Here is a 144,179-nt window from a genome sequence, read left to right as displayed (position 1 = left end):
CTTACCAAAGCTCTCCTCTTAAAGGCAGAATGAGTAGGCTTTCTGCATTGCAGTTTGTAAACAAAATTCAAAGTTGGCCCCTCTTCCCCGGCTCAACGACACCACAAGCGCAAGCCTCCTCTCCTCTACTTCAGTGCTCGCCAACACCAGATTCACTCACGGAACGAGCTTTGTCCACTTTGCGTTCCGCCTTGCTATATTTGCTTGTTAATTTAGTTTCTTCGGTGCTGTGTCCGCTATTTTTGTAGCATTCTCTTGCTTCTCATGCTTGTGCATGCGTAGGGGCTACACACCAAGTGCCCAAAGGCTGACGCGCAGAAACGTCCCGAACACAGCCAAATGGAAAGAAAAGAGAAAATACAGGCAGAGGGCAGGGTCTCTGCAGATAGAGACACCGCCACACAATTGCAGTAGGTCATAAATGATGATTGAGAGGGATTACTCCTACTCATTGTGCCTTTAAGTGATTTAAAAAAAATGTTTTGCTGTCTTAAAACTTTTACAGCATTCGCTCATTTGTCCTGCTGTTACAGACTTGTCTGAGCTTAAAGCTACACCTTGACTCACGTCTTTTGTTGAGCTGTGATGTTAAAGGCTGCTAAAAAACTAATTAAATAATATGAAATAAATGATACCAGAAACTTAACCTCCACGTTACAGGTACAAATACCCAGAGGCATGTTCAAACACACACTGATGTTCCAACAGTCAGACATGAACACATGCAAGGACACACGTACAGTATACTGTCAAAGACACACTAGTGTAAATGCAAATGTGCAACACTCAAATACACTCTCAATGACAAACACAAATATAGAATACAAATATGTGCGTGTTGCAGAGCCCAGTAAACTCAACCAACCCCGTTCCAGCTCACTCTGAAAAACAACAAATTTTAGCACACACAAATTATAGCGCACACGAAAAAATAGACCACCTGACCTTATTCATTATCCATTATATATAGCTGCTGCTTTCACACCTCAGGCACACACGTTTGACCCCTGATACTCTGTCATGACTGAGTCATGTTGATGCATTTTAAAGCCACTGTTACATCTCCATCCGCATTCTGAAGTGAGATCTATGAATAATGGATAAGTGAATATGACTGTGTTACAGTGAGTCAAGTTCTTTCCTCTATCTTCTATCTCCTGTCTCCGCCTGCTGCGGTTCCCCTCTTTTTCATCTCGCCGTTGTGAGATGAAGCCTGTTGTCAGATGCAAATCGGAGGCACAATCTATCGCATTCTCTGCTTTTGTTTAGTCGTTCAGGGAATCAGAGAAAGTGAATCCATCGGCCTCCTGTATCCCTCCTCCCCTTCCACTGCTTCCACTTTTTCTCTTTGTCTGTCTTCTGCCTCGCAGTCTCTCTTTTCTGCTTCCATTACTCTTTTATGTTCTTTCTCTCCTTAGATTGGATGATTGTAGTGCTGAAACGATTAGTCTATTAAAATAAATAGATAGCGTCATGTCATTCATCAAGGTGCTGAATGCTGAACGCTTGCAGGTTCCGACTTTTCAAATATGACGATATGCTGATATGCTGTGAACTGAATATCTTTGAGGTTTTGGATCGTTGACCAAAGAAAAGAAGCAGTTTTGAAGACGTCACTTTTGTTTTGACATTTTTTACATTTTGTAGACCAATCACTAATTGACTAAAAAAAGTAATCAATAATGAAAGTAATTGTTACTTGCAGGCCTAGATAAGTAAGGAAACATATGGGTCTTTGCAGCAGCAGGTAAAGATAGGACACTTTAGAATACAATGAGATTATATAGAAGGTTATGTTCTTAAACCAACAACTTGAGCATTATATATTATAGCAACACACTATTGCATTGATCTGTGTATTTATGAAACGTGTTAATGGCAATAGTATTTATGTGAGATCTGTGCATCATTTCTCCATGAAAAACTGCAGTATATATGCATAACTGTACAGCACTGCATGTGCAGTATACACTGAGTGGAAAGTAAAGAGTTTGAGAAAAGGCAGTGTGTGAAGGATGACTGCATACAGCATATATACTAGGTGAGCAAAAATGTGCTTGTATTCACATTACCTCCCCTATCTCTATCTCCCCCCCCCAACTGCACACCTCTTCCTCTCTTCCCTGCATCCCTCCCTGTCTCCCTGTCTCCTCCCTCCTCTCTCTGTCTATCTCTCTCTCTCTCTGTCTCTCTCTCTCTCTCTCTCTCTCTCTCTCTCTCTCTCTCTTTCTCTCTCTCCTTGTAGTTGTTCTACCGTGTGACAGAGGAGAGGGCTCGCCAGGCGGAGCTCTACTTGGTGGGCATGGTGTGCTACTACGGCAAGCACTACTCCACCTTCTTCTTCCAGACGAAGATACGCAAGTGGATGTACTTTGACGACGCCCAAGTCAAAGAGGTGAGACACAGTTTGGAGTCTGCATGCTGCAACGCGGGGAGGGTGTGCTGTGCAGTATCTGCTGCATCTCCAGTTGTGCCTGTGAGAGCAGCAATGACAAGAACTATGCTGTATGTTAGTTCAAGTGCTGCATGGTCAGCGGGGGCGGCTTGAGATTGATTATGTGTTTCAGGTTTAATCCCTGTCTTTGTTTTAATCTTAGCGCAGGTTTAAGTGCTAAAACTGGTCTTATGTTGTAACACTTCATGATTCAAGCATGAGCTATTCTCCATAAGGCTGGAAAATAATATACATGTTGCGGTGACGGAAGCAATGGTTTGCATGTGTCAAAGTGTGATGTAAACTTGTATCAGTCACAGTGCACGCTGTCAGTCATATTAGGTCATTGAGCTAATGGAAAAGTGTGATAATATGACATCGATAAGGACACACAGCAGCACAATGTCTGTTTGACCTTCTAGTTTTGGTGGAATGTGCGTAATTTTATATCTTAATACAGATAGATTTACTTTCTCTTTGTATGTGTGTGTGTGTGTGTGTGTGTGTGTTTTTAATATATGTTTATGTGTGTCTTTGTTTGTGTGTGTTGCCCTGCTGCACCTCCAGATCGGCCCTAAGTGGAAGGACGTGGTGTCTCGCTGTATCAAAGGCCACTATCAGCCCCTGCTGCTGCTCTACGCTGACCCCCGGGGGACGCCGGTGATACTGCAGGAGAGCCCCAACCCCTGTACCAGCTCCAACCCACAGCTGGAGCTCCAGCACTGCAGCAGCAAGGCTGGTTACGACAGCGAAGACTCTGGTACAGCAAAGATGACACACTCTGCTACAGATCAGATTATTCTGTGTTTATTACCGTGTGTGTGTGTGTGTGTGTGTGTGTGTGTGTGTGTGTGTGTGTGTGTGTGTGTGTGTGTGTGTGTGTGTGTGTGTGGGGGGTCAAGTGTGGTTACAGCTTTAAAGCTCTGACCTTCAACCCTATAATCCAACTTATATAAACTGCTTCTGTATACTGCAGAGCTTGAACCTATTGTCCTGCCTTTGACTGTAAACATATGAAGATGCAGGATTAACTGAAAGGTCATCTCGCTTTCTCTTGTTCTCTCTCAGGTCGGGAGCCGTCCATATCCAGCGATACTCGTACCGACTCTTCGACGGACAGCTCGAGTCACCGCGCCTCTCGCAGCCGATCTCTCCACCAGTCAACGGGCAGCCACCTCTCCAGTGAATCCCAGACCACAGTGGTCTGTAATTACGACATCGGCACACCGCCACACGGTGCTGACGCCGGAGGTAAAACTGCATTCGAGTCCAGGAGCAAAGTTACCTGTACAAGTTGTCTGTAATAACAAAGTAAAGCTGCACTTTCAGTCAAAACACCCTGACAGCTTCGAACAACTGCAAATACACAAGTGACTGCAGTGTTTTCCGGGAGTAAGAGAAAGTACTAAACTGCGGTACTCGTAGGTACAAGTAAGAGCAATCAAACTTTCAAGTTTCAGTGGTAATGAAGTGAGTTCTTTGTGCTTCATTACTGCAGACTCTTCAGGTTATGCACCTTGTTACTGGTTTACTTGCACTGCTGCATACATAATTGCCCCCAGTGGGATAAATAAAAATGTTATTGGATTTACTCTTTCTTTCTTTCTTCTCCCACGTTCAGAGTCAGCAGTGGAGGGTCCTCCCCGCCCTCCCTCTCCTCCTCTGCAGGAGTACAAGGAGTCGGCCGTCTTTCTCCTCTCCTCCCGCCGGCCACTCACCTCCTCCTCCTCCTCCTCTCGTCCCCTGTCCTCCTCCTCTTCATCAGGAGTTGGGGGCTGTGAGGGTGGGGTTGGGGGGCCCCACTGGGAGGATGAAAGCACCAGCAGTGAGAGCAAGTCCAGGTACTGCACCACTGAAAGACACAAACACATTGACTTTAGACATCCTGCCTTTGAATTCACATTCAAATCATGTAAAGTTGTACTTTATATATTTTTTTGATATCATTATCTGAATATTTGATTATGCAAAAAGCAGTACACCTTGCAATTGATAGTGGTGAAAGACGTTTTTAGATCCTCTACTTGAAGTACAAAGTATTATCAACAAAATGTACTTTGTTTCAGAGCATTATATGAGCACAACCACACTGCAGTATTATAAAATAAATTAATTAAATTGTTAAAAGCTCTATCTGAACTGTAATTAAGTCCTTTTGTAGGTCATGTATTTTTACTTTTTAGACTACCCTCTACAATTTGTTTTCTACTTTCTTTTAAGAAGATTTTACTTAGAGATGCATTTGCACCTTTTGAGTAGTGTTCAATTGTTCCACTCCTGGAGTCATGTAACATCACATGTAACATCTTCCTCCCTTGCATTGTAGTTCTTCTGGAGGCCGCTACAGACCAACGTGGAGGCCCAGAAGAGAGGCCCTGAACATCGACAGCATCTTCACCCGACCGAGAGGCTCCTCTCTGGGCTACAACACCTTGCCTGGTCCCTCTCTCCCTCCTGAGCCCCAGGACTTCTTTCCCTTGGCGGGACCCACTCCACCCACACAGCCAGGGCTACAAGAGGTGGAAGGGAGGGTGGTTGGGGAGTTGGAGGCGGGGTTTGGGCTGGTCGGACAACTCAGGTCTCTGGGCAGCGGGCGGACAATGGGTCCCCCTGCCCCTCCACCTCTGAGAGGGGTGGAGCACCAACCACGTCTGATTCAGAGGATGGAGAGTGGCTACGAGAGCAGTGAGAGGAACAGCAGCAGTCCCGACAGGTAGGAAACTCACAAATAACAATTACTGTCTCGTTCTTTCTGTCTCTGTCGTTCATTCTCTTTCTCTCTCTTGGTTTCTCTGTAACCTTCCATTTCACTTTATCAGCTTGAAATACAAATGTGACATTAACAACAATACAATGTCCAACAGCAGTCATCCATAACAACAAATCAATCAATGAACGTATTTGTCAAGAGACACATGATCTGCACTCTTAACATTTCTCCCCTTTTTGTCTCTTTTTCTTGCTCTCTTTCTCTCTGTTTTATGCCTTTCTCTCCACAGGGAGGTAGGGCAACAGAAACGGGTGCTTATGTCAGGACCTTCATGGCGTTCGGTGCCCAAGTCGAAGAGCAGCGGTGCTATCCTGCAGGAGCTGCCCTCACCCAACTGGGGCGGCAGCACCAACACAGGTGTGCATTAGTGCATGTGTTTGCATTTATCGACTGTAACTTGCATTTGATCTGATCGAACATTATATGTTTGTGTGTTTTCAGGCGGCTCAGGGCGCAGTGAGCTGGATGAGCTGCAGGAGGAGGTGGCGAGGAGAGCCCGTCAGCAGGAGCAGCAGAAGCGGAGGGAGGCTGAGCGGGAGGCAGCCATGGGATTCAACCCCAAACCCAGCAAATTCATGGACCTGGACCAGCTCCAACACCAGGGTATGGAAAAGCAAATATGGATAAAGAGAAAGACAGAAAGAGAAAAGTAGGAGGGAGGAAGGGTGGAGGAGAAAGAAGAGATGTATGGGAGGTTAGGAAGGTTTTAAGGAGAGCAAAAAAGGTCGGTTCACTCAATTTAAAGAAAACATTCTCTCACTTACTGTACCTCTAGTGGTATCTAGCGATGCAGATAGTTTTGGTTATATTTGCCCAGGTTTTAAGAAATTTGTCTCAGAGATTTCTGTCTCCACTTCCATGCAATGGATGGGAATATGATTTTCATTTGTGATACTCACAGCAGTTCATAGGGATTATTTTTTTGGTGGAAGTTAGTTCTGATGCAAACTGTCTGCATGGTAAGATACCAGAATCAGTAATTAGTGAGAAAATATGTTGTATGTATGTATACATTTTTGTGAACTGGCCCTTTAAGAAGAAGGGAACTGAATTTAAAGCTGCACAAGGCAACTTTGTATCTTTTAAACCCCACATTCTAACGAGCCATCACTGACTTATTAAACAATTTCAATCTCACTTGTCACTTAAAAAAAAATACAACTAATGCAAATTTCTGGCATTTCAATTGGAGGGACGTGAGGCTGTGTTATGATCTGGGCTAATAAAATTTATTTTTATGTTAAAATCTTTCCCGGTGCAACTTTAAGGTCACATTATTACCTGTTATCTACTTTAGCAGTCACAGTGACTTGTTTGTACTGTCTGATCTCCCCTTTGTCCTCATTCCCATCTGTTCGGCTGTCTCTCCATCTGTCTACCACCGTCTGTATTTTATATTTGTCTATTAGTTCAGTGTGTGTTACTCTGAGTCATACTGTATATATTTGTGTTTTTGTATGTCATCTATGAATGTTTTATGTCAGAACAAATGTGTGTGTGTTTGTGTCTGACAGTTCCAGCTGAGCTCTAGCTGACTTCAGAGAGCGAATCCTTGTCAGATCAGTTTTTTTTCACCAACATGGTAACTCTTTTGGGATGTTTACTGACCAGTGGGAAACTTCAAAGTTCAGACTTGTAGGGAGTTCACAATGTGTATGTGTTTCTTAGTTCGCAAAACAATTCTGTGAGTGTTTGTGATTTTATGTGTCTGTGTGTGTGTGTGTGTGTGTGTGTGTGTGTGTGTGTGTGTGTGTGTGCGTGCGTGTGTTTGTGTTTGAGAATGTTTCTCCCTGTGTTCATGTTTCTATACATGTACATTTATACATACATATAAATAGTCATGTATGTACCTGTGTGTAGTGTGTATCTTTGTGTATATGTGAGATTGTGTGTTCCAGAGCTGTAGACGTGAGTCAAAGTTAATTTACTAATCACTGGGAATAATGACACTGTAATGTGTTATGTGGCTCTACAGGAGTTTCTGGCGTAATGAGTAACTGTATTTACACCAAATGAGTAATCTCACTTTGGTCTTGGGGACTAGTACTACACATTTACGTTGCAAACTTGGGGCATGGACCATTGAAAGATTTCGGCGTTTACCAGGAATGGAGGGTCTAACAAAAACATGTAGAGGTGCTAAAGTGTAGGATCAAGTGTTTTATTACTAGGAACTAAATGCTTTTTCAGTCATGCTTCAGTATTGCTCTACGGCTCTGTTGGTCCACCACTTTGGTGGATAGATTGCTATGACATTTTGTACTTATGGTTCAAAGAGGATGAATCTTACTGACTGACTTACTGGTGATCTCCTGACTTTTCCTGTAGCAGGAGTAAACATTTCATTTGTCTAATACTTTGGTTTCTCACCAAATACCAGCAAATCTAATGACTTTCCCATCAACCTCAGCTGTACTTTGTGTTTAGTACTATTTAGCAAATGATAGCATGCTAACACGCTAAACAAAGTTGGTGAACATTGTAAACATCAGTATTTTAACATGCTGAAATTAGCATTTAGCTGAAGGCGCAGCTGTGCCTAAGTACAGAGAGTCACAGAGCCGCCAGCAAGGCTGTAGACTCTTAGTCTTGTTTAATCTGTCTCGGGCAAGTCCCCCAACTTTATGGATTTAGAGTACTAAGTCACTCAAGTCACAGTCAGGACTTGAGACTTGACTTGGACTTCATTGCACTGAGGTTACTTACTTTAGACTTAAAGGCAAAACGTTTAAATACAAAAACAATTCAACAAAAAAAACACACACGCTGTGTCATTTTCACCATCAACATTCAGACACTTTAAAGATTTATATCTTGCAATTTGCAGACTTGTGACTTGACTTAGACATGACCTAAATGGCACGAGACCTGACTTTAGATTCACTCTGAAAGACTGGACACTTGGCTCAAAAGACAGCTCTGGTGTGGTCATTCCTGTGTGTGTGTGTGTGTGTGTGTGTGTGTGTGTGTGTGTGTGTGTGTGTGTGTGTGTCTGTGTTTGTTTGTGTGTTTTCATGCATATTTAGTCCTTGCATCCACAAATTATATTTTTCTGTGCCAGCTTTACTATTGTATTTGTTAAGAAAATATGTGTCTGTGTGTGTGAGAGAGAGAGCCTTGTCTGAACTGCAGGTGTGCAGGTTTTCCCCCTCCAACTCAGCACTAACTAAATCTCCATCAGGGATTATTGTGCTGTGTCCTGTCTGTCCTACTGTGTGTGCTTTAGTGTGTTCAGCCTCATGTACCTGAGACACACACACACACACACACACACACACACACACACACACACACACACACACACACACACACACACACACACACACACACACACACACACACACACACACACACACACCCCTGTGAGTACACTCAACCTTGATGAAGTGAAAGGACAACTTGCAAACGAACAGATGGCATCACTATCAGTGCAATTACGTAACAGAATTTGGTTTCCCACATCCGTATCAATGGTTTCAGACGAACTCCAAACAATCTGCCTCAGTGTTTTTGAGGACATTACAGCCAACGACAACAACAGAGCTGTCATCAACCTTCCTTTACTCTGTCTCTATCAATCAAAAGTCTCTAAACTCAAGCCAGGATGGGCGATGGCTGCTCTTTTGTTGTCCTCTTCTGCATCTTTTTTATAACCGACTAACACCATTTAGGGTGCGTTCACAAGGCTACACACCATAGAAAGCTTTGTCCTTTTTTTCTGTCTGGTGTGGCTTCATGAACGTAGCCTCAACTTTGCTCCTCACTTATCTAATCTTGACTTTTTGACTTACTAACTACAGTCCAAGTTTACATCTTGATGCATTTACAACAGAGTTGGAAAGTGGGATTAGATGCTGTGTGTACAAGTATTTTTTCGCACTATAAAGTTTTCTTATAATAGTATCCTCAAATTTTTGTCAACATAAAAAACATGAAAGATAATATAACTTTTGCTGAACAGAAACTATTGTTGCCGGCACATGTAGTGAAAAGTCACAAGCTCAGAGACACAGTGATGTTTGTTATAAAACAATATTAAATTTAATAACATTAGCCATCATAAGTTACTGGTCATACCAGACCAAGTAAGCCTTTAGTGGCAAAACACCTGAGTGTATTAAATTGAGCAAGAATGCGTTACATTACTTATGGATGTAACTTTTAATTTGTAAGATTTTTAAGCTTTATATGATATTTCAGCTTTGTTTCTAAGAAATCTTCTTTTTCGTCAATTTGGTGTGGTGAAATACTACGATACCCATGAGCCACAGCAGCTATAGCTTTGTAGAAGAAGGTGCAAATCAGAGCTGCAGCAAATTTGGACTTCTCTTTTGTTTTAATTGGGAATAAAATAGAGCACCATAGTTATTAAATTCATCTAAAACAGAATGTTTTATCAGGTTTCTACAAAAACCTATTTATAGTGAAATGCTCCTTGGGAGTTGTAACCCAGTGGTTACTATTTTTGATGTGTGATTTAACCAATCTCATCCCACTTTGCAACTCTATACATGTACATGTTTAAAACACATTGACTTACAGTAGAGGAGCGTAATGCATGCCGGCCCCCTCATAACCACTCCTTCTGCTCTGCTTCTATTTTCTCTGTCCCCTTTTGTCTCACCTGTTCTTTCATCCTCATATTTTGTCTTTATCTTTTACTCAATTTTCTTTCTGGTATACTTTTCTTTTCTGTTCCCTCACTCTTTCTTTCTCTGCCACTCTGTCGTTATATCTCTCTGTCTTTTCTCCTTTTTATCTCCCGCTCTGTTGTTAACATCCTCAGCTGTGCTCAGACCCCTGCATGAGGCTAACGCTCATAGCGGATTGGCTGTAGCTGCGTGCATGAGGAGCACTGGGGGCCCAATCAAACGCAGGCAGGAACAGGAAATGGAACGGGAGACAGGAAGCGCCCGCCCACAGGGGCCCTGCAGGTACCACCACTGTCCCCCCTTATGTGTCCGCAGCGGTGCCTGTCTCAAAACCACCTCAGCACCCCTTCCTCCCTTCCTCCCTCCCTCACTTCGTGTGTCCTCAGCTCAAGCTGTCCTTAAACCCACCTCAGGACTCCTCTGTGTGTGTCCTCTGGGTGCTGGCTGTCTAAAAACACCTCAACACCCTCATGTGTGTGTCTTCAGCTCTGGCTGCCAAAAATCCCAGAACCCCTTTTTTTTGTAACCCCAAGCACTGCACTCTCACATCCTGCTGTATGTGTGTCTGAATGAATGTGTGTGTGTTCTCAAGCACTTGGCTATATACAGTAACGTCTTATCCCCTTTGTGTTTGTGTGTTTGTTGCAGTGCAGTAAAAACCTGCTTTGCTGGGCTCTGTGTTGCCATCGAGAATAAAAAGAGAGAGACAGAGTTGCTCTCTGCTTTTCCGTGCTTCACTGCTTCCCTGCATACTTGTTGTGCTGCTCTTTGTAGCTGTGTGCTGCCAAGGCTTCCCTCTGTTCTTTGTGTTGTCTGTAAAGCTGCAGTCCGTCACTGTGTTTCTGTACTCTGTGCTGCTGTGCAATTGTAGTCCCAGATCCTGCACTGTGGTTTGTGTTTTTTTTGCTCTTTGCTGTTGTGTTTGTGTGTTACATTAAGTCAGTCTGCATTCCTCCAGATGTGTTAGTTATGCTGTGCAAAGAAGGGAAAGAGAGCTTCAGCAGGGAAGTTTCGTAAGAAGTGTCATATGTAATATTTAAAGAGTGAGGCAGCTCATCTAGAATCTGAGATAATCACAACTAACTAAATAATAAGAGTTAGACTTGCAGGCAAGTATGACGGGGCCTAGGCATTCCATTTAGCCTGGTTGACACCAGACCCTTCTCAGTTGTAACTGAGAGTGGGTCTGGGGAAGGTTCATTGACAGTTCATTTCCAAAGGGGCATCACCAACGGACGCCGCTCAAATGCCTCTGGGCGCATTGGATAGTCCAACCAATCAGACCAACGATATGGGTGACACTGCGCTTCGGTAGCCGTCCTGTTGAATGTAAACAAAAAGCCGCTCGCCGTTGCTGCGCTACCATCGGCGCGTAAAGCCCGCCTCAATGGTTGTGATTGGTGTAAAGCCCGCCTCAATGGTTGTGATTGGTGTAAAGCCCGCCTTAGCGGTTGTGATTGGTGCCTCGATTTTGGGGACATTGGAAATGGGTTTGAATGGGCTCTTCGCCAGACTGACTTGCAGAGCAAATCTTAAATTTGCCGGAAGTTCGTCAGGGTTTACCCAGGCTACATTCCATTGATTTCAGTCAACTGAATATCTTTTGGACTGTTGATCAGACAAAACAAGCAATTTAAAGATGTCAACTGTTCAAAATAGTGACAGGCATTTTTCCCTATTTTCTGACATTCTAAAGGCCAAATTATTAATCAATTAATCGAACAAATACTCAACAAAGAAAATGCACAGATCAGAGTGGTATAAAATATAGTCTATATTGACGACGTTTCATTTACGGGATAGTTCCACTGCCACCGGAGGTTCCACCGGATGTCCCTCATTTTTCGGCCGGATGTCACTCACCTTCTGCTTTCTTTGTGTTGGCATTCTTAACCTCCGAGCTAGAACCGACAATCACATTATATTTAACTTTTTTTGAGTATAATTCTCATCACAAACTCAACAGCCATTTTAATTGCAGAGCTCGCCTCCCTACGTGCACATGTTTCACCAAAACATGCACACCAAAACAAGTTCCTTCCCAAGGCTATTTAGCAGAGGCACCGTTGCTGCAGTGTACTAGTGCAATAAAACACAGAGAGACTAAAACTATTTTAAAAACTATTTACATTTTTTTTTTTAAATAACATAAATTCTGGATTAAAGTGCCCCTAATCACAAAGACCCAGTCTCCTAGAGGATCTTGGGTTAAACTCATATGAAGTTAGCAAATTACAAATAAAGTGAGGAGCCAATCCCATACATGTCTTAAACGTCGTCATTAAAATCGTATAATCTACTCTAAAACATTCTCCCATGATATCTTGTAAGGAGTCTGTAAATACAATGATTGGATTTGCTAACTTAGTCATGTTAATTACGGGTTAAGTCCCTGTTTCATTAGAACTCAGTTTAATCTGCAGCGAAATTTGTTAAAAATGAATAAATTGTAAATCCAAACTGTTAACAACATGATGCAGGGAAGGAGGAGGTAAAGCTCAGCGCTCAGCCTCTTTTATTACCTTCCTCCTCTCCTCTATTGATCATCACAAGCCTCTGATTTATAGCTTGCTGCTGCAAAGCCTCTTGGGTAATTACTAAGGCCGAAAAGAGACGAGAGAGTTAATGTGGGGGATGGGGGCTGGTACTCACATAGACACAGACAGGTTTGCGCACACTCTTGTGTCTTTAAAAATAGACACAAATTTACAGACTTGCTGTTCACACATACCAACACACACACTACTGTAGTTCAATACACACACACACACACACACACACACACACACACACACACACACACACACACACACACACACACACACACACACACACAGCTACTCTGATAGAGTGCAGAATCTCTGCAGAGACGTTCCACTAATGTTCAACATATATCATATCCTCCACATATCAATGTATGTAAATCGATAAAGTAATATAGTGGCCCGCCGAGACTGAATTACTCCAGACTGTATAAGCCACATTTATTTTCAGTGTTGATTTACTGCATCAATGCAGCATAGGGTAGATTGCTGTTTTGATAATCAGATTGAAGTCTTCAAGTTGGTTGTTTGTGTTGTGTTCAGATCAGAGAGTTACGTTTGGTGAACCTGCATCTGTCAGTCAATGGAGCTGAGCTTGTGCCTGTCTCATAAACAGCATGGCTGTGGAATCCCATACACAAAGCGGTGCTTGCACAAGGCTGCATCATTGTGTGCTCGTAGCTGTTTGTTCTGTATGAAAGTATGAGAGCTTGTGTGTGTTTGTACGTGTGTGTCTGTTTTCTGCTTGTTTATCCTGTAGTGCTGTTGTGACCTTCCCTCTATGCAGTAACTCACCTGACGTCAGAGCAGCTCTGTTTTTTGTTTTTTTTTACTTGCTGCTGGCTTACTGACACCCTCCCTCTCTTGTGTCCTCCAGTGAACAGCCTGGCCCGGTCCAAGTACTGCTGACGCCCAATCAGGAGGAGGAAGAGGACCAGGCAGTGCCCAACCAGGACACTGCTCTGGGTCCGGACCCGCCCCCTCCTCCACCCTATCGGCCCGCTCCCCCTCGACCCCTGCTCACCCTCAGCATCCCTCACCCTTGCGCACCTTCTAGCCAAGGGGAGGAGGAGGAGGGTGGATGCATGGGGAGGAGATGGGAGGAAGGCAAGGATGGGAGGGAGGGGACAGGGGTGAGGCTGTGCGAGTTGCTGCAGGCAGGGGGGGTGAGTGTCAGACCCCTGGGGAAGCACTTAGCCATCTCTCTGCCCTCGCTTCCTCTGCGTCTCTGGGATACACACACCACACACATTGCACACTCCACACACCTTGAACCCACACACACACACCCTCCCTCTCCATCCTCTACTCCTCCCCCATCTTCCCCTCTGGAAGCCTCTGGGCAAAGGAAACTTCTCATGCCTCTCTGGCAGCCCCCCCAGCCCCATTCCCCCACTGGTGCTGCTCAGCATTGGCCGAGGCACGAAACTGCCGCCGACAGCGGCACACGTCATTGGTCCTCCTGGAGTTTGGACCGCCCTGACGCCGTGGTGACACCGTATGAAACGCCCCCGGACCGCTGTGTCCCCATCAGGCCGCAGACCTCCAGTCAGCACAACAGCTACAGTTGCCAGTCCTCTCCAGGGCACTACAGCTCCCAGCATGCCCCAGGGCAACACAGTGATCCTTGCTGTGACCGCGAAGAGGCTGAGCTGTCTGAGCTTGACTACCTTTACCAGGCCAGTCTGCTGGCTGGAAAGACAGGTATACACACACACACACACACACACACACACACACACACACACACACACACACACACACACAGAGTCAGGCACAAAACCAAGAGCTACCACAACACTTCGGAAAACTTCTAAAAGTGTAATAAAATTATATGTCATAATTTAATGTAATTTACATTCCTAAAAAGATTTCATGGTAGAGCTGAAATGATTATAATATTAATAATATCTAAATAATAATATAAATAACTATTATTTAATCGTCAGAACATTTATAAACAATTTTGATAATCAAGTAACTGTGTAAGCAATTTATCCCTTCCATTTTCAACATTTTTAATAGATAATAGTCAAATAAAATAAGCAATTTATAGATGCTACGTTAGGCTGTGGGAACTTAGTGATTGTTTTTTTTTTGTTCGCAATTTTTGCATATTTCATGAGCTTAATGATTAATTGATTAATCAACAAAACAAGCAACAGAGTAATTGATGATGAAAATAATTTTTAGTTGCAGTCCTATGGTACTCTATAGTCAAGTTTTCTGTTAATTCTCAAAACATAAATTCTAATGAATGTGTAGTATGTACGTCGTTAAATTTGATTCCTACTAGAGATAAGGCTAAATGTACAAAGTCCCACATGCGTTGTATTTAAGACCATGTTAAGAAATGAAAAACAAGCTAAAAACCTTTAGCTGTGTCCCAGTTTAACACTACTATACACTAATTCTAAGCAGGTTTTGAGTATGTAGTGTGTTTGCACTGTAAAAGTGACAGTTATACTTAAAAACAGTCAGTATGCTGAAAAACTTGCTTTTAATAATTTCCCCCTGGGATTATTAAAGTATTTCTGATTCTGATTCTGAACCCTCTCACACAATGCAAAGCACAAATGGATGAGCTGCTCACGGCTGCAAAAGAATTTAGAGCATTTCGATTTTTGAAAAACATTTTGCTGTCTCTTTAAGTTTAAGCACTTTTATGCAAAAGTCATAGAATTATTCTGACAGTGCAAGTATTGTATCATTCCCTGTTTGTATAAAACGGTGATGTAAGTTGATTTATTGTACAAGATACTAACTGAAAAAGACTGTGTACTGTAAAGATTAGTACATATTAGTATGTATTATGTATATAATGTATGTATGTAGAATGACAGCACAAGAGTATTTCTGTAGACAGGTTGTTGCAGCTGTTTCTTTAAACTTTATGTGGATTTTTTACATTTCTGTTATTTTTCTGGTCGCGCACCCCTGTCCTTGAAGAGACCATTTGGTGTGCTGTCACATTACTTCCCCGCAATCACACAACTTTATATTAAATTCAAGTCAAAAAGGGAATGTTCATAAGTTGATGCACTAGACATTATTTATAATGACATAATTTCATTTGCTGAAATGGTGCAACCATAAAAAACAAGCATCTTGTGTTTGAACAGTTTACTCAATAAGTGTGATATATTGGTTCAGTAAAGGGGTGGAACAGAATTGTATTGAATATATAAATAATGTTTTACCTTGGCTTTGCATGGTTAAATTTAGGGAAACATTCGAGTTGTTAAAAAGCTGACATGTTTTAGAGATCATCCTTGTATTTTTAAACCTGCCTCTGTGTGTTTTAAGGCTGCAGCCCATCAGAGAGGCTCATATCCAGGATGGGAGGGCAGACTCGCTCCAAGACCCCCAACGCAGACATGGAGAGGAGTGTGTACGGGGCGGACTGCACCAGCACCCCCACCTACCTCAACAAGGTATTGTCTACGTAGTCTTTCCAACAGAATCCCCTCACATTCTCGCAGGTCATCAGTTGGATCCATTTTCCAGCATCTGACAGACATTTTCTCCCTCTGCAGCCAATGATGTTGCGGGATCTGCGTTGTGGGGTGGAGCCTGTTGATGGGGAAAACCTGAAACGAATTGGACGCAGCCTGAGCGGCACAGTAGTGACCTCGCGCCGCAGCCGGCTGACTGCAACCCGCAGCTTCGTGAGTGTGACTTCCTGTGTCCTGCTGCCTCCCTGTGGCCGTGCTGTTAAACTGCATCTGCCTGATATCCTGTGGCCGTGGCACTTTACACATTGCTTTTCCCTGTGCTCTTCTCCCCTGCTGTTTGTCTCGTTTCTCCCTTTTGTCCTGCTTTTTTTTTTTTCGATTTCCAATCTGTCCTCCTCTCTCTGCTTCTCCTTCTCTTTCTTTCTCAAAGGTGAAGCAGGCTGATGTCAGTGCCTCTCCTTGCTTACTTCCTCTCCTCTGAGTCCCTGTTGCTATTCCACCACTATCATCTCCTCCATTCTTCTCATCACCAACACCTTCTCATCACCACTTCCCTCCACTGCTTCACAGGTAAACACTGACTGCGCTGAGCTCATATGGCGTTACTCCTGTAACCGTTTAAGGAAAATACCACTCATCTGCTCAAGACTGTGAAGAGTGTGCATATCTCCTTGGTTTAGCTACTTTGAGTGCCAGATGAGTGTGTTTCAGAGCAATTTCTAAATCAGGTCAGAATAGCAAAGTAAAAGTATTTTCTTGATATTTTATGATATTTTTGGTCAACATTTTACTTTCTGGCAAACTCATGTGGCAGGCTAAGCCCCTATTTGCACATAGCTATATCCTGGGGATGTGCACTAATTTGTAACAACTGTGGAGAGCCAAAGATTATTTTCATCCCTGGGCAAATTTACATGTGTCAAATTTAGTCAAAACATCCAGCAGAAATCACCTACCTTCTATAAACTAACTATCTATAACTTTTCTTTAAGGACAGATCACAAATGAGCTCAACAACAACATAATTTTAATCAGGGCACCCGTCAGAAACAACACAGGTTATTTCCAACTTTTGAAGCCTTACTCCATGCCAGGATGACATGTAGAAAAAACTGCAGACCTGTCTGGTTTGTTTGTGTCATTTAAGGTATCTCTTTTTTTTTAGAGACTTTTTATGGTCTGACAAGCAGAGGCATCAGCTCAGGTTTTTACACCTCTTCAGTTTCAGAGTGCAAAAATCACACCTCACTGTGGGAGCTGAGGCTAATGCACATTGATCTGAAATATTTTGTACAAAATGTTTTTATTCTCTCTAGTAGAAAAAACTTAAATATTTATTTTCAGTAATAAATCCATCATATTGCCCAAAACGACAGCTTGGAACAACTGGCTCTAACACTATATCACTGCATGTGTCACTTATCTTCACTTCTTAACTTTTTAGACGAAACACTGACAACAGAAACTAAGTTGAAAATGACAATTGTGGGGCAAGGTGCCTGAGGTGTTGGTACCTAAATAATAAGGAAACCAGGAACCAATGATATTGCAAATACAAAACAGAAAAATAAATAAACAGCAAGTAGACACCGACCCTTGAAACCTGTCAGATTTATTTGTTTGTTTGTTTGTTTGGGATGTGAGGTGAATCCAAATAAAACTGGTCTCAATATACAAGGCTTTATTCCCCAAATGTTTCTGGCTGCATGTCTTTGTGCTGTGGATGTAAACATTATAACCCAGTTTGAAAAAACCTGGATAAGCCATCTTGAGTTCTGATCCAGGTTTCTTATCATTCACTGGAATCAAGGCACAGTTGCCTGCACATGCTCAGAAAGCTGCATTAAGTATACAGGAAGATGGACAACCAGGTTTCTAAATTTTCCATGTAAAGGTCATAGTGTGGTATGTGAGATTGTTTCTATTTTTTTTCAGTAAAGCAATTAGTCAAATGACTAGAGACGACTAGACAAGAGGAATATAAATTACCATAAATACATTATTGGTTAGAAAAGGTTGAATCTTTTTGTTGTGTACAAAATAGCACATTCAGTACTCTTTAAACCTAAGTTCGTGGATAGCTCAAAATGAATTTAGTTAATCTCAAAACATCCCTCTTTTAATGAAATTCATATACAACTTACTCCATGTGCAAAAAATCTTCCCCCAATTTGTTCTCTTTTACACATGTTGCTGCAGTCAATTCATGGAAGTTATTGTTTTTTCCCTTTTTATGTGAATGTTTTATCTTATATTATATATATATATATATTGCATTGCAGCCCTGTGCTGGAAGAGGCCTTTTGGTGCGCAGTCATATCACTTTACTAATTCACAGAACTGTACATTAGATTTCAAAGTTTCCAAAGATAAATGAGAGGAAGAGGCCTATAAATTGATGTACAAGACATGACTAATTAATTATTTCAACTGAAATGGTGCAGAAATACAAACAATGGCCTTGTGTGTTTGGACTTAATTAGTGTATTGGTTCAGGGAGGAGATTATATTCAATATATAATATATGTGGTGAAAACATGTGGGACAAAATGTCCTACTTAGGGGTAGATTTAAGTAGAACGTGGGGAACGTCAGGGTTCAAGTAAAAGCTTGCACCAAGTAGCACATGACATGTTGTTTAGAGCATCAGTATGTTTGGGATTTTGAACTTCTGTGTGCGTTTGCATGTGTTGAACATTTGTGGCTAGCTCAAACTGATTTCTATGTGAATGATCGGATTACCTCTTCCACTTCAAATCTATTTCATAGTTTAGCCGTTAAAATTCTTTCTAAATGTTTGAATGCACCTTCATGCTGCTGTAATCTGTCTCTTCTCTTATCTCAGGAGCTGTCGGGCAGTGCGGGGAGTTTCTGGCTGTGTCTGACGGGGGTCAAGCTGTCTTCTGACCAGAGTCCCGCGTTGCTTCACTAATGTCCCACAGCGTCCACCTCCACGTGGGGCAGCAGCGCCGGGGCCCGTCTGACGGACCTGGAATTGGCTCAGGAGGATCTAACTCAACTCCTATCCTGTTCCTCCTCCTTTTCCCTCAAACAACATGCACACGCAACCACATGCACGCACACATGCACATCTGCACTGACATAGAGCCTCCCTCAGCGCCTGCAGCACCCCGCTTAGCCTCTCCTTGCCTCCCTCCCTCCCTCTCCCTCTTGACCTATTATTCTGTCTATGCAGTCACTCTGACCCCCAACTACAACCTCAACCTTCCCCCCCTACTTCCCGGGACTGTTGTTTCTCGTCTCCCCCCTGGGTTTTCAGAGGGTAAATCCTGTGCAAGTCAGCCTGGCGAGCATGCCGCTTTCAGTGGTGTTGTTGGCTTGGTCGCTCACTGGCGGGGTCTGACTATGACCTGAGCTCGCAGCAGACTCGTCCTCCATCCTACAGGACCCTCAGCTCAGGGGGAGACTCTTACCTAGTAGCCACGCCTCTTCCTCTTTCTTCACGGGCATTTCCTATTGGACGTTCACATAGCTGAACTGGGTCTGTTTCAGATGACAGCCATATTTTTTCTCTTTCTTTTTGGGTTTGTTTGTTTTTTTCTTTCTGTGTGCGCGCACAGTAAACTCGCCCGAGACCGAACTCACTAATAACTAAAAGTCATGTACAGAAAAAGTCATGTATGAAACCTGTATGTTAATAAATAAGACATTATGGAATGTTGATAATGATAATTAACAAATATTGATAAATTTAAAGTGGTACTTCCTCATGTCTGCATTTCAAATAGAAGTGGAGTGCACTTCACAAGTGTCTAGCTGGAGTTTCCGCCCCCAAACTGCTCGCCGACCTAATGACAGCTCTCCCGTTTCTACCGGGAGATTAAACAAGAAAAGCGCTTCCTTTTTTTCTGCTTCTTTACTTGTTCCTTTCTTTCCTTCTTGCTGTCTTTTATTCGCGCTTGCTTTCTTTCTTCCGAAACAGGAAACAGTAGCACCAGAATAAGGCCAAATGGGGAGGAAAGTCGAGAAGGAATGAGAGTATGTAGGTTAGGAAACCCTTCTCTTACTGTAGGCTTTATCAATGAAAAAAAAGGGATTGACTCAAGTGCGCTTTACAAGGTTACATGGCAGAAGTGCACTTTCCGAAGGCTATTTGACTGTGGAGCAGCTGGAGAGAAGTCGATGGCATTTGTTTTACTTAAAGGCCTCAGGTGAACTTCAGTGGCACTTATCAATTTACTCTTAATTATTTATCCCTCCCACTGAAACTGGTTTTGAGACCTCAGATGTGAATAGAAAATGCTCATCTTCAGCCTGAGACAGTGACATGTCTAATATGAATATGCTTTATATAATATATATATGTATTAGAGGTATTTTTTCAGCCAGTGAGCTATCTTCTTCAGAGATGTCAACCATTCCTCAGTTGTATGAACAGTTATTATACAGTAATGAACAGTTATAACTTAATTCACCCCTTTTTCTGAGGAGCAGTGTGTAGAGTACATTTATTATATGCTTTATTAAATATGATATAAAATAACAAAGTCCTTATACAACAACTGGCCCATGTTAAATTCTTCAAGGATTTACTGATGTTGATTGATCGTTGTAACTAAACCAAAGGTTGGCACTTAACTCAGAGAGCGTATTTAACATTGCTGTTTCTATTTTCATTTAGGTTCAGATTTTGTTGTTGTTTTTTGTTTGTTTGATTGTTTTTTTGGGTTCTGGATGTGGGAGAATGTAGCCAATTGTAGCGCATGAGTCCGCTATGCAAATCAACCTTCCCTCACAATCTTGTATCAGAGACAGTCAGGAGGCAGACACACCCACCCATGGGCGCTCTCATGGACTCTGGCAGAGACAAAGAGAGGTGGAGGAGATCTCATGTTTAATGCTGCTGGGGAACTTTGTTGTTCTGCATCTAACTACTATGTTTCAACCAATGGAATGCAAAAGAGAGCAACGAGTAGGTAGAAAGCAAAAAGGGAGAAAGAGAACGAATGAATGTAAACTAAAGGATGAAAGTGTATGTTTGTGAATGATGTGATGGTCAGAGACAAGAGAGGTTTGGAGAGTAAAGAGTTAACCACTGCAGATGGTTTATTGTATGTGGGTGTGTGTAGACTGTGTGTGAGTTCTGGGGTGGTGTTGCTCGGGGAAAGAGGGAACCTGTATTTTTGCAATAAAGTTATTACCAATGCACTCCCACAGGGGGCGTAACCACCATACAATGTCTGTGTCATCATTGGTTTGTAGAAAGATTAGGAGAAAACAAGAACAAAAGAGTGATGTCGGCCTAAGAACTGCAATGACCTAGTACAAAACTAAAACGTGATCCACTTTCTGCTAATAATTTATCCCACGAATCTATGATTTTATATTTGTGTTTACAAAACTGCATTTCTTTTATTCTCTAAATCTCAAAATGTTAGATGGTAGCATTAGCATTTTGAGACTTTAAATACATTTTAATTGTGTTGGTAGTTTCACACCATATAGCCTACTTGTAAAATAAATGTTTAGAGCTCAGAAAAAGCTCCTACCTAAATCTTTAAATAGGTGTCAGCTCTTGTACCATATTTACACATGAAAAATGATCTAAATTACATGTCACAGCACTAATTTCTATAGAGATCATGAATTCAGATACTGGAAATGTGTAATAACTGTAAATGTCATTTTTTTTTTGTTTACAAAGTTATAGTTTGCTGACTGACTCTAAGAAACTACATCTTTGGAAATACTTTCACTCAAAATATCCAGACATCTTGTCTTAATTAGCCATACTGCTTGTGCTTGCCCCCATTTTATTTGATATCAAACAGTTCCTTCACAGGATTATCTGCAGCCTCTTTGCAGAGTTTGCACCAGCAAAAACATGAAATTCTAATTTGATTACGTACTTTATATAGTAATGTTATTGTGCTTTTATAAATGGAGAAAGTGCAAACATAACATGCTGATAACTTTTCTATATTCTAAATGTGTGAAGTAGCTCATATAAAATTAGGCTATTGCTATTTCTCTTTTAAGATCTGAATAATCAAAGCACTTTATAGAATACCACAAACATCTTATTTACAATGTTATTTAAGTCTGAATGTCAACAAGATTGGAAGCCTATTTTTTTTGTGTATGCAAACTGCCAATGACGTTTCATACATGAACATACTGCATTTCTGTATTTGTAGTGCCTTGATTTGGGGGCGTCTTTGACTGATGTAAACAGGAAGTAGAATGTTGCCATCCATGGTGTCAGTTAGTTAGCTGTGGGCTACAACTTGAGCCCCGATTTTGTTTAGCCTATATTTGTTTACATTTTAGCAAATTTGTACAACTAAAAGTACGCCGAATTATCTGTTAGCGGTTCCTGTTTGTAATGTACCTTTGGATGCACGTACAACTACCATTACGTTACTTTGAAACTAAAGAAAACTTAAAAATGTGAAAATTATCAGACAAGATCGGGAGTTATAATGAGCGTCTTTTACTCCTATGATTTCTAAGCGGATTTATGGACGTTATTTGCGATGGACATTGGGGTTACCGGTAAGTGTAAATCACACTGAATCTAAAAATGTGTGTTTCATTATTGTGTGTTTTGACTAAAGGCTGTTTTTGACGCTAATTGAGTCTCACGCCTAACGTCAGGTGGAGAATTAATTTCCTTATTTCACTTAGGAAAAGAAAAATGACTAAAAATGCTAAAAGAAATCGTGTTAAACAAAATGTAGAAATCAAACGTAGGCCAAATAGGCATACATTTACAATTTTGTATTTCCCTTTTCTGTTACCTATAGCCTACTTCTAACGTTACTTCTCTACAGTGCATTTCAATGGGAATTATTGTACGTATTGCTCTACTTCAATCATTTTAAGTAGCCTATATAAAGTTATTAAAACACACCTTTCCTAGTTGCAACATTGAAGTACACATCAGTGTATCAATAATTATAATCCCAAAATATAACATACATTATTCTGAAATGGGCCATTCTGCACGATGAGTACTTCCTATATTTTTGATACAAGTAAAATTTTGAATGCAGGACGTTTACTTGTAACAGAGCATTTCTACACTGTGGTATTGCTACTTTTACTCAAGTTAAAGATCTGAGTATACTTCTTCCACCACTGCACTCTGAGTAGATTTTCCAGAACTGATGATGTCATAAATATCCATACATTTGATGCCGCTACTCAGGATGTATTTTCCATTGTGAAAAATATGTTTAATTTAACACGAAGTAAAGAGCAATGCAGTAACATGAACCGAGTGTGTACATTTATACGTTGACCAGTCTTTTTACTGTGAATCTGGTGATCTTATCGTAACTACCATCAAGTGTACTAGTCCATGAGGCCCACAGTCAATATTGCGTTATGATGGCCAGTCTGCAGTTTGTGCCTCTACCACTAGATGTAAGCAGTGATACACTGGCCTCCCACATGCATTCTCACACATTCAATCACTCACAACACACACACACACACACACACACACACACACACACACACACACACACACACACACACACACACACACACACACACACACACACAGACAGACAGCCTTTTGTTGTCATACACTGTAAGAAATGATTCTGTGGTCATGTAGATTTGAATTAATGTATTGGGTAAAATATATTCAATATGATTGTGTTTTTGAGGCAAATATTTAATTAAATTTCAAATAAAAATGTTTGGAATAAAATCCAACCATTGTAGTTAAATAAAACATAAGCATTATATTTATCTAATCCCAAATAGAGAGAATATTGAGTTAATTCAAATAAATGTAATCAGGCTAATTTTAATTGAAAAGCACTTCCTGTCAACCTAGCTAGCTAGCAGCTATAATGTTACCCAGCATGCCGTTAGGCTGTGTAAATTTGTAGGCTAAATGTAAAATTATTAGTGTTAGAAAATGTTAAAGTCACAAATAGTTGTGTGCTATGGTGTTTTATCCTATTAAAGAGAGTTAGTTGTGGGTTATTAATTGTCGTAAATTTACAACCATGAGTGAGAAGGGTACGAAGTTAACACGGCTCCCTTCTGAAGTCACTCGCAGATCAATTTGGCGGTAGCGTTCTCTGCAGCATTGCACCGGTATTACGGTATATGAAAAATTCATATCATATGGGAAATTAATACCCGTATACCGGTGTACTGCCCAGCACTACTACAATGAGTCGAAAGCACAAAAGTGAATTGCTAATAAAATTCTTATTTGAATATTTGTTAAGTTCTGTACTTTCTGGGCCATAGAGTAGTTATTCCTAAAAAAGAATATTTAGATTTAATTCATTACATTGATTAATTAAATTCAAATCGATGTGCAGATTAATGTAGATGATTATTACTCAATTATATATCACTGATATGTAGAATTAAATTAATTTTTAGTAGTACTATTTACACATTAGGGAGTTTATCTTTTTCAAATCAACTCAATATTTTTGTTTAGGTTATAATTAATTCTGTACTGTTTTCTATTCGAATATACTCCTATTAAATGGATAACTATTAAGGGTCTCATTTAATTCATATTTACTCAATACCAAACCATGTGAAATTTAATTAATAATATTGCTTGTAATCTGTTGCCTCATTTTTTATTGAGTAGATATGGTGTATCTTTTCTTACAGTGTAGTTTCTTCTTTAACCTAAGGTGACAATTAAAGGTTTGACAAAGTTATTGCTTCAAATACAGAAAGAAGAAAACTCAGAAATCCCTGCAGAGAAAGGGTGATGAATCAATAGCCATTACCTTTCACACACACCTCTCTCTGGTACTCAGAGAGTACATTTAATGGTTCTTATATGTCAGTGTGTGTTTATGTTTGTCCTGCTATCCTTTTGAGAACCAGTGACCTGAATTCAAAGATACTGTAGCATGTTTTTTGCTAAGTGCAGTCATTTGTGTACTGTACTTTCACATCTCTTGTGTCTTTGCTTAAAACAAACTTCCGCCTTGATATCAGAAGTGTGCAGTTTGCAGTTACTTGTTAAAATACAAATTTAAAAACTCGGCTTGATTTCAAGACAGGCAACATTTTTAAAGATTGCAACAAAGATTGTCAGAGTAGCATAGGCTACACGGCACATTATGCTAGGGTGTAGGCCTGTAATAATTATTACATAATTGTCTAATTGTCAATTTCTTTACTTAATCAATTTCTTTGTTTAACCGCAATGAATTGCTTACATTAGCTAAGGTCTTGAGGCGTATGACTGGTAATTGTTTAGATATGCCAAATAGTAATTATATAAGTGATTATTGGTCGGACTATATCTTTTTATTATTATTTCAATTGTTAGTTGTTGGCACTTGACCCTATACACGTTCATAGCAACAAAAATGACAATACAATACAATTAGAAAAAAAATGTATGGTAATAAAGAGGCGTTGTTTACTTCATAGGCTGTGTATTTGTGTTACTACATTATGAGTCACATAACTGTGATAAAAAAAGCGGTAGCCTGAAATTCATTCAAGACTTTAATTTAAAAAAGTAATAAATAAATAAATATTTTTAAATTTGACTGAAAGAGACAATTATATTGTTAATCGCAATTATTTCTCAGACAATTAATTAGGACTTGACATATGAACAATACAAGTGTTTCATGTGTGTGCAAGGAGACATTTCAATCAGTGTGTATAAAAACATAAAAGAGGCAAAGTTGTTGATGTTATGGAGGCGTCTCTAATTAGAGATAGAATAGTGAGTCGGATGATTTCTTATTTAATGAATGAGACGTTGCTAAGAGAAGCAGACCTCTCTTTGAAAAATGCAATCAGAATTTGTCAGGTTTGTCAAACTACAGCCAATGGATACATCATTAATTTTTGCAGGTACTTGGTCAAGAACTAAAGTATTGACCAAATTAAAAATTTGATGTGATGATGGCGCTTACATTAGAAGTTAAAGGATCACCAAAGTTATTAGGATTCATCCTGTTGGGAACATGAATGTCATCACAATCTATCCTAGAGTTGTATAGATATTTCACACTGCACCAAAGTGGTATGACCAACCATTTGACAGACGTGCATTTCCATCCTTAGAGCTAATGCGGCTAGCATGGTTAAAAACAAATGGACCGGAAATGTCAAATTGAAAAAGAATGGGGATCGTATATATATAATGCATATATATATATATATATATATATATATATATATACGATCCCCATTCTTTTTCAATTTCATTACCGGCACTGCCGAGGCAACGTAATTTCGGTCCGTCACCACCGCACCGCACCTCTGTGTGTGTGTGTGTGTGTGTGTGTGTGTGTGTGTGTGTGTGTGGGTGTGGGTGTGGGTGTGTGGGTGTGTGTGTGTGTGTGTGTGTGTGTGTGTGTCACACAGAGTCCTGCTCTCTGTCAACATGCAGAGAGGACAGATAAGCTTGACTTACGTGCTCTCAGGTACCCAAATTTGGCACTGTTTGATTTAACGTGAACTGTTCTCAGAAGTACCGACGTATTTCGGTCGATACCCAAAAAAGTACAGAATTCATTACCCAAGCTACACAATATTGTAGGATAAAATGCATATGTAAAAGCATGCAGACAATAAAGAAACAACTCATACACTAAGACAGATGGTGCAGAGAAGAGGAGCCAGGCTCCTCTCCGGACAACTGGAATTATAGAGGGTTTTCACGACGCGTCATCAGACCCGAAGTCGCCATGTTGGAGGTACTCCGCATCACAACAAAGCACAGGCACTGAAGTAGATCCCGAACGGCGTCAAGGAAAATGGTTAATTATTGCCATGTTTTAGGTTGTACCACTAGGTCAGACCGAGAAAAACATTTGGAATATTATCGACTTCCAAAAGTTATTAAAAACCAGGGAGAGGAATGCCAGAAGTTATCAGAGGAAAGGAGGCGCTTGTGGTTGGCAAAGCTCAACCAGGATCTACGAGGGAAAAATCTGTCTTGTTCGGTCTTTGAAAGGAAAAAAAAAACTATTGAGAGTCACTTGGCTACACCTCGAGTATCTCAATGATATCATACAGTTAAGGTTAGGTTGATTAAAGACGTTATTGCATTACTTACTTTGGCTTCACAACACATGGTTGTTAATGATGTTGGTACTGCGTCTCCCTCACCCATCCACACACCATCTGGTTATAAGCCTCCAAACTTTTGCAGGATTTAAGGTCTTCCGCTGTGTATGGGCTTGGCTAGAAAACCAGGTAGTTGACTATATCAGGATATGCAACTGAAGGAAGAATCACCGGGTCGCCATGGATCCAAGAAGAGAGAGCCAACTCGTAGGGATCTGCACCGCCAGTAAACTGTAATTTCTCAAAATATCGCGCCTTTTTTGTGGTCCAAGTCCTTCCATGCCTTTGCATCTTGGATGTGTTTTGATGAGCTTTTCTGTTGTTTAGATATAAAGTATTAAAGTATCCAAAGTGCACAATACTCCATTACTCCATTCAGTTGTTTACACTGAGTGCCTCCAACATGGCCGCATATCCAGGTTACCGCCCAGAACGTGATGTCGGTGAAAACCCTCTATAAAGACGAGATAACGAGCTGTGATGGGATTCTCTTCAAAGGAGACAGAATCATTGTACCACATTCCTTGAGACTGGCAGTGTTTGGTTGCATTCATCATAGTTAATTTGGGACTGAGCAAGAAAAACTTTTTTTTAGTTAATGGTCCTTTTCAAAAAGCTACAGTTCACCACGTAGGCCATATGAAAAGATTAAAGTAGATCTTTTGACTTTAAAACTCTATGTCAGGGATCTTCAACAGGGGGTCCGGGGCCCCTAGGGGGTCCCAGAGTCAATGCAGGGGGGCATCCAAATTATTGTTAATTTTTGAAAGTTTTTTCAAAAATTAAAAAGTCTTAAGATGAATCCAACATATTATTAGCAAACATAAATCCCCACTGCTCACTGGCCCATAGGTAAAGTAGTCACTAAGGCCATTCACAGATACAGTTCATCCTAAGGGTTCACTGTGTTTAACATTTAAACATGATTTATAAAATCATGCCGACAATTAGTAGGCTATTTTAATAGCTTAGTATTCTATGCAAAAAGGTATAAAGGTGGCCCTACACATTATTGTTGGCCCAGTTTATTATGCAACTTTATTTTAAACAATATACGTAATAGGGGGTGCCTGCTCTGTCCCTCTCTAAGTTAAGGGGTCCTTGGCTTGAAAACTTTGAAGACCCCTGCTCTATGTGATTATTTTTAGTAGTAAAATATTACCTTTCTTTTCATTTAATGTGTAACCAGTGCTGTAGTTGACTCCTTTAGGGTATATTGAAGCATCCACACATTGATTTAAGATTCTTCAGAGTTGCCTATTCAGATATTCCAGTGATGCACAAAAAGTGGTGTATTATACTAACTATATAGTTTAAAGAATATTTTAGATTCAAGACAAAACTGACAGAAGGGCGCAACTCACAAAAAAAGGCGAATTACAAATTTGTCTGCTATTTCAGCACCACGAACAGCGGACCATGGATTTATCAATAGTATAATTGTTAATAATAATTATCACAGTTAAGCTACTGATAATTATAGACATGGTCACAGCCATAGACTCTAACTTGCACAAACCTCAGTCAGATAAAGAATCAATGAGTCAGACAGACTATTCAACTAAACAACCCCTCTGCCTCTGCACTCTCTCTGCTACTAAGGGATGGAGAAGGGGGATGGGAGGTTAACAAGGGGCATGTATTTTGGTGATTTTATGATCTAAAATAATACGTTTTAATGCTTCTCACTTCAGCTAAGATGCAGGTTAAAGCGAGGCTAAGAGTTTCCAGCCATGCTAGCAGCCCTGTGAGGCTTATGCACTGCGACGCTTTGAGCCAATATGAGCATGTTCACATGCTCTGCACCAAATGTTATGGTGATCCATTCAATAGTTGTGAGATATTTCACTAATAGCCAGAAATGTCAACCTGCTGGTGGGGCTTGAGGAAAAGTCAGAAGATCACCAAGTAAATTGCATTTCAGTCCAAAGTGACTGTTCACAACAGACCAACATTGCCATCTCTAAATATCACAGAAAGCTCACCCGCTGTCAAATTAAGTTTAAAATGTCTCATTCGTGCTAAAGAAAACGCATGCAGATGGAAGTGATTCCTCACTTGAATTTCTTAACCTGTGAAATACAGCTCAGCTCCTTTTGGGAAGATGTCTTAAGAACACATTCCAGCAGCTCAAAAGCAGACCAGTAACCAAACCAGTCAAATTATTATAATCTATCCAAATTATTATATATCTGTCCTTCCCGTTGTCTTCCTTTTCTCTTTCCTCCTCTCCCTCCTTACTTCCGCTCTCTTGGTACCGGTGGCGGTGTTGTGGGTTGTGTCTTAACGCCTGAACTACGTCTAATGGAGACCACACGTGCGCAGGACTCACGTGTGGTGGCAGCCAGACGCTCATGCTCCCTGTAGGAGAGTCATCGTGGGCTAAAAATAGCGCAGTAGCGGAGGAGGGAGATGAGCTGGAGAAGACAACATCAGAGAGAAATAGAAACTTTCCGGTTATTTTTACCCCATGTGTCCCTCTGCTGCATTTCTTTTTAATTTATTGGTCTATTTTTGTCTGTGTGCACCCTCCCTGGCTTCTAAACTTTTGTTCAGTTAACTATGACTATGGGTTCATAAAGTTCATAAATTGAACAGCTGGTTCCGGAAGTGAGTTTCCCCATCCAATATCCCCATTGAGTATTCAGAAAATGCTTATATATTGTATAATATATGGAACCAAGCCAGCTATGAGATGAATCATGACCATAAAACAGTTGATTTGGCTCAAAAGAACATTTTTAAAACTGCAAAAAAGGCAAATGTACTAAATAGACGAGGGGAGAACATTTCTCTTTGTTTGATTTCATTAAAAGTAAAGTTGGACTTTGCTGTTTGCTTCATGTCTTATTTAAAAAAGAAGACAGAGAAATGGCAGAGAGAGCGAGTAAGAGCGGCTGTGCCGAGAGAATTAAACAAAACTTATTTTCATACGTTTCAACGCTGGGTTTTTATATGTAGTTTTGCCTGTAAAACTCTGCTACCGCTCTGCAAACTCAGGCAGACTAGTAAACATACGGGCACCCACTGCCAGCGGACGGTTGGGAAATTAATTGAACCACTCCGTTCTGCTGTTGTTGAAACTGCCTGTGAAAATACTAGTTTTATACAGACTATGGTGAAAACTTAGCTAGGTGGCGATTTCTAACGACTGCCCCACTGTCATTTCCAACCAATCACATAATTTGTTCCACCCCGACTGTTAGCAACCCAGGTCGTGCACAATTCACATTGAAATTGACCCTTGTCTACCCTGATCAAACCCACTTGGCGACCTGGGTTGCGAAGCCGAGTAGATCAAGGGTTACCCCACTCAAACACAACCCATTCGACCTGGGTATAACCCTGATGGAGCCATTGGTGTGAAAGGGGTATTAGTAGGGGAGGGGGATGGGGATACGGCGGAGACGAGACGGAGGGATGGGGGTGGATGGCTAGCAGAAACAAACCTCCTTGAGCAGAAATTGAAAAGGGTCTTCAGAAGGGCAAGTTCAGTTTCAAAGCCCTTCCAGATGGTTATCTCGACAAGACTAATGTACTATCCATGTGAATTGAGTTACCCAAGGACAGTGTTGGGGCGTAATGCATTACTAAGTAATATATTACTGTAATATTATAATTTTCCGAGTAGTGTAACTTTCCGAGTAACAAATAGTGTAAGGGATTACAATTTCCAAAACAGTAATTATATTACAGTTACTAATCCAAGTAACGTTGCCTTACTGCGTTACTAGAATGTGATTTGTTTTTTGTCCCAGGTAGGCTTTCTTATATGATGACGTGTACGCTTGTTGTAATTTACTGGCGGCAGGTCAAGGCCAGGGCGGGTCATGACGTCTTCTAGCCAAAAACTAAACGAAGGATGGGAGATGACGGAGAGAAGAATACTTCCAACTGCTGGAAGTACTGTCTTTATATAAAGGTGTTGATCCGGGTGGGAACATCGATGACATCCAACATGTCACTGTGAGCAGAGCAGAGAGGCGTTCCTCTCCTCTATCGCCTTGTGCACGTAGGCACAGCTATTGGAATCTGCGTCGCCGGGTACTTTTCATAATGAAAGCCTATGCGAAACTCAACAAAATTAATAGAAAATGCCCTATTAATAATCAACGTATTTATGGAGAAAGTGAATGGGATTCAACATTAAACACACACACACACACATAAACCTAACAACCTGCCATTATTTTCTACAGAATAAAAGTCAGAAGTCCCTTTCGGGGGTTTTGATGACATTTCTTCAGCAGTCCATCAGTGAGTGGATGTATATTTTCTTTGTAATCTCCTCCCCAGCTGTGCTTGCTGACAGCCACAGAAATTGAAAAGATTTAGTGCAGACTACACAGTTGAGTACAAAAAGAATAAAAACATGGGAGGAATGGCTAGGAGATCTGGAACAAGCGGTAATCACTGCAATTATTATTATCATTGTCATTTTTTATTTCAGCCCATGGCAGAATGCTTGTGTGTGTGTGTGTGTGTGTGTGTGTGTGTGTGTGTGTGTGTGTGTGTGTGTGTGTGTGTGTGTGTGATGGAAGTATTACAGTATTTTAGGCCTCCGGTTGAGCAGTAACCCTTAATCCGTCACAGTAATGCTTGATGCCAAAGCCATCCACTTTCTCCAAGCATATGGACCCCTTCCCTTTGACTCTCTATCTTTAACTGTTTTCTTTCCCTTTATTTCCACTCTTCCCCTCTGTCTTCCATTCTGCAGCATACGGCATTCTTTCTCTTGTTCTCTCTCTGACTCTTTGGCTTTTTTCAGTGCATTTACAAACCTCCCGTTTTTGTCTCCATGTTCTGTATTTCAATCATCCTCGCGGTTTCATATCTCCCCACTTTATCCCTCCAGATCAGGTGGCTTAACTGTTCCCTGTCACTCATGCAGCAGCTCCAGCCAGAAGACACGTTAATAATAATATACTGAAACAATCGATTAAAACATTACCTGGAGGGGGGGAAAAATTATATTGCGTTTTAATGTCAGTGAAAATGAGCAAAATGGTCTGATGACTGACTCACCAGTTTAAAGTTCAGTGCCAACAGTATGGTTAAAATTAGGCAATTCAAATTACAGGGTTAAAAATAGAACAAGAAAAAGTGATTTATTGTTCGTCTGAGACGTGACACGAACTTTAGCCTCTTCCACTAGACTGTTAAATTTCTCTGTATTTCATTCACTTCAGTTTAAGCCCATACAAAATTGAAGAATTCAGCGCCATCCTGTCATGCTTCTTGGGAGAGATTCACTGATTTTTAGAAGAAATGACTAGAAAGTTGGTTGTTTTTTGTAGTTTGCCGCATTCGGTCTGGCTATATCCAAACTTTCCATGCTACATAAACATTACATTACTTACTGCACTTGTACTGAATATTGGCACTAAGTTAATTTTGTCCAGCAGGACCATCCAACAAGAGTGGAAATCCTAGAGATACTGGGCTGATACAGTCTTCTGTGGTGCTGCTTCTTTTCAAGGGCAGATTTGGGAGTCACAGGCCAACACATTCTCATACCTAAACGTCATTACAGGTCGATTTACACTTTCAAAACTACACATATGGCCATTCTATTTACTGCCGCACAATGGCGGTTCAATAATGTGACCGTAGTCATGTGACCATTCTATTTGACATATCGGCCGCAGTTTTCAACAAGTAGTAAACGTTGTGAAATGGAACTAGTTACATTTAGGCATGACAGGCTGACTTTTAGTTGGGATACGAAGTGAAATTCCTGTGTTTGTTTGACCCTTCCACCACCCAAACCAACATCCTTAAGCAGAATTTGGTGCCTTTTATACATTGCTATCTCACTTCCTTGTTTGCTCTTGCGATAATAATTAAAGCCGCAAGAGGTCACCAAGAAACATGGACTAAGTTTGCTTAAAAGATGTTTGTTTACATGAGGACATCAGTGCAGCCTCCTGTGAACCAGGTTTAACAGGCTCAGTGTTACATCCCTCCTTGATGTCCATACAGATGGGCCACTATCTCACCAATCTTCCCTTTCTCCCATTAGGCCTGTTAGCCAAACCCCATGTTATCTTTAGCTGACAAGTCAAGTCATCTGATTGGCCCACAGGGAGATCCTATTGCGGCTCAAAAGGCTTTGCATGACATTCTTCTCAGTTTTGGAAGTTATGCTTAAACAATTAATTGATTATAAGAGTAATTCAAAATTTTGGAAAATACACTTCTTCGCTTTCTTGGTGAGAATATTGATACCACTCTCCGTTTCATAAGTTGTATCAATGTTCTCATCTAACGCTCAACAAGAAAGCGAAAATGTGTATTTCCTAAAATGTCAAACTATTTCCTTTTATGATTTGCAATGGCTCAACCACAAATAACAAATTAGGAACAATTCTGATAAACTGTTTAAGAATGCACAAACCGCTAACTGTTTCCAGCATCTTACTGTAAATGTGAGGATTCTCTGCTTTTATCAGGTTATTGTCACTATAAATTGAATTTATTTGTGTTTTGAACTGCCGAAAAAATTTCTGCAAAGTAGTGATGGACTTTTTCTAAAATCTTAAGGTCTAAACGCTGAATCGATGAATCAAGAAAATGATCAACAAATAAAAAATTGTGAAAATAATCGCTAATTGCAAGGAGGCACAGTGCAATGTATGCTCAGAGTGAGAAGGATTTGAATGTATGCATTTAAATGCGGGTTACATTGGCAGTACTCCACTGTAAACTTTGTGTTTGTTTAAGGGTTTGTGTGTTTACTTTATGTACACGCTGAGCAGGTGGCAAAATCCTAATTAAATCTTATATGTCCTTTGTTTTGTTGTCAAATTTTTAGTAAAGAACATCAAAATTATTTGTCTGTGCTGTCCATCCCCTCCTGCTCCATCTCTCCATCTCATCCCATTCTCTACTGTCTTTGGTGTTTTTTGGCCCCAACGTCTCCTCCCAGGCAGCGTGGCAATGGTTATGTTTAGGGTTAAGGTTAGGGTTAGCTGCGTGGAAGGTGCCGTTGGAGGCAAAAAACACCATCGAGCATTCTCTACCCCAGAATGTTTCACTTCAAGGGTCAGTTGAGAACAGAGAGGCTTATCTGGCACAACCTCTTTTGCTAAAATCTGTGTACCCTTTGCCATATTATCATTTTTTCTTGTCCCTGAAAGTCAATTCACTGCCCTGTTTTCATTTTGATTCCACATTTAAAATCTGCTCCCTTGCTCCCACACACTCTTCAACCCTACCCTCTCAAAAACCTGATGATTAATATTTTTCTCTCCCTCATTCAGTCTATCTCACCTAATCTCTTCTTTTTATACATACAAGAAAGAGTTCCAACTGGCTGTTTGTCAGTTTTGATATGCCCTTGTTCATCTCGTCTATCAGCTGTATAAAATCTCTTCACCCGCGGTGCCTTTTTAATCTCTTGTATGCCATTTTATTCTAAGCCGTTTTCCTTTTATGTGAGGAGTACACGGGACAGCCAGATGCTTCTTTGTGGTAACTCAAACTAAGACACATCAGCCATCATGTTGTGATTAAGTCCTGTCCTCTGTCTCATTCACTGACATCCTCCAAGTCAGTACCACCTGTGTCGTCATGAAAGATGTGAACACAAACAACATAATACTGTGCAATCTTCTACACTCCCTGTCAGTGTAGAAAATGACCTAATCATTGATACTGCAATTTTCTTACAATCAGTTACATGCACACTGCACACACTTAAACCAACCAAACCTTCCATTTTCTGTGTTACTGCAGATATTCTCTGACCACAGTGTTGTGTTTATAAAGTTTCTCCCCATAGAGTTCAAAGTCAAAGGTCCATCTAATTTAAGGGACTGTCCACACCAGAACATGTTCAACTGCAGTTGGGGAACATAGTGGAGCATTAGGCAACTAACATGCCAGATAGTTCCCTAGGGAGTTGGTGGAGACCAAATACAGAGCTAAAAGAGAGTGAATATTGAACTTCAATTGACCCGGTGGCCAGAAACATGACTCCAAATGCATGCTGATATTACTGTGTATCTGCTGGATGTGTTTGTTTCTGCTACTGTGGAATCACACACTTGCAGAGCATCTTGGAGAATGCTTATGCTGAGCAGATAGGAGACTTTCTGACAGCTGAAACAAATTTGTTAATGAGAGAGCAGGATAATTATCTCCTTGTGAAAATAACCTTTTGTTGTCTGAAACTAAATGAATAATAAATTAACCTGTTCAAGGAGAAAATAATATAGATAACTGTCATAATTAAAAAGCTACTTTTTTCCCTTTATACCCTGATTTCATTTTTTTCTTGTGTTCTTAGAAAGCTTGTCACTGGGTCATTGCTGTTGTGGCTTTAGGAAGTGAGCAGAAGGAATAAGATGGACTCAGGAAGAGGAAACCCTGCTCTCTGGCTTTTTATTATCTGATTGAGCACAAAGAGGACTTTCTTCTTTTGCTTTGTCGTCTTTCTCCTATCATCTCTTTACCCGCACACATGTTCTGTCTTGTGGGAAAACAGACAGATGAGTTTGTTTCATGGTGCATTAAGAACACTTGGAATTTTAGATGGATGTATGTATGTATGTATGTATATATATATATATATATATATATATATATATATATATATATATATATATATATGTGTATATGTATATGTATGTATGTATGTATATATATATATATATATATATATATATATATATATATATATATATATATATATATATATTGATATCTGTCTCAGCGATATACAGAGATGTAGAGGGTTTAGCTCTGGATTAATGTTCATTGTGATCCTGCCTTGGCATTCTGCTGGTAATCCCTTGTCCTTCTGATCCCCTCTAACAGTCCTGCTGACGAGCTCAGAGGCCTCAGCAGGATTCAAGAACACATTTCCAACTCTTCGTCACTCTTCATGTGATGCTACTCTCTCAGACCTTTCTGTCTACTTAATCTCATCCTTGTTACCTCTATTGTCACTCTATTTCCCATCTGTGATGTTTATGACATTTTCATGTTATTATATTTTGTTTACATTATGTGGTAATTCTTCATAAAAGTACATTGAGGTGGATAATACACAATGCCCACCATATAGAATCGTTTTTCCCTATAAACTCTTTAACAGTTTGAATCCACCAAAGTGGTTATATGGTAGCATATGGATATCTTTAAAGTGCTGATCTGAGGTTGTTGATATATGCAGTGGCGGGGAAGGAAGAAATCTGTCTCCTGCAGCCATTTTGGCGGGTTGTGTCGCTAGTTTGAGGCACAGGAATGTTGTTCTTGGTAGTTAAGGTTGCTTTCACACCTAACCTGTCTGGTTAGGTTCAAACAAACCCTGGTGCTTTCGCCTATTTTGATTGGTTTGTTTGTTTTGGTGTAAAAGTTGTTAATCAGACGGTGCAGTTTGTATTGTGGTGTAAAAGCAAAACGAGGTTTTTGCGTGGTAGCTTTAATAAGGATTCAATAGGGCATCTTTATTTCAGTACGTATAATACACCGGCACATATATACTAATTACCCTGGGATCCCCAGGTGTATTTCCTGGGAAAATGGAGCGTATCTCACTTCCCAGTATTCAACCTACTCATCAAATCCCATTGACTGGATCATTAGACAACCATAATCGAACAAAACCTGGGGATACAGTGGACTGTGGTCCCAATTAGAAGACCTGGACTTCGCAGATGATATAGTCCTCTTGTCACATGTCTACACAAATACAAATGCAGACCAAACTCACAAAACACGCCACAGTTGCGGCCTCTGCAGGACTCCTCATCAATGAATCAAAAACCAAGGTGATGAATATCAATGTCAATAAAACAAAAATTCCATAAACCTGGACTGAGAAGCACTAAAAAAAGGACATATTTACATACCTGGGAAGCATTGTTAGGAAGGACAGAGGCAGTGAAGACATACAAACAAGAATAGGAAAGGCAAGATCATCCTTAATTCTAAGACAAATATGGAGTTCAAAACACTTTTTTTTTTTTTTACAAAAACTAAAATCTGCATCTTCAACTCAAAGGTCAAATCAGTTTTATTTTACGGGGCAGAAACATGAAGAGGCACAACAGCAACAAGCAAGCAAACTTCAAACCTTTATAAATGGATGATTACGAAACATCCTGAAAATCTAATGGCCAAACACAATAACTAACGACGTACAGCTGGAGAAGGTAAGTGGAGGCAGAACTAAAGGAAACATCATCCTGGAAGGAAGCAGAGAAGACCGCCCAACAAGCTGGAGAAAGTTCATCAATGACCTATGCTCCCAACCAAACTGGGTTAAATGAATGATCACATCACACATTGCCTAACCCTAACCCACCACCTCAACATGCAACATTACAGTACAGATTAACAAGATAATAAATAGCTAGATAAAAATAGCTAAAATAAAAGTCACAGCTGTCAGTGTTGGCTTTATCGTCATACAGGAATTATGAGCATGAGCAAATTTCTGTTCATCCAACCCTCAGAGCTTTGCAATATTTGTAATGTTTCAATGTTCACTACTTACTTTCCAGAACTGGGGACTAGTCCACACGTACATATACTTTTTTTTTCAACGCAGCTTTTTCTATGAGTTTTGGCCTTTTGTTTACACACAAACGGCGTTTTGGGTCACTGTAAAGAAAGCTTTTAGAAAACTCAGGCCAGGCCGAAGACTTTTAGAATGGCTGTTGTTTGTGCTTAAACGTAGTTATTTCCTTTGTGAGGTGTCACAAATGAGGCAAGAAATGGCCAAAATAGTACTGGTAAAAGGCTTGCTAGCAGGACTTTTTACATGTTTACACATAAATGTACATTTACTCTTTCGTTGTATTGTGGAATGGAGGCGACAGAATGCGTTGCGGAGGTCACTGCTACATAAATCAACACTGCCACGACACAGAACTTACCGGTCTTGGACGAGACCATGATGTGACAGCGAGTGTCAATTCTCAGTGTCTTTCACAGTCTCCCTGTAGTCTTCTCTCAGTATTTCTTCCACCGGTTTCTCAGTGGTGATTGAGTCTATCCCAGAATCTGTACCGTGCGCAGATGGTGTATGTTGGGTTTTCAGCCACAATCTTACTTTTTCTCTTGATTTCAGCAGTCGATACCTATCTGGCTCGGAGTCAGCATTCCCGTCTTCGGTGGGAAAAAAAGAATCAGAACTTTAAAAGCAATACAAAACTAAACAAGACAGCAGTTACTTGCCTGTAGGTATTTGATTTATTCACCTTTGCAGAAATATGTCCAAGCCTGCTCCATGGCCACCTCTCGTCTGCTCCACTCTCTCTCCAGCAGTCCCATCCATCTGTTCAGAGGCCCAGATGCTGCATCGCCTTTACTTGCAGCACCAAAGTAAGTCTCAAAGTCATCTTCATGTCGGTGCTCCATTTGTTCTTTCTCTCCTTCTGAACTCCCAGATGTCTGCTTGTCTTCACTCACTGGTTAGAAAACACAATAAACATGTTTGTTCTACAAAGGATACAACTAATTTAAGATGCTGCTAGAATGTAATGTAATGTAATACATGGCCCTTTAGGATTAATGTGTGCAGTTATGTCCGGGTATGGGCTGCATGGAGCAAGTTGTTAGACTTAATACACTACAGGGCAATGTCACGTAAACTACCACAGAAAACTACTTCTATGAAGGTAAATACGGTGCAACATGTACTTGTAATTGTAGACCTGATGTAAACACTTGAACTTATATGTTAACATTTTGACAAAATATTCACACACATGAGGCCACAGAAAGAAAAGAAAAAACCTGAGAGTTCATGAAAGTGAAATTTTCATTCATAGAATATATTCACAACCCGTGTTCTGAATGTAGAAGTCGCAGAAAAAATATTCACAAATGTGTAGATTGAGATTAAAATTAATACAATGACTGCAAACTTGTAATGCAACATTTACTCCTGTTCCTTTTTTTATGTGTCCGTTTTCCAGCACTATGACAACTTTGTGATTACAACCTCTCGAATCGGTCACTGCAACTTCACATATGTGCTCTCAGCATCACAAAGTAACAAATCTGCGTGCTTTTACCTTTGCAACACTTCTTGCGTTAAATGTGGTGCAAAACAAATCTTTACCTGTGGACATTCTAATTCAGCTCACATGTGTGTGAATATTTTATACATGTGTTTAACATACAAGTTTAGATTTTTGTTCTGCAAGTGCTTACATCAAATCTACAAGCTCCCGCATTTTGCACCATATTTACCTTCATATACTTCTATTAGGGATCGACCGATACTGTTTTTTCAGGGCCAATACCAATTATTAGTAGTTAATGAAACTGATAACCGATTTTTTTGGAATCGATATGCATTACAGTGAAAATGAAAATCTTAAAGTAAAAAAATTAAGATTTTGGAATGTTACATACTCCAACACAAAATGTTGTTTAAATGCTTTAAGCAATTAATGAATTAATAAATTAGAAACTTTCAACATAATACTTTAGGGAATTCTGGAAAAGGTTGAGCCCCGAAGGCCAAAAAGGTCTGACTCCAATCGATCTGCCTATCAATTCCCCGCGAGTCCGTTGATGTCAAATAGTTCACCAGAACACTAAAATCATTTGCTTAGACGATAGGTTCAAGTCAAGTTGATTTACTAGTACAGTTTTCCAAAAGTACAAAACACGTGGGTTACACAAATAGATCCTAAGTTTCCCTGGCCGCAGACAAAGTATACAGGGTCAGGTCCACTCAGTCTCTCTTGAATTGTAAACAACCCCGTCTCAACATCTCCCTAACCTTTTAACATCCTATGCAGGGGTGATGCGCCTCTTCTGTATCCAGGCCGATATGTGTGTGTGTATGTGTGTTCATAGACCACAGTTAGTTGCAAATCTTCTTGTCAGTTGCAACTTCTTCTTGTGACCTTTTCTCTGTGTACGATCACACACATCAACCTAGAAGCTGTTTCCTGTCTACTTCTCTGATAAGCTGTTTCCTGTCTACTTCTCTGTCTGGCACAGAAAACAGCAGAGATGTGCAAATGTGTCTCCCTGAAACTTGTAACCTTTCTTCTCTAAGACAACACGCAACTCTTATGCAATGAGCAACACTATATGAATTTACTAAATACTGAGAATAACACATCTAAATAATAGTAATATTTCTACAATACACAGTAAAAGTTAGTCAGATAGTGTTGTGGGCAGGACAATAAGTCAGACTCAGTTGTGAGTGAAACCAAAGAAAGGGACAGACAGAGCTGTAGCGCACTTTTTAATTAATTAACTTTATCGGTTATCAGGCAAATAAAATGCTGATACATATAATCTGCAAACTGCCAAAAAACGGGCCGATAATCGGCTAGGGCTGATAATCGGTCTATCCCTAACTTCCATACTACGTCAACTTGAACTTAATCACATAAATCATAAACAAAGCTGTCAACAGCTCCTCTGTTCTATTGTAATTATGTTTTAAAGGTCCCATATCGTGCTCATTTTCAGGTTAATTCCTGTATTTTGGGTTTCTACTAGAACACGTTTAAATGCTTTAATGTTCAAAAAACACATAATACTTCTCATACTGTCTTTCTGAATATACATGTGTTCACCCTCTGTCTGAAACGCTCCGTTGTAGCACCTGTCTCTTTAAGCCCCCATCTGAAAAAGCCCATTCTGCTCTGATTATTCAGTGTTTACATTTCTTCCTGATCTGCGCTCTTGAGGTCTCTGCACCGTCATTGCAGCCAAGGAATGACTGTAGTAGCTGCACTTTCTACCTATATATAGTTGTGACATCACAACAGCACGGAAGTATGACTCGTTTAAAGGCACAGTTTCGGAATACGGGCTGTGTGTATTTCTCTGTGGACTAAGCATTTTGATACTTTCAAAGTATACAGCACCTCAACCTGCTTTATAATCAAAAAGACATGGAAAATATCACTGTTTGCAAAATGGAACCTTTTAAAAAATATTGTTCTGTATATCTCTGGATACTTACTGTTTAGTGGGGAGGCCATACTGTGATAGCTATAGTGTTTTTCCCAGTTACTGCGATCCCACTCAATGAAAAGTTGTTCTGTGATCTCCTTGGTTGTGTTCTCATCTTTGTTTTCAGTTGTATCATCACTTCTGTCTTCCTCAGTATGTGGATTACCGGTTTCAGGGTAGGGACTGACGTAAAAAGAGCTGTTTCCTGCCACCATCTCCTCCATCTTTTGCAGCAGCTCTGTTACCTGATCATCAGCATTCCTCATATTGTCTAGGACATGATACCTGTTTCCACATTTCTCAATAAGCCAACGGAGAGCCTTGCCTTCACTTTCAATGTGTTGCTCAATAGTTTTGTCCCCCATAGCGTCCCCGAATGTAAACAACACGATAACATGTCTCCACACTTCTCTGTTCGTCGGTGAACGATGTGTCAACCGGCACTGCCAGCAAAATTACATTTGGTGATGGTGAGCACAGAGACACTCCATTCAAAATCTCAGACCTCAAAGTTGAAGGGGTAAACATTGCTGGGAAGAATTTCCACCATCCAGGAGTGTCCACAATGACGACCTCTCTTCCACCCACCTCGCCGCTTTGCTTTAAAGCTTTCACTGTTCTGTCACCAGAATGAAACCCCTCAGCGCTCAAAATAGTGTTCCCACTGAAACTCTTCCCGGAAAACACCCATCCGACCATCAAGATCCTGAGGTTGGGTGTTGGCTCTGCAAAATAAGATGAATATTTGAAATATGGTACTTTTTAAAGGGCAATTGTTGTTCATTACAACTTGGGTATTATTATTGTTATAGTTTTGGTCCTCATCTTAATTTTTAACAAAATAATTAAACGAAAAGATTAAATAAAAGATTGAAAATGTCTATTTAATATATATGACTAGACTGTGAGATGTAGTTGAAAACTCTGGAAACTTACTGTTTGCAATTGTAACATAGTTGAATGGGTTCAGGTTAAATTCTACTAAATTGGCATAACTATGCCATCTACTGTTATAATTTGTACCTGCTTCGAGTAGTAGTATCACAGGATTATGGGAAATTCCTCACAGCAACGGAGGATTTCCAACAAGGTAACATGTCTGTGAATGCTTGTGGACAATAAAGCATTAACTACTTGCAAAGAACTTTAAAGTTGACCCAGTATGTTTGGTCAGATATAGTAATTGCCTGAAGTTAATTTCGCAATGGTTGTATTTAGTTACCAGACGTTTTATTCATGTTTTAGCACTTGGAACATATTTTCTGTACGCTAACTAGCACCTACATGTGCCATCTTTCCAGACAGAGCACGCTTGCCGTTGTCCAATGAGATGATCATTCACACACTGTTGTCTTCCTTTGTAAATGCAGGTACGTTGCAGTATGTTGTATGTGGCTGTAGTCAGTTGTGAAATGTTTTGTACTGAGATATTTATTTGTGATCTGCTTGATATTTTGTACTGTGGGAAAAGTCAAGTACATACTTATCATTGTTAATTATTGTTAAAATACTGAAAAGGATAAAAAGTAACAGTGCAGCATGAAGAAGCCATATTATATTTTTGTTTATAGTGACTCTTTGTTAATTTGCAAGAGAACAGCTTCAATTTTGTTTATTTATTTCAATTACATAATGTACATATGTACATTTATTATTCATGTAGATTGCTCCGCTAAGTGTCACAGCATTGCACAGAGAAAATTAGGTTGTAGAGGTGGGAAATTCCTCACAGCAACGGAGTATTTCCACGCTTGCCGTTGTCCAATGAGAGGAGCATTAATGCTCCTCTCATTGGACAACGGCAATTACAAAGGAAGATAACAGTGTGTGAATTCACACACTGTTATCTTCCTTTGTAATTGCAGGCAGAGGCTGATTAAACTGACTGTTATACCAACCTGACCGGCTCCGAGGGATACACAAGACATCTCACATAGGTCACACAATCATATGATTTTCCAAATAGATTTGCAGGGTGCAATTTGTGAAGAAAGCAGAGGGGGGGGGGGATGTTTTTGTTTTGATCATGCACAACAAAACAAAACCTGCAAGAATTAAATCCCCCTTCCAATACCATGGATGACTCGGCCGGTCATGCCAAAACACTAATGCACTTCAATATCCAATGGAAAATAATCTCTAATAGCACAACGTGGTGTCATCATGAAACACAGCGCTTTCAAGCTGGAGAGCAGAGTTCACTGCAGCAAAAAAAAAAATCTGATCTTTTTCCTAAACTTAACAAGTCGTTTTGGTGCCTCGATTTAGCTGTCATCGCTGCATGTCGCTCACTTTTTCTGGCTTAACTCCACTACCATGGCCCCTGAAAGGACCGTCATCTGGCGGTGCCTGTAACCGCCTCACAGTCACCTGTTGGCGGCTTAAACAACTGCCGCTGGTAGCCGGCGTCCTGGAGCTCTGTAGCGGCTAAATACAACCAGCAGCTGCCGCCGCTCGGATTTTATCGCTCTATGACTGTTCACGTTACAACGCTTTACTTTGTTTAAAATACTTGTATTTTAGGTATGTAATTAATATATGTTCTAGGCTATTGGTGAAGTAGATGATCACTTTAGTCCCCACTGGGGATAAAAGAAAATTGAGCAGAGGCAGGGATATGTTGATCAGAAAGGGGAAATCCCACGCACCCCCCCGGCAAATCGCACCCTGTAGGTTTGGTTAGCCTAGGGGTTTGTTTTCAATCGGATTGATCGTCTGACAGCTGGTGAGTGTTTCACCTTTGGACCTTATTTACGATGTTCACACATCTCAGCAATGAACTTGGTGATTACAAAGCTATTATTACAGAGGTATGATGGCTAAAACTACAAAAATAATAGCCAAGAATTCTTTATTTAAACTTACATAATCTAATCAAACAAACTCAACTGACCTGTCAGGAGATTTCTGAGCTCTTGTCTTTGTTGTTGTGATTGAAGACGCAACTCCTCGGCTTTTTGGGCCACTCCCTTCCTCTTCAACTCAATACTTTGCACCAGCGTACTGTCTGCTTCATACCATCCATTTTTTGCCACCATTGCGTCAATCTTCTCAAACAGCTCTTTGACCTTTACGTTGTTGTCGGTGCCATCGTCATAAAGAGTGAGATATCTGTTACCACATGCCTCTAAAAGCGACTGGAGTGGCGCTCCTTCCCTCGTGATGTAATCCTCTATGGTTTTGTGGCCTACCTGGCCTCTTTGGCTGAAGGCCACGATCGTGTGATCCCACACCTTGTCACCAAAAAAGTGTTGCAAGTGCTCACTTGTTGCCTTCTTGGAGTCTTTTTTGAATGGTAGTTCAGCATTAATCACCAGGATAAAACCATGCAGTCCAGGTGGACATAGAGTGACACTGAGAATCGCTTCTGTCTTGAAAAGTTCTGGTGTATGATACAGGGTATATCCACGCAGCCAACCTGGGGTAGTGACCAATGTGACTGTTCGCCCGAATATTTCTCTCTCTCCCCTCTCACAGCGGGATGTTAAATCTCTTGGATCAAACACCTCTCTTCCCAGGATGATGTTTCCAACTAGGCATTTCAGGGAGCTTTTTGATCCCACGAGCACCGCATTCAGCTCTGACAGAAAGAAAGTGAGACAGAGATAGTAATATGAAAAAAATATTAATACTTGAAGACAGAAAGACTGTTGAAAGTCATCTTTCATTCACATTATGAGATTATGGACTCACCTTTGGCAGATTTCTTCATGTTTTCAGAACATCCATAAAGGCTTCTAATGGGTTTGATTTCCTTTATGTCTTGTTGATGACTGTGTGAGCACTGAATGTAACACTGAACACACTCTTGTTTTTGAAGTAGCAACTCCCTATTTCTTCATCTTCTAATAGACCAACAGCATACCTTCTTGTAGATGAGCTAAGATCGGACAAGATAAGAACCTGTTCTGAGCCACAATCCGTGCCAGTTAATCACACCTGTTGGCTTGTTTCATACAACCTGTTTGCTGTTTGTTGGATTCCTCCAATTGTATTTTTTTCTGTCAAGTTTTGAAATGTTTATTATATATCTACATCAGCAACATGTGGCTGCTGTCAGGGGTGAGGTGTACCCTAATAAATTTCTCAGATGTCACAAATTTATCCAAAAAATATATTTAATAGGGCAATACTTTTGTATATTCTTGCTGTTTTAACAGAGGGAGTGCAATTAAAAACATTGTACAGTGTACAGAAAAATCTGAATAAATGAGCAGAGAAAAATTACAAATGCAAATGTAAAAATATTGTGGTGGAACAACATGTCACATTTTTTTTCCTTTAATTTCTTACCCATCCCATAACCCTTTCCTCATTTTCAAGAAATTTTCGATGGCTATACAGATATTCAACATAAAAGATAACTTGTCAAATTTGGCTTTAAATACAAACACTCCCGGTATTCACACCCGTTTATGCAGCACAAGAATCTGGGCGAATTTGACAAGTGCTTACAGCATGAGCAAATACAGTATGTAAATTCTAATGTGCATTTGTGAATTGAAGTTATATTTTTTTATTTGATTTATTACTGCTATTGATTTTTTTTGTTTCAGTAGGTTAATCAGTACTTGTGTTATGCTTTTCATTGTTACATTGTTGTCACATAAATGAAGCATATTTGAGTTTGAGATATCATGTGGACAGCCAGAAGAACGGATAATTCTATGATAGGTCTATGTCAGCTGTCACTTCCTAGAAACTCTGTCATTCAGTGCTGGTATGTTGTTGAACTGGTTGTTCTGGAGCGATTCCAGGTCCCAGAGCAGCTTGCCAGTGTCGGCTTCTACTGGCGGCCGCTGCCAGCTGCCTTACATAACCAAATGAATAGGAACACACACATGCCGATGCTGGTTAATGTCTTGGTGCAGTATGTTTCCCTATATTTTAAGGTAATATTGATAATATATATAAACAGTATTGACTCAATCAACAATATGTGAGCAGCATTTTATGCTGCATATCTAATACCAGTATGCCACAGAATGCTTGCCAGCATGACCTGTAAGGCCCTAGTAATACCATTTCATCTGTCCTAATAATTATTCATGTTAATCCAGCTCTCTGGAGTCAAATGGTGCGGTGCTTACTTTGGACATTAACAAACCATGGTGATGCTTTATGAAAATCCCCTCTAATGCTGGAGTACAAATGAGCACAATTAGGCATTAGCATAATTTGTACAATATTTTAATCAGATCGCTATTCTTCTAACTTAAATGACAAACAGCTCTGGGGGTTAAATGTTGACAAATACTGCATATTTCATTGTATGAGTTCTTATCTGAAATATTTTTCAGAAATGAGTAATATACATATAGCTGAAAGAGTTTGGTTTTCTCTGTCACTTTAAAGGTGCAGTAAGCGATGCTGCACTAAGATTGTTGATATTTAAACTCAACTGCCAAACAACTACACCCCCCCCCCCCTTCAGAAGCTCCACCCCCAGATTCATGGACCAATAACATTGACATACTGTGAAATGGGTACTAATTGGGTATTACAATAAGCCTATATTGGCTAAGGAGTCAAAGATACCTTGAAAGTTGTTTTATTGCCCTGTATGGAAGAAGCTAAAAGGTCCAGAGCTGAGAACAGCTGACTAGTAGGTTCATATTGGAATTTGTACGTTCCCATTGATTTGTATTTTTCCATGTAATTGTGTTTGTTGTTTCCATCGAGGACCACTTTGGAAATAAGTGTTAGGTTCTATCCTCTGAGATGTTATGTCATGATACTTTGAGTTGTTGTGCTTTTAAATTCCTAATAAAATATATTAAAATAAAAATATAAATTGCATTTAACATTGTGAAACTAACAAATTAATTCATTTGTACTCTATTACATAAATGAAAAGTTGCTATTGTTTCCCCTCTGGAACAAAATTTACTGTGTTTTCAATTTGTCTGGCTTTTGAGGAAATATTATGTAGATTGTGTGTATATGTGGTGGTGATGGCGCAGTGGATATGACTTGGGTGTGGGAGATCTGGGTTCAATTCCCACTGCGATACATCAACCAATGTGTTTCTGAGCAAGACACTTAACCCCTAGTTGCTCCATAGTTGTATGGCCTCTGACATATGTAGCAACTGTAAGTCGCTTTGGATAAAAGTGTCAGCTCAATGACATGTAATATGTGTGCCTTTATGTTATATCATCAGTGCATACATTATGTGTGTATATTTGTCAGCTTTGTTTATCCCTGTTTTATATGACCCCTGCAGCGCCTCCCCCAGCCCTCTCAAAGGTGTATATATGACTCCAGAAGAGAGGTGCTGACACAGAGAGAGAACAGGGGAGGTGAAAGAAGAAGAAAATAAAAAGGAGCTGGGCTAATCCAAACACCAACTGACATGATACCTATAGTATCTGCTGGACTAGATGCCCTCAAGTGTTCCCCCCTGTATGCCTGCGTCTAGGTTAGTGTATGTGTGCACCACATTTGTCACTGCATATGTGAATTTCTGTCAGTATGTGTGACTGCTTCTGTTCAGGGTTTTAGTGATATAACATCGCACCTGGTGGCTGTATTGGGGTTTCCTAGCTCTTAAGCCACTGTGTGTGGACCTTTTAATGTGATTATATTATATGTTTTAAATTATTCTAATAGTTAAGTGTTTTTTGTAGAAGAATTTGACAGAGATTTGACAGTGAAAATTGGCACTGTCTATTCGTTGCTTTCAGCCATTTCCTCTCTGTGTCTCCAGGTCAGATCCTTTGTGTGTGAGAGAGAAGGGGGCATTTGTGATCTTTTTTTATACTAACACTGAAGGGCGCCAAGGTTAAGCAACCTTGACTGTGAAGCTGACTTCATAGTAGTCTGGATTGACAACGGTTCATTTACCAGATAGTACCGGATGTCCCTTACCTTCTGCTTTCTTTGTGAGAGAAATGACATGCAGCAAAGGGCTGCAAAGGGCTGCAGGTCTGAATTAAACCTGCAGCGACTGTGGTGATGACTGAGCCTCTGTACATGGGGCGCACGCTCTACCAGGTGAGCTACCCATCTTCCTCCATAGTCCTAGCCGCTGCACCGTAACTATGGTCTCTTGGTTTACAACACTTACAACTTGAGTCTAGAATTACAAACACACCAGGGGGACTAGAGGTTGTAATAGAAAAATATAAAATATCTTGTAAAGCTTACAGTGGTTATACGTTTTAACAGTTTTTTTTGTTTGTACATTCAGATATCTCCCCCCTCCGGTGTTGCAGGAAATTCCACCGGATGCATGTATGTCCATTTCCTTCCGCTTTCTTTGTGTTGGAATTTTAAACTGGATTTATGAGGACTATGGTTAACTGCTCCTCAGATCTCTGTAGGGTAAATTGAGACAGCTAGCTAGACTATCTGTCCAATCTGAGTTTTCTCTAGATTTTCAGTGGGTGTTAAAAAATATATAACAGAAATTAAGCCATTACTAATTATACTAGTTACTCCTGTGCTTTCCCGCCATTTAAAATCTATATTATTTTTAATTATTCATCCAAAATTCCAATGGCCTCCACAATAGTGAGTGGGCAAGCCCAAAGATGATTCTGGTTGTCCTCATAGAATCAGGGTTACAATGAATAACATTCATTAATTATAATTACTATTAATGAAATAACTCTTCTTTGCTACAGGCTTTAATTTATTGTTATTCCTGAATTGGTTGAACTTATTTGTGCTGTATATGTTTATGTAAGATTTGCTTACAATTGTGTTTCTGTAAATGTTGCTTAATAGACTCATTTTGTTGTTAATGTAGACACAACAATCAAACATGTCTGCAATATCCTTGGCACATCAACTTGATGCATGACCTGAAATTGGGTTATTGGATTTGAAGCTAATGATTAATAAATAACTTTATTTAACCTGAACAGGAATGTAAGATGGAAGGAGGAAGGATGAAGGGGATCATGCCACACAGAGTTTTATTGTTTTAATCTTTGTATTAGTTGCTTTGTTTGTATAATGCTATGGCTGTGTAAGTCCTGTCCCAGATTCTGATCCTCTTAATGTCAGCCAGAACTCCCCGTCATGGGACCAGTTACTTTGTGGGTCTTGCAGCTGCCAGAGGGCCGCGTTGCTTGCAAATACACACACATGGACACGCTGTACACATAAAATCAAAACATGCACCACCCATGCAGGAAGGATGTGTTTGTTTGTTAGAGAGTTCAGTGAAAAGGGAAAATGATGGAAGATAAATGTTTAAACATGCTGCAACCTTAAACTCACATGCAGAAGATGGAGAAATGTAAAAGTAAATGATTTAGTGCGGTGCTATGAGAGAGGCAGACGTGCAGAGACCTTGATGGGACAGGGGTCAAGCCTGGAAAATGTGGAAGATATTCTTTCCTGTCACTCACTTTCCTGTAACCAATCACATCCTTCTACAGGCCAAATGCCGCCAAGTTAAACATGGTCCTTGGTCTCCCAGATTTTCCTCTTATCAACATTTAACATTCCAGAGGTGAGTTAACTTCTTCAAGTTTAGGTAGTTATGCTGTATTATGGAGCATTAAACAGCATTATAGAGCATTAGCAACATGTTGTTGAAAACAGAAGACGACAGAATAGGGTGTTATATAAACAGTAAATCGGGTTACCGGGGGCAGGGGTTAGTGTGCTTTATTGTGCAAAAAAAGTAAGGAGAAAGAAAGGAGTTGGGGAAACAAGGACTTTGTTATATAATAAAAGTGAGGCATCACAAGATCTTGCAATTCCCTCACGAGTGGACAAAAACTGGAAGACGGTCACGCTTAAATTCCTCAACATATTACAAATCTAACATTCAGCCTCTCTGCCGTTCTCTCCGTCCACAAGGGAGAGCACCCTCGGCTAAATGTCATCTTGTGTAGAGGTGAAAGGCATGCTTTATTGTTCACCCAGGAGCAGTTAGTCACAAGCAAACATATTCCTCTATCACCCTCCGTACTGTAGTAGCTCAGATCCATTTGTATCCTCCCCAGAGATCATGAGACAGAGAAATTAGCAAAGTTACACACAAATTAGTGCATCTCTGATCTCTAAGCTCAAATCAAAGCTGTCTGTCCTGTGACAGCACTAAATAACGCTCAATGCCAGGCCAATACAAAACGTCAAATAAACTGGACGGGTCCCGGTGACCCGAAGGACAACACAAGGGTTAAAAACGCTTGTTTCTGATTCTGACTGAAAGTAGGTAAACAGCCTCTTATTTCTTTCCAACTGTATTGGGATCCTAACAAATAATCATTAGCAAAGTTACCATGAACAATAGTCAGAATGGACATGATTATGAGAATAACACTAAAAAAAATGTTTTCCCTTTAAGTCAGTTGTCATGTTTTCTTTAGTTCTTCCCTCCATTTTTTGTCTGTATTCTTACTTCCTCACTCCTCTTCTTTAGGATTAAAAAATTACGCTGAATATTTGCCAAATCAACCCCAAAAGCAAATTCCTTTTAATCCTTCTTTTATCTATTAATTTCTCCTATCCTTCTTTAGTCTTTGCAGCAGCATGTTCTGCGACCTCAAACCTTGGATGCACTAAAAATTCTAATCTCCCTGCCCATGAAACACAGTCCATTTTTATGAGTCAGGTTGCTGCAATATAATAAATATAGATTTGATCTATAACATGAATGCACAAGATGTGAGCAAGACTTCTGGAAGCTGTGCGTGAAAATTAGGATCTCTGCTGTGTTCCTGTGGGCAAATTATTGTTTTGATCCTTCTTTGCATGATAGTGTAAATTATTTATTTTGCAGAAGAGAAAGCATAGGGAAACTGAAAGACATGTAAAAGGGAGAGGGAAAACTTCTCCATTGATTGCTCGAAGATAAATTAAAAAAGAAAAAGAAAAAGAAAAATCTGACACACTCAAAGGCATCCCCGGAGCATGGATTGGACGAGACACAAAGAGCACTTATTACCCACCCCTCCACAGCTGCTGTACCATTAGCTCTTTCACAGTGGGATTTGAGAGCAGGGCAGCGATGATGACTGGCCACTTGGATTCCTAGACCTCCTCATATATACTACTGTACACTTCCAGGTCCACTTCTATCACACACAACCGCTTTAGATTAACCACCGTGGACCGGGAATGGATTCTAGGCTCCTGATTGGACCGGGGGTCTCCACACCGGACCCGACCGCCCGGGCACCCTGGAACATCAGCTCCATCAGTCCGCACCGGCTCATGGAGCTGGCTCCTGTTGCAACAGCTGTGAGTATCCGGCGCTCTTCTTTTAGTTTTTTGGTGCTTGAAGGAATACCTCGGTTAGAATGGAGAGTTTTTGTGCGCTGCAGCGATGCCATGCGTAACCGCGCCACGATCCCATCCAGAGCAACTAGGAAGCAACATCTGGCAAACATTCGAAAGAAATAGTCAGGTTTATGTTTATGTTTTCAATCCTCCACCAGATAATTTTAAACAATTCCGTATGAGCGAGGTGTGAGTGAGATGTTAACTCTGTGAATGAATGAATCACATCTTCCTCTTCTGCGCATCTGCGCTCCGTTCATTCACCACCGGAGCTGAATGAAGGCAGGAGTAATTAAAGCGCAACTTCCGTCATCTCTGATGTTTATCCAGCTTATAGCCTACTGCAATGGTTGTAAAAAAAGCTGCTGTGGGTTTTCTATATATATTTGTCACCTCTGTGATCAAAGCATGCATCCCTTTTTTTGTGACAACACCTTTGCTCACCTTTCATGTCAATCATGAATTCTTTCTTATAATTATCTTAATTTGTGGTGGGTTTAGGGACCTCATCTCCTGTCAGAATTCCTGTAACATTTCAGAGGACTTGTTTGTGCACAATAGTGACTTTTCGTGTGTTATTGAACTAAATAGTGTTTATACAGTAGACCAATTTAATCACAACGTGTGCCCTCCCATAACAGACCTAATACACACAGTGTCCTAATCCTAATTACCACATGCAGTCTGCATCTTAAATTCAGATGTTTATTGTCCCAAAAGAGGAAATTCAATTTGCAGAAAAGCAGCATAAAAACATACAACTAATTTGGATGCTGATTTGGATTGTTGGTTGTAAATTAGTACACATTTCTATGCCTTGAAAGTCAACATGTGTTGAGAATGCTTTCATTACCAAGTCTGATGAATGAGACTCCATCTCTGTCTCCCTCTGCGTCGGACAGTGGGATTGGTTTACGTCTAGCCTTCAGGGAAATCTTTTTATACAGATGTGTAAACCAATACAGCGGTGTATCCACCTCTGCACTGTACGTAAAATAAAGAGCTGTTTGAAAGACAGAGAAGCAAATGGGGGCACCACTACGGTAAATATAGTTCAACAAGTGTGAATGGTTCAGTTCGGACTTTGAAGTTCAGACCTGCAGGTTTCAGTCTCTGTAGCTTTTGTGGTCTAGCCTTCATGGTGGGAGTGCTGAGAAAGCTGATACTAAAGCCGGAGGGCAGCTTCTACTGAGGCAGATGGGATCTTCTACTTCGTAATAAGTGTGGTTTTCATTTAAAAGTGTTCTGTGTTTTTTCTCTAGAGCCCTCTTTTCTTTTTACCACTGTTTGTTGCCTTTTTCTCTTTTGATCATTTATCAAATATACAATCTCTGGATGATTGAAAAATATGGGTCCAATTTATGAATGCGTATGCGTCTAGGTGTGTGTGTCCGTGTGCATATATGTGGATTTGCGTGTGTGCTGGTGGCCCTTTGTGATTATGTCCTCTGACTGCTCTGCAGATTAGAGTGTGTTGGCTGGTAAACAAATGAGTTTGCCTCTGAAGTTGCAGATAACCACAGCAAATTTATTGAGTGATTAACGACTTTCTCGAGACGTGCAGCAGATACAGAGGGCAGATATTGTGCAGTTAAGAAGCAGAAGAAGGTGTACTTTATTCATCCAGCAAGGGAAGATTAAATTATTATTATTATGTTTTATTATATATATATATATATATATATATATATATATATATATAGTTAGTGCAGCATTTATCAATACTGTAAAGTCTCTGGACTATTGAAAGAAAGGTAGAAGTAGATTTTGATTGGTTGTTTTGACATTAGCATTCACTATGATAAACTATGATGAAAGTTAAATCAATCGAATACTGACACAGATGAATTTGCCAGACCACAAGGTTTTAATTGTGCATACTAAAACTAATGAAATGAAAACTCAATTTCTTCATCTACTTTCTCTAGCCAGTCCTGCCAATAATCTGTCAGCTGTGAACCAAAGATTAGCCCAAATCCTAATGAGCAATTTGTTTAAATGTATCCTTTTCCATCATCTTGTACTTTGTATCAATGTGTTTATGTCAGGTATGACAAATGTATGCAGAATCACATGATCATTTTCAGTGAGATTAACTGTGTTTCAGTTTCATATATTACATCAGACAAAACAATAAAAAAGCAGTACAACAAAAAATGTAATAACTCCTTTTGTTTTACTGTCTTGGCAACATTAATTTAAACATGTACCATATACTGTAGCAAGCTATCTATCATTACGATATGCTTCCACTGAGAGACAGTAAGGGATATGTAAGGGATAATACCTGATTGTAATAGATGGCAGAAAGCAAATAACCACCTGAAGAGATTTAAAATGGAAAACGTATTCCTTCGTCAGGTGTGTTTTTTTTTTAAGATTATTTTTTGGGGCATTTTTTCCCTTTATTAGATAGTGACATTGGATAGACAGGAAAGATGGAGAGAGATGGGGGATGACATGCAGCAAAGGGCCGCAGGTCGGACTCGAACCCGGACCACTGCAACGGACTCAGCCTACATGGGGCGTACGCTCTTACTGGGTGAGCTAGAGGTCGCCCCAGGTGTGTTTGGTTTTGTATGGTTCCTAGAAATTAATTGTTCCCTTCCAGCCAATCAGAATCAGAATACTCGGTGCCTAAAGTACAATAATGAATTATCACCTTTTGTTTTATGCAAGTAAAGCTCTTCCTTTACTGTCAAGGCTCAGTCACATTGTCCTGTGGCTCTCTGTTGTAATATGACACCTGAGTGGCTATAGACCTGTTTCTAATGAAAATACATTTCTCTATTCTAAATGAGCCATTGCTCTGATTATAAGCATGCCTAGAAGTACAGAGCGAAGCCCTTCTGCCACGTTTATTAAATTAGTCTTGGCTGTTACAGAGTGATTTGTGCACATATGTTGCATATAAATTGATAACAGTAAATGTGTTTGTGAGCATTCAAACACATGTGCACAGCTGTTAATGATTGTATGTACGTGTGTGTGTGTGTGTGTGTGTGTGTGTGTGTGTGCGCGCGCACATGCATGCTTTTTATATTCAGATTTAATTCCTACAATGGATGTTTAATTCTCTGCCTCTATCCCACTCTGTCTCTCACTCTCTTCTATCCCTAATCTTGTCTTCTTTATCCCTCAGTTTGTCTCTTTGTTTTAAATCACTGTGCATAAGACAGCCACAAGACCATTTATATTTATATTTCTTGCTCTCCACTGATGAAGGGAAAGCCAGAAATGCTGTCACCTTGGCTTCAGTACGTGCTCACAGACGTAGTGTATTGAGAGACATTACCATCCACTATTTACCATCTTCAAGTCCTAAACAAACTGCAGTGGAGACTTCTATGCTACTCACCGTGCCTCTCCGTCCTCCTAACCGTGTGATTGGTGTTAATCTGGCCCCGAGCCGCTAGAGGAAATGAGAGAAAGCAAGAGGAAGGACAGGAGTGACAGAGAGAGATTTGTGGAACAGACGTAAAGGAGGTAATTAACAGGGATTGGGAATCAGCAGCGACAGCGGAGATGAGAAAGAGATTCAGCAGGGAGGGAGTCAGGGATGTGAAAAGAAAAAAACAGGAAGAAATTAAGCAGGGAGGGATGGGAGACCTTGAGTGATCCACTTTGTCACATATGACGTTGTCAGACCAGATCTAAGTGTGATTACATTCCACACACACACCCCTGCATATCACCTACACTCCTTGCACCTGTCCCCACAACCTTTTCACTCATTTGCTTTCATAACCACTCCATCACATTTTACTGTACTACAGTTTTTCTTGATTGCTTTGACCTGCTTAAAGAAACTGGGATCCACTCGTTTTCATCATCACTGTCTCAGCAGAGCAGAAGACACCTCTTGCAAATGTGTCTTTCTCATTGGATTGACACATTTTCCCCACCCTTTTGCAGAACAGTTAACACGGATGTCATTCAAGCAGTCCAAACTCCATTGTTTTAGCTATGGTTACTAAACAAAAAGCATCTGTTCCTAACTATTAGAAACTACCCAGTATGAAATCACTGAAGCACCTGTTTGACACTCCTTCACACAAATCTTCAATTAGCAATCAGTCTGCAGGGTTAGGCCATGTGGCCCCATCGTCAAGACAGAAGAGACTGAGTATCAATAGTGGCTATTTCTTATACTCTACAGTAATAGATGTTTATACTTTACTGTAATATATTTTATATTAATTTTATTAATTTCTTATACTCTAATAATTTTTATTTTGGTTTGGTTTACATGTATTTTGTGTAATATTTACAGTATTTCAGTTTTCAGCCACAGTTTGAAAATAAGAATCAATGGAATCAATAAAATTTGCATCAAAACATTTCTGATTCTGGATCCAATTCTTTGCAAGAAGGCAAATTTGACAACAAATGGCACTGGCATGAAAACTATGTACAGTCATAGACTACAGTGACAAGCAATGGTGCACTGATTCGCACTGAGTGCTGTATTTTGTATTTTGTTGTCCACTGTGTAATGGTTGATTGGAAGAGCTCATACACTTGTTTGCAAGTTCTATTGTTTGAAGGCAAAATTTGCTTTTGTTGCATATTTTAAATGTTTTGGCACGGTTAGAGCCTTTTGCAAACAAAATGTGTCATTTTGACCATGAGTGCCACTGTTTCGGCCTGTGTTAAATGTTTTGAAAATGTGGAGTTTGAGTTGACTCCTGCATCAAAGCAATCAAGAAAAACTGTAATCAAATGTCATCCTTTTTAGTAACAAGAGCTTGTGATTCTGTAGAAAAGTAGGACTGATGAAACAGATTCTGGACACTCAGGCACATTTGTGTAGGCAGACAAACACACACACACACACACACACACACATGCACACTCAAATGCAGCGGCAAGTGTAGCATTACTATTTAAGGCACCACACAAGGATTAGTCAAAGGAGACTTCTGTGTTCTAGGAAGATTTAGTGTATGTAGTCTGTGTGTGTGGGTGTGTGTTTCAGCATGTGCGTGGGTGTGCATCTGCTTGAAAGAAACACAGCAAGAGACCAAAGGAAGGTGTTAATGCAGGAGAGTGTGTCGCGATGACTGAAAGGAATTCCCAAGAGGAGCTTTGTGCTCTGAGGTGCAGCGGCTTCCCAGAAAAAAAATGCTGCTGTCAAGTGAAAAAAAAACTTAATTATTCTTAGAAAGTCAGCTTTTAGGGAGTTATAAGAAACAATGGACATTTTTTTTAGCTTCATTACTATTTTTTAACTGCACTTAAAGGGTTACTACCATTTTTTTCAACCTGGACTCTATTTTCCTATATTTGTGTGTGTAAGTGACTGATTTGTGAAATTGGTCCAGTATTAAGCTTGAATGCTGTAACCGGCAGCCACAGACCGGGCTGCAATGTGACGTTATGGGGCAAATGTTCAGCGTCAATTTGGTCCACTAAAAGTGCTTTATTTTAACACTGACAGGCTGAGAATATTGTAAGTGTCTGACAAAATTATGGAAAGGATCCCTACATAGATAGGCCTTTTTAAAACCTCTTTAAGACCTTTCTGTTTAACCAGAAACATCTCTGAGGTCGCTAGCGCTAAACCCACCAGACTCCATTTAAAAAAAAAAAATCAATACTTTTAGCGTGTATAGAGCCAACATATTTTCACATATAAATCGGTAAACTATGTGTTTATTTCAACCAAAACTAGAGTTGTGATGGTTGGAAAAGTGGAAAGACGACCCAAAACGGCTTATTATTATTATTATTATTATTATTATTATTATTATTATTATTATTATTATTACTATTCATCTTCCTAAGAAATCCATGTTCCCAAGCATGAAAACTCACCAAACTAGACACACAAGTCCAGTCCTATGCCAAACTCAATCAGTGCAATTTGTGTGCTAATTGTCCTGATGGTGGCGCTACAACATCCATCTAAAATTCTAAACTTTAGAAATTCATAACAAATCAGCTGTTCATGCTACAACATCTCAATTTACGCCAAACTGTAGCCCAAATAGAGGAGAAACTGTACTCCGCTTTTACCTAGTGGCAATTTTGAAGTCAATCACTCTCTCAAAAACTGCAAAACTTCTTAAACCTATGTATATCCTCCCACATTTTTGTTTCAATTGACACCAAATTTAAGCAACTTCATCTCCAGACTATCCTCCACAAATTTACCATTCAAATTTTTGATTTATCAAAAATTTTGCTCACAGTGCATTAAAACGTTTTATTGCATACCATAGTGTAAACAAATCCTGCAATTTCTTCCAAACTAAATCTTTGATGTTCATAGAAAAAATTCACAACATTAGAAGATTACTGTAGATTTGGTGTGCAAAATTTCAGAATTTCATCTAAAAAAGTGGATTTAAAACTTTTTTTGGAATTGTGTCCTCATCTACACATTGCACTCAATGCAAAATAGAGCATCTTTAAACATCAGTTTGGCATTCATTGATCTTTGTGAAAATAAATTACAGGCATCTTTATAGTGTCTTAACCAAGTACACAAATTCTCAGAATTGTCTAATGAGAAATTCATTTTTACAGCACTTTAAAATTCTGCATTTTCACGCAAGCCTGCTCCTTTTCTACTAGGAACAACGCCCCTTGTGACATTACCCAGGTAATCAAGTGAGATCAGTGCTTGCCTTTGGAGCCGAAGATTGGGAGTTCAAGGTCCAATGGTTACATCTTATCTCATAATCAGCCATTGTGCTTTGGACACCTTCCCTGCGAGTTTGAAATGCTTGGTCCCGACTATCGCTGCGGAGCAGCCATAATTTAGTTTATTTTATATAGTTTTATTTTGTTTCTGTCGACTTTGAATGAAGTGTATTTTACGATGCTAAAATTACTGTGCGTGAGTGAGTCTGGTGCTTTGGCGAATGCAATTTCGCAGATGTTTTTATGTTTAAAAAAAGGATCTTACTCTTTAACAGAAAGGTCGACCTCCTTAGAAGTCCTTTCCATAATGTTGTCAGACACTTAGAATATTAATCTGAGCCTGTCAGTGACAAAACGAGCACTTTTGTGGAGGTAAATACAAGCTGCACAATTGTCCTATTAACTTACATTGTAGCTTGTTTCACCGCTGCCGACTGCAGCGATCTCGCTTAATACTGGTCAAAGATACAATGTCAAAGATTGTTGTTCCAGTCACTGAGACATAAAAATATAGGAAAATAGGGTCCAGGTTGAAAAAAACGGTAGTTATCCTTTAAGTAGTTTTACTTTATTACAATAAATAGGTACATATTGTACTTTTTATTCCACTACATTTATTTGATGCTTATACATTTGTACATTTACAAGTTTGAAATGCTTGTAACAGAGTATTTCTACACTGTTGTATTATGTATTGCTACTTTTACTTAAGAAAAAGATCTGAGTGCTTTTCCACCCATGTACAGATGTGTTTGTATGTGTGTTTACAGCGTGCCCCACACAACAAAGTGTGGGAAATACAAGGTTCAACTGTGTAGGAGTTAACAAGCAAAAACTGACTCACAGCATCTCTTCGAGCTCTTAAAATGTTTCCCTGTTGAGTTCCCAGTGACCAAAACTTTCTCACCAAAATGCAGTGTATGAATCCTTGAGGCCCTGAGGGCTGAATGCATGTCCTTTCTCGTAAAACATTTGAGAATTATTTTTAAATATTTAAAATCGCGCATTGCAACATTGTGTTAAGAGCTTGCAGTCTTGCCTTTGTGACACATTGCTACCCTTTGTTGTGCTTTACCGCTACCAACTGTCAGTGATCAGTGTATCAGTATCAGTGAAATAGCATGACACCAACGAGTTAATGTGAATTGTGCCGCCAGGGCACTTTTGCGGGAGCATGATACAAACATGAGCATTGCTCCATAGCACAACTAGTGGTCAAAAGCTCTGCAGCGTACTTTTAAATACAACGTTGAGGTGCTGCTACTTCTAAGTATTTCTATGTTGTGCTACTTTGGATCTCTACACCACATACAGTACATTTAAGAAGGAAATATTGTATTGTATTATCTCTACATTTTTGTGATTGCTGTTCCTAAGATTTTCCAAAATAAGATATATCAGTTTGCAGTTTTCACTACAAATGGTCATGGTCCATTGTGGTATTGCTTCTTTTCCTTATCAGTAAAGGATCTAAATTTATTTTCCACCTCTGCTTATAGCCGTTTACTCGTTCTATTGTGTAAATCTGACTATTAAATTTCCTTCACAGCGATGATCCTGAGACCTGCCATGAATCCAGCATTGTTTTTGTAATGACATTGCTTTCTTATCATCACTTTATTTTATGATTCTAACACCACAGGTTAACCCTTCCTCCCTGTTTTTCTGTTTCTAGGGTTCCGTGGTTCCAAGCCACGTATTTCCAACAGTAGATGTCCCAGACTACGCTCACTACACCATCGGTATTGTCATCCTGGTTGTGGGCATCACAGGCATGTTGGGAAACTTCCTGGTCATATATGCTTTCTGCAGGTACTTTTTTGTACAGTTTAGAATGAGCTTCCTTCAAAAAACTTGTTCAGCATCACTGTTTTTTTTTCTATGTATCTGTAATAATGAGATCATTAGTTCAATATTAATGACAATATTTCAACAGCTGTATGTGTTTTTGTGCTTGTAGGAGCAGGAGCTTGCGGACACCATCCAACATTTTCATCATTAACCTGGCAGTCACAGACTTTCTCATGTGTATTACTCAGACACCCACCTTCTTCATCACCAGCATGCACAAGCGATGGATTTTTGGAAAGAAAGGTAACACGTACATTTAAACTTTTTACACTTTTAATATATTCAAAGATGCTGCACATAGTACCTAATACTACAACAACAACAACAACAACAACAACAACAACAATAACCTAAACAGACAAATTATATTATGATCACTCTTTTTAAAATGTATGGACACCGTTTTAATTCCACAGGGACCTGTAATGGTTCCCTACCCATTTGAGTGTGACCTACAGTTCAAGAAAGATTCCGTGCGCAGACACACGCACGCACGCACGCACGCATGTACGCATGCACGCATGTACGCATGCACGCACGCACACACACGCTCACACACACACACACACACACACACACACACACACAAACCTGCCATCCTCTATCATCCTTTTGTGCTATAGTGGAAAAGCAGCATCCAGTATCCAAATTCCACTGATGTCAAAGAGCAGGCAATAATGCATGTTGGTAGTGTGTTTTACATGAGTGTGTTCGGAGGGGGGTGTACCATAGTGCGCATTATACATCAGTATGCAACGTATTAGGAACAGTGATTAAGAGGAGGTAAAAGAGGCACCACACTCCAATGATCAAACACTGATAGTCGGAACGCTGTGTTTTCCTTCAGGAGTTGTCACACACTCAGAGCCTGAAGGGACAGCAGCTATAAAGTGATGATTGAGTGTTGATTGTATTTTTGACTGTGTGTGCGATTGCGTGTGTGCATGCGTGTAAATGCTTGCACATATATCTGCAAGTGTGCATGAATGAATGTAATAAACGTAAGTTGTACGTTTAGAAACATAATCAGTTAATGTTTTTCCAGCTGTTGTTCAGGAGCTGCATGATCTACTGCCAGAAAAAGGACTTATCCTGATAGTTACAGTCCTTCCTCTTTACTATTTCTTTCACCTCTCCTCCTCTAGCTTGTGAGATGTATGCCTTCTGCGGAGCGCTGTTTGGTATGTGCAGTATGATGACACTGATGGTGATCGCGGTGGACCGTTACATGGTGATCACCAGGCCTCTGGCCTCTCTGGGGATGATGTCTCGCAGGAAAGCTCTGAGCATCCTGGCTGTTGCCTGGGTCTACACAATGGGCTGGAGCCTGCCCCCTTTCTTTGGCTGGAGTGAGTACAACTGCACCTAGACCCTTAAACTGAGTTGTTGATCAGTGTGATCCTCTGGGGGATTTAGTTTTTTTTTGTATTTTTTTTCTCAGCTGTCTTTTTGTCAGCTCCATAAAATAATCAGTGTTGTGGTAAGGCTAGGTAAGGCTTGTTTTTAGCCAAGCCTGATTCCTGGAAATGTTTTTTGCTACTGATGCAGTTGTTGATAACTTGCAGCCCCAACCATACGATTAAGAGGAGTGAGGAGTCAGCAGTCAATGACGACATACATTTTTTTCAAAGATTGTCAATCACCGCAACTGAAAACGTCAAAGGCTTCATGGTGTGGGAAGTAATTACTAAAGTGTGTATGCACTTCCACAGGTGCTTATGTCCCAGAGGGTCTGATGACGTCTTGTTCCTGGGACTACATGACGTTTACCCCGTCTGTCCGCTGCTACACCATGCTGCTCTTTACCTTCGTCTTTTTCATCCCTCTCTTCATCATCATCTACAGCTATTGCTGCATCTTCAGAGCCATCAGGCACACAACCCGGTTGGTACACGCACACTCTACGTTTATTCATGATCCTATCGTGTTCACACTTGCAGCACACAGGCCCACATGCATCGATAAAGACATGGGTCTATGTGTTGATATACTGATGTCTTGTTGATTTACAAAGTGTCAGGGTTTCTCTATCACATTATACTGATGTCTTGCTCAGCCTGGATACTAATACTGCTGCCTGTATGGGTGATGCAAATTGTATGTGTGCACGCAAGTACAATACACATCGTAGTCAATTCATTTAAAACAAACAAACTAAAAGCTCTTGGAAAGTGAAAAAGAACTTGAATTGTCAAATTTGATCTACAATTACAAATTATATTGAAACTAAAAGCAAAAATAAGGTTTCATACCTATGGTGCGTCTGTGTTTGACAGAGCGCTAACAAAGATCAGCTGTGAGGGCAACAGGGACTCTGCAAAGAAGTTCAATAAGATGAAGAGTGAATGGAAGATGGCCAAGATCGCACTCATCGTCATCCTGCTATATGTCATCTCCTGGGCCCCTTACTCCTGTGTGGCCCTCACTGCATTCGCTGGGTAGGTGTGTGTGTGTGTGTGTGTGTGTGTGTGTGTGTGTATGTGTGTGTGTGTGTGTGTGTGTGTGTGTGTGTGTGTGTGCTTTGTCAATGGCCACTAAGGAGATTTTTTTTAATTTATTTTTTTACAGTCTAGTGATGTCAAATCATCTCAATAAGAACTGAAAACCAGCAAAGCACTATGCTTTGGGGGGATATGGTCCACAATTATTAAGCAGTACTGATAGTTTAGGGTTAAATATGTTATTAAAGATACTCTAGTCAAAGGTCATCCATTTAGCACTCCATTTTAACCAGGCAGAGTTTTGATGGCAGCAGATTCAGCAATGCTGTGGATATACTGTAGGAGAGAACATCCAGTGGCTTTTCATTCTAAAGCAAAACAAAAATTATACCTTAATGGATTACCTGACGTTATCTCAAGCAAGTGAATTGAAACCACATTCTGCCTGGCAGGTAGGACATTAATCCTGATTCAGTCCCTTTTAGTGCAAATGGTTATACAGTTAGATTAGGCAAAAAAAATTGAAGAAGAAGAGCTCAGAGCATCAGAGCAGCAGAGGATTCTGAGAGAGCTAATCCTTGTCATAATACACATAAACATCATTCATTAGAACAGATCTATAATCAATATTTTCATTAAAAGAATGTACAAACAATGTGACTATGTGAAACAATGAAAGGCTGTTTGATTTTATAGGATGAGCAGAAAGGCAAGATTGTTTAAAAATGTGAGATGGCTATGTTGATTGGATGTCACCCCTGCTTCTGCAGCATGAAGTCAGTAAAAATACACTGTTTTCCAGAAAGTTCAAGTGCCTATGTATGGGATCTTTAAACAAAAACATGAATGTGTGTGTGACTGTGTGTTTGACTTCTTTGTCTCTACACTAATCCTGTACAAGGGAAGACACCCACCACATGAATTTGTCTCATTTCCTTCCCTCATTTGTCTTCCTCTTGCTAATATCTCTCCTGTCTCTCAGGTACGCTGACATGTTGACTCCGTATATGAACTCTGTTCCTGCGGTGATCGCCAAGGCCTCTGCAATCTACAACCCCATCATATATGCCATATCACATCCCAAATACAGGTATAGTATGCACGCTCAAGTGTTAAGTTTCATTGACAGCAGATTCAATGAATGCTCTGGAAATAACACTATGATGAATTTACTATTTACCCAACCATGATCATTCTCACTTCTCTCAAAACCAAGTTTACTTTATTTTTGTGACCATGAATATGTACAGTATTGCCAAAACAGGTCAAATAAGGCTACAATGCAAGTATAATACAAATGTGTACACTATACAACTACAATATTAAGATAAATTAAACAAAAGATGCTGCAAACAAATCATTAATAAATATAAAGTATCAATAATGATGGTAAAAGTGAAAACCATATAACTCAGTAAAGTTTCATGTGTTCTCCCTCAGGCTGTGACATGCTTTGACATATCTTGCTGCTAGCTGCTGTTAGTTTTCTTCCCAAGTAAATATTGAATTTTATTTTGAAAGTGTGTCGAATTCTTGGTATTGCTCTTTCTCTACTTGTTGTTGGCAGAACTGACACTGTTTTCTCCATGTTGCCAGGTGTGTCTATGTCCACCAGTTTCAATAGCTAGGGTGCTCACTTAGTCCATATTTATATCAATGTTGATCAGTTTCTGGTCGTTCACCTTCTGATCAGCACTTAATAGAATTGAAGATTATTTTTTACTTTGTCAGTGGCGTTTTTGGCACTAAAATTGTCCACATATAGGGTCCTCAAAAGAAGAATTAATGGCAATGTCAAGCAAAAGTTGAATTGGTGGATGTGCAATTTATTCATTTAAGTCAAAAAATAAATTGGTTAAATTATGGATTTGAATCTTTCTCTTTATTTCTCCCTTAGGTCAGCGCTCGCTGCGTATATTCCCTACCTCAGGGCATTGCTGTGTATTACTGGCAGAGACCGTTTCAGCAGCAGCAGTTTCCAGTCCACCCGCCGATCAACCCTTACCAGCCAATCGGAGTGCAAACGCCCCAGCAAGCCCCACAGGGCCTCCCTGTCTGAGAGCGAATCAGTGAGTTTACCTCATATCTAATCTGGTATCTGGTCTCTGTCTTACACTTACAATGGCAAATGCTTTGAATTACGAGTTGCTGATTTTAGTCTAGTGTGTGTGTTATTTTGTCTGTGTGTTGCCTGAAAGGCCCGCTTCTCAGACACGGAAGAGGACTGCTCGTCTCGGACGTCTGTCATTCGTCAGTTGTCCGGTGATGTCAAACAGGTGCGCCCTACCAGCAAGAGGACAAAGGTGAGAGGTCCCAACACTGGAGAGTCTGAGAGAACTGCTGCCCACAACCCCACTGACCCGGCAATATGTCACCTCTCACAGATCACAGTGAGTATTGGGGCCTGGTTTATGTCAACATACTGTTACTTACATACTTTATGGTGCACTAGTATGTATTAAACTGTAGATGTATGCAATGTAAAGTCATGCATTTCTAACTGTACTACTTTAAGTGTCAAATAGGTGACATCAGACTGATAAAGGGCTTCTCACATTAGTTTCATGATGTTTTTGATGGGAGGTTTTGCTTCTGTTTTGTCATTACGTCAAGGCTGATCTTAATCCTCTCCTCCTGAATTTGAGAAGTGAGGTCATGTTGTTTTGGTGTCCTGTTAAAGCCAATATATGTCATGTTTATGTTCAGTATTTCATGGCAAGTAACTAACTCTATGAGGTCATAATGGTTAGAGGCCTTTTTGTAATCCAGGCTTCTTCAGCGTGTAATCTGATGTGGTCATGTTGCTTTGCTCCCCTGTAACTGTATGCTTTAACTGTGTCTCAGTATCACATATCACATGGAGTCTGGTTAACACTCTGAACTGCCCGTTTCTATCTTTTGATGAGTTTTTGTTCACTTTTTACTTTTTTATTTTATTTTATTAAGTCACAGAAATGAGGGTTCCAGAAAGAAAACAGTAGCTCCCAGACTAGTGTGACTTTTACATGATTTTCTATAGGCCACTACCATCCCCTAGACTGGAATAACATAATCACCCTTAATGTCCCCGGTTAGATCTATTGGAGGGTATCAGCATTCATTGCTGTCAGCCACTGTGTATTTGTTTGATACTACCACTAGTAGTTCCACAAAGTTCAAATGTTTCACATACTACACAACCATTTAAAAAGCATTACAATTGTTCATCACATTACATTACATCACATTGCATGCATGCACAACTCAAGAGTTCAACTAGCAAGTAGCTCTGATAGAATGTGAAGTATCTTCGTCTTCCCTGTCATCCAAGTTATATTTAGAAGACGTTGAAGACTTGTCATCTTTTATCCAAAGGGCTTCTTTAGTTCTGATCAAGAGTCAGGTTTTGCTTGTTCTGAATAAAAACTACTTTGTAAGACATTGTCTGACCACTCACTATTGCTTGTAGGAAGGTTGAATAGAAGGGTCTGTATCTGACAATTTCTGTAACTTATTGAAACGGACGATCCAACATTCACACACCCACTTTGCCATGATTGGCTAGCTGTGTGGAGGTGAGGAAGTATGCTTGGTTTGAACTTCGCTCTCAAGATCTCTTTTTTCATTTTTCATTCTTTCTAACTATATTTCTGTCACTTCATGTATACAACCAAGTGCAACATTATGAATGCCTACCTCTTTCCGAGCATAACCTGATCCTAACCATAGGCCATGTTAGATAAATAGTGCTGTAGATGCCTGGTTCAGTGTTTGTGTTGTGGATTATGTGTCAATATGCCTGTACTGTACAACAAATTGCCTCTCGGGGACATTCAAGTTTTCTAAGTCTAAGTAAGTCTTGGATTATGAAACTTTCCATAACCGGTGGGCAAACATGCAAGAACGTCCCTGTTAGACAGCAAATGTTCTTAATATACTGTATTCTTTGTAAATCTTTACAATCATTCACCGAAAGAACCAAGCAGGCCTGCCTGGTTGCACGATCCAAATCTTTGTCAAATCTTGTGATTTTCAGAGTTGTTTTAGTGTATGTTTATAGCTTGAAGGTTGTTGTTGTTTCACGTAGCGACGGGAATTTTAAAAACGGTAACATGCAAATAGTGGAAGGGGAGGAGGATTCCGTCTGAAATAGGTGTCCAATGGCTTATACGCACAGTCTACATCCTGTGAGTCAGACTAGGTAAAACCCCAAACTTTTCATTTTCACTTCTTTGTTCTAAGCATTGTGCTGCCATTCCAATTAAAAAATGACAGGTCATTCTATGGGGGCATTAATATATGGAGCATTTTTTGTCTCTCTGTAATCATCTTAGTTCACAGAAGTAACCCACATGTTGCAAACACACACTGTACAGCCATACTGCCATGCAGGACTCCATTACTGAGGGTCCAAAAACTAATCCAATAATCTGGGAGTTTCAGATTTAATCCACAGCTTGCATGACGCAACTCGTGTTTAAACATACTGCACTTGTTGCAGATGAAGACGGCTGATTGTCGAGGAGTCTCTGACCTCCATCTGCTTCTATCGCTGCACAGAGCAGAGGATATACACTTTTACTTTTGTCTATAATCGCAGCTGCTGCTGCTGCTACCTACTTATACTCTTGCAAAAAATGACAATAGTAGCAATGTGGGAAATAACATATTTCCCTTTGTGATTAGTATAACCTTTGCTATATTTTAATTCTTTGTTTATTTGGTCTTCATTTTTACCGAATATTGCCTATTTTTATTTCTTTAAAGAAACTTCAGGGTACCTCTGAAGTACTTTTAATACCTGATACTTTTAGATTTTAAAGCGTAGTTTGACATTTTGGGAAATACGCTCATTCACTTTCTTGCAGAGAGTTAGATGAGATCGATGCCACTCTCATGTCTGTCCGCTAAATATAAAGCTACAGCCAGCAGTCAGTTAGCTTAGTTTAGCATAAAGACTGGAAGCAGGGTGAAACAGCTAGCCTGTCTCTGTCCAAGGGTAACAAAATCTGCCTACCAGCACTTTTAAAGCTTACTAATTGACACGTATCTTGTTTGTTCAGAGTTGCTGGTTGGACAAATTTTCCAATATTCAAACTATTCCTTTAAGAATGTATTTTAAACAATGCGGGTTTCAAGAAAAAACATGAGATTGTTGGTGCCCCAATTTCCAGTGCTTATACTAATCCTGTTGCTTTTAACACATGATTGTTACTGTCATAAGCAATGGGAGGAAACAACGTGACATACTTTTAAAGAGAGCTCTTTTATTTTAAATGTCCGTGTTTAAATGAAGTCTTGGCTTGAAGTCGCTCTGTTTTTAGTAAGAATGTGACCTAGTGGCTTAAATAGTACAAAAGAGCTTTTGATCCTGACCAACACTATATGGCTGTGTTTATGTGCGTACTGTTCAGACTCTGACAGAGCCTGAAGCCATCTCCATGTCGGACATCAGCCTGCAGCCAACCAGTCATCTGCCTGCTACTGTAAGAGTCCACCTCTTGCCCTGAGCAGTAGATGTGTTTTTCATGTATCAAGAAAATCAACAAATCCCATGAAAAAATTAAATCGGCAAAAAATTGTCAATGTAGAAAAAGCCTGGTTTAGCTTATACGCCTGTGTCATAGAACTCTGAACTCTGTCTGTCAGTAAGATAAATTCCTTGTTGGGTTTTTTTAGGGATTTATTTATTATAAAAAGCTGCACCTGTCCGGTGTTTAAGTCATTTGTGTTTTACAGCTATTTAAAGGGGCATGTCACACATTCTTTAACACTGCTCAATGATTCTACAACATTTAAAATAGCTCAATGAAAATAACTCTGTGCAGCTGAACAAGTGTTTTAAAAGTGTAAAGTAATGTGAAATGGTTTGCATATCTCTTTAGTCGTTCCCTCCCCCGCTCATTCTAGTCGATCTAATCAACCGTGATTTCCATTCTGTCCAGTTTCATTCATTTGCTACTACTCTGACATCAATATTAATCAAACCTTGTGGAAAATCAAAGAAGACAATGTCTTCATTTCAAAAGAAAAGACAGATTGACTCCACGGACAATATTGACTGTAATATAATTGACTATATAATAATATTGTACCGAAAGAATCACCCAAGTTCGAATAAGCTGCTCTGAGTCTAACTTGAAATCATTAAGATTTGTAATACAAATAAATTTGATGTTTCTTTTGAGCAAAACCATATAAAATATTAACAGAGACAATTTGGCCAAAATTACAAAACTTAATTTTGTAATAAAACAGAATTATCCTTTTAAAACATCTACCTAAACATGCTCAGCTATAGTACTTTGCTCTTCTCGTGTGGAGCTATTCATTTCAGGGGGTCAACAGTGTGATACAGTCCAACTCCATCAACTGCGGCACAGCCATTCATCAATCCAACCAATCGATACCTTTAATTAGCTGTGATTGTTTCATGTCTTGCGCTGGCTAGTCAGAGCAACAGTTGATACAACTTCATTCTCTCCCCCACCCTTGCACCTACTCACATTCGACATGTCGAGTTTCAGTCACAATACCTCAACATCTCTCTCTTTCTCTTTCTCTTTCTCTCTCTCTCTCTCTCTCTCTCTCTCTCTCTCTCTCTCTCTCTCTTTATCCCCTTTACACAGGTGGACAGAGTGATGGAGGAGTCTGAGTCAAGGACTTTGTATAAGACTACGTCATCCGTCATTGTAACCTCCATATCCAGCCCGTCTATACTGCCTAGTCCCGCGTGTTTCCAAGGTAACCTCAAATTGACCAAAACGTATAGCCCGGTTGCCAAGGAGCCCCTTGACATAGCCTAACTGGAGACAACATCTTTACCATAAACAGCTGGACAGAAGTGTGTGTGTGTGTGTGTGTGTGTGTGTGTGTGTGTGTGTGTGTGTGTGTGTGTGTGTGTGTGTGTGTGTGTGTGTGTGTGTGTGTGTGTGTGTGTGTGTGTATTTCCCTCCATAGGACCTTTCTGTATCAGCATGCTGTTTGCTAGTTATAATAACTCAAAACCAGAGCATGCTCTCTGTTATTCTTTTGCATACTGAGTGTGTGTGCGTGAATACCCAGTACATTTAAATACATGTGTATGTATTTGCACACATATATGTGTTTTACTTTTTCCGACATATCATAGTGGGTGGAGATGGTGAAAAGTTCAATCTCAAGGGTTGGCTATTGATTTGATTTTTAGTGATTGTTGATTCAGATTCTTGTCATCATATTTGCGTAGAAGAAACCAAAATACATTTTGTCATACATTGCAATGCATTTTCTAAATCTTTTTGGTCTTGGTTTACATTGATGTTGATTACATACAGTATGTGATTAAACATTACCATTAACAAACCATTAGCTGATTCTGGGGCAATATGACTACAACTAAGGGCCATCAAACATGATAAATTAGTTTATCAGCCATATTTTAAACACTACATGCATACTTATCTAGCGAAATAAACCTAAGCGCAGTCGGTCTGTCCATTCTATATAAAACCATGCTTTCTAACCAATCTCTTTTTCTTAATATGAAATCAGTTTCAACTCAGAACCAATTCTCTATACCCACCTCTATAGTCTTTCTATTGTTTGTGGGGGGTTTTTCAACTATACTTGAGCATTTGAGAATATACTATGAATATTGATGCATTAATCAGTATTTTCTATATTAGAATTAAATCAAACGACTCCTGGAACTGGTGGTAGTACTAATCCCACTGAGAATCAACACTCTGCAGATTTAAGCCACTTTAAACTCGTTTGTTCTCAAAGAAAACTAAAACCATGCTGCTTATTAACTGTGAGCCGTTACCAGCACAAGAGTTAGCACAAGCTAACTGCTCCTACACAACGTGAGAGTCAAAGTAAACAAGTAACTGTTAAAGTACACCGTTTTCTAGCACCTTTGTTTCCCATATAGTGAATGTGAAAATATATTTATTTTTTGTGTATATTTGTATTTATAATTTGAAAAATAGCCTGCCTGAAAATCTGCTGAAAGTTCAGATTGACTGTGTTGTCTTCTCGGGTGGTGCATTTATTTAAAAATGCAAAAACTTTAAAGGAGAGTCTTGGCTTGAAGCGCTCTGTTTTTAGTAAGAATGTGACCTAGTGGCTTAAATAGTACAAAAGAGCTTTTGATCCTAACCAACACTAAATGGCTGTGTTTATGTGTACATTTTCAGGTTCATACTTGTATTATGAGTTTCTCCTAGAACATGCTTTAATTAAAAATAAAATAAATGATCATATACTGTCTGTCTGAATATAACGGTATTTACCCTCTGTCTGTCTCTTTAAGCCCCCTCCCGAAAGCGAAGTCAGCTCTGATTGGCTTGCGAGAAAAATATAAAAATATTATAGGGGCAGTATGTTCTAATAAACCTGCATGTGAAATAGGAAGGGGAGCCATATCTTTGGCTTGTTGAATGTTTTCTGAGCTAGGTAGCCACCAGGAAACTGCCTGGGTTGTCTTATTTCACAGTTTGTGGGTTGGTAGGCCCTCCAGATACCCAAATGTTTGTGCACAAGCACTGAGTTTTCACGATATGTCCCTTTTAAAAATGACCTCCCTAATGCAATGCTGCTGCTTCACAGCTGACTTTAAAATTATAGAGCATCACACTAGCACATAAAACCACCGCTTTAAAATCAAATCAACCTGTGGAAAACACTTCTAATACTGTATGTTAGCCAGGATACATTGACTGCTCATTTCAGTCTCAGTCTCTCATCACTTAATCACACTTAATGCAGCTTTAATATGAGGTGTTTTACTTCTAAACTGGGTAATCAGACACATATACACACATGCATCAGGACATGAGAGGATACAGTCAGATCGTTTTCCCTCTGGTTCTTTGTCATTGATTTTTCCACTCCTGGTGACATAATGTACCACACTGTAAATCCTTTCACAAATGTGGCACAGCACCATAGTACATCCCAATACCCAATACTGTGTACCTATTTGAGTTTGAGTGTGTGTGTGTCTGCACTGAAGAACTGGACTGGTAATGTCTACTTTTAGATATACTGATAACAGTTTACTACATTACTTTACTGTTATTAGAGTGTGTTTTCAGGATTGTTATTATATATCTCATCAAAGACAGTATGTACAGAACACTAACTATATTTTGACATCCTTTTTTCTTTATTTCAAAGCTCTTTTTCTCCACTTCTGTACATTGCAGTTCCCTTTGGCATTCCTAAGATTGCTGCATTATTGACTATATTTGTAGTAATTGTTTTTTTTTAAATGATAAACAGTCAAATAAAAATGTAAATGTTACTTGAAGGTTGACACATTCCCACCACTGCTCATTTGTTCTGCACTACCCATCAATGAATGTACGAAATTACAAAGTTTTTTGACCAAACAAATATATAATATTATATATGAAATTTAAGTTCTGCTTTAATTAATTTGTGGTTTCATGTTGATCTTTCTTGTACAAAATGTTTTGTGTTGTTATTTATTTTTCTAAATAAAAATGTTGCTAAATTCTGCACAACTGGTGGCCATGTCTCCATGTCTTAAACTAGCTATGCATTGAACAAAAGGCTGCAACTAATTATAATTTCCACATTTAATTAATCTGCCTATTATTTCTTTAATCAATCACTTAGTACACCTTGCACTTATGCATTACAGAGTTCTACAACTCTTCTCTAAAGAATCAGTCATGAGTATCTGTTTGGCACACACAAATATTCACATACACACATTTATGTGCAGCACTATAATGATTGTGGTCACTGTAGCTCCTAATGCATCATTTGTTCATCAGTGTCCACTAACCGATTTCTTTGTAAATCATTAGGTCAGTTTCCTAAATGGAAGAGATCCATCCAGCACAGCAGATAACAGCTGGAACATTCCGACGTCAGATAACATAGTGGCATCAGTGTAGGTCATATCTGTCCAATATGTGATGGAAAGTTATCCTGCATGCTGTTTGACCTGGATAGGCGTCCATGTAGAACTATGGCGCCCTGCAGAGGTGAGAGTTGGTACTTGATTTGCATGAATGGATGATGTAGGTCAGTGGTTCCCAACCTTTTTTCCTTGGCGCCCCCCCTACTCATGTCTAAGAAAAGCTGAGCTCCCCCCCACCTCACCCCCCGAAACCGAAGTGGAGGTAACTCTCGAGATAGAGCCTTACTTTCTTTTTTGATACATGGGAGTTATCAGCACTTTTACGTTTCTCCGCCATGTTTCATTCATAAAATAGTGATGCCGTGGCGGCAGGAAAAAAGAGGATGATAGCAGCAAGCAGCTGACCTGATGACAGCAAGGGTCACAGATTAAGAGGTCCCGGAGGTTTGGCCTACTAAGTAGCCTGCCTACAATTTTAAGCAAGAACAAAAATATATAGTTTTTATACAGACTTTTGTATAAATTATATATTCTAGTGTATTATCATAATTTGTTTAACATTTGCAAATATTTTGTTTTTACCTCAACCTCAAACCAGATAAAGACTTGCGCCCCCCCTGTGATCTTTGCTGCCCCCCTGAGGGGTGCCCGGACCCCAGGTTGGGAACCACTGATGTAGGTAATGTAATATCCGATTAAGCCCATGTGTGAATGAGCAGGTCATTGTCTGGAGAATTCACAGCGAGTGAGTGGGCGTGTTGATGACGTTTGCGCGAAACCAGAAGAAAACAAACATCTGAGGGGGAAGAAGAAGGGTCATTTAATGTACATGAAGAGGCCTGCCTTTCGGAAGTATGGACAGGGACAAAATTTTCCAAATTGAGCCTCTCATCAACACCCACCTCCCCCTTGCAAAGATGCCACCAAAAATGTCTAACTGAGGTAGTTTATATCCACGACGTTCCACTTCTGGGATTGCTCCGGTGCCACAGGAAAGACGCATGTCTTTTCGCCCATGTCCGTTTCCTTCCGCTTTCTTTGTGTTGGAATTTTAAATCGGTGGATTTATGAGGACTATGGTTAACTGCTCCTCAGATCTCTGCAGGGTAAATTGAGACAGCCAATCTGTCCAATCTGAGTTTTCTCTCGCACGAGTCTAAACAACTTTTGAATGTACACGTTCCACCAAAACAAGTTCCTTCCAGAGGCTATTTTGCAGCGGCTCCATGCAGAGCTTAGCGCCGCCGATGACGATTGTGATTGGTTTAAAGAAATGCCAAAAAAACTGATTACGTTTTTCTCCCATCCCGGAATGCTGTATGGACTAGCCTGACCCTCCTACGCAGCGCCGTGGAGGTAGATCTGGCAATGCAAGACTAAACTGAGGAGACTACAACATTCAGGAACTTCTTTTGGTAAGGACCGATGCCAAAATTGACAAATTTAATGAATGGCAAGACACTTGGTTGTTTATGACCAAATTAAGAAGCGGTTTTAACCGCGGTGTAATCCAAGTCATGTCCTGCCTCCACTTTACCCAGGTGCCACCCCTCACCTAAACCAAACAGAGTATTTCCAGTAGGTAAGAATACTTCTGAGATAGACAATCTCCCGTTGTGTTCTACATATTAAAAAAAAGGGCAACATCGGACAATGTCCAGAGTTCATATGAGAAAACGGCTCTAGTCTGGCTTTGTCCAAAATACAAAATTCTGTTTACTGGCAGTCAAAAGCCAGCTAATTAACATGTTGTATCAAATTGTAATTTCTTTCTGTTTGTGTACTGATTAATATCTCACCAACAGTGTGAGCTGTCTTAAATTAAAACAAATGTTTCTTCCTAACCAGAGTCTGTGCACCACCCTCTAGTACTTTGCACCATGTAAAATCCAGGGGCTCTGACAGATCACTAGAGCTAGGTAATGCTGCAATCTGATTCATGCAGTTAAAGGCACAAAAACAACTTTTAATGTTGATTTACCCATAAGCTCTTGGTCATTTTGGTTTGCTTTCTACCTTTCTATATACACACATACTGTATCTTACTTTTCATCATTACGGAAAATACTATCATTCATCTGCTGACTAGAAGGTAATGTTAAATGCGTACACAAGCGCATTTTTATGAAAACTGTTCATTAGTAAAAATGTAGTCGTGTTAATAAGCAGATTTGTTTAACCTTTGACAGAGCTAAACTGTTACCACCATTCCAGTCTTCATGCTAAGCTAACGGTTAAGGACGGACATGAGAGTGGCATCAATCTTCTAATCTACGGTAACACTCGGCAACAAAGCAAATAAGTGTAAGTGTATGATTTTTTTAACACCAGAAAAGATTGGAGTTAAGGTATTTAACATGAAATGTCCAACAGTGTGTGTCTTCACTATGGACCTGTAGTCCTAGCTATTGATAAGCGCTGTCTTGAGTGATAGATTTGCTATGAATCATTACTGGCTCATGTTCACTTACTGCTCTACCATCTCTTGTCTTTTAAAATCAGTTGTTTAGTATCACACCAGTGCACAAATTTCACAAACTTCACAAACCTCACAAACTTCTCAAATTCAAGGTGTGTGCATGTAACTTATATACCAGGACATGATCAAAAAGTAAAGTCAGTCACCACCTATTAAACGATTACAGATTCACGATTGTGGTCACTTCACAGCTGTGGTTGGTTTCTAACGGAATTGCTCCGTATCACACACACACAACACAGGACTCAGTCAACTTGGTGGGGGTGTTTCTAGGAAAACGGCGCCAGGTAATTTGTTGTTTCCTTTTCTCAAGCGGAATGAAAGCGAATGACATCAGTGCACAGACACTTATTACAGATAACAGGGTGCTAGCAGCATGAACTGATAGCACTAAGAGAGGGAGAAAGAGAGAGGGAGAATGTGTTGCAGTAAGAGGGGTCTATATTGGCGACGTGAATCGGCAGTGAAGCATTCTGGGGCTTCGTGTTACAGGCCTTATAAGGGCCAGGACCTCTGTGTCTATGCTCACCTCAGCTATTCTTAGTCTGTCTGCCCCTCGTCCTCAGCAACTCTGCAGGCAAGAAACTCTTCTCTCTTAATATAAAGTTTAAAGTTGACTTTTTAGAGTTTGTACTTAAAATGTGAGGGTTGTTTAGGGAGTTGTTGGTTAACATGGTATAGTTAGAAGAGGTTTTTTGTGGCTCTAGTCAGAAACAGTTTACTGTTGTTCTGCAGTGGCTCAGCTTAGCTCTGCACTCTTTCTGTGTGTGTCTATCTACACATATGTGTATCTGTATGCATGAATGTATGCCTATGTGTGTGTCACAGAGGTTCCATAGCACCTGACCCACCAGCAGCACCACCACCCCAGGGTGTTTGTCCTGAGAGCTGGGAGCAGACAGGGAGGCTGACGGAGAAGAAGCAACCACCGAAGCCAACAGGGACAAAAGGATAGCAGGGGAGGACAGAGAACACGGGCACACCAAGCAGGAGGAGAAACCACACAGCCAGCAGGAGTTGTTAGCAGGAGGAGTGTTGACATTTAACCGAAGATGAGTGCATACACAGTGACTCTGAATGGCCCCGCTCCATGGGGCTTCAGACTACAGGGAGGAAAGGACTTCAACATGCCCCTCACCATCTCCAGGGTAAGGACAGAGTCACACACACAGGCTGCTGTAACAAAAGCAACTCGCAAATAAAGAATAAGTAACCAGAAATGTGACATTGACAAAGTATCTCACAAACAATAGCAAACTGATAATCAGCTGTGACTAAACAATGCACTGGCAGCCTTACATTATGATGACAAAATAGTTCACGAATAATTTCAAACTGAAACTTGATTGACTGACTCTGCCAAATTGTTCTACTTAAAAATAATAAATAGCCAACATGCACAATAATGTAAACACAGAACCCTTTAACTTAAAAACACACACACATTTATCACACTTTCCCTGCGTGAATATCTGAATAAGCACCATTTGGTTATTTGCAGGTGAAAATACAGTATATGTAGTTGTCTCAGTAAAAAACAAATTAGGTTTAAAAGTAAAGGTTGTTTAGACGTGTAGGTTACATCTTACTTCTGTTAAATGACTAAGTGAAGCAGGTTTATTATAGGACCTCCTACACTGTAAAATACAGTCCTTAAAAACAATTAAATGTAACCTAGATGTCTAAAAACTTATTTTCCAAACCAGATTTAACCCCCTTTTCACCTGGAAATCACCTTCTCACTTGGTTTTACATTAACGTGTTGCATGTACAAACTTCATCAAGCTTGTGTCAATGCATGTGCATACTTTATATGCGTGTGCGCAGATGTGATTTGTGTTTGTGAGCAGTGGCTGAGTGGCGGTTATGTAATGTTGCTGTATGTGATGATGGCAGGGAGGCTCAGATGTAATGTCCAGAGAGATTTCTAGAATAGAGCAGCAGTGGAAAGACTGGAATAGTTTAACTGGAGTGGAGGTGCTGCTACATTGGGTAACTTTTACTGCTGTGAATTTTCTTGAACTTGAAATTGCTTTTTTAAAAAACAGGTATAACATTTACTTTGATTACATTATGAAAGCTCAAATGTCAAGTTGATTAATTACAGATTGACTAAAGTGGAACTACTTTTAAGTTCAGCACACTCAAATCATTGTTCAAGATTAGTTATTTTGATGATATTGAGATAAATTGACTTATTTTAACTGTCAAATCTTACAAATTACATATCAATCCAAAAATTACATTACATCGAGTACATGGCAAGATGATTCATTAAAGAACACAAAAACACAAATACTTTTTATTTTCTTGTATGTACATTAATACATTCTCAACCATTGGTATAAATTAAGCTTATTTGCCTACACTTATAATTTATAATTTAAGAAACAGTGGGGGAAGTGTCACTCAAGAAATTAATTAGTTTTAACCTTTGCAGTAGAGAGACTGGGTGTCTCTCTTTGGCAGGACTGCTGGTGTATTTAGAGCGTTTCCTTTAAATAGCACTGGAGGAGAGGTGGATGGATGGAGAGGGGTGGGAATGGGGAAGGAAAGAAGCAAGGAGAGCAAGGAAGCTAATGGCAGTTTGTGTTACCTTTAGTAAGCTTTATTCCTCGTTTATAGTTCAGTGTCGGTTTCACCTTTTTGGAGCTGCTCCTGAGGGAACAGCATCATTGTGAAGAAGAATGGATGGATGGAGGATTTGAGAGATTCATGAGATGAGAATAAGGTAGTGGAGTTAAGGCTTCCTGGACACTAACAGTGTGTACATTAACTCTGATTGATGCTCAGCTGGTGATCTATATTGATTCACAGCTCCAGACCTCAGTTCATTGGCTCCTAAACTCTTAACCAGGGGGAGCTTTAATTTGTGTCCAGCACAACATTGTATCATTGGATTTGAGTTAATCCTGTGGTGGTGTTGGGCTCTGACAGGTTATTATAAAACACTGCAACTTGACATGACAACTTGGGCTGCCATTACAGTTTGACGTAACACTGCTGCGGTTTAGATTTCGGCCCACTTTTGCTAAGATTTATAAAGGAAATTCCAAGCTGAAGCATTGTCCATTAAATAAGTGACCCACTAAACAACACAACAAACAGTTTTCTGGACACCATCAATAATTGAAAGACGCATAAGTATCTTTTATGGATTGATATATACATTTTTAGATATAAAACATGCAAGGAACATTTTTAGAAAGGGAACTTCAAGGATGAAAATCCAAGACGTGTCGCTCTTTCATTAAAAATGGAAAAAAAAAAAAGAAATCAGTCCTCATATTCATTTCATGTTTGTCATTTGTTAAATTGTATATATATAGTAGGTGTCTGATGCACATCAAAACATGCGCCGTTATGTGTCTATATGTGTGTTTGATCACACTGTGACAGGCGTACAGAAATAAGGTTCTTTTCTCCTTGGTTTTTCCACCTACTACCACCTATTGTAACTGCTTACACACACACACACACACACACACACACAGACAAAAAGGAGAAATGTTGACAGGAGGAACAAGGATGAGAGTTACAGTCTAAGAAAAAGCAGAACTGAGGACAGTGATGTGAAGTGGTGAAATAATGCAGATAAAGTTTGGATTATAGAGAGAACAACTTAATGCAAATAGAAAAAAGATAGAATCAAGGAGGTCTTGGATGAATGTCAGTAGCAGGTGTGTGGGAGGAGTGCGGCGTGTGTGTTTGGGGGATGAAGGGGGGCTCAGTAGGGTCAATCATAGTGAAGCTAGAGGCATCAATAGCGTTGCTTATTTTTAACTCTTTAACGAGTTCACTGTAGGCCTCGACCCAATGATGTATGTCCCAGGCCTCTGGGCTCACTTAAACCGCTTCTCTGTGTAGTTTAAGCACTAAAGTCTGGCTTTGTCGCGGGGCCAGGAGCATGAGGATTCAGCTGAAGGTCAATGTGTGGCTGACAATGGAAAAAAAAACATGCTCTTTTGAAAATGAAAATAAAGATTTGCAAGGTTGCAGTTTACATTATGTACAAAATAAAATCATTTTTGAAAAAGATTTCTTGGATTTAACGATCAGTCACTATGCACAGACTGTATCAATAGTTTGAGTCACAGTTCCTGTACCGTGTATCCCTGTCCTGCACACATCATGGCTTTGTTACTAGACATCCTGCTGCTTTTCTACTTATTTATTTTGGTGTCAGACAGTCTTGTTTGCAGCTGTGGCGACCGATTAGTATTTTAGATAAAAATGTGGTTCCACTCTGTTGATAAACCTAAGACAGACATTTTAACCAGCCCTTTATCTGCAAGAGCTGATAAATGATTGATTTAACTTCATCAGCTTTTCTCCTCTCTACCTGTTTAAGGCTTATTTATTGAGTTGCTTGTTTGTTTTTTAAGGAATCTGTGTCAGTGGTCCGAGTGTGAACTGCTCTCTTGACCCCTCCCTAGATAACTCCAGGCAGCAAGGCAGTGGGCGGCAGCCTGGCCCAGGGTGACATCATCTCAGCCATAGATGGGGTCAGCACTGAGGGGATGACGCACATGGAGGCCCAAAACAAGATCAAGTCTGCCACCACCAAACTGTCACTCACTATGCAGAAGTAAACAACCAGTACACTTACACCAAAACACCTGTCTCCATTAAACTTAAGTAGATGATAAAGAAGCCCATTTTCAGGTACTGGATATTACCTGCAGAAAGAACAGGAAAAAGACAAATCAGTGTGGGGGTTTAGGAGGAAGTCAGTGTTATAAATGGCTGGGGCTATATATTAATAACAAGATGTACCTACAAAAGTATACCCCACTTGGTACTCATGATTTGCTAATGGCTGATTTTTTTCCTTTTTTGATTGTCAAAAACAAAGTGGCAAAATATGATGTAACAGTATATTTTAAAGGGATATTTTGTCATTTAAACTTCAGATCAAGACGTGCTGCAGCATTTTCCACTCCAAGAATGGACTCACCCATGCCAGTCATCCCTCACCAGAAGGTACACACACCCACAACAACAATCAACAAATGGATAAATTAACACAAACAAATTTCAGTTGTACATCTGCATATTTGTACATGTTTGTATGTATGTCTGTCATACGTGTTATGCATTCTTGTCCTGTCTATGAGAATATAATCTTCACAATTCTTTAATGGTGCCATCAGGCAGTTTCCTGCTGCCCTCTAGTGGCAAATATTCACTGTGCAACTGCAGGGAGGCCTGTGCAAAGGTCAGGGGTCAGCCAACAAAACAGGTTGATGCCTTTACTCTTGTTTGACTTTAAAGCTTTCTTTTCTATATATCTATCTTGATCTCTTCTCATTTTTTTAAGGAGTTAGAAAAAGTTAAAGAGGAGGTCGGACCTAAACATTGTGGAGAGGAAGTTCAAATGGAGCAGCCACTGTCCTATGAATTTTTACAGGATAAAAAGCCATCCAAAGGGAATCTCTTCCAAGTTCCTAAAAAAGATCCAGAGCTCCTCTCGACCCTGGCCAAAGCTCCTGCCTCCTCCACACCATTTTCCGTATCTACACCAGGCCAACGGGGGCAGTACAATTCCCCAGTTGGCCTTTACTCTCCCGAAACTGTCAGAGAAATGATGCTGATGCAAGGCAAGTTAGGACAGGGGTCGGCAGCTTCCCGGGGAGTTTCATCACTGGGGTAGGTTACCATAGAGATTTGTAATACTAAGAGAAAAAAATTAACTTCTTGAGTGATAACCCAAAAACCAACCACCAGCTGACGAAACAAAAGTACTGCTTTTCACTCTGGAGGAATGAAGCAAATGCACATCACACCCTCCTAATTTAATCTCACATTAACAGGACCATGATGTAAAAATATACTCAGAACTTTCCATTGCTATCCCAGCAGTCATTCATCTCTCACATGGCACTATTTCGGGAGTGTACACACAAACATACCTGGCTGGCATCCAAGTAATAGAGTCGCAGGAGATCAGACTACAGGAATGAAACCACGGAGATGATGTTGCAAAAAATCTTTTTAAAGAACTCTTTTTGTTGCTCCAGCTCCCTGATTTCCATTTGTGAGGCTTTTTTTTTATCTTAAAGCAAATGTGTCTCCCTTTGTCCTCATTAACCCTGTTTTCCTGGAAAACCAGAGCCTTGCTTGTTAATTTTTTTTGGGTTATTTTAAATTGCTGGTGAGGTTACAGGAAGGTGCGGATTTGTTGCTACAGCAGTCGGCCCTCAGCCACTAGAGGTATGTTAATATTTAAAAATATAAACTTTCTGTAGGGTCCTTTTTTAATTATTTAAATATTCTAGGGCTGCTACTAACAATGACTTTTATTTCAATTTATCTTTTTTTTTTTTTTTTTTTTTTGAACATATCTTTATTAAATTTCTTCGGGGCATATACAACATAAAGGAATACAGTTACTGAGTAAAGAACAAAGCCCTCCTTTTAACCCACCTGCAACCCCTTAAATTAAACAACCAAAAAAAAAAAAAAAAAAAAGGTATAAAACAAATACAACTAAACACAACACAGAAGGTTTGCACATTTGAGGCATACTCAACGTAATCAGTCAAATTGGGTTACTTAAGCTATTATGTCACCTGGAAATGTACTTCGAGATCTCAGACCATGCTAAACCATAGAGGCCACTCTGAAGGGTCCGTGCACCATCCTCCCCAATATAGTCCAAGAAGGGGTCCCAGATTTCGAAAAAGCGAAAAGGCATGTCTCTGAGCCAGAAGCTAATAGCTTCTAATGGGAGAAGTTCTATTTCAATTTATCTTTTGATTGATAATTGTTTGGTCTACAGAATAAATGCTCATCACGCTCCTGGAGCCCAAAGTGACATCTTCAAATATTAAGTTTTGTCCAACCAACTGTACAAAATCCATTGACTTCATTTACTATCACAGAATACTAACACTTGCAGAAACTATTCACAATTAAAAAGCTAGAACATTTAATGAATTGATTATAAAAAAAATAGTTGTAGATTAACTTTTTATTTTAGCTCTATAATGCTGTCATAATTAGTTTACCCAACCATATTTTTGTATATTTGGCCATTTGTGGGTCATTATATATTGTGGATTAAAAGAATAAAACATTTGGAGAGGGCTATAAGAAACTTTGGAACGTGTGGGCGCTAGAAAAGTACAACACATTGTGGCTGCCTTGCAGAGCGCCACATTACTTGACATTGGTCAACTAATGGCCATAGCAAACTCTGAAAGCATCAAACGGATGTCAAGACACCGCCAGTTGTTGTCTTAAATGGAAAAAAATGGTAACTTTGTGTGCTCTTTATCCATTTGGGATTTTGAGGGCCACTATAGTCAGTTTTGGGGTTTGATGCTGCTATAACAAATCAGAAGACGTGTGTTTTAAAGTATAATGGTGACGATGTTCTACATATTTTATTTTGTGAAAACGGAAAAGAAAAACACCATTATTTCTCAATATTTTCTGACTTCCTTACCTTGTCTGAGCCCAAGACCCATTTTTTCCTACCAAATACGTGAGTCTTCTATTTAACTTTCTAAAAACGTTGGGCACTATAGTTTTTAGTGAACATTATTCAAACAAGGGTAAGTACTGCATTTGTTGGGGATTATTTTTAGTCGGGTATTAATAGACATCTGGTGCTCTAGTGCAGTGGTTCCTAACCTTTTCCCAAAGGGACCCCTTTTCTATCATTGAGTAAACTGACAACCCCTGACTAAGTGAAATATTTTTAATGGATACTTCATATTATATTTAATGCAATAACAGCACAGAACAAGTGATAAACTGTACAATTAACCCAAATAGTGAATGCAAATACTGCAGGAAGTTTGTGTAAAACAAGTGATTTTGATGGATTTTGAGCAGATTATTTCCTGTTAATATTGCATCAGAAACAAGTTTTTCTATTATTTGTAGGAACTTAAAACACAATTCTCTGTATTTTTATTTTTAACAATCCTACATAATAGGCTTCTAGGAAGTTTTCTTCCTGACGCTTGACCATTGTTCTGTGAGCTCTTTGGTTGCTTTAACTTTTCTAATGCAGGGCGAGGCGGTTTAGCAGAAAGGGAAGGCTCTGTGAATATACTGTAGCTTCTGTTCAGGTTTTTGCTCTGCGCATCCTGTTAATCAAAACTTTTAAAAAAAAGAACAATTTTAGTTAGTTTTCAGTTATTCAGAAATAAATGAAATGCGGAGATATATGCCAACTGTATATTTAAAAAAAAAAAAGAAAGTTGTCTTACATCTCTTAAAATTAAGAAGGCCTAGCGACCGCCGTGAAGTTTGGCGACCCTCCAGGTTGGGAACCAGTGCTCTAGTGAGGATTTACGGCAGCAGAACAGTGTATGTGAGGTTGACTCAAAATAAACTATAGTGCCCCTCCTCGTCATGAAGGTACAGTACATGTCATTTGGTGCAGCAGTGGAGGAATAAGATCAGGCTTTCGTTACACAGACAATACTTGTTATTTGGGGGATTTGTTGACAATAAGAAAAATATATATAATAGAATATCACCTGATTACATTTGCACTTTCTGTTAGAATGAGACAGTCAAAAACTGGTATTAGTTATATTGGTTATTTGTATGAGTACACATTTGCACTGTTGGGTGTCCCAAAAAGGCTTGTGTTGACCCTAGATTATGCCATTTTTGCCAAGTATGTACAGCCAAATCAGCAACGCCTTTATCTTAACTATACTGTGTGCTGCACTGAGTAGAGTTCAGTGGGAGTTAAGGCTAACGTTGCACACTGGACCAGTGGATGGCATGAATTTGGGTGAAGCCTCAGTCATGAAATACTTGTAGATGTTAATTAAGGATGCAATCTGCTTTGCCTCTGACATATCACATCCAGATATCAGTCTTCACTAATGTGTTTCCCCTCTGGAGAAGAGCTGCTTTACAGTAAAGGCCAACGGTAAGTCTGGTGTCAGGGAATGTGCTCCAGGCAGACTGCAGGGACGATGACGACAGTATCATACCAGCGACCCCACCTCACCGAGCACATAGAGACTTCTTATTCCACGTGCGCGCGCGCACACACACACACACACACACACACACACACACACACACACACACATACACACACATACACACACAGGAGAGAGCAGCTGTTGGTCAGGGAATGTTCCGCTCTGGTTACACACCATCATCCTGAATCCCCTGGATGCCCCCCTGCCAAACCTGAGATAGCTCCCCCTCTCTGGAGGGAGATGTCCCACGTGTGGGTGAGGTGCTGCTAAGCATGTTCCACTTCCTGTACCCTCCATTGCAACTGGTTATGACACAGCCCCTCAAATAACTAATTTAAACCATCAAACTCCATCATTTCTTGCATTGTGATCAGGGGAAATGGATAATTTAATGACAATCTGAAACACATGATACTGTAAAAGTGGGATTTCTACCTGAAAACTTGAGTAAGTACCAAGCATTGGTCCTTCAGGACACACAGGCTTGTGTAACCGCACAGCCCAGAAAACATGTCTTGTCTGTTAAATCGGAACTAAATTTTGTTGAAAATATGGTCTTCAAATGGCATTAAAATAAGAATGAAACTTTAACTTTCTAACAACGTATATAACTGATTCTACAGGATCTGTTGGACAGATTTCTTGGCAAAAATGATTAAAAGTTCATTCCTTTACATACATTGCAGTATTATAAGTGGGTTTACAACTGAGGTGCCAGCCATTGCTGTAATGGCAGCTTGTCTAGTCGGATTCGTCTATATGTAACGGCTGCAGTGCTGACATAAATCATCATGTGGCGTGTGTTGTGTTTGTGTAGTTGTGCATATTTGTGGCTGTTCTGTGCTAAATGTGTCTGCGTAATGTGACTGAGAGGCCTATGCTCTCGTCAGTCACTCCTGATGATGCAGGGGAAGCTGGGAAATATCCCAGTGATGACAAACGGTTGCTATTCTGACCTGTACATGGGATAACAGCATATGCTATAGTTGGATCATTTCCTACAAACACACACACGGTGCCATTGTTATTAAAATAATCTGGTGATTTATTACATTCTCTCCTTCTCTGTCTCCTTCTGTCTGTCCGTGCCACTCTGGTGTGTTTCAGGTTATCGCAAACACAGCTGCAAAGTCAGTACCGTTGCATTTTTCAGTAGTAAATGTGCATGAAGTATGCATAGGCGGAGAGTATTCGTTTTTAGTGATTTTGGTGTGACGTTGTGTCAAACATGCATTCATGTGCGTGAAGTTGAACTAAAGCTTTAGCCTTTAATGTAACTTTAACAGCATATTGAGTGTGCTGATCATTTGTTTCTTCTGGTAACATGTTCTTAACAGCATCTGTTCCCTGGAAGTAGAAGGTAAAAAAGTATATCTACTTAAGTATTGTACTTCAGTACAGTTTTATGGTACTGCTACTTTACTTGAGTAAATTGTGAGACTTTCTACTTTTTCTTCTACTACTTTTTGATACTTTATTATATTTAGTGCTTTTTCTTAAGTAATCATTTTAATGTTGAACTCATACCCTACTATGATATCTACCTTACTATGATATATATCTATGTTTTCCACCTCTGCTGGTCGTGCTCAGCTTTAATATATTACTGGATTTGCAGTTTCTTATTGCAAATTAATGTATAAATGCATGTGCGTTAGCATTTTGTGTGCCTGTTATACTTCCATGTTTGGCAGTAGCGTAAAACATAATCTGCGGTGTGTGTATTCCACTGTGGAATATGTAGATAATAATCAGTTTGGTTGTTGTGAAACTTTAGCATGTTTGGATTTTTTTCGACTGTATTCTGGTTTACAGTGGTTGTTTAGCTGCAAGTCGTGATGGATGAAGCCTCTGTCCCAATTCCACATTGCATTAATAAATGCTATCTAGTAATATGTATAGTACTCTGTTTCGAAAGCTAGCATAAAATACATTTTGCTAACAGGTATTGTGCACCTAAGGGACGTCAATGAACTGCAGCTTTGGAATAATACTCCTAATTGAACATAAAGCCACTATGTGGGGATTTTTATGTGATTACATCATCTGTCCAATTATTCTGATGAGTTTTTGTTTGTAGAAATATGAGACAATCCAGGTGAAAGTTGGTGCAGCCCATTCATCTTAGAATCCTTCCTTCCATTAGGGTGCGCAAAGTCAGAAACAAGTTCTACACATAGTGGATTTAAACAAGGAGAAGGCAAATTGTTTTTGTCTCACCAGTCTCGACATTTTTTGAGTGTGAACCCCCTAACAAAAATGCAGTTTCTATGTAGTATGGAATTGGGACACAGCTACAGTGAAGTGCTATGTGTATTTGGTGTGTGTGGGTGAGCGTACATATTGGATCTCTAAAACTAATATTAAGTGGTGCAACAGCCCCACCTGTCAGTCAGCTGTATTACTGCATGTTGACCCAGTTTCCTCCCTTCACTTTAGTGCTTTCTCTGTAATTTCTTTACTCACAACTTCCCCTCTCCTCCCACTGTCTGTTAACCTCTCATCTTCACCTCTGCACCTGAAACATCCCCACCTCCTCTTTACTGACCTTTGACCCCCACCCACCTCCTGACACTGACAGTGTTGAGTACACTCCCAGCTTCAACCCCACTGCTCTGAAAGACTCGGCCCTGTCCACCCACAAGCCAATTGAGGTGAGGGGTCCAGGGGGGAAGGCCACCATTGTTCACGCCCAGTACAACACACCAATCAGCATGTACTCACAGGACGCCATCATGGACGCTATCGCAGGCCAGTCGCAGGCCAAGGGACACGACAGGTGAGGTCACAAAACCAAACTAATCCCCTCTCCAGTCTTTTATGCTCTCTGTCTACTCATGCACTTTACATCACACTGATTAAACCGACCTGCACGTTGAGAAATTAAAGCATCAGTTCACCCGAATTACAAAAAAACATACCCCATAAAATATTTTCCTCCTCCATAAAGCTGCAAAGTGGAAGTCAAAGTGGATTTGTTCAGGGTTTAGCAGCTATGGTGTGTCAAAAATGCAACCGCGAACCCAGACGTAGTACTGAAGGAAAATGAAAATTGAGCGTAAGTACGTAGGAGGGCGGAGCCAGGCTACGTGCTCCTACCACTCAGATACTTTACTGTATGCCCGGGCTTTTCCATGTTGTCTGTGTCCGTGCCACGTATTCCTCCGTGCTTTTCACCCACTTTCCTCTGCTCATTCCATCCACACAAAAAAAACGACCAACCACACCTGTGCTGTCCTCCACCCATCCCTCCCCTTCCTTCCTTCCTGGTTGTGACCTCAGTGAGGAGGCAGGCTCCCCCTTGTCGTAAGTACAGCAGCGCTCCTTTTCTTTCCCGCCTCTCCTCATACGCGTCTCCTTTGTCTCATTATTTCATAACAGCTTGTGCGTTGCTCTATATGTTTCATGAACTAATATCCCTGAAATATTATAATATTAATATGATTAGAATTAATATTATAATAAATAATATTCCTGAAAATGTAATGCAAATTGTACAGCATATATATGTCCATTTTATGTTTTTTAATGTGTCATACTGTATAATGGTCAAACTCACTAACAAAGAGGTCATTTTATGTGTATCTGGAAGTACTTAGAGGTACTTTTTTTGGAGACGTCCTCTTAAAAAACAGCCAGTATCATCACAGCCTCGTTAAAATGATGGGATTTCATGGCATGGGAATGTTCTGAGTATCAAATCAAATGTTTTCAAACGACTAGTGCTCGATCAGTATTGACTCACTTTTCTAACACTCATTAAAAAAAACTATCCAGTCATGTTGTTGTGTAATCTCACTTCAGTATCTACTGTACGCCACAGTACAGACACCTTTTATGTGGAACTATGGGACAACACAAAGACAGTGTATAACACCAATTACAATTACGACTTAATAACTATTGATCTTAATGTAATAACTGCTCATAATAAAATCCAATTCAACAACTTCATACATCATATGCATTTAATACATTATGCTCATCTATTACATTTTGGGGCTTTACATATACTACACACTTCGAGCTCTAACAGTACTCTCTTCCCTGCAGTGGAGCTCTGCCTATCAAGGACTCTGTGGTAGACTGTGCATCTCCGGTTTACCAGGCAGTGATCAGGCCTGGAGAAACGAATCAGGATATGTCTGAATGGGCTCGTCGTGCTGCAAACCTGCAGTCCAAGAGCTTCAGGATGCTGGCCCACATCACTGGCACTGAATACCGTCAGTACACTGACTCTTCCTTACCCCCTTTTGTCCTGTCCTACCTCCTCTCTTGATCTTCTCAATACTCATCTCTGCTTATCCTCACTTCTTGTTCAGACTCAGTTATCATCTCATTGATGGTTATCGTCTCATTAGGTTTTTGTTCATCCTTACCAAATGTCTATTGTGTATTTCCACCCATGCAGTGCAAGACCCAGATGAGGAAGCCCTGTTGAAGTCGAGGTAAGAACAAGATGCAAGGCAGCCAGCGGAGACTTCAGGAGGTTACTGGTCACTGCCAAGAATAGTCCTGCACATACAAAACAGCACATCATTTTTAAACTTAAAGTGTTAAATAATTAGCTTTAGAGGTGCTGGTAGTCAGATTTAGTTGTACTATGTAGTAGTACTTTTGGACAGAGCTAGGCTAGCGGTTTCCCCCTGTGTCCACTCTTCATGCTAAGCTAAGCTAACCAGCTGCTGGCAGTAGCTTCCTATTTACTGCACAAACAATAAGAGTGGTATCAATCCCATATAACTAAATACTGAACTATTGCTTTAAAAATGTGATTAAAAGTGTAAATATCACCTGCATTCCACACCATCAGAGAGAAGTTTGAGTCAGAGGTGAAAGGGCCCCGCTTTGCCAAGCTGAAGAACTGGCACCACGGACTGTCTGCACAGATCCTCAACGTCCAGGAGTAAAGAGGGGAAAGAGAGATGAGGAGGACATGTAAAGGAAGATATGGACAAAAGCGCAGGAGTTAACAGGCAAGAAGGGATAAATTATATAGGGATAAAAAAGGAACAGGAGGAGGAGGAAACTCCTCAGGAATGTGAGATAGTGTTGTAGCCTAGATTAGTATGTGAGATACTAACTGTTAGCGTGAGAATGCTATGTGTTCATAAGCTCGATTATTACCTGTCAAATGTATCTGTCCGCTGCCAAGACCTGATCTCACATTTGGGTTTTTCTTTCTTTGTTTCCTGTTTGTTTGGGTTCTGTCTCTCTTAAGTGAAAGAGAAATTGTACAAAAAAAATAAGTATTCAAATGAAAATGCAGCGCTGATAATGTTTCTTTTATCACATTTAGCACATTCAAAAACATAGGAATTTTAAGACTAAGCATGCTTGTTAGGAGGCACACAAAGACAAATGCACACAGAGATTTACCTACATGCACAAAAACAGTATGTAAAAAATGCACTCAAAAATGTACTTATATCAATGTGAATAAATGTTTTCTTAAAACCATACGGCTGAGTGAACTGTTATAAACTCAAACAAATTGAATAAACATTTCACTCTCTATTTTGGGACTCAAAAACTGAAGGCATGGTGTCGTGTCATAATTGATAAGGACATTCCTCAATCAGTATCATTTCCTGTCATTTCTAGTGCCGTTGGTATGGCACAGGGGGTGTTTTGACTTTGCAGGGAAGAACATCATTCAGAAAGAGCATCTGATGGGTTTTGACAGAATAATATGACTGTTTATTAGCTGGTGGCAACATAGACAATGACACAACTATGGTAGCAGGGTTGAGAGCTGAATATTACTGCGGCTGCATTCTCAAAGTTTGGTTTTCTATAATGAATATATGACAAAAGAGAAACATTTTGTGATTGAACATTCAGCCTCAGCATGAATTCTAAAGAACATTTGTAATGTACAGAGATGATAATCCAAAAGATCTATGTAAATGTAATGCAATGTGTATTTATTTTATAACCTAGGGTCTTTTTGTGAATGTACCCGAGTCAAACTTTCGTGTAAAAGCATATTTAGGACGGAATCGCCACTTTTAAGATGTACACCAGATGTATCACCAGGGGCTCTACACATGAACTACACCGGTGCACAAGGGATATACTAAATCTGTGGCTACTTGTTTTGATATCGACTCGTTTTGACTGCCGAGGTGGTATCGGCCGGAAACAACAAGAGCTATGGTGAGTTGTTCAAAACCTTTCTTTTTAGTAAACTCTGGGTACACAAACAATGTTGTCAATGCTTTCGTTAAGGTGTAGAGCCCCTGGCGATACTTCGAGCAAAGTTTCATGTTGTGTCGAGCCTTCTTAGTGTTTTAAAAATAGCTATTTTGAGGCTAGCATAAAAGTGCCCCTAGGACTCCAAGGCCATTTGACCAAAAAACGAAAATACGGTACATCTTAAAAGTGGCGCTTCCGTCCTAAATATGCTTTTAAACGAACGTTTGACTCGGGTACATTTACAAAAAGACCCTAGGTTGCATTTTGGCGAGAGTTGCGCTTTAGGTCGCATCTGTTACAGAGTAAAAACAAAAGTCACATGGAAAAAGTCCTGATAAACTGTGTGAGAATAAAATAAAAAAGGCAATAAATTAGCATCACTCTGGAAAACATATAGGTTTTCATGTTCTAAATGCACACGTTCATTGGTCCAGTGTGAAGTACAACAATGCAATACAATGAATACACCATTATGGGTTAATGTTAGCATTATTGTACCTCGGCTAGGTTAGAAAAGAAAAGAAAAGATTGCATCTACCTTAATTAAACAGTGATTTAATGCACCACCCGGTGACCAGGTGCATGCTGAGTGTGGCTAACATAAATGCTAAAATGTTCATTGTGGATCCTCCAATTGGATGGGGTATTCGGAACAAATGGAGAGGAGAAAGCTATACATCCATGGGAGAGAGGGGTAATAGATTTCTAATTATAAAACAGGTAGTCTATATCAACGACGTTCCACTTCCAGGATTGTTCAGGTGCCGCCAGAAATTCCGCTGGATGTACCTCTTTTTAGGCTGGTTGTCCCACACCTTCCACGTTCAGACCCTCCTCCACAGCGCTGTGAAGGAAGGTCTGGCAATGCGAGACTAAAACAGGTAGCTTAAATCAAGCATCTGATTGGTTCATAGCTGTGATATCATAACTGTATAGGCCTACAATGGCTATGATTCGAATTGTTTTGCACAATGAGTAACACTCCACGTCTGAGAAAAAACCTGCACACACACATGACACAGCTGGTAAAAAAAATCTGCCAAGTATCCCTTTAAGTGTACGCTATATTTAGAATATTTTCACCGCTGTAACTTGCCGTCAGACAGCCCTTTTCGACAGGCAACTCAAGCCATTATATACGCTCTTTTCAAAGCTACCAGACTCCATTGAAAAAAACATTTACCTTGTAAAAACGGGAGTTGCTTTTCTACTGCTACCTCGATCGATAGTAGTTAGTTGTGTTATTGTGTGCCTTTCTTTAGCATTAAGCAAAATAAATAGTCTGTGCTAGCTGCTAGTGTAGGCTAACGTTACCTGTGCTGCATTTCATAGCAACCGCTGGTATGTGTGGCCAGACTAGGAAGGCCATTTTATTGTGAACATGATTATTTTTTTTAACAAAAATCTATTTAAATTGGAATGTGACTATAACTTTCATATCATACGTTTTATAAAAGCAATAGCTCACTTTAATCTGTGACATGTTATTATATCACAACATACGGATATGAGCAATTGCCTAATTAAATCACAGCTAAGAGACGCAAAGCCTGTCGTGCAGCCATTGCTTAATAAACACCGATTTGCTAATTTTATTTATTGTGTTTTTCATTTATTGTATTTTATTACAGAGTCAGACTAATGTTAACTATCCTGTTCTAGGCTGCAGTGGTGCAGGTAAAGGTATGCACCTAAAGGTTGGTATTACAAATGCAATCCACCAAAAAACACAAAGAAGAAGAAGTGATCTCCAGTGGTTGTGGATTTATTTACCTTCAGTCAGGTGTGTGAGGACTTCTGCTGTTTGTGACTGTCTCTTTCAACTCAACGTGTTTAAAAACGTTGTAGGAGCACAGTGACAGAGAGGCCAAATGGACTGGTTATATGTTTAGTAGATTGTGAAGGACTCTGCAGTGCAGAAGACAACTTTCATAGGTAATGTAACGTTGTGTGTGTGTGTGTGTGTGTGTGTGTGTGTGTGTGTGTGTGTGTGTGTGTTGCACCCGCCACAGTGTCCAGTTATTATTTATTGTCGTTATTTTGTTAAATTGTCTTGTTGTCTTTTCTGGTTAATTCTACAGAAGAAGGCAGTAATTGATAATCAGTTTTATGCACAGGCTGCAAGGTGTTTTATGGAAAAGGTATGTATGCATTCAGTGGAGGTGAACCTAAATTACTACATTTCTATTTCAACTAAGTAGGCCCTACATGAAAAATGGCAACATGTGGATTGTTAATTTTTTTCATATTGTTTTATCAACTAGAGACTCAAAAGCTTAAGTTGTCGATTAAATAGTCTTTTGCATGTCTAAAGAGAACCATCAGTCAACAATAATGCTATGTCATGATGTCGTATGTGTCAAGGCCACCAGAGGGCAGTGGGATTCTGTACAGCCAGATTGAAAATATGAGACGTCCTCCTCTCTGCAAACTGCACTGCTCCATATATATCATGTTACTACTCAACTTCGTTTTATCAGGTATCGGTATGGACAGAATGCAAAAAGAAATAGAGTTGCAGCATCTTATTTTTATTTGTGTTGCCAATTATTTTACTCAGCGTGCCTGTTTTTTTTTATTATATAAATGAAACAAAAATGGAGCTGTTGTCTTATCAAAACTATCGCTGGAATTTCTCTGCTGCCGAGTTGGCATGTATGGGAGAAATGGGATGATGGAGGAGGAGGAAGAGGATGAGGAGGGCAGTTGTGACTCAGTCAGAAGGAGATGACAAAGCATTTTCTCTCCTCCATACAAGAATACAAATGGCTGTAGGTGCTCTCTTTTTCATTTTTTATTCAATCCAATTCAATTAAATACATAGAAAATGTGATATACAGTACATGTAGTCGGTATCAGAAAAAAGGATGAAGGAATCATTTTGGGACTAGCTGTGTGATTACAGACCACGTAACAAAATCTCATATGATATAAAAAATAAATAAACTTGAACTGAAGCTCTGCTGGTTATGTAACAGTGCTCACAAGCTCAGCATCTAGAAAGGTGTGTCAAGAGCAATCTGCCAATCAAAATACGCAGCAAACAGCAAGCCGGTGGCTGCATTGAGCATGAGTGAGAATCATCAGGAGAAAGATGGATGACAGGTGGAGGTGTGGCTGAGGCGCGGGGTTGCAGCATGACTTGAAAATGCTGCAGCATCCGTCCGTCTCTACTCCTCCTCTCCATCTTGTGCATACCGGCTGTTTCCTCCCCCCTCTTTCTCTCAGTCTCCGTGCTGTAGCCCTGCTGTGCAGTCCTCACAGCCCTCTGTTGTAGCACCAAAGGGAGGAGGAGCCACCGGCACACACACACCAGACACTCACACAGACATACACACTCTCACATCATCTCTTCTGCACACTCACTGTAAGCACCAGCCAGGCCCGTTTGGAGCAGGGGAGCCCAGCCGTCTCGTCGCCCAAGATGGATGTACTGATGAAGGGGTTCTCCATGGCCAAGGATGGTGTGGTGGCCGCCGCAGAGAAGACCAAAGCCGGCATGGAGGAGGCAGCTGCCAAGACCAAGGAAGGGGTGATGTATGTAGGTATGTAACACATCTTGTCTGTGGAGCTGCACCGAGTTGTATTAAAAAAGGAAAGTGGGTAAGTTTTGGGGGAGATGCACTCGTCTTTTTGTTGTGGGGTTGCATTATGTGCTTTTTCACCATTTGAGGTGGGGTCCTATGGGTGCCAATGTCTGGAACACTTGTGAGAAGCGTCAGAACCGGAGGCAGGAGGAGGAGAAGGAAGAACAAAAGTGGGGATGGACAGAGCACTGGAAGGATACTGCTGCATGACTGGTGCAGGGCTAGAGGGTGGGGGTCTGAAAGAGTGAAGGATAGACGGGAGTGTGGAGGGGGAGTTAGATGGAAATGGAAAAAGTTGTAATTGGGTAGCAGGACAAAAGCTGTTTTAGGGAAAAAAGAATAAAAGAGAAAGAAGAGAACAGAAGAGAGAGAGAGATTCTGCAGGATCATGTGATGGAGCTGCCTCAAGCTTATATCACCTTTCTTATTTTATTGAATGATTTGTAGAGCAGGTTGCGAGGGACGTCTGGCGATGGACTCAATGCAGCGATGAAGTCTCCAGGGACTTATTTTATCTGCCCTTTTTAATTTACAGAATAGAGTTGGCCTACATTTAATAGGATTGCCATGCATTTTTTGAGGTATATTCACAGATATTTTAGATAAATAAATAGGTAAGATGCATGTATAAATTCACAATAAAGATGCAGGTATGAGGACAGACAGAGATTTAAAAATTTTAAAATGCTTCAGATGCTTTGTAGTCACGCTGGGGTTTCCTGTACTTTTATATTAGCTCAAGCAGCGAATGCGTCACATCTCAAGGTTACCTCGAGTACCAGGCTTTTAGGCCGCCTGAGAGGGGAGGGGCATTGTAAAAGTGGGAGGGTGGGTGAGGAGTTAGCAGAGTGGAAGTCTTTATCGTCGTCTACAGTCGGTCCCTTCAGCACTCTGACTGACCGTCACACAGCAGCTTCAAAATCTTAATCATAATGATGAAAATGGGGGGAAAATAGTGTGGGAGGGAGGTGAGGAAGACAGGGCAAGAATCACTTGAGCACTGCAGCAATTTGCTCTCCCATCACCCCCCTCCACCCTATCCTCATGTTGATGCAAGAGTGTGTTTGTGGCGTTGCAGTAGCAGGATTTGTCTGCCAGTGTGTGCTGCTTTGATGACTAACCACCTTCCTCCCCCCGCAGCTCTTAAAACAACCCCACCGCCAACCCATCCCAGGGAACGATGGTGGGATGCAGTGGGAGAGACAGAGAGAGAAAACAGGGAGAGAGAAGGGAGGGGTATTATGTCAGAAAAAGCTTTGAGCTTCTAGTCTCATGGCTCCTGTATGAACAGATGGAGAGGCAGAAAGAGAGAGGCAGTTGACATGTAGTGATGGAGGGATGATGGAGGTGGAGGGATGGCACTCACTGGAAAATGAATGTGGAGGGACTGAAAGATGGAGAGAAAAGTAAGTGAGGGGGAAAGAAAATGGACATGCAGATCATAGGGGGAGGGACAGAAGAGGGAGAGAAGATGTGATCGCTGAAGTGAGGAGGGTCGATGGCACCAATAAACCACTGTATCTGCCTGCAGCAGAGTGCATACGTCAGCATGTGAATGTGGGTACACACTGTATCAAGGTCTGCACGCCCGCTTTCACAAACAGGCCAAACCTGGACTGACAGCTGTGCTCTGTGATTAAATTAAAAAAACACGAGTCAGTGAACACAAGCTGCCACAAAACTTATTTTTATATATTTTATTATGGAATTTAGTTTTGTGTTTGTATTGATGGTTTAATTTCTGGTCATCAGCAGAGATGTACCTAATTGCCCACACCCCTTATTAATTACAATTTATGTTTTCTACGTATTTGTGGGTATATGTAGTAAGTCAGTATGCATGTGAATGTCTGCATATGTGATATCTTTTACATTGGTTAAAAACATGTAAAAAATACAACCATTGACAGGATTTTTCAATTAATCAGGGATATGTCTGAGCTTTTATCACATAAGGACTCCTAAAGCACAAATCCTCCTTTAAAAAAAAGACTAAAGCCATATATTTGCACATCATTTCATAATTGGGAAAAGCATTCACACACTCTAATCCGTGCAATCTTCATTTATTGAGACAAGCTTTTTTTATCTGGATTGTCATTTCCTATCAGGATTATTTCAAAATGGCTTTCGTGTTCTGGGTTTATGCTCAGCAATGTCCTGTGCATCACCTGGACAATTGCATTTGCTTCTGTCCAAATCTTATTTGATAATTTAATTTACACGTTTATACATGTACACACACACACACACACACACACACACACACAATCACCACAGGTTCACATGCAGATATTCACAGTGACACTCAGGTGGCTCCCTCTGTTGCCTGGGAGAAAGAAGCTGTGTCATTCCTGTGTGTGTGTGTGTGTGTGTGTGTGTGTGTGTGTGTGTGTGTGTGTGTGTGTGTGTGTGTGTGTGTGTGTGTGTGTGTGTGTGTGTGTGTTAGGCTGTACTGCAGTACTGCTCAGTACTCAGGCACGTGGCTCATGTAGCACAGGGAGCGTGAGGAGAGATTGAGGGAAGCAGGAGACAGAGAGTACGGGTGGATGCAGGATACAGTTAATGGCAGCATCCATGCAAAAGAGGGAACCGTCAATGTGCACGAAATCATGTTATTCCGCAGATTTATTCTTCCTTTCCTTAATTAGTTTCTACCATCCTCCCATTATTCCCTCTCATTTCTTAGAGCAGACATTTCCCTCCTTCTACCCCTTACTCTAGCAGATTATATAACCACAATTTAATCTGCTTGGGATCATACTATAATGAGCACAGTTCTAGTGAGCAGAGAGGGAAATGCAGAGAGGCTCTGCTGTTCACAGGATGTTTTCCATAAAATTATGAATTCAACTAAGCTTTATAGAGCTCTTTTACACCAAACACTGAGTTCTCATGTTGAAAGGGAAAGATATTAAACAATATAAGCAGACAAAGAAAAAGGACCACATTCTCTTTTAAAAACTAGGGAAACACATCAGTCACACTGAAAGGACGCGGAGTCTTTAAATGTATTTTTAGAAAGAGCAATGGATACTGTCAGCCCGACACTCTCAAAAGGATATGTGAAAGTCTTGAGGGGAAGCAGCAGCTAAGAAATGTTTTTTTTAAGAGAAGGATAAATATGCGTTAGGAGCACTTAAACTTCTATGATGTTTCTACAATTGTGGCAATTAAACTGTACAAAAATGCATATCTAAAAATGTGTTTTTCAAAGTGAAAGTAAATTAAATGGGTGAAACCTCAAAACATGTTAATGTCATAAGCAACATCCCATTATTACATTGATCTAATAGCCTAGAAGTGAAGCCCTTTTATGATGTTTAGGATTAATATCAGTTAATAAGCATTACGTTTATTTTTAGACAATTTAGACAATTTATTATAAGACAAAAAATAAATACAAAATAAATCAACAAAATAATGAAAATATGCATGCATATACAGACTATTCAGTGAAAGCCATAAAAAAAACATAAGAATTGTAAAATATGTCATTTTTCTATTAAGTAGGAAACACTGAGTGATTAATGGATATGAATTTGATTGTATCTCTTTGATCCTCAGGCAGTAAGACAAAGGAGGGAGTTGTGTCATCAGTAAACACAGGTAAGTAAAGCTGTGTACCTGCTAGGTATTAATGACTTCCTTACTCATAAATAGGGAAATATATGTGTTTTATCATAGTACAAAATTTGAGTGTGTTTCAGTTTCACTAACAGTCCCCCACTCTGTGTCTCAGTGGCCAACAGGACCGTAGATCAGACCAACATCGTTGGAGACGCAGCGGCGGCCGGGGCCAACGAAGTGTCACAGGCGAGCGGGGAGGGGGTCGAGAACGTCGGCGCGTCGACTGGGATGATCAACCAGGTCAGTTACCATGGTAACGCTGGGTTACAATAGTTACACCCATAGACTGTATAATAAAACTATGTTACACTATACTAGACCATCAACTGCCTCCACAGATACATGTCAGTATGCAGCACCGTGAAAAGATCTGAACTATAATCAATGCCTCTCTAGTCTCACTCAGTGCTACGGAGGAGGATCTGACTAGTCCACACAGCCTTCCGGGATGGAAATAAAACGTGCTCTGGTTTATTGGCATTTCTTTAAACCAATCACAATCGTCTTAGTCGGTGCTATGCGCCGAGCAGAGCCACGGTGCCTCTGCAAAATAGCCTCGGGAAGGAACTTGTTTTGTGTACGTTCAAAGGTTGTTTTAGTCGTTCAACAGCAAACTCAGATTGGACAGATAGTCTAGCTAGCTGTTTCGATTACCCTGCAGAGATCTGAGGAGCAGTTAACCATAGTCCTCATAAATCGATCAGAGTTTAAAATTCCAATACAAAGAAAGTGTAAGGTAACAGACATCCGCCGTCAGATCAATCCCGGAAGTAGAACGTCGTGGGTATAGACTAATGTCTCTCCAACAAGCTCAAACAGACTCGTAGGTCCAGACCATAGTCAGATTCAAGTTAAATTCTGCCTGACACTAATATTGCATGATCTTTAAGACAGACAATGTCAGCCAGTAGATAGAGCTGTTTCACCATATTAAACACAGAGAGCTGCAGTGTGTAAAAAAAAAAAAAAAAAGTCCTTTAACCAACTGATATATCAAAGCAGTGCTAAAATTGAAATAAACATGCAATGGTTCTGCTCTTATTTTTTAGGATGCATTTATTTACTTACTGAAATTCTAGATGAATAGAATAGAGCTGCAATCAATATCAATTAATTATTCTATTTATTTTGATTAATTCATTATTTCATCTATAAAATATTGACAACATTCTTTTTTGTCATTCTCTCTTTTTTATCAACAGTCCAAAACCCAAAGATATTCAGTTTACAATGATATTGATTTCTGAGACTGATATTGATATTTTGTTGTTTTTTGCCACATCTATTAAAACTCAAATTTACCCAAAGTTACATTGAACATTTTTTTTTTTAAATTTCCTGAAATATTTGTTTAATTTGTGACAGTTAACACTGATGGCCCTTCTTCTGCTCGTATGCTTTGTTGTCCTTTTGTCAGATGTTAGATGGCCTTACATCTAACTTTTGTGTCTTTCATGCATGTCTTTAAAATAGTTTTTCGGTGTCTTGTGTGTCGCTTCTTCTGTTATAATTCTGTGGCAGTGCTCCTGTCTTGTGTGTTGTTCTGTGTCGCCGTTATTCTTACCTTTTGTTGTTTGTGTTGTTTGTGTGTCTCATCTGTGTTTCCCTGATAGGAGGAGCCTGTATACGAGGTGCCTATTGGACAGAGCAGTGTGGGGTCATAGGTCATGCTGGGGTGGTCTGGGGTGAAGGAGAGACAGAGTGGGGATGCTCTGCATGCTACATGCTACATGCACCAAGTTTATTATGGATGCCTGTACAATCTAATCCAATACACCTAATAAATCTGTTTTTTCATGCAGAATTATCATGTTTTAAGGTAGGATTAACTGCAGGATTTTTGTATTGGATTACATTAAATGACACAAGTGTACCCAATAAACTGGTAACTGTATTTATATTAGCTAACAGCCCACAACAGACTAAGTGAGCGTCAAGAGGGAAAAGAAAACACAGAAGCTGCTGTGATGCTTCCTAAATTAAAATGGACAATTCCTGCAGTATTTGGGGTTTTGAATAAAAGCTTCCATTGACTGTATAAAACATAGACACACACAATGTCTTTGTGAGTAATTCACAATTTTCAACCTGAATATTGCAAACATTTTCTTTTGACCTCTCATATGCTCACTCATTTGTGTGGTTTAGGCAACAATGATACTAAAAGTCTCCATTTCTAACCATGTAGCTCCCCTGTTTAGCGTAAAGTGACATACAAGCTCTCTACATCAGCCACATCTCCAGCACGTCAGATAAGCCAGTAAATATATTCATGGCATGTACCAAAGTTACTCTGCACTGCTCATGCTGAACAAGGCCTGTGCACCTGGAGTCCATCACTTTTACATGCTGTATAGCTCTAATCAACTAACTGAACCCCCTGGGAAGTCCTGAGCATGATAATAAGAGTTGAGTCAACCCTGCAGCATGGTCTTTGTAGTCTTAACTGCTTTATTTTATCAGAGCTGGAAGCGAAAACGAAGCCATTGGTGCTTGAGGCTCTCCACCCTGCCATCAGCTCATTCTTTCATCCTCTCTACTCCACCTCTTTTGTGTCAAATTTGTTCTCACTCTTCCTGTTTCCTCTGGCAGGGAGAATATGGAGGAATGGAGCAGGGTGGGGATGGAGGAGAGGTGAGAGAACAAGTTAGACGGCTGCTGGGATTAAGCAGAGCGGATCATTTATAAGCAGCAGCTCAGTCATATCAAATGATGTGTGACACTTGGCTAAGTGCAGCAATATTATAAATGTGGAAAGACACTAAATACATTAACACCCATTGTGATTCTTTTTCATAACTTTATTCAGGTATTTTAAACATCTTGCACTTTCTTCTACTGCATTTAGATTTCAATTTTAATACATTCATTTCATCTAACAGCTGCAGAACCTGATTACTTTAATCCATATTTTACATGCAAAATTAGGATGAGCTTATAAATGCAATACATTGCTATAGGTGAAATAGTGTATACATTAGTTTAGACTTGAAAGAGTACTCCACCGATTTAGCATTGCTGACATTGTCAGAGTCAACAATGGATAGTTGAAAAAAGTCTGATCATAGGACAAAAACACTAAATAATGATTTTTTTTTACGCTCTAATGTCATCTAGTCAAATGTTAATTATATAAGTGAATATGTGAACTTTTATTTATGGACAAAATGTAGTGATCCTTTAACACTCTGAAAGAGACCATTGTTTAAGGAGTGCTTTCACTTTTGATATTGAAGCACATTTTGCTGCCAATATATTTTTTTTAGGGCTGTCAAACGATTAAATTTTCTTAATTGCGATTAATCGTTGAATTTCTATAGTTAATCGCGATTAATCGCATGTTTTATCATATGATTAAAATTCTATTATTTTGCATTTCAGAACAGTTTTTAAGTACATATTAACAATGGAAAGGCATTCTTACCAGTGTATCTTGATTGGGAATCAAATGAATGCAAAGAAAGTGACTTTATGAACTTGATTTTAAGATTTGTATTTGTTTATTATATATTTAATCTAGTCACACATTTGAATTTAACAACAACTTTGAATGCACCATGAGGCTGTAAATTACCAGTTTCTTTGAACGCACCTGTGTTTTTCCGACAACAGCAGCTGCAGATTGTTACATCCCGGTGTTGAATCCTCTACAGTGAAATACAGTCACACTTTACACCGTTTAGCGTTAGCTGTCAGCATTGTAACCGTGTTTAATCCAGCTACTAGCTAGCGGTAGGCTAACGTTAGCTGCTGTCGAGTATAGTGTTAACTAGCGTCACGTGCAGCAATGTTTCTGTTGCCTGTAACGTCTGTTTCAGAGCATCAGAGAGAAGTGCAGACATATCAGTGGCACCAGAATGAGGCACCGAAATCCGCGTTGCTATTCCTGCAGCAGCAGGATGTGTTACGAGGAAGTACGGCAAAATAGTAGCCTGTTAGGCACGATGCAAAGCCGAGTGAAGTGAAAATAAATTAATAAATGGCGGCATGCGATTAATACGATTAAAAAAAATTAACGCATTATGCTCGACCCTTAATCGCATCGCGATTAACGCGTTAATGCTGACAGCCCTAATTTTTTTGTTTTTACTTTTTAGGATTAATTAATTTTTTAGGATTAATGAAGTACATTTTGGGAATGCAGGACTTAAAAGGGGTACACCAGCAACTTACAAAACATATAGTTATACTATTTCCTTAACCAATTAAGATTTTTTTAAATAAAAAATATAATCACATATTTGTCCTTCTTATCAAGTTGTTTTAATCTATGATTGAGTCCCATCCCTTTAATTTCACAGAATATAAAAAAATCCACCAGTGCACAAAGAATATATCTATCTTTAACATTTGCTGTATTTTATAAGCAAATTATATATTTTTTAAATGTAAAATGTTAATCTGAGTAACTACAGCTGTCAGATAAAAGTGGTGGAGTAAAAAAGTACAATATTTCCATAAAAGTACCCTGAAATTGTACTCAAGTGCAGTACTTTAGTAAATGTATACTTAGTTACTTTCCACCACTGCTTAAGATGAGTGAACGGATCTTGATGGGTATAATATCTGTGGAGTGCCCATTTAACTTGTAATGTCTTTTTTATTACATTGTGGTATTGCTATTTTTACTCTCAAATAAAGTATCTAAATATGTATTCAACCACCGACATCATCTTCCTCCTTTCCTTCTTTTCTTCCAGGGGTATTAGTCGTCTTCAGGACCTCCCCTCCCGTGCTCTCCAGTGGTTCCTTGCTCCCCTCGCCTCGCTGTACCAGACTCCAGATGTTCAACATATTTTTTTGTGACTTTACAGAACCAAAATCAACTAAAACAGACTCTTCCGGATGCCGCACCTCAGCACCTATCTCCCCCTCTGCCTCCCCCCCCAGCAGCAGCCCTCTGCCACCTGTCCTCACCCCATCTCCTCCCTTCTGATTTTCTGCAGCCTGTAGCTTTTCCTCCACTGCCGTCTTACCCTCGCCAAACCTGTGTGTTAGTGTCGTCCTGATATGAACCCTGGTGTTGTTACAGTCCCCCACGCCTACCAACCAATAGGGAAACCTCACACACAAACACACATGTACACACAAACACACATGTACACACAAACGAAAAAAACACACACAAAAAGACACCTTTATTCCACACATGCATGAAACACACACATACAGTACATACCACAAATGCCAGCACAGACACACACAGACACACACACACACACACACACACACACACACACTGGGCAAACATGTTAACTAGAGGACATTTTTGGGTGTGTAAGCTATACCTCTGCAGTCCACAACAATAGCTCACTGAGTGACTGAGGCAGGGTATGAAAGGGTGTGTGATCTGCAGTTTGTGTGTGTGTGTGTGTGTGTGTGTGTGTGTGTGTGTGTGTGTGTGTGTGTGTGCGCATGTGTAGCTGCTGGTGTATAAAATAAATCAACCAGAGGCTTGTGCAGAGAATCGTGCATTGATGACAGATATCATTCTGTTTTGTGTGCAGTAGTTAGTTAGCTGCAGTAGACTGCATGAACAGATGTGTAGAATGACTTGTGTCGTGTTGTAACTATAGAGTAACAGCTGTTCTGTGTAGCTTTGTATGGCTTAGTGTGTGTTTGGCTTCGACATTTAGAAACAGGGTTATTTACCAGTAAGCAATAAACAAATGCTCATTTTTCTCAGCAGTTAAGAGTGAAACCTTGAATTGTGTTCATGCGATGCATGAGAAAACAAGAGCAGTTGTTCCACAAGTTGTTACTTGTTACTTAAGATTTTGATTCTTAGATTCTTGATTGGTTCATGGAAATCCCTGACAACTCCTTCTCCACCAGTGTTGCTCTAACTTTGGCAGAAAATAATTTATTCATGTATGCAGGACCCCTTCATTTATAGTATTTAAAATGCTGATTAACGTCTTCAACCCCACAGGTGGGTCTGTCATTACAAACTGGTTGAATTGCTGGATAATTGAATAATTCCAAAAAAACATGTTAGGTTTGAACCATTTCTCTCAATCAAATAGCTTTGATGAAGAGTTAAGCTGATACAGAATATATGTCAGACAATCTTTTCCAATTTAAATCTACTGAAGAGGAAATATGAGCAGCTGATACTGATCACATGTTGTTATTGTGTACCGTAGTTGCTTTTTAGTCTTTGTGAAACTGGTTTGCATGCTATCAGGAGAAACATACAGTGTGGACATTAGTCAGTTATTCTGATTTCTGTGATGAAAACATTGATTCAGTGAGAGAATCGGTCAGCTAGGAGAACAGCGTGGTTTGGGTTTTATCATGGATCAGCTTTATGTGTAGTTCTGTGTACAGCTTGAATTATGGGATGCATAGTTGTTTTTAAGGTAGTTTTGTATTTCACGAGTCTGAACCTTGGTTGTTCTGAAGCTCCCACCCATCAACTGTCTCAGCCAATCAGAGAATTCCCTTCTCCTCTCAGTCAGTGTGATGCCACCTTTCACAGCTTGTCTGCCCGGCATCCGTGTGTGTCTGTATGCACTGTATGTATGTATGTGTGTGTGTGTGTGTGTGTGTGTGTGTGTGTGTGTGTGTGTGTGTGTGTGTGTGTGTGTGTGTGTGTGTGTGTGTGTGTTAACATAGAACCGGTCCAGCCAGCAAAGTGTGTGTGTGTGTGTGTGTGTGTGTGTGTGTGTGTGTGTGTGTGTGTGTGTTTGTGTCTGGAGCAGGTTTGTGTGTTTTTACTTTGAGGTCAATGGAAACTGATGACTGCATGTTGCCTTATAAGCATTCTCTGACATTCACATGCATATAGATTACACTCAACACTACACTTGTACCAACACACGCAGCACTCTCTAAACAACACACAATCACAATTCCCACCTTAAATAAACAAACACAAAATCACACACCATGTTTAAGTTGGCATCAAAGCAAACTCGCTGATTTTATAAACAGTACGAGTGAAATTAAAAAGGTTTTGGTTGAAATCAAGCAACTGTGTCAAGAGTTTCTTTGAAGATGTGGAAGATCGGGAGTTGAGTTTTTATTTTGATTTCACATTTGGGGCTAGATTATCACAGTAAGGGACCACAGGGAATAAATGAGCTGTGGACTCCAGTTAAATTTGCTTGTTTGTTTGCTTTCTTACCGAGAGTTACAAATAGAAAATCGATAGCACTTTCATGTCTGTTCGTAAAGTAGAGCTGGGAGCTGGTTAACTGATGACATTTTGATGACATACTGCATATGAGTTTTTATTGAAATTTTTATGACATAGTAGTCTATGACTTTGTATAACTTTTTACTTTGTTATGGCTTTAATGGCATTGGTATGGATAAGCATAACAATTGTACATTTTATGAGAAAAGCATAACATTTCTAATAGTTGCATACCATAAGGTATACTATACAATGTCTTTTTTAGATTTTTTTCGACATTCTATACCATGACTTTTTTCGACATTCTATACTATGTCTTTTTTAAACTTTTTTTTCCACATACTATACTATGACTTTTCTTCGACTTTTTTTTAGCATACTATGCCATGACTTTTTTTGGCATACTATACTATGACCTTTTTCGACATACTATACTATGACTTTTTTCTCTACTTTTTTCGACATACTATTCTATAACTTTTTTTATATATATATTATACTATGACTTTTTTCGACATACTATACTACGACGTTTTTTCGACATACTATACTATGACTTTTTTTTGACATACTGTACTATGACTTTTTTGGACATACCGGTACTATACTATGACTTTTTTGTTACTTTTTTTCGACATACTATACTATGACTTTTTTCAAACTTTCTTCGACCTATTATACTATGACTTTTTTTCGACAAACTACACTATGACTTTTTTTTCGACATACAATGTCTTTTTTAGATTTTTTTCAACATTCTATACCACGACGTTTTTCGACATACTATACTGTGACTTTGACTTTTTTCGACATACTATACTATGTCTTTTTTAAACTTCCACATACTATACTATGACTTTTTTTCGACATACTACACTGACATTTTTTGACATACTATACTATGACTTTTCTTCGACTTTTTTTAGCATACTATACTATGACTTTTTGTTGCATACTATGCCATGACTTTTTTCAGACTTTTTTTGGCATACTATATACCATGACCTTTGTCGACATACTATACTGTTACGCCCCGTAGCTAGGGGTATCAGGACATAACATAAAACCAGATGGAATTGGTATTAGAAAGGAAATTTATTCCAGAATCAGGCAAATGACAACAAACAGTGCTCAAACAAAAGGACAAGTGGGCCGATGGGTGCTGCGGAAAACAAAAACAGAATATAACAAAAGGAGATCTTCAAAAGGAAGACTATTTCTAAATCTAAATGGAAACAAAAGATTAAACAAAACACCTCTCTAACTTAAATACTTGGTTAAACACAAAACAGTACTCACAGCACCCCTGATCCTAGTGTGACTAAAACAACACAAATTGACTAAATGCAGGAAGGATATCAGTTTTTAGATCTTACTCCTAGGCCCACGTCCTCACACTCTCAAACAGTTTCTCTACAAAGTCTGGTCTGGCAGCTGCCCTCAGCTGCAAACAATTAGGCTCTTTAAGCTGGAGGCAGAGTTGATTGACTCCTCTCAATTGGCCAGTCAGGTGGTGGCCTGCCGCACCAATCAGCAGCTCCCTTCTCCAGGCACTGGGCGGGGCTTTCCTGGTCCATCCAATCAGCAGCACGGGATGGCACAGCCTGCTTTGCATCTCATATCATTCTCCATTATACCACACACATGAGGGTGTTGCCGGCAGCCATAACAATATTATACTAAGACGTTTTTTCGACATACTATACTATGACCTTTTTTTTTTTAACTTTTTTCGACATACTATACTATGACTTTTTTATGACTTTTTTCGACATGCTATACTATGACTTTTTCGACATACCATACTGTGACTTTTTAAAACTTTTGCCACATACTATACTATGTCTTTTTCCGACTTTTTCGACATACTCTATGACTTTTATTCGCCTTTTTTCGACATACTATACTATGACTTTTTTCTACTTTTTTCAACGTACTATACTATGACTTTTTTCTACTTTTTTCAACATACTATTCTATGACTTTTTTATGACTTTTTTTCAACATAATATACTATTACCTTTTTCGGCCTATTATACTATGCCTTTTCTTCGACTTTTTTTAGCATACTATACTAGGACTTTTTTTTGCCTACTATACCATGACTTTTTTTCAACTTTTTTCGACATACTATACTATGACTTTTTTCTCGACTTTTTTCGACATTTTTCGACATACTATACTATGACGTTTTTTTGACATACTATACTATGACTTTTTTTTGACATACTATACTATGACTTTTTCGACTTTTTTGGACATACAGGTACTATACTATGACTTTTTTGTTACTTTTTTCGACATACTATACTATGACTTTTTTCGGCCTATTATACTATGACTTTTTTCAGACTTTTTCGACATACCATACTATGACTTTTTTTCAACTTTTTTCCACATACTATACTATGACTTTTTAAAACTTTTTTCGACCTATTATACTATGACTTTTTTTCGACATACTACACTATGACTTTTTTTCGACTTTTTTCGACATACTATACTATGACGTTTTTTTGACATTTTTCGACATACTATTCTATAACTTTTTTTATATATATATTATAGTATGACTTTTTTTGACTTTTTTCGACTTCCTATACTATGATTTTTTCGACATACCATACTGTGACTATTTCTCAACTTTTTTCAACATTTTTTGACATACTATACTATGACATATTTAAACTTTTTTCGACCTATTATACTGACTTTTTTCCGACATACTACACTATGACGTTTTAAAACTTTTTACGACCTATTATACTATGACTTTTTTATGACTTTTTTCATCTTGCTGTACTATGACTTTTTCGACATACCATACTGTGACTTTTTCTCGACTTTTTTCGACATTTTTCGACATACTATACTATGACCTTTTTTTCATCATGCTACACGACTTTTTTGGACATACTACACTATGACGTTTTCTCTACTTTTTTCGACATACTATACTATGACTTTTTGTCTTCTTTTTTCGACATACTATACTATGACGTTTTTTTGACATTTTTCGACATACTATTCTATAACTTTTTTTTATATATATTATAGTATGACTTTTTTTGACTTTTTTCGACTTGCTATACTATGATTTTTTCGACATACCATACTGTGACTTTTTTAAACTTTTTTCGACCTATTATACTGACTTTTTTCCGACATACTACACTATGATGTTTTTAAACTTTTTTCGACCTATTATACTATAACTTTTTTATGACTTTTTTCATCTTGCTGTACTATGACTTTTTTTGACATACTATACTATGACTTTTTCGACTTTTTTGGACATACCGGTACTATACTATGACTTTTTTGTTACTTTTTTCAACATACTATACTATGACTTTTTTTTTTACTTTTTTTGACATGCTATACTATGACTTTTTTCAGCCTATTATACTATGACTTTTTTTCGACTTTTTTCGACATACTATACTATGACTTTTTTAAACTTTTTTCGACCTATTATAATATGACTTTTTTTCGACATACTACACTATGACGTTTTCTCTACTTTTTTCGACATACTATACTATGACTTTTTGTCTTCTTTTTTCGACATACTATACTATGACGTTTTTTTGACATTTTTCGACATACTATTCTATAACTTTTTTTATATATATATTATAGTATGACTTTTTTTGACTTTTTTCGACTTGCTATACTATGATTTTGTCGACATACCATACTGTGACTTTTTTAAACTTTTTTCGACCTATTATACTATGACTTTTTTATGACTTTTTTCATCTTGCTGTACTATGACTTTTTTCGACATACCATACTGTGACTTTTTCTCGACTTTTTTCGACATTTTTTGACATACTATACTATGACCTTTTTTTCATCATGCTACACTATGACTTTTTTCGACATTTTTCAACATACTATACTATGACTTTTTTTTGACATACTATACTATGACTTTTTCGACTTTTTTGGACATACTACACTATGACGTTTTCTCTACTTTTTTCGACATACTATACTATGACTTTTTGTCTTCTTTTTTCGACATACTATACTATGACGTTTTTTTGACGTTTTTCGACATACTATACTAAGACGTTTTTTCGACATACTATACTATGACTTTTTTATGACTTTTTTCAACATACCATACTGTGACTTTTTTCAACTTTTTTCCACATACTATACTATGACTTTTTCCGACTTTTTTTATATATATTATAGTATGACTTTTTTTGACTTTTTTCGACTTGCTATACTATGATTTTTTCGACATACCATACTGTGACTTTTTTAAACTTTTTTCGACCTATTATACTGACTTTTTTCCGACATACTACACTATGACGTTTTTAAACTTTTTTCGACCTATTATACTATGACTTTTTTATGACTTTTTTCATCTTGCTGTACTATAACTTTTTTCGACATACCATACTGTGACTTTTTCTCGACTTTTTTCGACATTTTTTGACATACTATACTATGACCTTTTTTTCATCATGCTACACTATGACTTTTTTCGACATTTTTCAACATACTATACTATGACTTTTTTTTGACATACTATACTATGACTTTTTCGACTTTTTTGGACATACTACACTATGACGTTTTCTCTACTTTTTTCGACATACTATACTATGACTTTTTGTCTTCTTTTTTCGACATACTATACTATGACGTTTTTTTGACATTTTTCGACATACTATTCTATAACTTTTTTTATATATATATATTATAGTATGACTTTTTTTGACTTTTTTCGACTTGCTATACTATGATTTTTTCGACATACCATACTGTGACTTTTTTCAACTTTTTTCGACATTTTTCGACATACTATACTATGACCTTTTTTTTTACTTTTTTCGACATACTACACTATGACGTTTTCTCTACTTTTTTCGACATACTATACTATGACCTTTTTTTTTACTTTTTTCGACATACTACACTATGACGTTTTCTCTACTTTTTTCGACATACTATACTATGACTTTTTGTCTTCTTTTTTCGACATACTATACTAAGACGTTTTTTCGACATACTATACTATGACTTTTTTATGACTTTTTTCGACATACCATACTGTGACTTTTTTCAACTTTTTTCCTCGGCCTATTATACTATGACTTTTTTCGACATACTATACTATGACTTTTATTCGCCTTTTTTCGACATACTATACTATGACTTTTTTCTACTTTTTTCCTCGGCCTATTATACTATGACTTTTTTTCAACTTTTTTCCACATACTATACTATGACTTTTTTAAACTTTTTTCGACCTATTCTACTATGACTTTTTTTCGACATACTACATAGTGTAGTATTTTCGACTTTTTTCGACATACTATACTATGACTTTTTTAAACATTTTTCGACCTATTCTACTATGAATTTTTTTCGACATACTACACTATGACGTTTTCTCTACTTTTTTCGACAATACTATACTATGACTTTTTGTCTTCTTTTTTCGACATACTACACTATGACTTTTTTTCGACTTTTTTCGACATACCATACTGTGACTTTTTTCAACTTTTTTCGACATACTATACTATGACCTTTTTTTTTACTTTTTTCGACATACTACACTATGACGTTTTCTCTACTTTTTTCCACATACTATACTATGACTTTTTGTCTTCTTTTTTCCACATACTATACTATGACTTTTTCCGACTTTTTCAACATACTCTATGACTTTTATTCGCCTTTTTTCGACATACTATACTATGACTTTTTTCTACTTTTTTCAACGTACTATACTATGACTTTTTCCGACTTTTTCAACATACTCTATGACTTTTATTCGCCTTTTTTTGACATGCTATACTATGACTTTTTTCGGCCTATTATACTATGACTTTTTTTCAACTTTTTTCCACATACTATACTATGACTTTTTTAAACTTTTTTCGACCTATTCTACTATGACTTTTTTTCGACATACTACATAGTGTAGTATTTTCGACTTTTTTCGACATACTATACTATGACTTTTTTAAACATTTTTCGACCTATTCTACTATGAATTTTTTTCGACATACTAAACTATGACGTTTTCTCTACTTTTTTCGACAATACTATACTATGACTTTTTGTCTTCTTTTTTCGACATACTACACTATGACTTTTTTTCGACTTTTTTCGACATACCATACTGTGACTTTTTTCAACTTTTTTCGACATTTTTCGACATACTATACTATGACCTTTTTTTTTACTTTTTTCGACATACTACACTATGACGTTTTCTCTACTTTTTTCGACATACTATACTATGACTTTTTGTCTTCTTTTTTCCACATACTATACTATGACTTTTTCCGACTTTTTCAACATACTCTATGACTTTTATTCGCCTTTTTTCGACATACTATACTATGACTTTTTTCTACTTTTTTCAACGTACTATACTATGACTTTTTCCGACTTTTTCAACATACTCTATGACTTTTATTCGCCTTTTTTTGACATGCTATACTATGACTTTTTTCGGCCTATTATACTATGACTTTTTTTCAACTTTTTTCCACATACTATACTATGACTTTTTTAAACTTTTTTCGACCTATTCTACTCTGACTTTTTTTCGACATACTACACTATGACTTTTTTTCGACTTTTTTCGACATACTATACTATGACTTTTTTAAACTTTTTTCGACCTATTCTACTATGACTTTTTTTCGACATACTACACTATGACGTTTTCTCTACTTTTTTCGACATACTATACTATGACTTTTTGTCTTCTTTTTTCGACATACTATACTATGACGTTTTTTCGACATTTTTCGACATACTATTCTATAACTTTTTTTATATATATATTATAGTATGACTTTTTTTGACTTTTTTCGACTTGCTATACTATGATTTTTTTCGACATACCATACTGTGACTTTTTCTCGACTTTTTTCAACATTTTTCCGACATACTATACTATGACTTTTTGTCTTCTTTTTTCGACATACTATACTATGACGTTTTTTTGACATTTTTTCTACATACTATTCTATAACCTTTTTTATATATATATTATAGTATGACTTTTTTTGACTTTTTTCGACTTGCTATACTATGATTTTTTCGACATACCATACTGTGACGTTTTCTCGACTTTTTTCAAAATTTTTTGACATGCTATACTATGACGTTTTTAAACTTTTTTCGACCTATTATACTGACTTTTTTCCGACATACTACACTATGACGTTTTTAAACTTTTTTCGACCTATTATACTATGACTTTTTTATGACTTTTTTCATCTTGCTGTACTATGACTTTTTTCGACATACCATACTGTGACTTTTTCTCGACTTTTTTCGACATTTTTTGACATACTAAACTATGACCTTTTTTCATCATGCTACACTATGACTTTTTTCGACATTTTTCAACATACTATACTATGACTTTTTTTGACATACTATACTATGACTTTTTCGACTTTTTTGGACATACTACACTATGACGTTTTCTCTACTTTTTTCGACATACTATACTATGACTTTTTGTCTTCTTTTTTCGACATACTATACTATGACGTTTTTTTGACATTTTTCAACATACTATTCTATAACTTTTTTTATATATATATATTATAGTATGACTTTTTTTGACTTTTTTCGACTTGCTATACTATGATTTTTTCGACATACCATACAGTGACTTTTTCTCGACTTTTATCGACATTTTTCGACATACTATACTATGACCTTTTTTTTTTACTTTTTTCGACATACTACACTATGACGTTTTCTCTTCTTTTTTCAACATACTATACTATGACTTTTTGTCTTCTTTTTTCGACATACTATACTATGACTTTTTTATGACTTTTTTCTACTTGCTATACTATGACCTTTTTTTTTTACTTTTTTCGACATATTACACTATGACGTTTTCTCTACTTTTTTCGACATACTATACTATGACTTTTTGTCTTCTTTTTTCGACATACTATACTATGACGTTTTTTTGACATTTTTCGAAATACTATACTAAGACGTTTTTTCGACATACTATACTATGACTTTTTTATGACTTTTTTCGACATACCATACTGTGACTTTTTTCAACTTTTTTCCACATACTATACTATGACTTTTTCCGACTTTTTCAACATACTCTATGACTTTTATTCGCCTTTTTTTGACAAACTATACTATGACTTTTTTCGGCCTATTATACTATGACTTTTTTTCAACTTTTTTCCACATACTATACTATGACTTTTTTAAACTTTTTTCGACCTATTCTACTATGACTTTTTTTCGACATAATACACTATGACTTTTTTTCGACTTTTTTCGACATAATATACTATGACTTTTTTAAACTTTTTTCGACCTATTCTACTATGACTTTTTTTCGACATACTAAACTATGACGTTTTCTCTACTTTTTTCGACATACTATACTATGACTTTTTGTCTTCTTTTTTCGACATACTATACTATGACGTTTTTTCAACATTTTTCGACATACTATTCTATAACTTTTTTTATATATATTATAGTATGACTTTTTTTGACTTTTTTCGACTTGCTATACTATGATTTTTTCGACATACCATACTGTGACTTTTTCTCGACTTTTTTCAACATTTTTTGACATGCTATACTATGACGTTTTTAAACTTTTTTCGACCTATTATACTGACTTTTTTCGACTTGCTATACTATGATTTTTTCGACATACCATACTGTGACGTTTTTTCAACATTTTTTGACATGCTATACTATGACGTTTTTAAACTTTTTTCGACCTATTATACTATGACTTTTTTATGACTTTTTTCATCTTGCTGTACTATGACTTTTTTTCGACATACCATACTGTGACTTTTTCTCGACTTTTTTTGACATTTTCCGACATACTATACCATGACGTTTTTTCGACATACTATACTATGACCTTTTTTTGACATAATATACTATGACTTTTTTGGACATACCGGTACTATACTATGACTTTCTTTTTTCGACATACTATTCCATAACTTTTTTATGACTTTTTTCGACATGCTATACTATGACTTTTTTCGGCCTATTATACTATGACTTTTTTCAGACTTTTTCGACATACCATACTATGACTTTTTTCAGACTTTTTCGACATACCATACTATGACTTTTTTCAGACTTTTTCGACATACCATACTATGACTTTTTTCAACTTTTTTCCACATACTATACTATGACTTTTTAAAACTTTTTTCAACCTATTATACTATGACTTTTTTTCAACATGCTACACTATGACTTTCTTTCGACTTTTTTCGACATACTATACTCTGACTTTTCGACTTTTTTTGGCATACTATACTATGACTTTTTTGGCATACTATACTATGATTTTTTTTCGACTTTTTTTGAGATACTATATGACTTATTTTCGACTTTTTTCGACATACTTTACGATGACTTACTTTCAACTTTTATCGACATGTTATACTATGACTTATCATCAGACTCGCTGATTTTATAAACAGTACCAGTGAAGAAGAAGAAGAAGACCAGTGAAATGAAAAAGGTTTTGTTGAAATCAAGCAACTGTGTCAAGAATTTATTTGCAGATGTGGAAGATTGGGAGTTGAGTTTTTATTTTGATCTCACATTTCAAAATGACCACATTACCACATTACCAGTGCATACCATAAGGTATTATCCGCTCTACTACATACTGTACTAAATACTATAAAAATGTCATAAAAGTTGTCATTAGATAGACAGGTGGGGTGGATTCACGTGTCACGGCAACACAACAAATATCAAAAACACAAACACTAAGAGTTAAAAGTAAAAACGTATGCCCTTTAAATGTCCATTCATATAATGTGCAAATTCCTGTGTGGTGTGGGAAATGTATGTAATTATGAGTTCAGAAATTAATTGCAGTTTGCCAGAGTTACAGTAAAGGTAATTGTGATCCATACTGAGTGTACTGAGTATACAGAGTGGCGACACAATTGAAAAGTTTGATGGTGGATCTCCTGGGCCGTTCTGTGGAACATCTCGGGGCTTTAAGTCTTCGGCTCAAGACTCTCCTCTTCTCAACCAGCATGTCATGGAGGTGTTGGTTGTTCAGGATAATAACCAACTTGGACAGAAAGTTCTTCATATGCCAGCGCCTCCATAGAGTCCAGCTTAACTTTTCCTCGAATCACTGCGCCGGCCTTTCCAAGTAGCTTGAGTTTATTAGGGTCTCACTCTCCGTCTCCAGCAGGCGGCAGCATAGAAGATTGCGGTGGGCACCACAAACTGGTCGACATACTATACCATGACTTTTTTTACGACTTTCTTCAACATACTAGACTAGAACTTTGTTCAACATACTATACTATGACTTTTTTTTAACTTTTGTCGACATACTATGCTATGACTTTTTTAAAAACTTTATGACATACTATACATACATATATTTTTAGATTCTTTTCGACATACTACTGTATACTATGACTTTTTTCTCAACTTTCTTCGGTATACTTTACTATGACTTTTTTCAACATAGTACACTATGACTTTTTATGCGTTTTTTTGACATACTATACTAGGATTTTTCATGACTTTTTCAAACATACTGTACTATGACTTTTTCACGACATACCATGACTTTTTATGAGTTTTTTGACATACTATGCTATGCCTTTTCATGACTTTTTTTTCGCATACTACACTATGTCTCCACCATGGTTTGCTGTCATATGAGCACACCTAGAGGTTTGCACTAAGTATCCAGGCTTCTTTCCTTTCTCTTATCCTCTTCTGACGACCATTCATAATTTAACTCACATGTTATTTGTAGAAATATGTTCATCTTTCTGGTGCAGTTTGTTACAGCCACGAAAGATGGGCTAATGAACCCTAATGGAATGAATAGTTAGAAAACTTATAAAGCAGAGTGATACATGTAGTTAAAAGTCACATTGATGTTTTACTGTATATCAGCACTCATGGAATGCGTGGTTTGTAGCAGTATAGTATAAAAATAAACTGATGCAACACACTGACTCTTCTGCTGAACATTTTATTGGTTTCAAAAAAATGAATACAAATAAAAAGTAATTTCCTCCAAAATAATTTTAATGTTGAGGAACTGGACGATTAAAACTGAAGAAAATTCAACCAGGGGACGGGCAGTCACAGTGACACCTCCCGCCCTCCCTGCTCCCCTTTCTTGGCCAGCGGAGGAGTCGGAGAGAAGCAGCTTTTAATATATGAGATGAAGCGATGGGAAAGCAGGTAAAAAGAGGGGGGCAAAGCATCTTTTGAATCTTCAACAGTAAAAAAAGAAATCCTTGTATGGAATCTTTAACCTTGGCAACTTCGCTACTAACCTTTACACCTGCATAGTGAGGACAAACTCAAGAGTAATAAAATTACTATTCTCTTTTATTCACATGAAGTTAAATCTAAATTAAAGTTAAATTTAAGTGGCCATCTCCTTTTTAGAGCAGACCTCTTTCTGAAATAAGGCATCTGTAGTGCTGTCAAATAAACAGTTGTAGCAGAGGGTCACAGGTGCATCAGCGATCACAAAATGGGCATTCTGAACATGTCTGCCATACAACAATATCATCAACATTTATATTAGGGCTGCCGGAGAGACAGGATGTTACTCTCTCTCTCTGCTTTTTCTCAATACAACCTCAGGCAAAAACAAGAAGAGAGCAACATTTAAACATAGATGCAGATACAGTATAATGGCAGCATAATAGATCACAGGATAAATACCAGGCTAGCCAATGTCTCGCATTGTGTGTGTGTACGTGTGTGTGTGTAGAAGAGCCAAAGAGCAGCGGTAAACTGATATGTTCTGAAGGCTGTTTAGAGGGTGGAACAAGGCAAGAGAGGGTGATCAATAGCAGGAAGATGGGGTGGGGGTGGGGTGGTGGTGTGTGGTTGGCCATTTATGTGAAGGTAAGCCCAGCCTCGTTGTAGACCTTGAAGACCTTCTCGATGGCGTTGACGTAGGCGGCCGTCCGAAGGTCCAGACCCAGGTTGTACTTGGTTGCTGTGCGCATGATTTGCTAGAAAAAGGCAGAAGAGAACACATGTTATACAATGTTGGCTAACAGCAATTCCAACAACTTAAACCTAGCCAAGTTTTTGATTATGAATAGTTCATAGAAATTTACATAATTGTATTCACTGTTTATTAATTATTAATATAGGTTTCTTCTCTTTTTAATAGATGTAATCATTTTTTGTCTAGCTTAAATTGAACTATTTCATTATTATTACCATCATAATTTTATTGTCTTGTGAGCATTGGTCTCAAATTGTTTGTCTTCTGTTTTTCCAGTCTATACTTGTTTGTATATTGTCTTATAATTGGCTTGTCAGTCATCTGTAAAGCACTTTGAACTGCACTAGCGTGTGTGAAAGGTGCTATAAAAATAAAGTTTGATTGTCGATCAATTAATCAATCAGACAACTCAGATGTTAGATAACTAAAATTTCAAAAAGGTCATATTATGACTTATGGGAAACTTGGTTTCTGCAGTGTTAGACTTTTCTAAAGACCTTTTCAAATTACCTCATATAATGCAGTTAGATATCTTATTTATGTCACATCAAGACTTACAATGTTTTTTTTTTTGTTTTTTTTAACATTTAAATCATCTTTCTGCCAGTACTTTCCATCTGTATATAACACTAATTCCTAGCAAAGTAATTAATCAATTAACATCATCTGGGCACAGATAAATTAAGTTTTTTCCTACATTGACAGTTGCCTAGCTACTGTGGCCAGCAGTAACAGTGTTTACTACAGGTGTGATGCCACTGAATGAAAGGATTTACGAGCCTCCTGCAGCACAATCCACTGTCTAGCCGGTCTGTAGTAGCCTGAGATCTAACATTTTCATTGCCAACGACTGCGTCTCTGTAATTGCTGTGCACATGACAATAGAGAACTTGAACTATTGTGTTGTTTTGTTGGTAGTGTGATGTCCTCTTGCTACCTTTCTCCTGTATCTGAGTCATCTTTACAAAAGGTTTGGAAGTCTTTAAATTATTCAAGGGCTCACTTTCAGCAGTTGTCTTTGTGTCTTAAAATTCTGGCAGTTTGGGCAAAGTTTAAGTTGAATCTTTCATTTGCACAATAAAAAAACAACGTTGGAACATGACAGAAAAAACACTGCTCATGCTAACATTTCCAAAGTCATAGTTTTCATCTCAGTTTATTACACTAGATATGATGGTGACTGCTGACAAAAACAGGTTGGACTGTGTTATGTACCATACGATCACTTACCCGGGCAGATCTCTCCATGGTGTAGGCCAACCCAGAGTGAACAATATCCTTCTCAGAGGCACCCTGCAAAGGAAGATGAATGTTAACCACACAGTCATCTCAAGAAAGACGTGCAAAGTAGTCCTGACATGATTCATCACTTAGTCAAGCAACAGAAAATAGATAATTATTAAACAATAACAAGTATTAGCTTGGTTGCATGCTTTTACCTTTGAGAATTCTGTGCTTTTTCGCTTTTTCATACGTATACAAATTGAATACTTTGACTTTTTTTAAAGGCTCTGTAACTTGTAATGGGCATTGTTTGGCCTCTGTGATGGAAATCTCAGTTAGTTACAGTGCTGATACGATAGATGTGTGCGGGACCTTTGTTGCATGTCATTCTTATGATAACGGTTTGTTATTCCAAGTGGAAAAGGGGCATATTTGGCACATTTGTTCTCTTGTTCAGAGCACACTTTGCATCTTAATTTCACTATTTTAAAACTGATATTTTGTTCATTACATTTTTTTCCAAGTCTCTGCTTGTGTGTGTGTCAGCAGATGTTACTTACAGCAACTCTGGCCTGGAAGTCAGCAGTAGGTACGACGGGGATGGGTCCTCCCTGCTTGCCAAACTTCCTCTCTAAACTTTCCTGCACAGACACTAGAAGGGATAACAGAGGATAAAGAAGTCTTTAGTTTCTGCAACAACAAATACCATTGATGACACACCCTGGTAATTATCTAGTTTGACATAACCATACATGGTGAAAAAGGATTGTGCCATTTCATGATTTGCTGTGTGTGAACAAGACAGAGTATAAATACAACTGGAAAGAAGTTGCCCAGGAGTCTTTTCTCTTGGACAAAGACGTCACATCAGCCAACACCAGCTTACCCAAATTTACACAGCAACATCACAAACGCTGCCTGAACCGCCAGATTCAGTTTCATTTGTTATTTGAATACTTGCTGACTAGGGTTTGGTACCGAAACGCGGTGCCAATAGGGCACCGGTTCCGATGTAAACGGTAGTAACGAGACCGAATAATAACGAAAATTTCAGTGCCAGACTTTTTTTTTTTTCAGAAGCATCACTGCACGGGACGCTACGTTACCGTTAGCTAGTAGCTGGATTAAACACAATGGTTAAAATGCTGACAGCTTACATTAAGCGGTGTAAAGTGGGACTGTATTTCTCTGTAGAGGATTCCAACACCGGGAGGTAACAGTCTGACTGCAGCTGCCGTTATCGTTAAAACAACACAGACGGTGCGTTTACTTGAAACTCGCCATCCTTGTGGTGCATTCAAAGTTATTGTAAAATACCCTTTTCCAATATATATATATATCTGTACTCGGACTGGGCCTAACCCAGAAGTTGGTCGGTTTGTCTTGAAATGGGCAGGGCTTTAACCGGTATGTTATTTTAAGTATGCAATTGATATGGGTTGATCAGAAATTGTTATATTTATTGCTGATTAGAAAACTATTTACATGACAGCATCAGCTTTGAGCTTCAGATCACGATAACAAACAAACTATATACAGAACAAGAACAATGAATACAACACATGCGGTTGCAATTATGAAGTAAAATGTAATGAACAAGAGTTTTCATACTCAACATAACTTTCTTTTTTGAACTTTTAATTTTTTTATGATCAGTGTGATTTTTTTTTTGGTTCTTTTTTTTTTTTATTATTATTTCCACACCAGGTATGTGTGTGTGAGTGAGTAAGAGAGAGACAGAGAGAGACAGAGAGAGAGAGAAAGAGAGAGAGAGGGGGGCGGGGGGACTGTGTTCTACGGATCAAATAGTCCGACGCTGTTTTTCAGATCTGTTTAGAGTCAGCTGACGGTTTAAAAAAGAAAAAAAATCTCCGACAGGCAGAGACACAACGCGAGTCGCATTCTACCAAGCACCACGTCTGAACAAATCCCACGTTTACCAGAACTCTACTGGTTAATAAGTAAGTACTAAAAACCGAAGTAAAAAACAAACCTGAAGCTGAAAAAACCCTAAACGTTAACGGAAAAGACCCGCGAACCTGAGTGACTGAGGGAGAGACAGAGACAGAGAGAGTTGTTCTGTGTGAGTGAGCAGAGCTGGACACAGCAACACAATCTGTATGTGTGTAGGGGAGGGGCGCTGTGACGACTAGCCTATCGCAGAACGCAGACACAGTCAGCTCCCAATGAGGATTTTTATTCAATCCGAGCACAGATATTGACTCGTATTACTCGTATAATACTTGTACTCGGCAAAAGTGCTTTATCCGTACCGGATACTCGTTTCAGCCGAGTATATATATATATATATATATATATATATATGTTCAGGCACCGGCACCGTTTTAGCACCGGTATCGGAAAAAACCCAAACGATACCCAACCCTATTGCTGACTGAATTGTTGTTTAGATTTTTCCTACTTGTTGCAGTTAAATGACATATTGACATATTGACATATTATGGGTAGGTTGGATTTTATAATTCCTGTGTAAGATGCAAATCCTGATCTGAATCTACAAAAAAATAATGGTTAATACGGTTAATAAGGAGCTTGTGATCAAAAAAAGAAATCGATAAGAGACGAAGAACTGGGAAGAAATAAAGACACGCTCTATTGTGCAAGGAGAGAGGGTGAGATAAGCAACCTCATGTTCAGGAGCACACTTATAAGAGAATGGCTGAGTGCAATAAAGGAAAATTATCCTGAACTTGAAGAAAGTCAACAGGACAATTTAATCAAACTCAAGACTAACGAAGGTACCATCTCTTTCTATACGACTGTAAAAGGTTTATGTTAGGGTTGGGTACCGAGACCCGGTGCTAATATGGCACCGGTGCCTTAACGACCGGTATCTACCGGACCGAATAGCAACGCGGATTTCGGTGCCTCAATTTGGTGCCACTGATATGCCTGCGCTTCACTCTGATGCTCCGAAACGGACGACAGAAGCATCGCTGCATGTGACGCTAGTTAACACTACACTCGACAGGAGGTAACGTTAGCCTACGGCTAGCTAGTAGCTGGATTAAACACAGTTAAAATGCTAACAGATAATGTTCAACAGTGTAAAGTATGACTGTATTTCACTGTAGACGATTCGAACAGCAGGACGTAACAGTGTGCAGCTGCCGGTGTCGGAAAGACAACACAGATGGTGCGTTAACTTGAAACTAGCCAGCCTCGTGGTGCATTTAAAGTTATTGTAAAATACCCTTTTCCCATCTGGTGGTTGTTTTTGTCGTTCAACAGCAATTTACTAGTGAAATAAGTTATTGTTATAAGTTATTGCTATTACATTATTATTAAATCATTTCATTTTGACCATATGGCCTTAGCAATAAACAAGCCGTTCTTTAATGTCGCGGACTGTTTAGTACCCTTCTTTGTTTTTTCTTTTCCCCTTTCTTAAAAAGTATTGGTTCAGGCACCGTTTAGGCACCAGCACCGTTTTAAAAGTATCGCTTTAGCACGGGTATCGGAAAAAACCCAAACAATACCCAACCCTAGTTATAGTATATGGCAAACAACAAAAGAGGTTCACAGAAGATTTTCTACAAATTAAAAACATGGCCCAGACCCGCAGGTTGAGTAGTAGTGGTAGTGTGCACATCCCCATTGGTGAGGTGCAGGGCAAAAAGGGGCTGGATACAACTGAAAAGACCCGCATGTTAACAGTAGGAATGGCCGAATTGAGCATGAACACTGGGGAAGGACGTCCTGATGAACCAGAGGTTGAGGGCACTCTCCCCACTCCCAACCAACCCGACTAATGAACATTAGATTGTCTACTGGAATTGTTGGGTCTTTGTAAATTATAGAGTGTGGTCTAGACCTACTCTATCTGTAAAGTGTCTTGACTCTTAACTCTTGTTATGATTTGATACTATAAATAAAATTGAATTGATAAATAAGGACAGAAAAAATGTAAAAGCAAATGGATCATTATAAATAACTGATTATTCAAGTGTTATCCTACCAATATATTTGATGAATAGTTTAACTGGGTTGTAAAATCAGTCATATACATATTTTTTCTGATTTGCAATACATTTGTCATGTACAATTTCTGGTTCTGATATATTGTTTTAGATTTGTGTCACAAGACTTAGAAATGTAATGATAATGTATCTATTGATTGTGTTTTATGACCTGAGAACACTTGAGTCTGTTATGGAGGAAGTAAAGAGCGGTCCTGTACTCACTGAGCAGGTGGTAGTTTGAGTCTCTCTCATATTTGAAGGTCAGTCTTCCATAGCTGACATGGTTGAGATTCTTCAGCCACTCGAAATAAGACACTGTCACACCGCCAGCATTCAGGTACATATCCTGCAGGTCGAAACATCACAAACTCATCAAACATCTGACTGTTTGGTCTTCACTTCTGTGTGTAGAACTATTTTGACTACATTTCCTTTGTGCCGTTTTAGGATTTGATTTGGGGAAAAAGAGTGAACATGTTTTCTGTAAAATAAAGACTGCAATAAACTGTAATGCTTTTGTGAAATAAATATTTTGATAAGCTTGAGGAAACGTGTAAAAACGACCAAAAGACCCTTGGCATAAAAATCTGTTGTTTACGCAATAAAGGCCAGATTATAGTTTACATGACTACTGCTTCTTGTTTTCAGAATAATTTACTCTGCTTATTGTTGAGTTTAACCTTTATGGTTTAGGTATACTGCTATAGTGTTACATATTCATGACTAAATAAGAAACACCACAATTTAAAAGTGAGATTAACTCAACAAAACTCAGTTAATCTGCTCCATACGGACTAGGTGGGTGTGGTTTGATTCAATCTGATTGAAAGTAGAGCCCGACCAATAAAGGATTTTTAAGGCCGATATCGATACAAATATTTGGTGATTTAAAAATCCGATATATCGGCCAATATATATATATTTTTTTAAATCCATAAACGCGTAACAAAACATAAACAGATTTCCCTAACAGTTATTTGTAGTTATTTATGTGTCCTAAAATAATATGATAATGCAGCTTAAAAAATAAACTTTTAACGTTTGTTTTGTCACAACAGAACAGAGGAACATAAAAATATATTAAAGTTCTGATAAATAAAATGTATAAAAATACAAACTTAAGATATGAAACTTAAAAGGGTTAAACACGAGGGTTGCCAACAGGGACGCTGTAGACCACCCTCTGGTGGACAAACTATGCAACGCCAACACTCATTATATGGTTGAAGGGTGTTTGGTCTGTTTTTATAAAAAATTTTAAATATTCATTTATTGGCCATTATTAAATGCTGATACTGATAGTTTGGAAAATGCCTAATATCGGCCGATAATATCGGCCCGCTGATATATCGGTCTGGCTCTAATTGAAAGTGCTGGAAACAAAAGCAAACAGCTCCACAAACGGTCATCAGACTTTGATTCAAATGCTGCTATGGCATCACATTTTCACTTCACCTTCAAACCAGCAAAAAGAGCTCACACTAAAAGAGAAATGAGAAATCTTAATTGTGAAATACCCAACACTGGTCCAAATTTGACAAGAAAATGATGACAAGTAAGAACCAAATGATGACATGTAGGAACCCATCACTCATAGTATGACGTTGATTGGGTCTTCACTGAACTTAAAAATGTTTTAGAGACTCTGCTTTATATCTGAATGGAGATAAGTCTTTCCAAATACTGCAAAATTGTATAGTTTGCATTGTGTGTGTGTGTGTGTGTGTGTGTGTGTGTGTGTTTTCTTACAGGAATAACCATGACATTGTTTTCCAGGAAGACCTTGTCAGCATCTGGGGTGGTGGGACCGTTGGCACCTTCAGCAATGATCTGAAACCGACAAAATACAAACACACACTTTACACGATTGCAACTTGGTAGCCTTGTCCTTACTCGTGTAGAGTCAAATGACAACTTGAAGCAAAGCACCTAGGATTAATTAAGTTGAGTGTTTACCTTGGCCTTGATCCTGGGGGCGTTGACACGTGTGAGCTGCTTTTCTCCGGCAGCAGGGATCAGGATGTGGCAGTTGGCTTCCAAAATATTCCCTTCGTAGGGTTTGGCTCCTGGGAAGCCCACAATGGTGCCATGTTGCTGCAGAAAGTGCAGAGATACACACAGGAGAAAAATGTTTGAATGTTTCAGTGGGGGTTAAATTTTGAAAAAAAAACTTGTATTTCCAGGAGTAGAAAAGTCATCCGACAGTCATGTCTTGTGTATTTTTGGATCAGAAAACAGAAAAAAAATTACAACTTCAGATGAAAAAGATACGAGAGAATCAAAGAAAGAAGACAAAAGTGAGGGGAAGACTGCTGTGCTGGTACCAGTTTGTAGTCCTCCAGCTGTTTGGGGTCAATGCCCTCTGGGTTGTAGATGGCTCCATCAATCTCACCGATGCCCACACACTTGGCCCCAAACCTGTGCAGGTACCTCATGGAGTGGAGACCCACATTACCAAAGCCCTGTGAAATGTCACAGCAAGTTCATCATCACCACTGTCCAACATCACTATGACAATCACTTTAAAATCTTTAAATACTATCAGTAGTAAACATTTTCAGTGGTTATACCCAGTTTTACTCAACAATAAGGTATGGTTCAGTTCCATTGAAAAAGGCACTGTGGTGCCACCATGTGGCCAGTTTCGGTTATAACATTCATCATCATCACTATTTTTTTTACTCTATCTTGACCTGAAATAAGACCTCAGACAGGTGCCATATGTTTTATAAAATATTTGTGTAAACATGTGAGAAATGAAGAGAAGACAAACCAAAACAAGCACAGATGGACAGAAGGGCTGTCTGGAGATAATTATTATGTTGCCTGGTTACAATCTAAAATGTATGTGAATAAATGAAAGAAAATAATCAGGTTACTTCATTACAGATTCCAAGCTCCTCTAAACACAATGTGGCCATGAAACAGTCCAAGACTGCCAGAGAGATTAAAGGATAGCAACCTCCAACTGCAGGGTTTCCTCAATTTCTATCGTTTTATGGTACATTCAGTACAGTATGGTCATATCACACACCCCCCTAAATTAGATGTAACTGCAGGAAAACAACGAGTTGACTTCACAGCTGATTTTGTTTTAATTTAAGTGCAATAGAGTAAAAACATGCCCTTGTTTTGATCTTGATACCACACTAGAGATCTGTCTCTCCTCTCTCACTAATACATCTAAGAAAATCTAATCTCAGCACAACATAATCCTCAAACAAACGCAGAGGGATTAGCTTTTTCAACATCCACGTCATGATTCAGCTGCTGTCACCACTTCTTTACCTCCTCAAGGCCACCCTTCTCATTCCTCACACAAATACCCCCTCCGCAAATGTCATCCCCTTTGCCATCTCTAATCGTTTTCTTTATTGTCGCTGAAAAAAATCTGCCTATTTGCAAATCTCTATAAAAGCAAGGAAATTATGTTTATATGTGTGATATCAATCCTGTAAGAAAAAAACTAAGAGCAGTTTCTCCTTTATGTGTCAAAATGTTACACACACATTTTTGTTGAGTGAAATGCATCTAAACATACAGGGTTGTCATCAAGAATACCAGATTACATGGTTGTCATTTAAACGTAAAGTAAAAAGGTAAAAATAGAAAACAGTCTAGGAAAGCAGCGGAGTCCCGTGCCTAGGGGCTCCCTACCCATGTGTCAGTGTTGGTGTGTGTGTGTGTGTGTGTGTGTGTGTGTGTGTGTGTGTGTGTGTGTGACACGTGAGGAGCTGGCATGTGACACATGGAAGTGAAACAGCTAAGGAGAAACCTGTTCTGACTTTTCGTCCCCACAGATGCACTTCTCTGATGCACGTCTCTTTCTACCCATTAAATCAGAAGTATCCTTATAGAAAAATGACTTTAATGTTGAAGGTTACCAACCTCTATACTACTTGCCCTGTGTCTTTCATTGCATCTTTATTCAAGACTTTTCATGACTTATGTGAAGTTTATTTTCATCATATTTCCTAATAAATATTCCTTTGATTACATTTAATCCCAAACACAAAAAGAAACATTTGAGCTCAATAACCTAACCAACTCACAAAGCTTGGTATGCAGGAATTAGAGGAGTAGAACAGTTTCCAACGAAAGACTAATAATTGGTCCTACTCTCTCATTCCTCATAAACAAAGAAGCGAACCTCCTTCAGTTCACTGACGTCTGCTCAGTATGAGGAGATCAGAGCCAGGCTAAAACAGATGGCATTGCTCTGATTGAGGCTCTAAAACCCCTCATCATGATTTCAAATGAAAACTTAAATCCTGTGAGTATCTGTGAGCAAAGATCTGCAGTACAGTTAGGGTCTCAGCTTCCCTTTCTCCATCTAAAATGTTTCTATGATCATACTACATTTGTGTTTACCTGGATGACGAAGGTCTTGTCCTGGAAGCCAGGTGTCAGGCCCAGCATGCTCATGTAGGACGCCTCGTTGATGAAGTTCTCGATGCCGTGGAAAACTCCACGACCAGTGGCTGAGATACGTCCATGGATTCCTCCCTGGCTGATGGGCTTTCCTGTCACACATGCATGGGCGTTGATGTCCTGCACACACATATGGAAGAGATCAAGCCAATAGACCCTAGAAGATTATATACACAGCATTGGTAACGATGCCCATAGGAGATTTTGGAAGTTTGCCACAAAACCAGCACTGAGACAATAAAACTTTTTGCAGAATAAAATCTGCTACCTTTTGAAGGGAATTCAATACAGTCTGAGATTTTTGGAACCAGTCTTTAGTGGCCATAGTGGTACTGCATTTTTACTTTCTGTATCAGCTTTCGGCTATGGAGTTAACTGCTTGACATAGAGGTTGTGTAGTGCCACAGTACCAGGCAGTGCTGCAGCTGACTGAACGTCAGTACCAACTACCCATAATCCTCTGCCCTCAGATACCCAGAGCAAGAATGTGTCACCCATTCCAAAGCCCTGCCAGGAGTATCTGGAACAGAGGGCACATGACGAGGTAAGGTGAGAGGAGAGGGAAAATTAGTATCAGGGAGAAAGTAGGGGATGAAATGTGTAATAATAATAATAATAATAATAATAATAATAATAATAATAACACATGAAATTCAAAAATACGTTCCGTTATTAGTAGAAAAAATTCAAGATGTATCCACCACAATGGATTACAATGTTTGTAGTCATTATTGTGTAGTCACATTTTAATGGCACGGGTATATAGTAGAGTGCCTGGGGTTTATTGATTCTACATGGATCACAGTACCCTCTGTGATTGTGAGCCAAAATAATTACAGTAAAACACTTGGTAGCCATTCAGAAACCTGTTGAAAACAGATATCTTACACCAGACTCTACGGCAGTCTACTGACACCTTGTTTATGGGTTGCCTGAATGGTTAACAAGCCTAATCTTAGATTGAATGTAACAATAGATTCCACGTAGGAAAAAAACAACATAAAAACAGCTGGTAAAAAGTTTTAATAATCACTCACCTCTAGTCTAAACACTGCAGCTAGCTTTTCCCAAATCCTTCTGAATTCACTATTACACTTTTCCTTGACTTTAATATGGTTAAAATCAAGGTCAAGTCGAGTATTTGACTATTACAGGGTTCATAAGCATTTTAACCAATACTTTTCCATGACCTTTTCATGACTTTTTTGCAAATTTCTATGACTAGGTATTCCTGAAAATGTCAGTCGACATTATACAATAAGAATAAAAATCTGTGTTAAAGTTTACCCTCAGAGGTTTTTTCAATAAAATGAAATGACAATTTATGTGGTTCATAGTGGGAGTCGTAATATCGTGCCCCGAATAGAACAGTGAGGTTAGGACAACGTGAAATACATTTATTAATCACATATTATTATACTGTGTTAAAAAAAAATTCCATGACTTCTCCAAAACTTTCCCAGGCCTGGAATTTGCGTTTTTCAAATTCCATAACTTTTCCAGGTTTTTTCAAAACGTATGAACCCTGTATTATCATTTTTTACTATTCAGATCAAACCTAAAATCAGCTGTAATATAAACATGAACACTCGGGTAAATATTTTCCAACTTTAGTCAAATAAGCCCTGTTTGACAGGTTTAGATACTAGAATGATTAACTGATAACACAAAAACACACAGTCCTCAGTTTGTAAAGCTGCTTTTAAGAGAGCAGGAATTTCTTAGTGGTCGGGTGGGAAGGGAGAGGCAGGAAACCACTGCTCGTGCTTTACATGTGACTCATTCCTTGCTTCGTACTAAAAACTGGCCAAGTTATACAGTTTGGTTGTGTGTGCCTGAGAACTCACAGTGTGTGCAATGGTGTTGGCGTATGTGTCGGCGATCCAGGACATTTCCCTCTCTCCTGTGCTCATGTCTGGGGCCGGGACATCGATGCCAGGTCCTGGTAAAGGGAGACGGGTAGGAGAGGGAAAAGTAGGACAGTTAATCAAGCACGGATGTACAGTGCAGGAATGCACACGTATACAAACTTCACACAATGAATTTCTCTCACAAACCAGGTTTCAGTCTTGATAAATAAGTACAGCTTTGGATACTAAAAGCTTAAATGAGCATTATGTCACTGGTAATATAAATTTGGATGACAGGGGAAATGTGAGGGCTGTGTCCTATATATAAACAGAAGCATGCATGCATGAATGCAGAGAGGGGGGTGGGTCTACTGAGAGAGAGAAAAGGGTGACTTTCTCAATAGGGAGAGTTTGAGCATGTTAAGCACTGACAGAACAGGGCAGTGATATGTGCAGTGGGTACTGCTTTGCCTCCAGGGTGGATAAAAAATGACTATTGAAGGCGCTTGATAAAACGTCACTAAATGATACAACTATTGCATTCCACAAGTAGATAACAGACCATGTTATATTTCTCTTTGCTGTCTATGAATACATCATAAACATTAACATAACATCTGTCATAGTATTAAGTTCCCCATTTGAACAGGTAACATGTAAATATCTTCTCAAGGTATGTCTTGTTTTGACCATGTCCATCAGCTATGGCTGAAATACTTCCAACAAACAAATGTAATGTATACATATATAGACATATACAGACACTAAGAGATTTGTATCCCTTTTTAGTTGACACAGGCACACCCTGAGCTACCCAAACTGAATAGGCGCTGGATAACAGGAAATGTTTACTCTTCTGAGTGGAAACATTCACCTCTCACCACCACAGCCTTTTCTAACCGAGTCAAATAACACAAGACAAGAACACTGTCATGCACAAAATGCCAAGCAGTGTAACCAATACTCATAGTACTACTTATAGTTATAAAATAACTTTTAAATTGTTGGAGTAATAATTTGTAAAGTTCTGAATTTAAACAACTGTTAAAATTCACACACAAAAACTCACCAATAAACCCCTTCTTGGCCAGCTCAATAGTGAATCTCCTGGTAATCTTCTCCAGCTCATTATCCTGCAACAGACAGACATAGTATAGAGTTTAAGAAAAACATGTTCAAAATCAGGAACATCCTGTCTCAAAACGATGCTGAAAAACTAGTCCATGCATTCGTAACTTCCCGGCTGGACTACTGTAATTCTTTACTATCAGGCTGCTCAAATAAGTCCCTCAAGACCCTCCAGCTGATCCAGAATGCTGCAGCACGTGTTCTGACAAGAACTAACAAAAGAGATCACATTTCTCCTGTATTAGCTTCTCTGCATTGGCTTCCTGTAAAATCCAGGATTGAATTTAAAATCCTTCTCCTGACCTACAAAGCACTAAATGGTCAAGCACCATCATACATAGAAGAGCTTTTAGTACCTTATTGTCCCACTAGAGCACTACGCTCCCAGAACTCAGAGCTACTTGTGGTTCCTAGAGTCTCTAAAAGTAGAATGGGAGCCAGAGCCTTCAGCTACCAGGCTCCTCTCCTGTGGAACCAGCTCCCAACTTGGGTTCGGGGGGCTGACACCGTCGCCACATTTAAGAATAAACTGAAAACCATCATCTTTGATAAAGCTTATAGTTAGGGAGTGAGGAGTTGCAGCATAGTAGAGTAGAGTAGAGGGAGGCAGGAAGTACAAGCCCGTTCCGGCAGGGGAGAGTACGAGCCCGGTCCAGGGCCCCTCTCTTTAGCCTGCCTCTCTTAGTTATACTATTATAACTCTAGACTGCTGTGGGAAGCTCCTTCCAAGGACACAATGAGCCGCTCCCTCTTCTCTCTTTTCACTTGTCTCCTTTTGTGTGCATCTTAGTCCCAGAAATGCCTGTTACTAACCTATCTCTGGGGAGTTTTCTCCCCGGAGTCCCTTTGCTTCTTCTTCACCCAGAACATCGCCTTGGAATTGGGTGGCACCTACACCGGGGTCCTGGGTGCAGCTGACGCTATGGACTTACTACACCCTGCTACGCTCTGCATTTCCCCGCAGTGTCCGACTGCGTCCTGCCGCGTCCAACCGCGTCCACCCAGGCTGCTGTGCCACACTACACCCCGTAACGCCCTGCTGTGCCCTACTATGACATGAACTACTATGACTACCATTGTGATCACTGCTTCACTATCTTTATTATGACTATTATTGCCACCATTCACCACTCCCCCAACTGGTGCCGTCAGACACCGCCTACCAAGAGTCTGGGTCTGTCCGAGGTTTCTTCCTAACAAAAAAAGGGAGTTTTTCCTTGCCACTGTCGCAATAGCTACTGCTAATGCTTGCTCTTGAGGCAACCACTGTAATAATTGGGGCTTCGTAAAGTACAGAGTTTGGTCTAGACCTACTCTATCTGTAAAGTGTCTCGAGATAACTCTTGTTATGATTTGATACTATAAATAAAATTGAATTGAATTGAATTGAATGTTGTTGCTTGGTTCCAATTATAATGAGACATTCAACGAAGGACAGTTATTAAGGAAAATAGGCTAAAGACAAGCAGTGTCTCGTCCATATAAAGCAATTGTTTTTAATTCTTATTTAGAAAGAAGTTTCAGGGATTTTGACAAAATGTTGAGGTTTTTGTTGAGTTTCTTTGCATATAACTCTTCCAGGCAACAGCCAATGACCGTCATTTCAATTTATTTTCCAGTATCCACCAATGGATGCACTAAAATGCCTATCATAGTCCAAAAAAAGACAAGGCAGGTACCATTAGTTTGAAGAAAATGCAACTTATAGACCTGGTCATCTACTGACAATACAGTTCCTGCAGCCTTCAAACTAAAATTAAATCTAAAGAATGATACAAAGAAACATTTGATTATCTGCTTTAAAGGGGTGATAGAATGCAAAACCGATTTTACCTTGTCATAGTTGAATAACGACAGTTTGGTGGGTAAATAGGACATACATAGAACCTCAAAATCCCATTGACACCTCTTTCCTCAGCAAATGTCACAATTTGAAACTGCCTCTTAAACCAGGCAAATCTCAACTAACCACCAAGTTGACATCAACTCGGGGAAATAAACGCCTCCTGTCCGCGAGTCTCATTGATAGAGCCCGCGGCTGGATGGATCTCTATCAATGAGAGCTAGCTAGCCTCCTCCTAGACCTCTGAAATTCACAAAAATGCATTAAATTGAAATCGGACACAATTGTTAGCTTTATAAGAGCTTGGGGTAGCTGTAATATAAGTGGCGTGAAGAAATTCAAACTGTAAATATACTCTAGTTATGCCGAAAGTGTAGCTAACTAGCCGTGATCTGTACACATAGGATTGAAGGGACTAGCTAGCAGCTAACGAAACCCCTCATGTTCACAAAAATGTCCGACTTACCAAATTTGCAATTAGCCATAAATTTTCATAAAACGGCCCATATTTGAGCTTTATATAGTTATAGATAGTTATAGATTTCTCGCATAAAACAATCTCAGAAGTGAATTTAATAACGAAATAGTAGCCAAAAAATGTATAACTTTGCAGTGTCTGAAATACGAGACCTGCTGTCTCGTCTCCAGTGTATGTGTATGTGATTCGCTTAAACCAATCAGCGCGCAGCTCATCTAAATATTCATGAGCATTAGGGGTGGGAATCACCAGAGGCCTCGCGATACGATATCATCACGATACTTATGTCACGATATGATATTATTGCGATTTTAAACATATTGCAATATTCTGCGATATATTGCAATTTATTACCTTTTTTCCAACTTCAAATTTTTCCCAAATTCAAATGATGTCCCCAAAAGGAAACTTTGTCAACATCTGTTTTATCTAAAAAGATAAATGTCTGTTTGTTCATCTCACTTCAATTGTTTTCTGCAAAATGGGATTGTCAAGCAGACAAACTGACCAACACATATATAATAAAAGCTCGATACTTGGCGTCTGTGTATCGATACAGTATTGCCACGGAAAATATCGCGATACTATGCTGTATCAATTTTTCCCCCCACTCCTAATGAGCATACCATATTTGGAAGAAAAGCTCTTGTTACAAATAGGGCCATATTCACAGGGTATTTAAAGGCCCATAAAATAGCATTCGGGCAATTTTCAGCCAAACCGATGTTACATACCCTATTAGGAGACCTTAAGGAACAATGTGAAATACGCTATATAATCATTCTATCATCCCTTTAACAGTTGAACTTAAACAAACCTGTCCCGTTTTCTCCTTTTTTTCCATGTCTCACTCTCAGTGTTATTCCGTTATTAATCAAAAAGTACAAAATTAAAGGATAAGACCCGGTAGCCCTGCCTTTTGCATTCCAGTGTGATTGAAGCATTATTTGTTTGTTTGAATGTAAGAAAGAGACAGAGAAACGCATGAAACTTGATATCCCTCCAAAGGCTTTGTTGCTTTCCTATACGCATTACAGCACACAGTTGAACATGTCTGTTCTCTACATGTGCATGTGAGAGTGGGGGAGGAGGATTGACATTAGAGGGCTTACGGAGTAATTCTTGGTGTTGATCTTGACTCCAGCTTTGGCTCCCCCAAATGGCACATCTGGAGAAGAATACAGCTTAAAAACCACAGGAACATTCACATGCTTGTGCCAAACGCATGACATTACGATACACCTGTAGATTCACATTTCTTAATGTGTAAGTACAATACGAAGCAAAATAAAAGATGGCTAACTATTCTCTGGCACTGTCACACGGCATCCTGGCAATAGCACTGCCCCGGTATCTTTTGAATATTAAATATGAGGTGGATAAATGAAAAGAACTCAGTAAGACAAACCGCATTAATACGTATGTGGAGATGAGGGGATAGCCAAAAGGAGGCTTTGTGGAAGGCTAAGACTTGAATACTTACCGACAACAGCACACTTGTAGGTCATCAGAGAAGCCAGGGCTTTGACCTCATCGACAGACACATCTGTACTGTAACGGATACCTGAAACACACACACACACACACACACACACACGAGAGTTTATAACTTGGCCACCATACAAAGAAAAACCATAAATGATAACATATTATAATAACAAGTTATACTTTATTAATCCCAAAAGGGAAATTATGTTTTCACTCTGTTGTTAGAACACACAGGCCTGAAATACACACATGCTCAGTACCTATACACAAATGCAAAGATGTCAGAGTGAGGGGGCTGCAGCTGTCGATGGACAGGCGCCCCGAGCAGTTGGGGGTTTGGTGCGAGCACCATGGCAATGCCCAGGAGGTGAAGGGGCACCTCTGCACCAAACAAGCAAAAGCGTACAAAAAGTTCCTCAAATTGACATTTTTTATATGATTAAAACAACGTTGTGCTATTTTTTTTTAACCCAAAATGAATGTACTGTTTTTTATCATATATGCTATCATATGCTAGTTTAAGAGTTTAAGTGCCTCCTATAATTGATTAAGTGTTCAGACTGCAACATGGGGAAATCATTAGCCTACACTGACATTGTCTCCACTACTTGTACAGCTCAACAACAGAGAAATGAATAGCTGAGATAAAACATTCTCAAAGACTGTACTGGACCATTAATAACAGTATTTCTCCACAACCACACACAAGACCACATGAACAGGTCAGAGATCACGATTATTCCTGGCAGTCACAAGAACAGCAATGGGCGGGTGGAGAGGCCCCAAGAACCAATCCCAGCCCCCCATTCTGATCCCCGCCCTCGAGCTACAGTCATTCCTTCCTGTTTTCGGGGGTTTACTACCATCGCCACGGTAACATGTGTGAGTCAGCCTGTGTGCGGAGATACATGAGACCATACAGCAAGGCAGCCCAAGTACCACACTACTACATCTTACTGGTACAGTGTGTGAGTGAGATTATCCGGCAGCACCAAATATAGCTCATCCAGAGATAGCTTCTATAGAGAAACTCAAAGGCAAACAGCACAAGGAGGAGACGGCAGATTACTTTAAGGGGACAAAAGCGCTGTGTCATTTTTAATGTGTTCGATTGGAAGCAAAAAAAAAAAAAAACAGGAAGCACAAGTAAAAGCCCACCCACTACAATGCCATCTTTAAGTGCCACTTAATGACATGATATCATATACCCACCTACTTCCATTTGTGTTAATGCAGTAAGAGAAAAAGATCAAACCTCCCACAACAAAGCTCCATCTTTAAGAGTGCTGCTGTGGTTCTCCCCTTCTATCTTTATTTCCATTCATCCAAAGATCAGCTGAGTTACCTCAGGGCTGACTTTAAGACAATCTGACTCACTGATCAAATTAAAAAGAAGGAAAGCCATGCTGCCTACCCATCCCCTATCCAACCCTCCATTTATCCACCCAACCAAAAGCTCAACACTGCAACCAGAGCCAAAACATATCTGTAAACACATTCCTCTGAAATGGAGGACAGATGTTTTGTAAATAAACTCAGCCCATGCTAGAATTTAGAGTTCCTGCAGCAGTCAGACCATTTAATGTCAACAGTCTGGCCTAAAGGCCTGACAAAGCGATTTACTTACAGTGGTGGTAAGGTCTCTCAAACAACAGGACACTGAATATATCCAATAAAGCTGAAGAAAGATATTATTGTCTTTAACTTTCATAGAGTATGGGGTGTCCCTCCATACTTTTTGGTTTCCATGTAACAACAGTGACATGTAATATCCTACTTCTGCAAAGAAAGGAGAAGGCTGTTGACAATTTAGCAAACTATGTTCCAGGGGTGTGTAAACAACCATACATACACACCACATGATATTCCAGAGTTCATTCAGTAGTCAGTGAAGAGCAGTGTGATCAAAACCCAGCAGCTGTTGCGCTGTGTCGCTATTGGGGGGTGAGGGGGGGTGGGGGGGGGGTTATGAGCAAAACACATGCACACAAAAAACAGCCTTTGCACTTTGATCCAAACACAGCCAAGGTTCTATGCATTATATCAATGATTAAACACACTGAAAAATAACTGCTCTTACTCCTATCCCACCCCCATTATGCATGGGTTAGGCATAAAGGACAATCAGACTTGTTTAGAGGGCCACTATAATAAATCAATTGGCAATTTTCCCACTTGTCAAAAGCAAAACACTTGCTGTGATTTGTGACTATTGGTTAACTGTTACATGGATCTGGATTATGCAATATGAGAGCGAGGAAGATGGTAATGGTAGCTGGATTTAGCGATACGCTGCTCTCCTCAGGCTTTGATGAGATGGATAGAGAGGCAATCACGCTCTTGCAATGTTATTCATTTTACATATATGGCTACTCTGAGTGATCTCTCACTGATCACTGGCTGGGGAGCCTGGAGATTCATAAATAGTTGAACTAATTGCTCCATTACTCTGGTTTGGGGGAGAAATCTGTAATAGATATTAGAGCCAGACCGATATATCGGCAGGCCGATATTATCGGCCGATATTAGGCATTTTCCAAACTATCGGTATCGGCATTTATAATGGCCGATAAATGAATATTTAAACAATAAAATAAAAAAAAATGTTTTTGTTGTTATTGTTTTTGTTCAAAGGACTAAGTCTCATATCTTACGTTTGTATTTTTATACATTTTATTTATCAGAACTTTAATATATTTTGATGTTCCTCTGTTCTGTTGTGAACCTTGTAAAACAAATGTTTATTTTTAAACTGCATTATCATATTATTTTAGTGAGGACTCATTAATAACTACAAATAACTAATGTTAGGGAAATCTGTTTGTTTTGTAATGCCGTTTATATATATATATATATATATATGCCTTAAAAATCCTTTATCGGTTGGGCTCTAATAGATATTTTATCTGGGTGCCATAAATGAGGCCAGGCCAATGTCCGCACCACACCATTCAAACATTCCCTTTGGCTGAATGGCATGTCTCTTTCTACTAAGAAAGCCTCCTCTCCACAGCACCCTCCCCCACCTGTCAGACCGCTGACAAATAGGAGTGCCTGAAACACAACCACCCCTCTCATACCTCCTGGCTTCCTATACATTGTATTCTTCTATTCACAAAACTACCCAAAGTACACTGCAGCAGTAGCCCACAATGCCTCTGCTTTGAACCTTGAACTTTGAGCCAACTAACTAAGTCACTTTGCCATATTAGACATCATACTCTGTCCAAGGTTGACACATTGCACATGAAGCAGTGGATTCAAGTATTTGTCTACAGAATGAGTGGACACATTGTGTGCATTTGACCTGCCTTTCACACTTGATTGTATATGAATCAACTGACAGAACAGTGCATGAACAATTACGTCTTCATTGGTCAACCATGTGTTTTGTGCAGCTCATGCAGAGATGGCCAAGGCCTGACATGCTCAATGACATAACACCTGATGCCTTCAGGGTTGCCCTCTCCCATCACACCATACATCTGACACACAAATCATAATAAAAGGAGACCACAGTGATAACAAGAAACAAACTGGTGCATCCATCCAGTTTTGTACCAGATCAAGTCACTGGAACGTGAGAAACTGGCAAAATTATTGTTAGTTTGGTGGCTTAACACTGCCCACAAAGTGTGGGGAATTTGACGGTTAATTTGCTGCTAGCCTGCAAGCTAACAAACTACAGTATCATTATACCTTCAGGTGAGAAGGAAGGTCAATATTGATAAACTGCACAAAAAGTATCATGCGAGCAGTGCAATACAGGAAACAAACCGAACGAATTATATAAAAAAAAAAAAACAAGGGTGTGGTTAAGTGTAACGTTAGGGTTAGCTACGGATTAAACTGAGAAGCTATGTGTAACGGTAACCAGTAATGTTAGCTGCCTTATGTTGTATGCTTTTAATTAGCTGATGGTACTGCTAACTGATGCTAAGTAGTTAGCTAGAGCTAGCTGTCATAGGGGCCAGTCGGGGCGGTTTGGCTCAATTCTTACCCCCTTTGCAGGGTGTCCTGTGCTGGCTGTGCTGGGCGCGGTACCCCTCAATCACCTCCCACTCTCCGTTATCCCTCCTGATGGGGAAAGACACGCTCAGGACGTGATTACAGGGCTTGATGATGCGCAGGATGCCACGCACACGGTTCCTCTTCTGCTCGAGGGTCTCCCTCGTCCTCAGATCCTCCACCAGCTTGTCCTCCACGATGCTGGCGCCACGGTCGAAGAAGCCCTCGACCATCCTGAAGAAGTTGGGGTCGTCAGGCTTGTCCGCTGCGTCGGCATAGCTACGGACCCGCATCAGGGACGAGGACATTGGGAGAGCAGAGTCAACGCACCCCGAGGCCAGGGCACTACCCGCAGAGCGGCTCAGCAGCTCCCCGAAATACCGATACATGACTGAAACTAGCTAACCGTGTAAACGAACTAATAAAAAGGCAACTAAACAACAAGGGCAATGGGGATGACGACAGGAAAGAGGGTAGAATGAGCGACACAGCAACTCTTCACCGTGTCCCGTCCTCTGGCCGAGTGGGTAATGACATACTGTTTCCGTTTGCTTTAAAAGGAAGCACGAGCCAGGAGGGCAGTGAGGGCTCCTCGGGAGTCGGAACCGGAACGCACGCGGAAGAGGAGGACCAACGGAGGCGCGCCCCCGTGCGAAGCAATCAGGAAGCAATTGACAGCGCGCGTTCCCAATGTTGCACGATTAATAGAAAATAAAAATATAAAAAAAAATGTAAAATTATATAAATTAATTTATCTTGATTTAGGCAGCAATGCTTGGGTTGTTATAGGCTACTGTTTTGAATGATAATTGTGGATAATTTCATGTGATCACAGTTGGTCACAGGTCAACTAAAATGGTTGAAACTGGTTAGTAATATGTTAATAGAAATATTCACAACAAAATTGGTGATATGATATGCGTTGTAAAGAAAACATAAATTATTGGCCATATCATCATTATTTAACACAATCTTGCGTTGCCTATGATGTCAGGTGATGGTTTTGTTAAAATTTGTTTCATTGAAAGATGCTTAATTTACAGTGCAATTGCATTGTAAACATTCATGCATGAGAAAATTAGATTTAATCAAAGGAAGAGGAAAAATACACACACAGGTTACTGCACCCGACTAATAAATATTCCAGCACACATCTTTAATCTTAATTAAGTTTGTAGGAACATAAACTGGCAGAAATTAAGTGCATCAGCTTGGTCATTCATTAGCTTTTGTAGAGCGACCAGAGTGTTACAGATTTGTACTTTGTGGTTTGTTGAAAGGATCTCTGTGAGTCCTGCTGTAATCAGCAGTTCCCTGATCTCTCGAGTGAGTGAAAGAGATGTGGCAAATGCCCATTGTGTTTGCACCAGTCATTACCACCCTCATGGGCCGGAACAATTAATGAGATGGTTGATCTGATGATGTACAGTTTGTAACTATCGGCACAAATAATTGACATTTTCCTTTAAAAAAAAAAACAACAACCATGCATTAGTTTCGCAGGTATTTGGTATTAACAAAGTTTTGGACAAACTGAAACTTTGACCTAACGATGACGTTAGATAAAAAGGTAAGAGATAATCAAAGTTATTACAGTTCATCTTGTGTGGGACAATAACTCCTGTACCAAGTTTCACACCAGTTCATCAGATAGTTGAGACATTTCACTTAAAACCCAATGTGAACCTTATGGTGGGACTAAAGGAAAAGTCAGGGGATCACCAAAGTCAGTATGATGTATCCTCTGAGTAGCATGAATGTCTACAAAATGTTGTGTCAATCCATTTAGTAGATGTTGAGATGTTTTACTGAATACGTGAAAAATCAGGAGGTGACACTGATTATCTTCTTGTTGAGCTTAAACACTAACCAATGCCTTGTAGTGCACTATTGAGGTATTGTCTTCCACTGAGCTGCGATAGCACCACCGGTTTGCTCAAGATGATTTTCCTCAGAGTTATCTTGACTCAGCATAGCATAGGGGCAATGTATCATGGGTACCACCTACAGATCAGCCAATCAGCAGTGTTGGTTAATGACCAAAACCCTGCAAAACTAATGCATTCAAATCAACCCCACCAGTATTTGATATTTAGTCCAAAATAGCTAATGTTAGCACTTAAACATTCTTAGCTATGATGGTGAACATGGTAAACATTAAGGGTGTAGGACTGGGGGTGGAAAGAGGACTGAGTACAAGATGCTAGAATGAATAGCTGCGGCCCATAGAGAATGCCTTTCTACAGGGCCCAGAATTTTGTGCTACGCCCGTGATTAAACCTGCTACACATCAGCGAATTAGTATTGTCATTGTGAGCATGTTTGCATGCTGATGTTATCATTTAGCTCAAGGCACTGCAGTGCCTACAGTGAGTCCATTTTTTTTCCCAGGATACGGCAGAGTAGGGCAGGAGATGCCTTCGCCATTCTGGGGAAAAAATACTTGCCTACAGTAAGCACAGCCTCACAGAGCTGCTAGCATGGCTGTAGACTCCAAGTATTCCTATACTGTTCATTGCAGACACTGTAGGATTGATTTGATACATTCCTGTTAGAACAGGGCTTTAATGCTCTCAGGATGAGCATGCACAACACTCTCATGAAACACTGACTATGTTTGTGCATGTTGTCCATTGCCTGAGAACAGATAGCGTGGCTCTTATGTAACAATGCATTTATTGCATGTCCCCATTATTTGTGTGTGTGAACATTTTCTGCCGCTCTACAATGCACAAAGACAGAATCTTAGTGCTGAGCTCATCTGAATGAAGGCCCTGACCTGGGCTTACACCTGTGGACTCTGCACAGAAGATAAGATTAGATCATGCCCCTGGGCGCAGGTACAATATGCTTAAACAGTGGTACAAACACATGATTACACAATATGAAAAGCAAGTTGAATTATGGTTCAATTAGGTGTGTTTTTACACATATGTAAAATATATAAATAATTGCACAGAGGTTTGTTGCAGATTTGGTTTGTGTAAATCTAAATGTCACTCTGATGTCAGTTAGGCAAAGTATTTATAGTAACCCATGTTGCTCATTTCAACAGGCACAAGTGAAGGAAAGGTTTAACTATTACTAATGCAGTAATGGTAGTGCTTATCTCCTCATTGTTCTATCTGTGTACTATAGGGCCATATACCTTTATTGTCTCTTAAAAGTTGATATCCAGTGATAAAACTGCACAATTTTACTTTATTAAAGCAAACAAATAGAGAAAATGGGTATATTATCGTTATATTCATGCCTGTTTGTTCATTACATCATCATACAAAAATCCTGTATGAGGTTCTTAAACTGGATTTCAAGCAAGCAAAAATGAGATCCAGTTGAAGGACTTTGAACTCTGCACCAGAGGTCACTTCCATTTTTCCACTTTTTCTTTATCTCGATACCCTTATATCAATTCTACAATAAAACACATGCCCAATAAAAGGCAATTAATATTTAAATAAACATGATGAACTAGTACTCTATTGCCTTTGATTATAACTACACAATCTCTCCTTCATGACTCCACCACTATTTCTCTGCTTGTGTGCCTCCTGTTTATCCTCAATCATATCCTTATCCTTAACCTATCTCTGCCTCTCTCTGTGTTTTCCTCAATGCACTGACACACATTCATTTATCATGCTTGTGTTTCAAAGGGTGAGCACTGGCATGTCATTGGCTGACAGCCTGACAACACCCACCCAACCATAGGAGTGTGACTGAGGGAGGGGAGGAGGGTACAAGGAGAGGGAATTGGGGATAGGCTTAAACAGGGGCCTGTTCAGTCAGGTTACTTGGGGCTTTTCTATGGAAATGCATGAGACCAACTTCCTGCTTGTTTTTTGTTTCCGCTGTGCTCCTTTAAAATGGTCACTCATTCTAGTTAGAAATTAAACCCACCACCATTATCTCCACCACCTCTGATCTCCGCCCCTCTTGTGCCTCAGACTCGGTCATACTGGAGTGATCAGGCTTTTGAAACAACGTGCAGGGACATGAATTCCCTCAACAACAGCCAGGGTCACCTTGAAAACCGGCATAGTCACAACCAACCAGAACATGTCTGTTCGGCAAACTAATCCAACTTTGTTGTAAAATATATCCTTGAGAAAAGAAAACACTTTGAACTCAGAAAACAAAATGTGCGTCATAACGTGTTTGTCTTCTTTAATTTTCCTTGGCCAAGTAAAGACTCAAAATCGGCTGTGACGTCATGAATATATATTCTTTAGGCAATCACGAGGTTGGATAAATTGATTATTGATAAAAAACATCTTTAATTCCCTTGAAGCAAAGAGAGACCGAGCAGGGAGTTAACCATTATTGTAAATGATCAAAAGAGACGAAGGATGGACTCAGAGATATTCAAGGACAGGATAATAAACTTAATTACCAGATTATATGTATTTGGGCAATTTGTATCTAGAAAGATTTAACTTTTGATTACCAGTTTTCATACACACATGTACATATTTTGTATGTTAAAACTGACATTCCGTATGATTAATATCATATTTATCATCTAGTATACACATTTATTTTTCCAAACTGAATCATCATAATTATGATAACGTCTCAAATCAGGTCAAGCTATTAAAATACCTCCAATAAGCAACAAAAAAGAATGATGAACTGTCAGGCTATTTTTGACTGCAGTTATGCCAAATATTCACATTCCTCTACGAGTTAAAACAGCTGGTAGAAGATTATTTTCTCCTTCTTTTTCTTGCAAAGGTTTCATTTCAGGTTGTTTGGTTTTTTTAAGTAAGTTCCTGATTATATTTTATAAATACTGTACCTTTTTATTTTATTCATTACCTTTTTTATTTGCTAAAACTTTCACTTACTTTTATTTACATAATCACGTAAAAATGTTGTAGTAGTTTTATTTTCTCCTGCAGAGAAGCTGTAACAGCTAATGGATCCAAATCCTCACTTAAACAAATAACAAATAAATAAACAATAAACAAGTGAGTTATGGCTAGGTAAAAGTTAAATCCACATTTCAAGTGATGTGATTTTATTTTACTATATCTGTTAAATGGGATACCTGAATAGTTGCTTTTGCAGAGCACATTTTGCACCCGTGTTTGTTTTGAAGTTAAATGTGCTCTCTGAAATATCTGTTAAGAAAAACTAGGAGTGGTCTGATATTTCTTTAAGAATATACAAGAATGTCTTTTGAATCATTTTCAGCCTACATAGTGACTGCTTGTGAGACATACAGGACATAACACTATCCTAAGTAAGGAATATGGCCACCTTGCAGAAGATGCAGACTGTAACTGACGACAGTTAAACACTAGATGGAGCAAGACTCTTTCCCTACATGCTGTAGTGTGATTGCAACAGTGTGAGAAAATACTGATTCTGATTCTGATTCTGATTCTGAGGGTGAGAACAATACCTGAGAACACAAATCCACTAACGTCCACAGCTTTTATACCAAACTGAGCAAAAAAAACTTAAATACAAAATATCATTACACATGTATGTCTTTAAAGGACAATCCGGCGCAAAACAAACCTAGGGATTAATAACAGATGTGTACCCACTCTGTCGTTCTCTGGGACATGTTTTCATGCTAATTGATTGTGTTTGTAGCTTAAACGAAGCTAGCGCGGACTGCTGGTTAGCTTACAACGCTAGTATTTGGGGCACAGGGAAAGTAAAAACAAATCGCTATTTATACCACTAAAAAGGCTCAAAATATCACCAAACTTCAACGGTAGCATAGTGAGGGTCCCAACATGTTAACCGAAGCATTGAGAACTTTGTAAGTGTACAGACAGTTTATTGAACGAAGAGCTGTGGGAGGTCTGTGAAAGGGCTACAAGGGGGAGAGCTATGCCGCAACACAGCCTCGTACTTCGGGAAACTGGTGGTGTACCTGCGGACATTGTGAACCTATGGCCACCGAACAGGAGTATCTGTGTTGCATGGAGTGAGACCTGTTGCGTCGCAACACCCAAGAGACGCAGTGTTTTGTACAGTCTGAAGATCCCCCCTCTCTGATGAACTGGGAAACTTTTTTCCATGTCCCGAAAATAAATTGGAGAAGGCGACCCAGACCGGAGGGGCAAGATGGACAGTTATCCACTGAGTAAGTAAACTAGACAAGTTATGTTTTACATTGGTGCGATTATTTCAGATATATTGTGCAAATTGCTTTTGATTTGATTGCTTTTGAAAAAAGTGCGACCACATCACACCGGTTTTGGCCACGCTCCACTGGCTTCCTGTTTGTTTCAGGATCAAATTTAAAATTGTATTAATTGTTTTCAAGATATTAAATGGGTTGTCGCCTTCTTATTTATCAGAGCTTTTACATGTCCACACACCTGTCAGAGCACTGAGGTCTTCCAATCAGATGCTCCTTGATGTGCCCAGATCCAGGTTAAAAAATAAAGGTGACCGAGCCTTTGCAGTGGCTGCTCCAAACCTCTGGAATGGTCTACCTATTAATGTAAGAACAGCTCAGACCATTGAAACATTCAAGTCCTTGCTTAAGACCCATTACTATGCTTTGGCTTTCAAATCAAGTTGAGTTTTGATATCTTGACCTTGTTGTTGTGCTGTTGGTTATTTTGTATTGTATACTGTGTATTGTTTGTGTATATTATCTCATTGATTTTGAACTTTGTTAAGCACTTTGGTCAACTATGGTTGTTTTTAAACGTGCTATATAAATAAAATTGAACTGAACTGAACTGATTTTAGTTGGCATCACCAGTTGTAAGTCATGACTGGTTTCCCGAAGTACGAGGCTCTGTTGCGGCATAGCTCTCTCTCTCGTAGCCCTTTCACGGACCTCCCGCAGCTCTTCGTTCAATAAACTGTCGGTACACTTACAAAGTTCTCAATGCTTCGGTTAACATGTAGGGACCCTCACTATGCTACGGTTGAAGTTTGGTGATATTTTGAGCTTTTTTAGTGGTATAAATAGCGATTTGTTTTTACTTTCCCTGTGCCCCGAATACTAGCGTTGTAAGCTAACCAGCGGTCCGCGCTAGCTTCGTTCAAGCTACAAACACAATCAGTTAGCATGAAAACATGTCCCAGAGAACAACAGAGTGGGTACACATCCGTTTTTAACCCCTAGGTTCGTTTTACGCCGGAATTGTCCTTTAAGTATGAGATCTAGAAGTGACATTGATGTCTGTCTTACTGTAAGGTCCATAACAACGGCATTTTTAAACAAAGACAAATTAAACGGCTGGTTCACCCAAATTACTAAAAAATATATTTTAGTTATTTTGCTATGGAAATATATTTTGATGTATTTGCCCAGTAGTAGTAGAAGTATAAAGCCATGGAAATTCTCAACTAAAGTACAAGTACCTCAAATTTTTACTTGCATTCCACCACAGCTTTTTTATTTAGGTCCTAACTCCTAACTACACATGGATTGAAACACATTAGAATAAATACTTTACTTTTCAACCAAATTTAGCCCCGTAAACTTTAATTTAGATGTCTAGACATATCACCACATCACTGAGCCACTGTCACAGTACAGGAGGAGGTGAAGAATATGTTTTTTCAACAAGCGATGAGGAGACTGATTGTTGCAACACACAGTGCTAAAAGAAACCATGTAATATTGTGTGCTGTTTCACACCAGTAAAGCGTGAGAGTGTGTGAGAGTGTGTGTGTGTGTGTGTGTGTGTGTGTGTGTGTGTGTGTGTGTGTGTGTATTTAGAAGCTGAGAGGTAAAAAGTTGAAAAGGTTCCCACGAGAACTTTCCTATCGAGTTTCTCTATTCAGGAAGTTGTGGCTTTGACTTGCGTCTGCTCATGTCTCCTCATCAGCACAATGCATATCTCTCTATATATACTCTG

General features: G+C 39.1%; 6 protein-coding genes and 1 long non-coding RNA gene across 15 annotated transcripts in view; 4 read left to right on the top strand and 3 right to left on the bottom strand.

The window, feature by feature from the left end:
- Positions 1 to 21,049, top strand: part of usp54b (ubiquitin specific peptidase 54b) — a 55,822-nt gene extending 34,773 nt beyond the window's left edge. For 2 of the 3 annotated variants that reach the window (XM_031315000.2, XM_031315001.2), the window contains 12 exons: positions 2,246 to 2,395; positions 3,002 to 3,194; positions 3,503 to 3,685; positions 4,056 to 4,275; positions 4,761 to 5,147; positions 5,434 to 5,561; positions 5,646 to 5,807; positions 9,991 to 10,138; positions 13,277 to 14,103; positions 15,706 to 15,833; positions 15,936 to 16,067; positions 18,700 to 21,049. In XM_031315000.2, coding sequence (XP_031170860.1) covers positions 2,246 to 2,395; positions 3,002 to 3,194; positions 3,503 to 3,685; positions 4,056 to 4,275; positions 4,761 to 5,147; positions 5,434 to 5,561; positions 5,646 to 5,807; positions 9,991 to 10,138; positions 13,277 to 14,103; positions 15,706 to 15,833; positions 15,936 to 16,067; positions 18,700 to 18,786 — 2,745 coding nt within the window. In that variant the 3' untranslated portion in view covers positions 18,787 to 21,049. Of the gene's footprint in view, positions 1 to 2,245; positions 2,396 to 3,001; positions 3,195 to 3,502; positions 3,686 to 4,055; positions 4,276 to 4,760; positions 5,148 to 5,433; positions 5,562 to 5,645; positions 5,808 to 9,990; positions 10,139 to 13,276; positions 14,104 to 15,705; positions 15,834 to 15,935; positions 16,068 to 16,284; positions 16,425 to 18,699 lie in introns of all 3 variants that reach the window. The other variant, XR_004107650.2, reaches the window with a different exon arrangement.
- A 16,562-nt stretch (positions 21,050 to 37,611) lies between these two features.
- On the bottom strand, positions 37,612 to 44,678 carry LOC116061548. 2 transcript variants are annotated; one of them, XR_004107738.2, is made up of 5 exons: positions 44,538 to 44,678; positions 43,738 to 44,424; positions 40,855 to 41,569; positions 38,114 to 38,323; positions 37,612 to 38,021 (listed from the first exon to the last, which is right to left on the bottom strand). XR_004107738.2 is itself a non-coding variant. In XM_031315807.1 (3 exons), exons 1-3 carry the CDS (start codon positions 41,207 to 41,209, stop codon positions 37,825 to 37,827), a joined length of 762 nt encoding a protein of 253 aa, XP_031171667.1. In that variant the 5' UTR covers positions 41,210 to 41,255; the 3' UTR covers positions 37,612 to 37,824. The 2 variants fall into 2 exon arrangements, 1 of the variants encoding a protein (XP_031171667.1); XM_031315807.1 differs by lacking the exons at positions 43,738 to 44,424; positions 44,538 to 44,678 and having other exon boundaries at positions 40,855 to 41,255.
- Positions 44,679 to 50,749: 6,071 nt separating this feature from the next.
- Positions 50,750 to 69,129, top strand: opn4b (opsin 4b). 2 transcript variants are annotated; one of them, XM_031315359.2, is made up of 11 exons: positions 50,750 to 51,047; positions 59,410 to 59,546; positions 59,695 to 59,828; positions 60,731 to 60,934; positions 61,298 to 61,469; positions 61,862 to 62,023; positions 63,009 to 63,116; positions 63,924 to 64,095; positions 64,225 to 64,416; positions 67,420 to 67,491; positions 68,635 to 69,126. In XM_031315359.2, the coding sequence occupies exons 1-11, from the start codon at positions 50,925 to 50,927 to the stop codon at positions 68,809 to 68,811; spliced, it is 1,653 nt and encodes a 550-aa protein (XP_031171219.1). In that variant the 5' UTR covers positions 50,750 to 50,924; the 3' UTR covers positions 68,812 to 69,126. The 2 variants fall into 2 exon arrangements, with proteins under 2 accessions (XP_031171219.1, XP_031171221.1); XM_031315361.2 differs by lacking the exon at positions 67,420 to 67,491 and having other exon boundaries at positions 50,925 to 51,047; positions 68,635 to 69,129.
- A 4,047-nt stretch (positions 69,130 to 73,176) lies between these two features.
- Positions 73,177 to 98,442, bottom strand: LOC116061277. Its single transcript, XR_004107685.1, has 4 exons — positions 98,432 to 98,442; positions 89,689 to 89,695; positions 86,429 to 86,432; positions 73,177 to 73,263 (listed from the first exon to the last, which is right to left on the bottom strand). It is a non-coding gene; the product is annotated as an uncharacterized LOC116061277 (long non-coding RNA).
- Positions 75,190 to 88,856, top strand: ldb3b (LIM domain binding 3b). 3 transcript variants are annotated; one of them, XM_035997744.1, is made up of 9 exons: positions 75,190 to 75,509; positions 78,798 to 78,949; positions 79,275 to 79,344; positions 84,426 to 84,448; positions 85,900 to 86,097; positions 86,601 to 86,624; positions 87,372 to 87,541; positions 87,730 to 87,766; positions 88,132 to 88,856. In XM_035997744.1, the coding sequence occupies exons 1-9, from the start codon at positions 75,414 to 75,416 to the stop codon at positions 88,226 to 88,228; spliced, it is 867 nt and encodes a 288-aa protein (XP_035853637.1). In that variant the 5' UTR covers positions 75,190 to 75,413; the 3' UTR covers positions 88,229 to 88,856. The 3 variants fall into 3 exon arrangements, with proteins under 3 accessions (XP_035853637.1, XP_035853638.1, XP_035853636.1); XM_035997745.1 differs by lacking the exon at positions 86,601 to 86,624; XM_035997743.1 differs by lacking the exons at positions 84,426 to 84,448; positions 85,900 to 86,097; positions 86,601 to 86,624 and adding an exon at positions 79,682 to 80,010.
- sncgb (synuclein, gamma b (breast cancer-specific protein 1)) lies at positions 92,682 to 101,827 on the top strand. Of its 3 annotated transcripts, XM_035997746.1 has the most exons (6): positions 92,682 to 93,061; positions 96,671 to 96,712; positions 96,846 to 96,973; positions 98,347 to 98,364; positions 99,326 to 99,367; positions 101,434 to 101,827. In XM_035997746.1, exons 1-6 carry the CDS (start codon positions 92,941 to 92,943, stop codon positions 101,440 to 101,442), a joined length of 360 nt encoding a protein of 119 aa, XP_035853639.1. In that variant the 5' UTR covers positions 92,682 to 92,940; the 3' UTR covers positions 101,443 to 101,827. The 3 variants fall into 3 exon arrangements, with proteins under 3 accessions (XP_035853639.1, XP_031171225.1, XP_031171224.1); XM_031315364.2 differs by lacking the exon at positions 98,347 to 98,364 and having other exon boundaries at positions 92,692 to 93,061; XM_031315365.2 differs by lacking the exons at positions 98,347 to 98,364; positions 99,326 to 99,367 and having other exon boundaries at positions 92,690 to 93,061.
- Positions 101,828 to 114,887: 13,060 nt separating this feature from the next.
- glud1b (glutamate dehydrogenase 1b) lies at positions 114,888 to 136,948 on the bottom strand. Its single transcript, XM_031315362.2, has 13 exons — positions 136,331 to 136,948; positions 132,326 to 132,406; positions 131,955 to 132,010; positions 128,463 to 128,526; positions 127,391 to 127,485; positions 125,484 to 125,663; positions 123,437 to 123,574; positions 123,069 to 123,206; positions 122,862 to 122,942; positions 121,335 to 121,458; positions 117,690 to 117,781; positions 117,136 to 117,198; positions 114,888 to 115,906 (listed from the first exon to the last, which is right to left on the bottom strand). Exons 1-13 carry the CDS (start codon positions 136,725 to 136,727, stop codon positions 115,787 to 115,789), a joined length of 1,629 nt encoding a protein of 542 aa, XP_031171222.1. The 5' UTR covers positions 136,728 to 136,948; the 3' UTR covers positions 114,888 to 115,786.
- Between the last annotated feature and the right edge of the window lie 7,231 nt (positions 136,949 to 144,179).

Source organism: Sander lucioperca, chromosome 22 (genome assembly GCF_008315115.2).
Source record: "Sander lucioperca isolate FBNREF2018 chromosome 22, SLUC_FBN_1.2, whole genome shotgun sequence".
In the NCBI taxonomy this organism is placed as follows: domain Eukaryota; kingdom Metazoa; phylum Chordata; class Actinopteri; order Perciformes; family Percidae; genus Sander; species Sander lucioperca.
Note: the sequence above shows the minus strand (reverse complement) of the source record. Positions and strands in the feature narration are given on the sequence as shown.

Bases quoted from the DNA above. Each gene is read 5' to 3' on its own strand.
- LOC116061548 (XM_031315807.1), bottom strand. From the start codon at position 41,209: ATGGGGGACAAAACTATTGAGCAACACATTGAAAGTGAAGGCAAGGCT. The intron at 38,324-40,854 runs GTAAGTATCCAG...TTTTCTAACCAG, and splicing joins TATGGCCTCCCCACTAAACA to TGAGTGAAGACAAGCAGACA. The intron at 38,022-38,113 runs GTGAATAAATCA...TTCCCACCGAAG, and splicing joins TTGGACATATTTCTGCAAAG to ACGGGAATGCTGACTCCGAG.
- sncgb (XM_035997746.1), top strand. From the start codon at position 92,941: ATGGATGTACTGATGAAGGGGTTCTCCATGGCCAAGGATGGTGTGGTG. The intron at 93,062-96,670 runs GTATGTAACACA...TTTGATCCTCAG, and splicing joins GGAAGGGGTGATGTATGTAG to GCAGTAAGACAAAGGAGGGA. The intron at 96,713-96,845 runs GTAAGTAAAGCT...TCTGTGTCTCAG, and splicing joins TGTGTCATCAGTAAACACAG to TGGCCAACAGGACCGTAGAT.
- opn4b (XM_031315359.2), top strand. From the start codon at position 50,925: ATGGATTCTAGGCTCCTGATTGGACCGGGGGTCTCCACACCGGACCCG. The intron at 60,935-61,297 runs GTGAGTACAACT...GCACTTCCACAG, and splicing joins GCCCCCTTTCTTTGGCTGGA to GTGCTTATGTCCCAGAGGGT. The intron at 63,117-63,923 runs GTATAGTATGCA...TTTCTCCCTTAG, and splicing joins ATATCACATCCCAAATACAG to GTCAGCGCTCGCTGCGTATA.
- glud1b (XM_031315362.2), bottom strand. From the start codon at position 136,727: ATGTATCGGTATTTCGGGGAGCTGCTGAGCCGCTCTGCGGGTAGTGCC. The intron at 132,011-132,325 runs GTAAGTATTCAA...ATTCTTCTCCAG, and splicing joins CTACAAGTGTGCTGTTGTCG to ATGTGCCATTTGGGGGAGCC. The intron at 121,459-122,861 runs GTAAGAAAACAC...TTCGACCTGCAG, and splicing joins ACAATGTCATGGTTATTCCT to GATATGTACCTGAATGCTGG.
- ldb3b (XM_035997743.1), top strand. From the start codon at position 75,414: ATGAGTGCATACACAGTGACTCTGAATGGCCCCGCTCCATGGGGCTTC. The intron at 75,510-78,797 runs GTAAGGACAGAG...ACCCCTCCCTAG, and splicing joins TGCCCCTCACCATCTCCAGG to ATAACTCCAGGCAGCAAGGC. The intron at 79,345-79,681 runs GTACACACACCC...CATTTTTTTAAG, and splicing joins CAGTCATCCCTCACCAGAAG to GAGTTAGAAAAAGTTAAAGA.